The sequence below is a fragment of the Heterodontus francisci genome, chromosome 10 (genome assembly GCF_036365525.1).
Source record: "Heterodontus francisci isolate sHetFra1 chromosome 10, sHetFra1.hap1, whole genome shotgun sequence".
NCBI lineage: Eukaryota > Metazoa > Chordata > Chondrichthyes > Heterodontiformes > Heterodontidae > Heterodontus > Heterodontus francisci.
In genome coordinates, this window is record NC_090380.1 from 109,690,859 (window position 1) to 109,835,037 (window position 144,179).

A 144,179-nucleotide genomic window follows, 5' to 3' on the forward strand; every position below is an offset into this window, starting at 1 on the left:
ATCATGCTTGACAAATCTACTAGAATTCTTCAAGGATGTAACTAGTAGAGTTGATGAGTGGAAGCCAGTGGATGTGGTTTATTTGGACTTTCAGAAGGCTTTCGACAAAGTCCCACATAAGAGAGTAGCATGTAAAATTAAAGTGCATGGGATTGGGGATAGTGTATTGCGATGGATGGAAAATTGGTTGGCGGACAGGAAACAAAGAGTAGGGATAAATGGGTCTTTTTCCGAATGGCAGGCAGTGACTAGTGGGGTACCACAGGAATCGGTGCTAGGACCCCAGCTATTCACAATCTTTTTAATGATTTAGATGAGGGAACTAAATGTAATATCTCCAAATTTGCGGATGACACAAAACTGGGTGGGAGGTTGAATTGTGAGGAGGATGCAGAGAGGCTTCAGGGTGATTTGGACAAGTTGAGTGAGTGGGCTAATGCACGGAAGACGCAGTATAATGTGGATAAATGTGAGGTTATCCACTTTGGTAGCAAAAACAGGGAGGCAGATTATTATCTGAATGGCTATAAACTGAGAGAGGGGAAGACCTGGGTGTTCTCATACATCAGTCGCTGATTGTAAGCATGCAGGTGCAACAGGCGGTAAACAAGGCAAATGGTATGTCGGCCTTCATAGCCAGAGTTTAGAAGAGTAAGCGGCGACTTGATTGAAACATAGAAGATCCTGAGAGGTCTTGACAGGGTGGATATGGAAAGGATGTTTTCCCTTGTGGGAGAATCTAGAACTAGGGGTCATTGTTTTAAAATAGGCCCATTTAAGAAGGAGATGAGCAGAAATGTTTTCTCTCAGAGGGTAGTGAGTCTTTGGAATTCTCTTCCTCAAAAGGCAGTGGATGCAAAATCTTTGAATATTTTTAAGGTAGAGGTAGAAAGATTCTTGATAAGCAAGGGGGTGAAAGGTTCTCGGGAATACGCTGGAATGTGGAGTCGAGGTTACAATCATATCAGCCATGATCTTATTGAATGGCAGAGTAGGCTTGAGGGGCTGAGTGGCCTACTCCTGCTCCTAATTCGCAGGTTCATATGTTTGTAAGTAACTATATTCTGCCAGCAGATTTCCCATGACAAAGCTCATACTATGCTTGAGCATATTTATATAATTAAGATTTTATCAAGTGTGTGAGGCGTAAGTGTGGTAAGGAATGTGTTGCAGGAAGTTACTGTGACATTTACAGGAAAATAAGTCAAATACAAAGGGTTCAATATATTATTGCTTTTGGTCCACCAATGTCTCCAATGTAAAATTCTTATCCTTCGGTTCAAATTCCTGCAAGACCTCCCACCAACTCCCCCCCCCCCCCCCCACCCTCCCCACCCCTCACCCCCTCCACCCCACATACACATTTCTGTAACCTCCTTTAGCTCTTCAATCCTCTGAACTGTGTTCCTTCCAACTCTCTCCTCTTGTGCATTCCCAGTTTTCATTGACCCTCTGTTGGAGACAATGACTTCAGCTGTCTCAGCCCTAAGCTCTGAATTACCTCCCTAAAACTCTCCACTTCTTCACCTCTCTGTTTGCCTTTAAAACGCTCCTTAAAACCAACATCTTTGGTGAACATTTTGGTCATCCAAAGTCTCTTCCTGTGACTTGGTGTTAATTCATTTGTCCGATTACACTCCTGTGAAGTGCCTTGGGAAGCTTGCTATGTAAATCGATGTTGTTGTGGCTTGAAAATGAGCCACTAGTTTTCCAGAGCTTGGCACTGAACATTGCCAATTCGTCATTTGTCAATTGTTCCAATTGCTCTGCTGATTATATTGAACTTTAGCCCTTCAAACATACTGTCGGATGGTCTACATTCTGATTGAGAAACAGAGAAAATTTATGGTACAAAAGCAAACCATTCAGCCCATTGTGTCTGTGCTGGCACACAGAGAGTTATCCAGCCTAATCCCATTTTCCAACTCTTGGTCTATAGTCTTGTAGGTTATGGCACTTCAAGTGCATATCAAATTGTTTTTAAAAATGATGAAGGTTTCTGTCTGTACCATACTTTCAGGTAGTGAATTCCAGACCCCTACCACCCTCTGGGTGAAAGGAATTCTCCTCAACTCCACTCTAATCCTTCTACCAACACTTTAAATCTATGCCCTCTGATTATTGACCTCTCTGCTAAGAGAAATGTGTCCTATCCACTCTATCTAGGCCCCTCATAATTTTATACAATGCAATTAAATCTCCCCTCAGTCTCCTTCGTTCCAGGGAAAACAACCTCACCCTATCCAATCTTTCCTCACAGCTAAAATTGTCCATTCCAGGCAAATACTCATAAATCTCCTCTCTACCTTCTCTCATGCGATCACATCCTTCTTGTAAAAGAAAAAGAAAGACTTGCATTTATATAACACTTTCCCCTACCACTGGACATCTCAAAGCACTTTAACAGCCAATGAAGTACTTTTGAAGTGTAGTCAATGTTGTAATGTAGTAAACATGGCAGTAAATGCTGCAAGCAGCAAACTCCCACAAACAGCAATGTGATTACAACTAGATAATCTGTTTTTGTGATGTTGATTGAGGAATAAATATTGGCCAGGATACTGGGGATTACTCTCCTGCTCTTCTTCAAAATAGTGTCATGGGATCTTTTACATCCACCCAAGCAGGTAGATGGGGCCTCAGTTTACCATCTTATCCGAAAGACAGTACTTCCAACAGTGCAGCACTCCTTTAGTAGTGCGCTGGAGTGTCAGCCTTGATTTTTGTATTTATGTCCAGGAGTGGGAGTGGAACCCAGAGACTTAGAGGCAAGAGTGCTACTTACTAAGCCATGGGTGACACTAATGCAGTGACCAGAACTGTATGTAGTACTCCAGCTAAGGTCTAACTTTTTCTTTATACAGTTCTAACATAACCTCCCTGCTCTTATATTCTAGGTCTCAGCTAACAAAGAAAAGTGTCCAGAATGTCTTCTTGACCACCCTATCTATCTGTCCTGCTACCTTCAAGGATCTAAAGACATGAACTCCAAGGTCCCTCTCTTCTTCTACACATCAGTATCCTACCATTTATTGTGTGCTCCCTTGCCTTGTTGGCCTTTCTCAAATGCATTACCTCACACTTCTCTGGATTGAATTCCACTTGCCACTTTTCTGCCCACTTCACCAGTCCATTGATATCTTCCTGCAACCTACAGCTTTCTTCCTCGCTATCAACCACATCAGCATTTTTTGTATTATCTGCAAACTTCTTAATCATGCTCCCAGCACTTAAGTCTAAATCGTTGATAGATACCACAAAAAGCGAAGGACCTAGTGCAGAACCCCACTGGAAACAGCCTCCTGTCACATAAAACATCCATCAATCATAACCCTTTGTTTCCTGTCACTGAGTTAATTTTGGATCCAACGTGCCACTTTCCATGAATTCCATGGGCATTTACTTTTCTGACCAGTCTGCATGTGGGTCCGTCTCAAAAGCCTTGCTGAAATTCATATAGAATATATCCATCCTCCTTGTTACCACCTCAATGACTGTCCTAAATTAATCCATGCCTTTCTAAATGGTGATTGATACTGGTCCTCAGAATTTTTTCCAATAATTTGCCCACATCAAAGTTAGGTTGACTGGCCTGTAATTACTCAGTCTGTCCCTTTGTCCTTTTTAAAAGAACTATACAACATTGACAGTCCTCCAGTCTATTGGCATCACGCCTGTAGCCAGATAGGATTGTGAAATGATGTTCAGAGCATCCTCCATTTCCTCCCTTGCTTCTCTTAGTAGCCAAGGATGCATTTCATCTGGGCCTGGTGTTATGAATTATTATTCTTTTTTGAGGACTTTTGTTTAAAAGACTGTGGCAAATACCTGAGGAGATGCTGGACTTGTTTTTTTTCAAAGGGTCACTGGAAGGACACTTGGGACTTTGTTTAAAAACAAACACTTACTGGAAGTCACATGTCTTAAGCTAAGTAAACAGCAGGAGCCTTATGGACTATGGAACTATTTGGATAGGTTTAGAGATAAGTCACATGTCTAGATTTATGGTGGTCAGGAGTATGGCTTTTTTGGATTGTTCGGAGTACAGTTTATGTGTATCCTGCGAAGAGAGAAGCCACCCAACTCATTATTTTCCAGCTGGGTTGAAAAATGTTCTGAGAATCCAGTGTAATAGCTAAACCCACTGATGCAGTAATTCTCCCAAAAAGCCTGCAAGACTTCCTCTTGACACCTCCTGAATGAATTGCTTCTGAAAAGACCCCAGTTACAACTGCACGTGTCTTAGTGACACCTGTCTATGTGTACCAGGACACCAGACCGGAAGTCATCCAGAATGTTTCATATCTTATCCTTTTTTTCTTCAGGAATTAACAAGTATTTGTCCAGAATATTTTTGTTTTTGTGAAGTTGATCTCTGCAGAGAACACGCCTTTATTTTTTCTTTAATCGGTGTATGAGCATGTGTGTTAGGTTATTTAGAAGGGAATACATTTATACTTTCATATTTCAACCTGTGTTAATAAGCTTTGTATCTTTATTGAATAAGTCTTGTTTTATAATAAATTAGTAATTTTGTTGTTTATTAAAGAAACCTGGTTGGTGGATTTGTATTCCGAAACAGGTAGATAAAAATATATAATTGAGCATATCCATAACTGGTTAAACTATGTTTTAAATATATATTGTGACTCGTGGAGCAGTGGGACAAGAGGGAGACAGTGCATTCCTCCAACCTCGGTCATAACACTGGTGATTTATCTACTCTCAAAGATGCTAAACCCCTTAATATTTCATCTCTCACTATCTATCCCAACTAATATTTCACACTCCTCTGCCTTAACTACAATGTCAGCTTTGTTCTGCACTTTTGTAAAGACAAAAGAAAAATATTCATAAAGAACCATCTTCTACCTCCACGCACAGGTTACCTATTTGGTCTCTCATTGGCCCATCTCTTTCCTTAGTTATCCTCTTGCTTTTAGTAAATCAATCATCTTTCGGTTTTCTTTGATTTTACTTTCCAATATTTTTCATGCCCTCTCTTTGCTTTCCATATTTCCTTTTTAATTTTCTCTGCACATTTTATACTCCTCGCGGCTTTTGCAGTATCAAGCTCTTAATATCTGACCTAAGCTTTCCTTTCTTGCCTTATCCTATCATGCATGCTCTTTGACATCCAGTGTGCTCTATATTTGTGAGCCCCAACCTTTTTCTTTGTGCAATATATTTTTTTCTAAACCTTGCCTATCTCCTTGAATGCCTCCCACTGCTCTGACACTTCAAGTAGCTGTTTCCTGTTCACTTTTGCCAAATCACATCTCAACTTAGTAAAATTGGCCTTTCCCCAATTTAGAACTTTTACTCTTTGGTCTGTCTTTTTCCTTTTCCATAATTATGCTAAATCTAATTGAATTATGATCATTACCATTGGTACTGATATGAACCACCGTCTAAGGCTACTCGCCCTTCCCCTTAAAATTTTCTGCAGGCCCTCAGTGACATCCTCGACTTTGGCACCAGGGAGTAAACATACCATCCTGGAATCACATCTGTGGCTGCAGAGATGCATGTCTGTTCCCACAACTTTGAATCCCTTATCTCTATTACTTTTCTGTCCTTGAGTATTGCTGAAAAAAGAGACATGCTGTTGAAGCTTTTCATCTTGCCCTCATCAGGACAGAAGCAAGAATGCCAAATTTCAAAGAGAGCAACAATTTATCTTCTTTGGCCTCCTTGTCTCGAGAGATAATGGGTAAGCGCCTAGAGGTGATCAGTAGTTTGTGGAGCAGCGCCTGGAGTGGCTTTAAAGGCCAATTCTAGAGTGACAGACTCTTCCACAGACACAGCAGATAAAATTGGTTGTCGGGGCTGTTACACAGTTGGCTCTCTCCTTACACTTCTGTCTTTTTTCCTGCCAACTGCTAAGTCTCTTTGACTCGCCACTCTTTAGCCCCGCCTTTATGGCTGTCTGCCAGCTCTGGCAATCACTGGCAACTGACTCCCACGATTTGTGATCAATGTCACAGGACTTCATGTTGCATTTGCCGACGTCTTTAAAGCGGAGACATGGACGGCCAGTGGGTCTGATACCAGTGACGAGCTCGCTGTACAGTGCATCCTTGGAGATCCTGCCATCTTCCATGCGGCTTACATGGCCAAGCCATCTCAAGCGCTGCTGGATCAGTAGGGGGTATATGCTGGGGATGTTGGCCGCCTCGAGGACTTCTCAATGGGAGATACAGTCCTGCCACCTGATGCCAAGGATTCTCCAGAGGCAGCGAAGATGGAATGAGTTGAGACGTAGCTCTTGGCTGACATACATTGTCCAGGCCTCCCTGCCGTAGAGCCAGGTACTGAGGACACAGGCTTGAAACACTCAGACTTTTGTGTTCCGTGTCAGTGTGTCATTTTCCCACACTCTCTTGGCCAGTCTGGACATAGCAGCAGACGCCTTTCCCATGCACTTGTTGATTTCTGCATCGAGAGACAGGTTACTGGTGATAGTTGAGCCTAGGTAGGTGAACTCTCGAACCACTTCCAGAGCGTGGTCGCCGATATTGATGGATGGAGCAACTTTGACGTCCTGTCCCATGATGTTTGTTTTCTTGAGGCTGATGGTTAGGCCAAATTCGTTGCAGGCAGCCGCAATCCTGTCGATGAGTCTCTGCAGACACTATTCTGTGTGGGATGTTAATGCAGCATCTTCAGCAAAGAGGAGTTCCCTGATGAGGACTTTCCGTACTTTGGTCTTCGCTCTAAGACAGGCAAGGTTGAACAGCCTGCCATCTGATGTTTTGTGGAGGAAAATCCCTTCTTCTGAAGACTTGAACGCATGTGAGAGCAGCAGTGAGAAAAGGGTGATGATTGGTTGGCAAGTCAACTCTAATTGGTCGAGGCGCTGCCATGGAGATTGCACCAGAGACTTCTTGTCCCCCACGCTTTTGTTTAATTCAAAAAAGGTGCAATGTCTAGACATTTTTCTTTTGCCTGCAGAGGATAGGTCCCTGCATATGCATATATGTAGCTTCCAGCAAGTGTAAGTGAGCTACATCGTGAGCCTGACTGATAATCTTAAATTGGTTGTTAGTGTAATTATTAGCACACTTGGGATTGTTCAGTAAATCTAATCACAGAATCACATTGAATGTTGGACATTGTGTTGCAAGTATGGGCTGGTTGAATATGATCAGTACTCTGCCTATTGCAAATAGCCAAAGGGACGTGCTGTTTGATACAATCTGCCACTCATTGGGGCATACAGCCTGCATACCTGGCATCACACTGGCGCTAAAATTCATATACCACATTACTCATTTGTGTGGTAGGCAGAATGTCTTTATGGCTTGTCAGCAGTATCCTGTTAGTGGAAAATATCACTTGTGTTGCTACTGCATTGTAGCAAAGTGAAACAGCTAGCTTCACCTGTTGCTCACATTTTTAAGATACCTTACTCTTCCACAGCAGAGCGCCCCCCTCCCCACACCCTCTCCCCCATCCCCACCCCCCCACAAGCCGTATGGAGGTTTGCTTGTTTTACTTAATTCCAGGGGCGGTGGGAAGAGGCCCTTACGTGGCAGATAATAGGCCTTTCAAGGGCCTCAATTGGCTCTGACCAGGAACGCTGGCTTCACAGAATCACAGAATTGTTACAGTGCAGGAGGAAGCCATTCGGCCCATCATGTCTGCACTGGCTCTCTGAAATAGCAACTCTCTCAGTTCCATTCTCCTGCCTTCTCTCCATAACCCTGCACATTCTTCCTTTTCATATAACTTTCTAATTCCCTTTTGAATGTTTCAATTGAAACTGCCTCCACCACGTTTTCAGGCGTGCATTCCAGACCTTAACACTCACTGCGTGAAAAAGTTTTTCCTCATGTCACTTTTGCTTCTCTTAGCAAATACTTTAAATCTGTATCCTCTTGTTCTCAATCCTTTCATGAGTAGGAACAGTTTCTCTCTATTTACTCTGTCCAGACCCCTCATGATTTTGAATACCTCTATCAAATCACCTCTCAGCCTTCTCTTCTCCAAGGAAAACAGTCCTAACTTCTCCAATCTAGCTTCATAACTAAAATTCCTCATCCTTGGAACCATTCTCATCAATCTTTTCTGTACTCTCTCCAAAGCCCTCACGTCTTTCCTCAAGTGTGGCGCCCAGAATTGGACGCAATACTCCAGCTGAGGCCGAACTAGTGTCTTATACAAGTTCAACATAACTTCCTTGCTCTTGTACTTAATGCCCCTATTAATAAAGACCAGGACACTATATACTTTATTAACTGCTCTCTCAACATGTCCTGCCACCTTCAATGACTTATGTACATATACATCTAAGTCCCTCTGCTCCTGCACCCCCTTTAGAATTGTACCCTTTATTCTATATTGCCTCTCCATGTTCTTCCTACCAAAATGAAACACTTCACATTTCTCTGTATTGAAATTCATCTGCCACCTGTCTGCCCATTCCACCAACTTGTCTATGTCCTTTTGAAAATCTACACTATCCTCCTCACAGTGCACAATGCTTCCATGTTTCTTATCATCTGCAAACTTTGAAATTGTGCCCTGTACACCAAGGTCTAGGTCATTAATATATATCAAGAAAAGCAAGGGTCCCAACACTGATCCCTGGGGAACTCCACTTCAAACCTTCCTCCAGCCCGAAAAACATCCATTAACCACTACTCTTTGCTTCCTGTCCCTCAGCCAATTTTATATCCATGCTGCTACAATGAGCTACAAGTTTGCTCACAAGTCTGTTGTGCGGCATTGTATCAAATGCCTTTCAAAAGTCCACATACACCACATCAACAGCATTGCCCTTATCAACCCTCTCTGTTACCTCCTCAACAAACTCCAGCAAGTTAGTTACACATGATTTTCCCTTAAGAAATCCATGCTGGCTTTCCTTAATTAACTCACATTTGTCCATGTGACCATTGATTTTGTCCCAAATAATTTCTTCCAGAAGTTTTCCCACCACCGAAGTTAAACTGACTCGCCTGTAGTTGCTGGGTTTATCCTTACACCCTTTTTTGAATAACGTTTGCTATTCTCCAGTCCTCTGACACCACCCCGAGTCTAAGGAAGACTGAAAAATTATGGCCAGTGTCTCTGCGATTTCCACCCTCACTTCCCTCAGTATCCTTGCATCTCATCTGGTCATGGTGTTTTATTCACTTTAAGTACAGACAGCCAATCTAATACTTCCTCTTTATCAATTTTAAACCCCTCTAGTGCCTGACGTAGCTCCTCTTTCAATATTGCCTGGGTTGCATCTTCTTCCATTGGTAAAGACAGGTGCGAAGTATTCATTTAATACCTCAGCTATGCCCTCTGCCTCCATGTGCAAATCCCCTTTCTGGTCCCTAAATCTGCCCAACTCCTCCTTTTACCACCCTTTTACTATTTATATGCCTATAGAAAACTTTGGGATTTCCTTTCATGCTAGCTGCCAGTCTCTTTTCATGCTCTCTCTTTGCATATCTTATTTGCTTTTTCACTTCCCCTCTGGACCTTCTATATTCAGCCTGGTTCTCAATAGTATTTTCCACCTGGCATCTGTCATAGGCGCATTTTTTCTTCTTTGTCTTAATCTCTACCTCTTTTGTCATCCAGGGAGCTCTGGATTTGTTTGCTCTTGTTTGTCTTTGGTGTATCCTGCACCCGACTAAATTGCGGTGCAACGGGAAGGCAATGGGCCGTTCACCCCCTGCCTCCCTTTGAAATTCTATGGGCCCCCCGTCTCCTAGCCCATTTTCAGTGGCTCCATTAAATTCAGCCCAGTGTCTCCAAAGAAGCAATAAGTATTAAATAAGCTACAAAAAGCATTGTACTTTCCTGAAAAGGAACTTTGTGGGTCATGTCTGACTGAAGTCTTATTTGACAATTTATTTTCTTCAATAATGTTTTCAGCTTTTTTTAAGAATCGGTAGATATCTACTTGGAAATAAAATGGGGTGCAGGGTTGGAGTACGGATACATTTTATCTGATTGAAAACAAACATACAGGCAGATACAGATGATGGGCCGAATAGCCTCCTTCTAACTCGATGGCCAGAATTTAATGGCCTCTTCTCAGGAATGGGATAGGAGGTGGGGCAGAGGGGGACATAAATTCATGTGGGAGGCTGGGGGTGTCCTGCCCATCACCTACCCACCCTCGCTACTAATTTACTAGCGACTGGGAAGGTGGCAAATGACCCACCCGCTTGCCAATTGAGGCCCTTGGAACCTGTACCCATGGCAGACGGGCACTACAGCACTTGCAGAGGCCACCTAGTAATACCTAGCTACCTCCTGGGTGCTTGGGGGACTGGGGGGTCGGTGGCTGTGCCTCACAGATAGTCCCCGCAGCAACACAGGCCACCCTCCCTAAAACAACTCCCTGCGCTACTCTCCGACCTCCCCCTCACCTCGCTACTGCCTCGCCAATTGTCCATGGTGAGACCCGACCCACCGATTGGCTGGCAGCTCTCAGAGGCTTGACATACTGCCTCAGAGGGGTGGAAGTCCCAACTGAATCCATTTAAGGGCCTGGGCCACACAAAATAGCAGTGTGGCTTCCAGGCCTGGCAGAGGGGGCTCTGCCCTGAATTTTCAGCCTGTACGGGGTGGCCACTGCTTCACCCTTAAATTCCGGCCTCTGACTCTATGACATTCACATTCATAATTTCCATAGGCTCCAAATGCCAATAAATGAACCAAATGCAGCTCCAACAGTACTCAAGAAGCTCAACATTATCAAGGGCAAAGCAACCCTGGTGATCAGCACCCCATCCACCATGTTCAACATTCACTCCTCCACCTCCAGTACAACATGACTGCCATCTACAATTCACACTGCAGCAACTCACCAAGGCTTCTTTGAGAGCATCTCTCAAACTTGCGGCCTGTACCATCTAGAAGGACAAGGGCAGCAGACGCATGGGAAGACCACCAGGTTCCCCTGCAAGTCACACAACATTCTGACTTGGAAATATAATCACTGTTCCTTCATTGTTACTGGGTCAAAATCCTGGAACTCTCTACCTCGCAGCACTGTGGTAGCACCTTCATCATATGGAGTGCAGCGATTCACCAATACTACCTCAAGGCAATTAGCAATAGACAATAAATGTTGGCTTTGCCAGTGACAGACACATCTGGTGAATAAATCTTTAAAGTATCAAAAATGAAAGTGTTCTGAGCAAAGGAGGGCCCTATAGAAAATAAATAAAATGCTAGCACTTACATTCCCCTTCAATAATTTCTGCACCACTACTGGTACTAATTGTGCAATAAAAATGATGTAATATTGGGTATAAATGCAGCATAGGTTATGCCAAGTCGACATCCTACTGCGCTTTCAGTTTAACTCCATGTTTTCATGTGTCGCAGGTCAAATACTCAGTTGTTATTGAACTTTCATCTTTCTCGAAGCTGCTGGTCAGCTGTTGCTGCTTCTCTAGGTATCTGTGCATCACAAAACTGGAGACACAATGAAGAACAGAAAATTAGTTGTATCCAGTGACCTTCTCTGCTCTTCAGGCCATTATCAAAGCTGGAAAGCACCTGCTCCCGGGTTAGTCAGCATTCTCCAAAGCTCACATCCAAGACAGTTGGCTTGAATCAAGTTCACATAGCCAGTTTATTTGTAGATCTTAGAAAATCATAAAAAGATAAAGTAAATAATAAGTCTTCAAGAAGTAAATTGGTTAAAGTAATTTGCTAATGATTTCCCCAAAGTATCGTAAACCTCTAGGACCATTTGTAATGATAAGTTTAATTGAAACTAAATTGGCAATCCAACTCAGAGGCCGCATAATGGCTGATGCGGGAAAGGAAATCCTGGCACAGATACAATAAGAGGCACTCTTCTGAATTTGAGCTGAGACACATTGCTAAGGAATTCTGCTCTCTGACTAACTTATAGCTGACCTGGAAATTCTACCTCGCAGCGTTGGAGCCTGAAAAGGGAAGTTCTCAACTCCTCACAACTGAGGAGTTGAAGAAAAATGGGGAAAGAGAAAAGAAATAGGTTTGCATTGAATTATCACTGAGATATAAAACTAGATTAATTCTTTTGGTTTTTCATGACATTTTATTGAAGAGGAGCCAGGGTGTTCTCCTTGGCGTCTTGGCCAATATTTATCCCTCAACCAACATCATTAAAGAACATAAAGGGAAATTTTATGCTGTCCCACGAGGTGGGTTTGAAGGCGGGGAGAGCATGTAATCGGGTGGGATGGTGGTGGGGGGCCGGGGGGAGTCTCTGTCACCTTGTTGCCTCCACCAAAATTCTCAAGGGCAATCAAGAATGGGCAATAAACGTTGGCCTAGCTAGTGAAACCCACATCCCGGGCCCCCATCATCACAGATGACAGTTTTCAACCAATTCAATTCACTTCACGTGAAGCCAGTTGGTTATTTAACACAAGTGGGATATCCACATTGCTCAGAGTTAAATCGGATATTACAAACTAAACCCAGTAACCCAGTGTGAACATAACATCCACTATCTACAAGTCAGAGTGTAATGGAATACTCTCCACTCGCAATTTCAACAACACTCAAGAATTTGACACGGTCCAGGACAAAGCAGTCCGGTGATCGGCACTCCTATCTACCACCCTAAACATTTACTCCCTCCATCAGCGGCACATCATGTGGTTAGTGTGTACTATCTACAAGATGCACTTCAGTAAGTCATCAAGACTTCTTTGACAGCAAGTTCCAAACCCACAACCTCTACCGCCTAGAAGGACAAGGGCAGTAGACACATTGGAATACCACCAGCTGCAATTCCCCTCCAAGCCACACACCCTTCTGACTTGAAACTATATTGCTGCTCCTTCACTGTCACTGGGTCAAGAACCTGAAACTGCCCCCGTAACAGCACTGTGGGAATACCAACACCAGATGAAACTATAGCAGTTCAAGAAGGTGGAACACCACCATCTTCTCAAGGGCAGCTAGGGATGGGCAATAAATGCTGGCCTTACCAGCAGTGCTCATATGCCATGAATGTATAAATGCATAATTTACAATAGTGACTACACACACTTCAAATGTACTTCATTGGCTGTAAAGTGCTTTGGGATGCCCTGTGGTCGTGAAAAGTACTACCCATATTCAAGTTCTTTCTTTCTTCTCTCATCATGAATGAGTAGGAACTAAGTTCATCCTCATATCTGCTGATGTGACAATCAGAATTCAGGGCACGTGTTTTAAAAGCTGTGCGATTCCTCCTGTCATTATCATATAGCATTTAACAGGGAAATTCTGCATAGCAATTACTGTCAGCACAAAAATATAGCTAAAATGTTCTTTATGTTTCCAAAACCATTGATGCAGGCAGAAAATACAAAAGAATGGATGTTTTATTGCTTGACAGTAATAGCAGTGTGTTGCCTTTCGGGATTTTGGTGTAAACAAGAATTCAGCACCTTGATTAATGAATTGGATGAAATATGAGCGAGTGCCACCAGTATCCTCGTGACTCAGAATTTTACTTTTTTATTAAAGTGTCAAATGAAGTGTTGTTTTCAGATCCAGTCTGCTATTGCAGTGGAAGACAGATTATAGGCTAATTGCACACCAGTTTGTATTGTCACAACCTGCGCAGTGTCAGCTGTGGCTCAGTGGGTTGCACTCTGACCTCTGAGTCAGACGATTGTGTGTTTAATTCCCATTCCAGAGACTTGAGCACAAAATCTAGGCTGACATTTCTGCAGAGTGCTGCATTGTCAAGATGCTGCCTTTTTCAGATGAGATGTTAAACTGAGGGACAATCTACCCTCTCAGGCGGATATAAAAGATCCCATGGCATTATTTTGAAGAATAGCAGTGGAGTTCTCCCTGGTGTCCTGGACAATATTTACCCCCTATTCAACATCGTGAGAGAAAGATTATCCAGTCAATAACATGTTGCTGTGAGCCAATTGGCTGCTGTCTTTCCTACATTACAGCCACTTTTTAAGAGTGATCACTGTTTTACAGTGTCTTGTGACATATTAAGGTTGTGAATGATGCTATGTAAATGCAAGTCTTTATTCTTTAATTTGAGTGTGAAGTCCACAAAGGTGCAGGGGTGCAAGGCTGATGGCTGCAGTGTGGGTGCTGGCTGTTCCAAACCTTGTTGACACTGCTTCAGCACAACTGAGACTTTAACCACCCTGTTTAGTCGAGAGCTTGGCATCAATCTGGTTACATGTACAGAGCTGTCTGACAAAAGCTAGAAAGTTAATTAAATTTAAACCAGGAGGGTTTGCAAAGTATCCAGGCATCCAATTGACCAACCGAGCACTTTGCAAAACATGCCTGACACCACATTGGATTCGTATTTCATCTGGTGTCAAATTGACGCAGGTGAAACTATCTCCCTTCAGGTCAAACCCCAGTTCTGGATTTAAACTACCTAGGTTAGTGCTGGTGTGAGAATAAACTGGTTGTGTGGATACACCTTGAGACTTATTCCAGGAGGTACTGGACTGTAACTGCAAAGTGAAGATTATAAGCATTAACTTCCTACCAACTTAATTTTTAATGTGAGCAGAAAGTCAATTAGGCTGTTGGCTCCCTCCTAACACTAAAATTTAATTGGTATTTGGATGCCAGTGATTGACAAAAATACAAACAGTTACTTAATTTCTCATGACAGCAACATGGGAAAAAGCCAACAGTGTAACATGAATCTGCCAACCCTATCTCATTCGATGGGTCTAAGTCTGGTGACTGCAGGATAACAGATCCTTTTTATCTGTGATATCAGGAACCTTGGACCCAAGCTCAGCCTCCTTCCCACAATCGTTCTGTTACAAAAACCATTCCCTTTCACCTCCACCACCTATGCCTGCCACTATCTCTTTCCCCACCACTAAAACTGCAGTCCGGGCCATTATCAGCTCAATTTCTCGATTTCTCGATGTCTCTACTGGGTTGTCAGTGATCCTCCCTGTTTCAATCCTCCACCAATATCAACTCATCCAACTGCAGCTTGTAACTCACCTGCAGAAAATCCTTCACGCCCAATCCACACCCGTACCCTCCCTTAGCTCCATTGCCTCTCGGAGATTTAGCAAGTTGGCTTCAAAATTCTCACGCCAGATTTTAAATCTCTCCATGACCTCACCTGACCTGGAGATCTCCTGCCCGACAGATCTGCAGACGCACTCATATCCTCCTTGTGCCCCACTCCCTCTGCTGCACCAGTGGTGACCATTTGTTCCTGTTCTCGCAAACTTCCTGCCTAGTTACCTTCACCTTGTCTCCTGAAAATCTCCTGAAAACCCTACTCCTCACCTTCCTCCTAACCTTCTCCAGGTTTCCCTTCTCCTCCTTTCTTGCTTGTCCTCACACTCTTTCTTTCTGCCAGTAAGCAGATCTCTATAAATGCAAATTGCTGTTGTGATTTGTGACTCAAAGCCTTATGTAAGATCATAGTTCTAAAATTTGACTGCCAACCCTAGGTTACGTAAGACCATTTTTTGGCTCATTGGTTGTTTTAACACCACAGAGTGGAAGCACCAGCGTTATGTGCATGTGTTATCTGACACATAGGGCTGGATTCTATAGCGTTTTGGACATCGGGATCCATGGCAGGGGGAATGAAGGTGGCCTCGGATGAGGCCCGCCATAGACCTCGATGCCGGCAGGGCCCGGCCTGATATTACTGGCAGTGCTGAGGCCTCATGGCAGCCCCCCACCGCTGCTCGGCAATGGGTCCACCATTTAAATATTGAAATAAATTAAATTACCTGAATTGATGAGTCTCCTGTCACCTCCTGAAGTCCCGCTGTAATCTTCAGCGGCATTTCCACGCCTTCGGGTCCCCGTCCAGGGAAACGAGGCGCAACACTGGTGGGGAGGCGGGAGGATGTAAGTTTCTCAGTGGGGTAGGGGGTGTGGGGGGGGTGGGGTGGTGACAGGGTCAAATGAACGTCGTGGGTGTAGGGGATGGTGGGAAGGGTTAGAGTTTAAAGTTTGTGCAGTTTAGGTTGTGGGGGGTGGGAAGGTCAGGTTGTGAAGATAATTATTTTTTTGGGGGGGGGAAGAGCAAACAATTAATTTCAATTAATTTAATTGATATTGTGGGGTTGGGAGAGGGGCAAAAGAAATGTACTTATTTATTTTATTTCAATTTCACTTTATATATTTAAATGTCCCAGTAGGGCTGACGGACTTGTAAAATTGGCGTCAGTGCCTAGGTACGGGCAGCTGATGCAATTGCCGGGGACGGACAGCCCGCCCCCTCCACATGACCGGCGGTGGGCAGGGGGGTGTGGGCGGCCCACCCCTGCTATTTAAATGAGCCGCTGCGCTGGGAACTGTGGCGGTTTCGGCGTCAGGCTTATGAAATTCAGCCCTTAGTTTACTCATCTCCAATATGGGGGATGCAGTTACAAAGTTCTGCCATCATGGAGCAGCCTTCTTTTTACAATCAGTAGTCCTTGATCAATCCAATTTCCAAGCAGCTTCTTTCAAAGCACAAGATAACACAAAGTAATCTCACACAACCTATCTTTTACCTATTCAACTCCCAGCCCCTCCCTCCCTCCCTCCCCCTCTCTCTCTCTCTCTCTCTCTCTCTCTCTCTTTTGCTGCATACCCAGACTTCTGCTGACCCTCCCACTTCAGGTGCTCCCATTCCAGGTGCAATTATCTTTAAAGGGAAGCTTCTTAAAGGAGCCATACCCTTACTTGGAGACCAGAGCCCCTATCAGCCTGAAGCTGGCGTACCTGCTCCCAATCAGCTTGCTATAGGGGAAAAGAAAGCGCATCAGGGACGCAGCCAGAGAAATAGGGTAAACAGAAGCTAGCGTGACTCTTATATACTTTCCATTGTAGAAAAGCATCAACAGTGGCCTGAAAACAGTCTCAGTTGCCCAACCTCCCAGTTTAGAAATAGCAAGTAATACTGGAAGGTCTAAAGAGAAGAAACATATTTCCTGTTTTAAAAAAGAGAAAGGAAACTAATACGTGCACATGTTCTTCCTGTGGCAGCCATTTTGAAATTTGCTGAGGATGTAAATGGGAAATCAGGTCCAGTTCAACAATTTTTATTGCTGAATGTCCTTCATTTAATTTTCTATTTGCTCTTGGGATGTGGGCGGATTTCCACCTGTTCCATACAGATTATCATCCATGAAGTGAAGGTGAAAATTGACCCCCTTGTCTTGCTAAATCTTGTAGGTAGGTGAACCTGCATCTCCCCTCTTATACACTAAACTAAAGTCTGGCCTGTACCCATCGGGGTGGGGACAATGGTCAAGGCTCACTTCTCAGTACACACGATGTTTTTAACAGTTTATTGTACCACCAATAACTTACAAACATCAATACCCTGCTCCCTTCAAGTTAAATCAGTACTCACAAACACTGTCCCTTAATTTTCGAACTGCACTCACCCTGTCAGTCACTCAGAGGAGTACTCTCCCATCTGTGTGGATGATATAGGCTGTGTTAATCTATTAATTGTGTATCAATTGTTTAATTATATGCAGGTGGAGGGTGTTAATTGGGGTCTTACTTGAGCACTTATAAGCAGACACTTACTGAGACTGCAGGAAGTTTTTGAGTGAGGAGTTACATGTTTGTAATCCTTTTACTTTGCACAATAAATGTGGAACTGAGTAAAGATAGGCTCCAGCATTATCCTTCCACAGCAAGCTTTCTGGTAATAGTCTGCCTGTGGGTCCCTTGCAAGTTGCTGCTGTTGACCCGAAAGACACGTTTCTTATAGTACAAAAATCACAATGATTGATGCAAACCCCTCCTGCTTTTGATTGTAACTTCTTAGACCTTGCAACAATTCCACAATCTGGGTTTGTGAATAGCCTATTAACATATGAAGGTGCTGTATAAAATGCTGGTTAGGCCACAGCTGGAGTATTGTGTACAGTTCTGGTCACCACATTACAGAGAGGACATAATTGCTCTGGAGAAAGTACAGAGGAGATTTACAAGAATGTTATCAGGGCTTGAAAGTTGCAGCTATGAGGAAAGATTGGATAGGCTGGGGTTATTTTCCTTAGGACAGAGGATGCTGAGGGGTGACTTAATTGAGGTGTGCAAAATTATGACAAGCCTAGACAGAGTAGACAGGAAAGGCCTGCTTCCCCTAGTGGAGAGGTCAATCACCAGGGGACACATATTTAAGGTGATTGGTAGAAGGATTAGAGGGGACATGAGGAAATACTTTTTCACCCAGAGGGTGGTGAGTGCCTGGAATTCACTGCCCGGTCTGGTGGTGGAGGCAGAAACCCTCAATTCATTTAAAAGGTACCTGGACATGCACCTGAAGTGCTGTAACCTGCAGGGCATGGACCAGGTGCTGGAAGGTGGGATTAGATTGGGCGGTTAGTTTTTTCAGTTGGCACAGATATGATGGTCTGTAATTTTTCCATGGTTCTATAGTAAGATCTGGCTTATCACCATCATCAGATTGGTGAATGAGTCTCACTCTAATGAAACACTTTTAGGGATTTGCATTTCCAAGGGATTTAGGTGTCCATCCAGACATACTGGAGCTGGGTAAGAAAACATTGGTGTCATAATTATTTTTGCTGATTAGGTAAGAAAATGGATATAGATGAGGAAGTCCCCCATTTTATATATTCATGACAGATATATTTAAGGCTGGGATAGTTTTTTGTTCTTTCAGGGAATCACGGGATATGGGGAGTGTGCAGGAAAGCAGAGTTAAGGCAGAAGATCAGCCATGATATTAAATGGCGGAGCAGACTCAAGGGGCTATATGGTCTATTCTTGCTCCTATTTCTTATGTTCTTTACCAGAAGGGATACATCTTCCATACCCATTATAGTTGAAAGGGTGAAAGTAGCAGGTGAGGCCTGATGTTCTTATAGGCCCCTGGCTACTCCAGGCCCAGCAGATGATTGGAATGGGCCTTGTATAGTGGCCTAATTTGTGGAATAAGCCAGAGTTTTCCTAAAGGGATCCAGGCCAGGACTCAGTTATTTTTTTTTGCCCCAAAAGACTGGTGCAGAGGACATGACCCAGTGTATCTGAATCCTGGCCGACTGCACTGTCCTCCTCCTACACTCCTGCCAGAATGCACCAGAAAGGCACCAGATTTTCAGGATCATTGACTGGTCATTCATTCACTTGCTGTTAGCTGTGCATAAATTGCCTGTCACTTTTGCTTACATAACTACAGAGATTACAGTTCAAAAATAATTGATTGGTTATAAAGCCCTCTGAGACATCCTGAGGGCTTTGAATATTGCTCCCAGGACCTCCCTCTGCTGTAATGATTGGGAAAGTGTACCATGAGCAAAACCTCCAAGTGTGCAGGCGATGTTAGGATAGAATGTGAAAAAATAACAAGGAACAATGTAGAGATAAAAGGAAAAAAGCTATGAAAATGCAGGAAAATAAACAGCAGGTTGTCAAGATCTGAAAAGAGAATAGATGGTGCTATGAGGTTCAGAATCCTCTCTACATATCTTTTATTCATGGCCATGTGCTTCTGAAACTGAAATGTGACCATCTCTACCATATACCAGGGATAGTGTATAGCAAAAGCTGAACCCTTTTACCAATAGTTCATGCACTAAAGATAATGCAGGATATTATCAATTACTCCTGGTCCCTCTGAGCATCCAAAAATATAAACCTGACAGACTGTTAGCTCAAGCTAACACCTTCTGTGTTTGTGAAGCAGCCTGATTAAGCAGGAAAGGAGAAAGTGAGGAAACAGTGGAAAAAATAATCTTCCTTTTGTTAGATAAGAAAAGGTGAGGAGGAAATAAATAGGCATGATGGAAATTATGAAGTGTTTTAATAAGGTAGATAGGGAAATAGTAACTAAAGGCATACATTTAAGATCATAGAATCATATAATAATACAGCACTGAAAGAGGCCATTTTTCCCCTATGCCTGTGCTGGCTCTTTGAAAAAACTATACAATTAGCCCCACGCTCCTGTTCTTTCCCCATAGCCCTGCAAATTCTGCCTTTTTCAGTATTTATCCAATTCCTTTTTGAGTTACTGCTGAATCTACTTCGACCACCCTTTCAGGCAGTGTACTCCAGATTGTAACAACTTAATGCTTAATTTTTTATCCCTCCTCATCAAGTTCATCATCAGAAGAATTAAAGAAAAGGTCAGCAGAACATTTCTACCCAGACATGGATAGTGGAAATCTTCGTGTAGAATGTCAGAAAATTTGGATCAACATTCCCACCATTGACCAACCAGGATTTATTTACCCCAACCCTTCCAAGATTGGTGCTGTCCACTTGTTTCCCATGTGCCTCATTCAAATGGTGGAGGGATAGGTCCCTGGCCTCTTGGTGAATTCCTTGCTTTCCACTATTCTTATTCCACTGTCAAGGCTGCCCTGTGGGAGCTGTTGGTAAGTCCTGGGAAGGAGCAGTAAATGGGGGGACAGGGGCTTGTAATACCCTCCTCTCCCTCCAGACAGCACCAGAGGCTTAGCTGCTGAAGGTCTCCGACTCGGAAGAGTCCTTTAGTGAGAAACTTGGCTCTAATGTTCTAAATCTTTTAAGGTTCTTCACTGGAACTATGATGTTAATAGGACCCTGATTGCTATTTTAGGTAGGAACTGGTCAAAGTCCCCACAATGCAAGCTCTGATCAATCCCAAGAGAAGAGGACCACAAAAGGCCCTCTGATGCCCACAAAAATAAACTGGGCTGCTGCCACCCTGGGACTCTCCCACTCCATGTTTTACCTTGTTAACTGCAGTTCCAGCCCGTCATCTTGTGCCGAAATTGGCGAGCTGTGTTGGATCACCTGTTTGGTTCCCTGTTTCTCACTTGGTTACTGTACCTCAAAATAATGGGGGTTGGGAGGGCTCTTCACCACTGGAATAGATTCAACCAAAAGTCAAAATCGACCCAAAGATTGAGTTAATTCTTCCACTTCCCCGTAAAGGCTTGCTAACTCCCTTAAATAACCAACCACAGAAATCACTGTTCACATTTTTACTGCTTGGATCTGGCTGAAATGTTATTTCAACAAAACAAGAAATGTTTTTATGACAAGGACAAATGAAGCTTGTTGCATTCCATCGATTAACATTTCTGGTATAGACTCTTCATTAAGATTGGACATCGCGCTGAAGCATTTTGACTGCTACCCAAATTGTTGATGCACCCTTTCCTTCTCCAGCACTGACAGATATGAAGAGCAATTTAATCAGATTCAAAAAGATCAAGGTAAGTTTTAAAGGCAAAAATTCTTCTCTTCTAGTGTTCTGGCCTGAAAAGCGGATTACCAGTGTGTTTAATCAGATTTGTTCAAGGAGTATCAATTCAGAGACAATTTTATCTTTCTTTCACATTTGGGAATCGCAGCTTCCAGTTTTGGTTAATTTTGATCATAACAGGGTCCTCACAAGGAGAAGGATTCGTCCGCACACAGTGTGGGGTCAAATCGAAAACGAGGTAGCCCGCAAGGAAAGCTTTTTTATACCGAATTAGGACAGCTGCTTCCTTGCCTAGGTGAAAGGCTTTTGCTCAAAGGACTTGTTCTGAGAGTGTATTTTCACTGCTTTGGAGGTAATTTCCAACACTTTGGAGATCATTTCTGCTACCTTGGACTTTATTGACTTTGATCTACACTTCCCTGCTGTCAGTCTTCTTTGCAGCATGGGACCAGCTTATGCATCTCTACCTTGGACCTCTGGTGAGGAACAAGAGGAGCAACAACACCAGCACCAACAGCAGCAGCAGGAGCAACACTAGCAGGAGCAGCAGCTGTCTTCTCTTCAGTCACATGCTGCTCCACAAGACAGAGGGGATGGACAAGAGCTCCAGCTTAAAGGAGGCGAGAATCTCCCAACACAGGGTATATCAATAGAGGAATAGCTTTCTGGACATGGCTGAGCAACAGTGCCTCAGGAGACTCAGACTTTCTCGGCAGTTTATTGCTGACATCTGCAACAAGACCTCTTTCCAAGAGGGCAAAGTGGGCATGCATAGCCAGTGGCCATCAAGGTCACCACGGCCTTGAATTTCTTCGCCTCCCGTGACTTCCAGGGATCTGCTGATGACATCCACAGGATTTCACAATTTGATGCGCACAAGTGCATATGTCAGGTGACTGATGCTATGTTTTCCAGAGCTGCCACTTAATGTCCACGTTGTTACTAATGAGGCCAATCAGCCCTTGGATTTGCTGCAGTGGCTGGGTTTGCACTAGTCCAGCAAGTCATAGACTGCACACATGTGACAATCAAGATGCTCTCAGATCAACCAGCAGTATTCATCAATTGGAAAGGATTCCACTCCATCAGGATGGTACCTATCCATCAGAAGGTATTCTGTGCAAGATAGCAAGGAAGCTGCCATGATGCCTTCATTCTGCACGACTCCTCCAGATATTTGCACCTCTAAGCACAGTCAGCAGATAAGAACATAAGAAATAGGAGCTCCTTGGAGACAAGGACTAAACTCTAATGATGTGGCTGATGATACTGGCGAGGAGCCCTACATCTGATGAACAGGAAAGGTACAACTGGAGCCACATGAGCAAAAGAACAGTTACTGAGCAAGTGATTGTGTTGCTGAAGATGTGATTCAGGTTCATGAACCAGCCAGGGTATCCAGAATGGTAGTGGTTTGCTGTACTTTGAATAAAATTGCACTTCAGGGAAGATTTTGTTTTTATTCGTTCATGGATGTGGGCGTCACTGGCCAGGTCAGCATTTATTGCCCATTCCTAATTGACCTTGAGAAGGTGGTGGTGAGCTGCCTTCTTGAACTGCTGCAGTTCATGTGGGGTAGATACACCCACAATCCTGTTAGGAAGGGAGTTCCAGGATTTTGACCCAGCGACAGTGAAGGAACGGCGATATAGTTCCAAGTCAGGATGGTGTGTGGTTTGGAGGGGAATTTGTAGGTGATGGTGTTCCCATGCATTTGCCACCATTGTCCTTCTAGGTGATAGAGGTTGTGGATTTGGAAGGTACTGTTTGAGTAGCCTTGGTGAGTTACTGCAGAGCATCTTGTAGATGGTACATACTGCTACCACTGGGCATTGGTGGTGGAGGGAGTGAATGTTTGTGGTTGGGGTGCCAATCAGGCGGGTTGCTTTGTCCTGGATGGTGTCGCGCTTCTTGAGTGTTGTTGGAGCTGCACCCATCCAGACAAGTGGAGAGTATTCCATCACACTCCTGACTTGTGCCTTGTAGATGATGGACAGGCTTTGAGGAGTCAGGAGGTGAGTTACTCGCTGTAGGACTCCCAGCCTCTGACCTGCTCTTCCAGCTACAGTATTTATATGGCTACTCCAGTTCAATTTCTGGTCAATTGTAACCCCCAAGATATTGATAGTGGGGGGTTCAACAATCATAATGCCATTGCATGTCAAGGGGAGATGATTAGATATTCTCTTATTGGAGATGGTTATTGCCTGGCACTTGTGTGGCGCAAATGTTACTTGCCACTTATCAGCCCAAGCCTGGATATTGTCCAGGTCTTGCTGCATTTCCACTCGGACTGCTTCAGTATCTGAGGAGTCGTGAATGGTGCTGAACATTGTGCAATCATCAGTGAACATCCCCAGTTCTGACCTTAAGATTGAAGGAAGGTAATTGATGAAGCAGCTGAAGATGGTTGGGCCCAGGACACTTCCCTGAGGAACTCCTGCAATGATGAGCTAGAGCTGAGGTGATTGACCTCCAACAACCACAAAACTCTTCCTTTGCGCTAGGTAGGACTCCAACCAGTGGAGAGTTTTTCCCCTGATTCCCATTGACTCCAGTTTTGCTAGGGCTCCTTGGTGCCATATTCAGTCAAATGCTGCCTTCATGTCACGGGCATCACTCTCACCTCATCTCTGCAGTTTAGCTCTTTTGTCCATGTTTGAACCAAGGCAGTAATGAGGTCAGGAGCTGAATGGCCCTGGCGGAACCCAAACTGAGCATCACTGAGCAGGTTATTGCTGAGCAAATGTCGCTTGATGGCACTGTTGATGACACCTTCCATCACTTTACTGATGATTGAGAGTAGATTGATAATGCGGTAATTGGCCAGGTTGGCTTTGTCCTGCTTTTTGTGTACAGGACATACCTGGGCAATTTTCCACATTGCCGGGTAGATGCCAGTGTTGTAGCTGTACTGGAACAGCTTGGCTAGTGTCAAGTTCTGGAGCACAGGTCTTCAGTACTATTGCCAGAATATTGTCAGGGCCCATAGCCTTTGCAGTATCAAGTGCCTTCAGCCATTTCTTGATATCACATGTGGTGAATTGAATTGGCTGAAGACTGGCATCTGTGATGCTGGGGACTTCAGGAGGAGGCCGAGGTGGATCATCCACTCAGCACTTCTGGCTGAAGATTGTTGCAAATGCTTCAGCCTTATCTTTTGTACTGATGTGCTAGGCTTCCCCATCATTGAGAATGGGGATATTTGTGGAGCCACCTCCTCCTGTTAGTTGTTTAATTGTCCACCATCATTCACGACTGGAAGTGGCAGGACTGCAGAGTTTAGATCTGATCTGATCTGGTTATGGGATCGCTTAGCTCTGTCTATCACATGCTGCTTACACTGTTTGGCACGCAAGTAGTCCTGGGTTGTAGCTTCACCAGGTTGACACCTCATTTTGAAGTATGCCTGGTGCTGTTCCTGGCATGGCCTCCTGCACTCTTCGTTGATCCCCCGGCTTGATGGTAATGGTAGAGTGGGGGATATGCCAGGCCATGAGGTTACTGATTGTAGCTGAGTATGATTCTGCTGCTGCTGATCATGTACAGTGCCTCATGGATGCCCAGTTTTGCGTTGCTGGATCTGTTCGAAATCTATCCCATTTAGCACAGTGGTCGTGCCACACAATACGATAGAGAGTATCCTCAATGTAAAGATGTGACTTCGTCTCCACAAGGACTGTGCGGTGGAATGGAGTTGCAGGAAGAGAAAGGTGATGACTACTCTGCTTCTTTGGAGGAGCAAGAGGAGGAGGAGGCGGAGGAGGAAGAGGAAGAGCCTCATGTGGCCAGGGCCCTTGTAGCCGCTTACCAGAGATACCCAGGATAGTTCTCATACAGGCATGATTCTTCTAACCTGAGGCTGCGAAGCCATATGGCACACCAATGCCCAACCCACTGCATCCCTGTCCCCTAGCTCCCAGCACAAAACATTCCCACAGTCAGTAATCTTTCCATCTCATTGACACCCATTGCTCATCACACCATTCTCCTCAAGGCTGATGCCACTTGGCACATGAGAGGCAATGATGGAAATGACTGGACAAGGGAGACTTGAAATAAAGGTTATGGCTCATAAACATCGACAATAGAATTGCCACAGTGACAGACCTGTTAACACCCAAGTGAATCCCCTTGTGAAACTACAAAGACTTTCTCTTTCTTTTCCTATTATTTCTTCGTGGTGCTGTCCCTGTGGCTTCAGCAGTGCTAGAGGCAGGTTGCTCGTTCACCTGCTCTGACTGCTCAGATGCTCTTGGCAAACATTCTCTGGGTTTTGGAGCCCATGAGGGCCCTGCCAAAGACTGCCCCACCTGTACTTGTTGTTATGACCAGGGGTGAAAAGTGTCTAGGGGTCTTTTACTGTCTTCACCTGGTCTTATTGTAACAGGGTTTAATTTTTAAACACACTGTGTTTTGAGCTCCCCCTTGGCGAATCCTTGTTCACCACTTTCCAATTATAAGGCAAAGAAATGAGCATAAACAGGGTTCTGATGAAGGGTCACTGACCTGAAACGTTAACTCTGCTTCTCTCTCCACAGATGCTGCCTGACTTGCTGAGTATTTCCAGCAGTTCTTGTTTTTATAAAGAGGCTTTTTTAGGTTTAACGAAGAAAAGTGAAATTTATTGAACCTTAAACTTAAACTTTAATACAGTTAACGCCAAGGATATACGATGCGCCCACGCTAACATGCATACGTGATACACACCTGCAAATAGGGGACAGAAAAGAGCAGAAGAAAAATAAAATGGAGAGGTTTGAGGCAATCTCTGAAGAGGGGTTTTTACTGTGCTTTGAGCTGACTGTAGTCCTTTTGTAAGTAGTCTTGCTTTTCAGTGGGGCCCAGTATTCTTCCAAAACTTTGTTCACTGTAAGAGACTTTTCTCTCTTGGGGTTCATGTGTCTTCAATGGTTTCTAAAGCTGGTGAGAGTGAGATGAGAGCAGACAAGAGAGAGGTCTTCTCAGTCCAGGAGAAAACAGCTTTCTGAATTCAAATTCCTTGTTGAAAGTTCAAATTCAAAAAACTCCAACCGCCAGTTAGTTATGTGACTAAATTGGTCTGACCATGTCCGTTAGTGTATTCAGCCATCTTAGTGGTTAACCTGGAATGCTTCAACATCTGGTAATCAAAAGTCCATTGTGGATTAAATTGGAGCAGGAAATAACTCATTTGTCCTTTGAAGTACTGTCTTTTGATATGCTAATGTATCTCTCCAGCCAAAGTCTCCAATTGTTTTTTTAAAGCAGGTTCTTTCTTCACCATCAACTGTTTAAAATCAATGTTCAAGTGACGAAATTCATTTTCCTCATTCTTGGCAGGTGGGGAGCTTGCCTGACACTGTGCACGGGCAGACTTGGCCACTGGGACAGGAGGCAGCATGTTGGATTCTGACTGGGCGCTGGGAAGTCAAGGGGGGAGGAGTCAGAATGCTTTAAACATAATCCCCACTTCCATATGTCCTTTCTCCATCTTCCCTCTCATGGCTAACTGTACTTCCCTGCTACCCAAGAGCTGGAGAGCACTTTGTTCTACTTTAGTGAGGCACTGAATGGCCAAGGCAAGGCTTTCCTCCATCCTATTTAAAGTGGCAGACGGAAGGTGCAGGCCATTGGCCAGGGCAAGCATGCACTCGGTTGCCTGCCGTGTCTGATGTCCCATGCAGGTGGCCACTCTTTCCCTGGAAGGAGACATCAGCGTAAAGTCTACAAACATATGAATTAGGAGCAGGAGTAGGCCACTCGGCCCTTCGAGCCTGCTCCACCATTCAATAAGATCATGGCTGAACTGATTACTCCACATTCCCATCTACCCCCGATAACCTTCCACCCACTTCTTATCAAGAATCTATCTCCCACTGCCTTAAAAGTATTCCAAGACTCTGCTTCCATCGGCTTTTGAGGAAGAGAGTTCCAAAGACTCACGACCCTCTGAGAGAAAAAATTTCTCCTTATCTCTGTCTTAAATGGGCGATCCCTTATTTTTAAACAGTGACCCCTAGTTCTAGATTCTCCCACAAGGGGAAACACCCTTTCCACATCCACCCGGCCAAGACCCCTCAGGATCTTATATGTTTCAATCAAGTCACTTCTTACACTTCTAAATTCCAGCGGATACAAGCCTAGTCTGTCCAATCTTTCCTCACAAGACAGCCAGCTCATTCCAGGTATTAGTCTAGTAAACCTTCTCTGTACTGCCTCCAACACATTTACATCCTTCCTTGAATAAGGAGACCATTACTGTACACAGTACTCAGATGTGGTCTTACCAATGCCCTGTATAGCTGAAGCATAACCTCCCTACTTTTGTATTCAACTTCCTCACGATAAACAATAACATTCTATTAGCTTTCCTAATTATGTGCTGTTCCTGCATAATAACCTTTTGCGATTCATGCACTGGGACACCCAGATCCTTCTGCATCTCAGAGTTCTGCAATCTCCCACCATTTAAATAATATGCTTCTTTTTTATTCTTCCTGCCAAAATGGATAATTTTACAATTTCCCACATTATACCCCATTTGCCAGGTCTTTGCCTAGAGACATCATGGCACTAATGCAAGAGACAAACTCCTCCAACCTCCCACCAATGGTGCACAGTCCCTCAGGAAATGCTGACAGAACCTCATACATTTTCTGCTGCTGCTTCAGAATAGTCCTCTTCGGGATGGCCCTTGAGGCTCAGAATCTGTGTCCAGCTGAGCAGAGATTGGAGAATTTTATGCCCTCCGAGTACACAACGTCCTTTGAGTACTCCTCGGCTTACTCCAGTATCAGCTCTTGTGTCACGGGTGAAGGATCTGTGGAAGTTGAAAGACATGAATTCGAACTGACAAGGGGAAACGGTTCAAAGTCATCATTGTGCAGATGATTGTATTTCAGTTACCGGTGGCATCAATTCAACACGAGTGAGTGTTGTGTGCCATGTACCTGTGGGATATCTAATTCTGTGACCAGATATCCCTATCTCTTCATCTCCAATGGCCATGTACTCCACTTCTTTGCTGCTCTCCATTGCCTTCTCCTCCTCTGCTGCATCAGGGGGGCTATTACTGAAGGGCCATTCCCAGTTCTCTGCTTCTCCCAGGCATTCGGCATTCTCCTCTCCTGCAAGAAAAGAAAGCAGAGCGTTATGATTGTGAGAAAATTAATTTCTTGAGGGGATGAAAAGACAACATTTGTGGACAGTGACTGTCAGAGCTGGGTGTGAGATGGCAATAGGATGAGGGTGAATGTTAGTGGTGGCTGTTCAGAGGGGGATGTGAAGAGGTGCATTGAGAGAGAGGGATGGGTGGAAATGGTTGGTCTGAGGAATGATGTGCAGGAGAATGCTGCAAAGTCAGAGTGAGGGGTTTGGCATATGAATGTGGGATTCCACTCACCTTTTCTGCCCTGATAAGGTTATTGATCCTCTTGCAACCCTGCATTCGTGTACAAGGTATCGCGCTCCTGCTACTGACCTCCTGAGTCACTTCCAGCTATGCCTGTTTGGTTTCAAAGGCTGGCCTCTTCATCCCATCCACTGGGAACAGTGCTTCACTGTGGGCCCTTGCAGCTTGCAGCATGACCTTCAGGAACGCCTCTGCGAATCAAGGGGCAGCCTTCACACATTGAGACTACCTAATTTCACTTGCTCCCTCTGCCCTGACTATTCTATAATGGATCTATCCTGACCCCTGTTGGGGCCCCTTTAAATAGCGAGACCTCAACAGTTAGGTGCAGGTCGTCATTTTGCCCACCAGTTTCAATTGGTTGGGAAACCTGGAAGCAGGATGCTAGTGGAATGGCTAATTTAAAAAGCCACGGCAAAGCCACTCCACTAACAATTGGATTCCTGACCCACTGTAGGCCTCTGTGGTGGCAAAGGGGTGTAACTGTTAAAATTCTGTCCCACGCGAGGACAAGAAAGACTGGATTAAGAGAGAGAAAAGAGACAGAAAGGAAAAGTGAGAAAATTGTAGTATATTGTAATAGCTGAGCATTTTGTTATACCGTCTTCTCCGTTGGGGAGATGTAAATAAAGTTAGTTCAATAATGGTTGCACGCTGTGAGTCCACATGTTCGTCTTGCTCAATGCAATACACAACAGAACGATGATGAGACGGAAGGGAAAAGTGAGAAAATCCTTTTAAAATTATACGTTTACATTTTAAAATCTCTTAACAACTATTTAGTATAGTCCTCAATCAGATGCAACAGCTTAAATTGTTCCCTCTCTGGGCCGGAGAGATTGGCATTGCATTAACAATTAGCATGTCGTTTAAAGTGTATTTACACTCTTAATTACTAGACTTAACTTTCTGCCGTGCGTTTAATGGGCAATTAATGTACAAATCCAGCAAGTTCTTCAAAGAAACAGAGAAGCTCAGGGTGAAATGGCCTTTGTGTGAAAGAAATGGTGGAGCAACATTAATCAACAAGAAAGCTCTGCAGATTCGCAATTCACGGCATATCTCTCAATCCCCTGAATTTACCGTCCGATTTGTTTGCTAATAATGGTGCGTGTTGATAACATGCCATCATTTTCACAGCGAGATCCATCTCATTCTGTAATATTCTGGTTCTAATGAACTCATGAGATGTCAGCTCAACATATTACATTATTAATCAAATATCCATGCCAAGTTAATTAGATACTACATTAATAGACAGCTAACAGGAGTCTATCAGATGTATTCCAGTACAAGCTCTAAATAAGCAGTTGATGGCATACTCACACTCAGGACACTCGACTGGGCTCGGATGCTGTCTCCTTTTCTCCCAAAGTCACAAATTTTAGGAGCTTTTCCCTTTTCTTAATATCCATTTCATTGGTCATATATGGTCATGTTTGTGATTTCGACATTTCACTTAAGTCCACAAGTTCCAGCTGGTGCCTCTCAGGTCACCAAGTTTAACTTTTATCAGATATTTATGACCCTCAGGTTGTCATATTGCTGAATATTTGCAGTTAGCACCGCAGCCTCACAGTCCCAGCAACCCGGGTTCGGTTCTGGGTACTGCCTGTGCGGAGTTTGCAAGTTCTCCCTGTGACCGCGTGGGTTTCCGTCGGGTGCTCCGGTTTCCTCCCACAGCCAAAGTCTTGCAGGTTGATAGGTAAATTGGTCATTGTAAATTGCCCCTGGTGTAGGTAGGTGGTAGGAGAATGGTGGGGATGTGGTAGGGAATATGGGATTAATGTAGGATTAGTATAAAATGGGTGGCTGTTGGTCGGCACAGACCCGGTGGGCTGAAGGGCCTGTTTCAGTACTGTATCTCTAAATTAAAAAAAACAAAATAAAAAAAATAAAAATAAATAAATAAATAAAAATAAACAGAAATGATTAAAGAGGCTTTGATCCCCATCAATAACCTGCACTATTGTGCCTGAACTTGTTTCTACATGGAATAGTTGAGGTGAATAGCATAGATGTTTTTAAGGTGAAGCTAGATAAACACATGGGAGAGAAAGGAATAGAAGGATGTGCTGTTAGTGTTAGATGAAGTAGAGTGGGTGGAGGTTTGTGCAAAGTATAAACACCAGCATGAACCCATTGGGCTGAATGGCCTCTTTTTGTGCTGCAGGCTCACAGTTATTCTATGTCAAGTTAGCGACACTAGTCATCTATCTTTCATTAGACATGATCTTGCTAGAATGCCTTCCTGGCAGATAGTAAAGTAAGAAACTTCTGCATCCTGTTCATTGGCTTTAAACTGTTTATATTGTTATGATCCTGTAGTTTTTTTGGGGGGAAGAATGCAGTGTGTCTTTAAGGCTGGAAAGGGAGCAGTACTGTTTTAAGGCAGCAAGCTCTAAAACCCAATCAAAGAATGTATTCTCATTGCCCCGGAATACAGCCATTCGGAGACTGTGATTCAAAGGGTGCACTCTCGTCGCCTGGGATACAGCCATTCAGGACCAGAGATCGAGAGATACATTGTTACAATTTACTTTTGAACTGGCTTATAGTGGAAACAGACTATTCTAACTCAGGAAAACAGGAAGAGAATTTCGTCAGTTTATTTATTATTCTCTCTCAAAATTCTAAAAAGACAAATCAAAACAGTGATCTCTGATAATTTAAACAGAAGGAAGGGAAGTTAGACTGTGACAATCTTTTATTACTCAAAAATTCTAAAGCCAAATTGATTCATTAAAAAGTGTTTGCAAGTTGTTAATTGTTGAAATTCATTGCTGGAGAAGGAAAGCATCAATCTCAACTTCTGAATTAGACTACGGACTGTTCTACTGTTGAAGAACCTTCTTTTCCCCCATCGGATGGCTGTGAGGACTTCAAGCAACCTTGGACTGTTCCACATCCAGCAGGAGCGTAAATCGGCAAGGACTCTAATTTTGTCTGTTTTAAATGTTGTTTATATCTTCGCGGTATTTGAGAATTTAGTTAATTTAAAGACACCTGGTTTGGTTAGCCTCATTCGGGGGTTAATAGATGGTACAATTTGGCTGGGTCTTTCTTTTAATTTGGAAAATTTAAAATGATATGTTAGGCAATCTGTGGAGGGACGGGATTGAATTAACAGTACAATTCTCCCACCACATTCAGAATCGTATATTTTGATTGGGGGCTTTGACTGGAGCAGTTGGTCATAACAATATCTTGAAACACAGATTTCAAAAAGGCCAATTTTATTGATCCATATTTAATAATTTAACCTATCTGTAATTCTTGCATTAGCCATCTACCTTAGTTTAGGTTAAAAAAAAACTGCAAAGGCTATATTCTCCAATACGTATTCCAGAGGAAATCTTTCCCTCTTTCCCTTCAAGCTTGCTTCCTTCACTAATGGAAGAAAAGCTGAGGTGTCAGCACGGATAATGACTTGGAAATTGCTTTTAAAATTTAATGTTGTAAAATTGTAGAAGAATTAAAAGGTTAAAATTCATGACCTCGGCACTGAGTACATGTCTGGGAAACGTGAGTTAATAGTTGTACCTTACCCTTGAGTTTCATCTTGATGAATTGGATTGTGCTCATTAGCGTAGATGGCAGTTACTTCAAAGACAAAGGGCAGATGTTTCCCCCACTGCATATTAATGGAGGACATTTCAGCCAAAGTCAAATTAATAGGAGAGCCAATTAGGAACAAATCGGGCTTCATGACTGGTGGCAGTGCCAATGCATGCTGGGGTATCTACCTTATGAAATGTAATGGTTAAGGAGAAAATTGTTAATGGTGTTCTGGATTAGCTGTGGCTCTGTGGATAATACTGTTGCTGTTGAACCAAAAGGTTGTAGGTTTAAAAACCACTTCAGGGACTTTAGCGCATAATTTAGCCTGACATGTTATGTAGTACTGAGGAAGTGCTGTAGTGTTAAAGATTCTCTCTCTCTCTCTGAGTTGTTAAACTGAGGTCCTGTCTTTCCTCTCAGGTAACTGTAAATGATCATATGGTACTGCTTTGAAGAAAAGCAAGGGAGGTTGACAACAAATGGAGGTTTACAATACATATCTTTGTGCTAAAAAAAACTTCAACTTTGTGAAAGGATACCTGCAGAAAGGAAATTAGTAAATCCGCATCAGGTGGTTTAGATAAAGAAAACAGTTAGAGATATAATGTGAATTACTTAATAATGGTTGAAAGCTAAAAACTGATGTTTGGCCCGTTGCCATGGTGATGGCTGTTAGTAGATGAGGATTCACAGCCCCTAACATTCTATGAAATCTCTATGCTGCTCATTTGTTCTCGCTTTCTTCCCAGTATTCTCCTTCTTTCTCTCTGGTTTTGCAAAACTGCTCGAGACAGGATTGCTTAGGTTGCCTTGCTAAGCGTTGCTCTGAGTGGAGCCCAGTGAAACAGGTCAAATATCTGCATACGGCCTTGAGTCCAACATGACTGGCAGTGTGATTGTAATTATTAATAACCTGACTTCTGTGGCACAATTAAATGCTTTCGTGGATCCAACTGTGCCTACCACTATCCTTCCTATTGCCGAAAAGCAGGTCAGGATCTGGCTCGAGAGAGAGTTGGGCTAAGATTCTCTGAGACATTCTAAAGAAAAAATTTGAAATCTCTTTCACCGACACAGTTCAGTACTTTACTAACAGCCTTTCTTTCTGCATCTCTGCTTCCTGGCCATTGTCTTACTTGTTCTCTTTGGCATGCTGCTTGTATCCTAACATACACCAAATCCCATTCAGCCACTACCCCTGTAGTCATTGACCTACATTAACTCCCTGTCCCCTGATGTCTTGATTTTAAAATTCCCATCCTGCTGTTCAAATCCCTCCATGGCCACACCCCTCCTTGTCTCAGTAACCTCCTCCAGCCTTACAGCTCTCCGAGATCTCAGTGCTCCTCCAATTCTGGCCTCTTGCTCACACCAGGTATTCATCGCTCCACCATTGGTGCTTTTAGCTCTCTGGGGCCTACATTCTGGAACCCTCTCCCAAAACCTTTCCATCTCTCTAACTCTCTCTCGCTCCTCCTTTAAGATACTCCTTAAAACTTACCTCTTTGACCAAGCTTTTGGTTACCTCTCCTAATATCTCTTTATGTGGCTCAGTGTCAAATTTTGGTAACATTTCTGTGAAACATCCTGCAACATTTTACTGCATTAAAGGTGCTATAAAAATGCAAGTGGCTGATATACCACACACAAGGCAGACCTGCGGTATATCATTGACTGTGGGTTGCACTGAAGCCAGCCATAAAGGTGTGCTGCACAAAGGTGGCCATTTTTTGTTAATATTTAGAAAATGCCAGTGGGGCCATCAACTTTCTTATAATGTTGAAAATTAGATATTTGGCTGAGATAATGGGTGGATAAATTATTCTATTGAAAATGAACTGCATGCTGCTACTGCAGATGTATCCTCTTTTGAATCTGAAAAGGCAGTCATGAGTTATAAAGAACGAGAAAATAAACTGAGGCCTGTGGTAGGCCTGTGCGCAGAAAACAGAAAAGTCCCCTTCCTGACTCCAGTGGTGGGTTAAGGGACTCAACCATAGAGATCAGAAACTCCCAGGTTAGATTCCTGGCCTGTGTTGAGTGGCCTGAATACAGCCCCGGATCAAAGTATTACGTAGAACTGCATAGAATTTATAGCACAGAAGCAGGCCATTTGGCCCATTTGGTTTGTGTCAGCATTTACGTTCCAGATAGATTCTTCCCACCCCTCTTCATCTCACCCTATCAGCAGCAGGGGCACTACAATTGACCACTGCTCCCTGGTAAAGTAACCTAGGGCACCCCTTCCCTGACTACCATCCAACGACCTCCCTCCCAATGGACAGTGCAAAGCTGTACATTGGCTGAAGACAGGATTGAGCACGGTTGAAAGGCCGTCCAGTCGTGAATAGCCAAGTTCTATATGTAAAAATGGCTCCATACTCGAGAACAGCTGGTGCCCATGGAATATACAGAGCAGAAGGAGGCCATTTGGCCATCACGTGTGTGCCAGTCACTTGAAAGCGCCATCCAATTAATCCTATTCCCTAACTCTTTCCCCGTTAGCCTTGCAAATTTTTATTTTTTATTATCTTATATCTGTGTCCTCTGGTTATCAAACATTTTGCCAGTGAAAACAGTTACGTTATTAAAATTGTTCAGAATTTTAAACCTCTCTATTAAATCTCCCCTCAACCTTCTCTGCTCTAAGGAGAACAACCCTAGCTTTTCTAGTCTCTCTATCCAACTGAACTCCCTTATCCCCATTACCATCACTGGTAAATCTCTTCTGTGGTCTCCACAGGGCATTCTTCTACTTCCCTTCGAAAGTGTGGTGCCCCGAATTGGACCCAAGAGCCCAGCTGGGGACTAACAGGTGACTTATAAAAGTTTAGCATAACTTCCTTGCTCATATACTCCAGTATGCATCCGGTTCAGGAATGGAAGGGGACAACAATGTAAGAAGTAATTCTGATCCATTTTCTGTTAGAAGTTCCTACCTCAAAACAGTATTACATCAGTGCTGCCACTTACGAGAACAACAACTTTACATTTATATAGCGTCTTTAACATCATAAAATGTCCCAAGGCACTTCAGAGGAGTGTTATAAAACAAATTATCACACTAAGCCGCATAAGGAGATTATTTGGTCAGATGATCAAAAACTTGGTCAAAGAGATAGTGTTATGACCAGGTGAGAAAGAGGTCTTGGGGTTCCTTTCTGCCTTCAGCTGGTCTTACTGTAACAGGGTTTTATTTTTAAACACACTGTGTTTTCAGCTCCCACTTGGTAAGTCCTTATTCACCACTTTCCAATTATAAGACAAAGAAAGGAGCACAAACAGGCTTTCTTAGGTTTAAAGAAGAAAAGTGAAATTTATTAAACCTAAACTCTAATTCGGTTAACGCCTACGGATACACAATGCGCTCATGCTAATATGCATACACGATACCTACATGAAGATAGAGACAGAAAAGAGCAGAAGAAATAAAGTTGAAACGTTTGAGGCAATATCTGAAGAGGTTTTTTTGTTATGGATCTTCGAGCTTACTGTATAGTCCTTACTTGTAAGTAGATCCTGATTTTTGTTGGGGCCCAGTATTCTTCTTAAACCTTGTTCACTGTAGGAGACTTGTCTCTCTTGGGGTTCATGTGTCTTCAATAGATTTCGAAGCTGGTGAGAAAGACATGGGAGCAGACAGGAGAGGCGCTTTTCAATCCAGGATCCAAGAGCTTTCTGCCAGTTCAAACACTGTCTCTACAATTTAAAGCTCCCCAAGTTGGCCAGCAGGGTGGCCACGTTACTGAACTGGTTTGACTGGGTCTTTTCTGTGTATTGTATGGGAGCAGGGGATAGCTCCTTTGTTCCAACACTGTCTGCTAATATGTAAAAATGACTTTTCAGGCAGGGGCTTGGCAATTCCTTGTAACAGGCCTTCTTTTCTTCCCAGCAACTATTTCAAATTTAATGTCCACATGGCAAAATTAATATGCCTCATTCTTGGGGGCTTGCATGATACCTCCAAATCCAGGGCAATGAAATGCAATTTGAGGAAAGGTGCATTTCATTAAAAGGGTTGACAGAAAAGTAAGATACAGAAAACCATGCATTTCACTCATTCATTTCCATTCATTCAGGAATCCTAAAATGTACTAAAACTATCTTTTCTTGGTGCCAGTGCTGATTTAATTGTCCCATTTTTGGCATCCCAGTAGACATGTGGTTCTTTGAGGAAGTTTTTCTTCAGTTTGCCAATTGCCATGACTGCCTCGGGTCTTTGTGCGTGCTGAGGTCATTCTTTTTTTCAGGAGAGTTAATACTGGACAGGTCTATCCTGAACTCTCTTTCGGTGCTTTGCTGAGTCATGCAAAGGCTTTTGAATTCAGGAGATGGTTGGTTCCCTTTTTCTCTGACTGTGGGAGAGGATTCTTTGTTAATCTCCCCTTTGTTCTCTGGGACACTCCTATCAGCAGGTATTTGTTGCAGATTCCACTGCACTTCCCTGTGTCACTTCGACTAGGTGAGGCATCACCCTCACGGTTTCTGTGCCCCCTAGAGTTCTTTCTTTGTCTCTGCAGGTTCCTGTAAATGCTGTTTACAACTCTGGTAGCGTGCCTCTAGAGTCTGCATTTACGTAGGAGGATGTGGGGTCTAACTTTTCAAGGTTTTTGGCGCTGGCTGACCGGACAGTAGGGGTTTTCATCCGGGATTCCTCCCAGGCTTCTTTTAACCTGCCCTCTTGGTCACTTTTTCCCCTTCACTTTCTAAACTTTTGCCAGCCTTGTGCCTGCCTGTCCCCTTTTGTTCTCGGTGGGGGTCCCTTTCGAGTTCACCGGCCCTCTGCTGGAGGGTCCTCCTAACACCGGTACAGAACTCAGGGGTGCAGGTTTCACTGTAGGTTGAGTTTTCCCCTCAACCTGGCACATGTGGCAACTCCTGCAGTACTCCACCACATCTTTGTGGAGTTTTGGCCAGTCAAACTGCTGTCTTATGCAGGCTTTGGTCTTTCATATACTGGCATGTACAGTCACTATAGGCTCATAGGCCCTTCTTAACATTTCTTCCTGGTACGTCTGTGACACCACTAACTGGTGTCCACTCCTTGCTCTCAGGTCTGTGAGGAGAACTCAATTTCCTCATCAGTACCTCATTCTTTAAATAGTAGCAATCAGGGACTCCCTCTGCTTCACTTTCAGACTGGGCAGCCTGTGCTAACTCTCTCAATACTGGGTCGGCTCGCTGAGCCTCAGCTGGGGAAAATCCATTTTATTTATTCCCTGGGTCTCCTAACATTCCAAAGAAAGTCTCGGACAGACAGACCTCATGGTCATCTGTCTGCAGTGCCAATGCAGTCTCCTCTAGGGGAGCTGGTTTGATCATGGCCTGATCCAATACACATTCAGGGAAACTGCAGGGGACTGTCTCTTGCCACTGCCCTGTCTCTCTGACCTCCTGCGGTCTTTCTTTCACTACTGGGGGGACTACCACCTTCACCCTCATCAGATCATTACCTGGGATCAGGTCAACCCCATCCACAAGCAAACGAGGGACAATCCCTACAGTCACTGGTGCCAAAACTAGGTTGCACTCCCAGTGCACCCAGTGTACAGGTACAGGCATACACTGCCCTCCAATACCATTCAGCACTATTTCGGTGTTCACTGCACTCTCTGGGGGAAAGATCAGGCCTTTTCCCAGTAAAAGGGATCTAGTGGCTGCTGCGTCCCTGAGAATTACTATGGGCTTGCTTGCCCCACTCGAGGGGTATGGTGTTGCTTTCCCTTCAAACACAAAACCCTGATAACCTTCAGGAATCCTATTAAATGTTTCTGCACTTGCAATAGTAAGCTTCCTGGGTTGCACTCTTACTGCAGTTAAAGCCACAGCTTGCTCTGACGTGCTTTCCATAATGTTCCCGACTTCACTGAGCGGGTGTGCCCTGATAAGCCCTACCAGTTTTCCCTTTAGTTCCCAGCTTTGAAATCCCCGCTTTATTAAAATGGAAGCACACAGGTCTCCGGGTCTCACTCTTGCTCACAGCACGTTCCTTTTTGGCTGGAGGAGGGCCCCCTGCATCTCCTGATTTCCTTTCTCTCCCAGGACTGCCTGGGTAGATATCACCTTCCCACCCTTTGTCCTTTTTGGATGTATGGGGGTGATTAGGAAAGGTTTTCCCCTGGGAAACTGACTTTTAAATTAAAGCAAACTCATCAGCCAGAACGGCCGCTTGTTGGGCTCTCCGAACCCACTGCTCCTCTACATGGGTCTTTATGGAGAGTGGGAGAGAATGTTTCAATTCCTCTAACAGAACTACTTCCCTGAGATTCTCATAGCTGACCTGCACTTTAAGACCCCTCAGCCACTGGTCAAAAGCCAGCTGCTTACTTCTTTCAAACTCCAGATAGGTTTGATTAGCTTGCTTCTTGAGGGTTCCAAACTTTTGATGATAGGCTTCGGGTACTAATTCATATGACCCGAAGATAGCATTTTTGGTCAGTTCATAATTTGATGAACTCTCATCTGGCAACAAGGAATAAACCTCATGGGCTTTTCCAGTTAGTTTGCTTTGCAGTAAAAGAGACCAGGTCTCAGCTGGCCATTTTAGCTGCCTTGCCAGTTTCCAAAACAAACACACAAATAAATGCCTCCACATCTTCCTTATTGAATTTTGGAATTAGTGGAGTGAGTTTTAGCAATTTTGTACCCAGCCCTGAATTATGCTCCTTCATATTGGCCATGGTTTCACTGGGGTTACTCTGTCGCTCCCTCGTTAACTCAAGCCGCTTCAACTCTCTTTCTTCGCGTTCCTTCTAGAATATTCTTTCTCTCTCTCTCTCTCTTCTCTCTCCCGTTCCTTCTCCTGTCTTTCCTTCTCTCTCTCCTCTCTCTTTTTCTTCACATTCTTTCTAGAAGGTATTCTCTTTTTCCCTCTCCTGTCTCTCTCTCTTTTTCTCTTTCCTCTATTTCAAGTTTCCTCTGTTCCAATGTATCTTTGCTAACAGTACTCTGTTGGAGTCTGCTTCTAACCATGTTTCTGCTTCTTCAGATTCAAGGGAAAAATGGTTGGCCACTAGCCTTAGGAGTTCAGACGTCCTTGTACAGTGATCCCACACTGCTCAACCTTTTTTCTCAACTCCTCCATAGCCAGTGATTTTAACTTATCCCAAGTGTTTTCACCCTGGCTTGGAGAGCTACTAGCCTCAGTTGCAGACATATTAGTATTCAAGCACACACAACCACAAGAAAACCTAAATTGAAAACATGCTCTTTTTTGATTGGGAACAATTTGGCTTCCCACTTCCAATTTCCCTCGTTTGTCTGTGGGTAAAATTCCAGGCGCTAGCACCCAAATTTCTGTTATGACCAGGTGAGAAACAGGTCTAGGGTTCCCTTTCAGCTTTCACCTGGTCTTACTGTAAAGAGTTTGATTTTTAAACATACTGTGGCCAGAATGGGCGGGGAGGGTGAAAAATGGCCTGCCTGCCCCAAAGCAATCAAGGCCCATAAGTGGCCACCTAATGGCCACTTAAGGGCCTTCGTCCGCCTCCACGTGGAGTTTGCTTGTGGCAAGCGTGCGTCTTGGAGCCAAGAAAAGCCACCTGTGAAAATGAGGCGGCTGCTAACATCACAGGGGGTGGGGGGTGGGGTGGCCCTGCTCATCGTACACAGGGTGCCCGATGGAGGGCCACCCCTGCTACCCCAACCATCCCCAGCACCCAACACGCACCCCCCCTTCCCCCCAACCGGCCACCCTTGCCTCGCCGGGGCCCAACTGATTGCCCCTGACGAGGCAACCAAGCCTACCTTTCTTTTCAGCTCCCAGGCATCTTCTCTTCATGCTGGGCTGCAGTCTCAGCAATGGCCACCGCTCCTGGTGGCACTGCTGGGACTAAGAGCTGCCAGCCTGCTGGTTGACCGACAGCTCAATGAGGTGGGACTTCCTCCCTCAAGTGGGTGGAAGCCCCGAATTGGACATTTAAAGCCTGGGGACCTGTAAAATACGGAACGGATCCCCAGGCGAGGTGCAAGCGGGTTCGCAACCGACTTTTACGTCAGAGGCCGGTTCCCATCCCGCCCACCGTAAAATTCCGGCCTGTGTTTTGATCTAACCCTTAGTGAATCCTTATTCACCGCTTTCCAATTATAAGACAATGAAACGAGCACAAACAGGCTTTCTTATGTTTAAAGAAGAAAAGTAAATTTATTAAACTTTAATTCGGTTAATGCCTACTGATACACGACGCGCCCACGCTAGCATGCATATGTGATGCACAAGTGTAGATAGGGACAGAAAATAGCAGAAGAAATAAAGTGGAAAAGTTTGAGGCATTATCTGAAGAGTTTTTTTGTTACGGGTCTTCAAGCTCACTGTATAGTCCTATCTTGTAGGTAGATCTTGCTTTTCGTTGGGGCCCAGTATTCTTCTTAAATTTTGTTCACTGTAAGAGACTTTTCTCTCTTGGGGTTCATGTGTCTTCGATTGATTTTGAAGCTGGTGAGAAATAGATGGGAACAGACAGGGGAGAGATGTTGTCAATCCAGGAGCCAGGTGCTTTCTGCCAGTTCAAACATTGTCTCCACAATTTAAAACTCCCTAAGTTGGCAAGCAGCGTGGTCACATGACAGAACTGATTTGACCAGGTCTTTTCTGTGCATTGTAAGGGAGCAGGGGATAGCTCATTTGTTCCAACACTGGCTGTTAATATGCAAAAATGTCTTTTTGGCCAGGGGCCGGGCAATTCCTGTAACAGGCCTTCTCTTCTTCTGAGCAACTATTTGAAATTCAATGTCCATGTGATGAAATTAATGTGCCTCATTCTTGGCAGCTGGGGGCCTGCATGACAGGTAGGTTACAAGGAGCTTCTTAAAAGAGAACAGCAGGGTAGAGAGGCAGAGAGGTGTAGGAAGGGAGTTCCAGAGCTTAGGGCCTAGGCAACTGAAGGAATGAATGAATGAACCAATGATGGAGCAATTAAAATCAGGGATGCTCTAGAGCCCAGAATTAGATGAGTGCAGATATCTCGGAGGAATGTGGGGCTGGAGGAGATTACTGAGATAAGTAAGGGCAAGGCCATGGATGAATTTGAATACAAGGATGAGAATTTTAAAATAATGACGTTGCTTGACCGAGCACCAATATAGGTCAGCGAGCATGATGGGCTCCCTGTTTTACTTTTATTTTTAGTTATTTTATCTTTTTTCTTTTTACTTTTTTGTGGTTATTTTATTTTAGTTTGTTCAGTTTGTTTCTACTTTGCTTACCCACTATGTTTTTTTCATGTTTGTGCTTGTGGCTGTTCTGTTTTCAGTCCGTTAACACCCTATCTGTACTAATGCTTTGTCTTTCAGCACACCATTAACATATTGTTTGCCTTTGCTCCATGACCTTCTGGTCAGCTATTCTGTGACCTTGTCCTATCAACACCTTCTATTTTGTTATCTCTTGCCCGACCACCACTTTACTTGCTTAAAATCTTTTACATTTCTTATATCTGCCAGTTCTGAAGAAGGGTCACTGACCTGAAACGTTAACTCTGCTTCTCTCTCCACAGATGCTGCCAGACCTGCTGAGTATTTCCAGCGTTTCTTGTTTTTATTTCAGATTTCCAGCAACCGCAGTATTTTGCTTTTATTTTAGGTCAGCAAGTGCAAGGGTGATAGGTGAATGGGAGTTGGTGTGAGTTAAGACACGAACAGCAGAGTTTTAGATGACACCAAGTTTACGGAGAGTAGAATGTGGGAGACCAGCCAGGAATAGTCAAGTCTAGAGGTAACAAAGACATTAATGAGAGTTTCAACAGCCGATGAGTGTAAGACTCTTAACGGAGGGTCTCACTTCGCTCTAAGTTTCTGACCCCATACTGAGTATAAATGGCACGGAACAAACTTTGGATACAATTTCCACTTTATGTGGAACACTTTCATTAACTCACGAAGTAATAGTGTGTACTTATAACATCAGTTGCTTCGTAGACATGTGTACAGAAACTCATTCCTGGGTGGTCAGATCCGCTGAATGAACTCTTCCGCATGACTTCTTGTGACTGAACAAGTCACACTTCCTGGCTGCAGCAGCAATGTCCTTGTGAGCTGTGGCTTTATACTCTTTTCTGACCCTGGCCCCTTGACATATAAGGTAATGTTTTGAATTGGGTTATCCGATTGAGTTTCAGTGCCTTATCAATTCCACCCTGGCTATGCAAGACCACCCGCATGTGATCATATCCTGCAATCAGCGGGGGAGGGGGTGGTCTTAGGTGCTGCTATGACGATGCTTCTATATTTTTTGTTAAGTTTTTTTGAGGACTCATATTTAAATTGTGGAGATGGATTCATTGGCAAGCTGAAGATTTCATAAAAGCTGGACTTTGTTTGTTGTTGACAGTTCACTGAAAGGACACTGAGATGTTGTTTAAAAACATCTTTTGCTGGAAATCATGTGTTTTAAACTCAATAATCAACAGAAAGCTTGGTGATCTGGGGTAGATGTTTACAGAGTAGCCATTTGTCAAGGTTTATGGAGATCAGGAGGTTGACTTTCTGTTTCTGGTTTCATTTCTGAGATACTGTTTTGAGTTCATTTGGGGTTTGAACTGTTTTGAAGACAATTGGAGATCAACTTGCCAAGGAAAAAACACCCAGCTCATCTCTTTCTCTACCTCTTTGAAGAAACCCTGCAAAGATCCAGTGTGGGAGAGTTAAAATCCCTGGTGCTGCATCTCTCCTGAGAAGCTGGAAAAAAACCTGCCAGATTAATTCTCAATGCAGTCTGAAAAGAACTGCTTTAGAAAAGGTCCCAGTGGCCCATCTCAGCATACATGGATGCCAGACCAAAAGGGACAACTGACTTCCTTCTATATCCTCTTTTTTTCTTCAAGAAGTCTGCAGTATTCGGCCAAAATATTCTTTTTTTTGTCTTTTTTTTGCAATAGACCTCTGCAGAGAGAAATTCTGTATTTTTTCAGTGTGTGTGTGGGTATGTCGTGGGGGGGGGGGGGGAGATTTAAAAAGGGTACTTTCATATTTTAATCTGTGTGTTAATGCTTTGCTTCATTACTGCCTAAGTCTTGTTTGATAATAAACTGAAATGTTGTTGTTTATTAAAGAAACCTCGTTGGTGTATTTTATTCTTAGATAAAGAGTAGAGTATTTGATTGACTGAATCGGTAACGAAAAACATTTTTAAAATATATGTTGGTGATCTGTGGAGAAGTGGGACTAGAAAAGACAGTGCACTCCTCCCACTTCGGTCGTAACAGTACATACCACCCATGGATGTGATATCTGCGTCTTTATAAGGTAAGAAGGAAACCATTCACACATATTTCAAAGGGCCATTGTCCATGAGAGTGGTTGCAGACAGTCTGTTTGATGTTGTAACAGCCCAGGCTACGACATCAATGGCATGTCCTCAGTTGTCTGTCTGTATGTGATATGTGAGAGTCTTTGTTCAGTTACATTGTCTTTTATTATTAAAAAGTCCAATATGAACCCCAGCAATGATGTCTTCGGTCAGATTTCTTATCCCTTCGTCCAGATGTCTTCTGCCTCCATATTCTTACCATCCGCTGAGTCCCCCACACGTTGGTCCACACCACAACTGGTTACATTCTACTTATGAACAGCAGTGCAAGAGATATTAACAAATGCCTCACAGCATAACAGAAAATACAAGAGTTATCCAAATACCTTACATGAGCTGAGATAGGGACGAGATCAGGTGATGTTATGAAGGTAGAAATAAGGCGGTCTTAGAGATGGCTCGAATATGTCATCAGAAGCTCATCTCAGGGTCAAATATAACACCAAGATTGAGAAACGACTGGTTTAGTCTCAGATTGTTGCCAGGGAGAGGGATGGAGTCAGTAGCGAGGGAATAGAGCAGGGACCGAAAACAATGTTTAATTGGGGGAAATTTCTTTCTGCTCATCCGCTACTGGATGTTGTATACGCAGTCTGATAATTTAGCAACAGTGGAGGAGTCCAGAGAGGTGGTGGTGAGGTAGAGCTGGGTGTCATCAGCGTACATATGAAAACTAACATTGTGCTTTCGGATATTGTTGCCAAGGGGTAGCATGTAGATAAGAAATAGGAGGGGGACAAAGATAGATCCTTAGGGGACACCAGAGGTAGCGGGAGGGCTACTGATTAGATAAGAACCAGGTGAGAGCAGTCCCACCCATCTGGATGTCAATGGAGAGGAGTTGGAGGAGGATGATGTGTACAACCATGTTGAAGGCTGCAGACAGGTCAAGAAGGTCAAGAAGGATGAAGAGGAATCGTTTACTTTTCTCACTGTCACATAGGATGGCATTTGTGATTTTGATAAGAGCTGTTTCGGTACTGTGACAGGGGTGGAAACCTGATTGGAAGGATTCAAATATGGAGTTCCGGGAAAGATGGGCACAGATTTGGAAGGTGACAACACATTAAAAGACTTTGGAAAGGAAAAGGAGGTTGGAGATTGGATGGTACTTTGCAAGGATGGTGGGGTCAAGGGTTGTTTTTTTGAGGAGACGGGTGATGACAGCAGATTTAAAGGAGAGACGAACAACACATAAAGAGAATGAACTATTAAGAATATCAGCTAACATGGGGTCCAGGAGGGGAACATAGGAGCAGGAGTAGGCCATTCAGCTCATTGAGCCTGCTCCACCATTCAAAACGATCATGGCTGATCATCCACTTCAATGCCTTTTTCTCACACTATCCTCATATCCCCTTATGTCATTTGTATTTAGAAATATGTCAATCTCTGCTTTAAACATACTCAATGACTGAGCTTCCACAGCCCTCTGGGGTAGAGAATTCCAAAGATTCACAACCCTCTGAGTAAAGAAATTTCTCCTCATCTCTGTCCTAAGTGGCTTCCCCCTTATTTTGAAATTGCGTCCCCTGGTTCTAGACTCCCCAACCAGGGGAATTAGCTTACCTGCATCTACTCTGTCTATCCCTTAAGTATTTTGTAGGTTCAATGAGATCACCTCTCATTCTTCAAAACTCTAGCCCAGTTTACCCAATCTCTCTTCATGGGACAGTCCCGCCATCCTGGGAACAAGTCTGGTGAACCTTCGTTGCACTCTCTCTATGGCAATAATATCCTTCCTCAGGTAAGGGGACCAAATCTGCACACAGTACTCCAGGTACGGTTTAACTAAGGTTCTATACGATAGAAGCAAGACTTCGCTACTCCAGTACTCAAATCCTCTTGCAATAAAGGCTAACATACCATTAGCCTTCTTAATTGCTTGTTGCACCTGCATGTTAGCTTTCCGTGACTTATTGACAAGGACACCCGGGTCCCTTTGTACATCTTGCTATTTAAGAAATACTCTGCACATTTATTCCTCCTACCAAAGTAGATAACCTCACATTTTTCCACATTATATTCCATCTGCCACATTCTTGCCCACTCACTAAGTCTTTCCAAATCCCCTTGAAGCCACTTTGCATCTTCCCCTCAACACACATTTTCATCTAGTTTTGTGTCATCTGCAAACTTGGAAATGTTACATTTGGTCCTCACATCCAAATCATTGATATATATTGTGAACAGCTGGGGCCTATGGTACCCATTAGTCATAGCCTGCCGATGCGAGAATGACCAGTTTATTCCTACTCTCTGTTTTCTGCCTGTTAACCAATCCTTAATCCATGCCAGTATATTACCTCCTATGCCATGTGTTTTAATTTTGCTAACCAACCTCCTGTGGGGGACTTTATCAAAGGCTTTTTGACAATCCAAGTATACTAAATCCACTGACTCCCCTTTATCAATTCTGTGAGTAACATCCTCAAAAAAACTCCAACAGGTTTGTCTAACATGATTTTCCATTCATAAATCCATGTTGACTATGCCCAATCAAATCATTATTATCCAAGTGTCCATTTATCACATTCCTTGGAATAGATTCTAGCATTTCCCCAACTGATGTAAGGCTAACAGGTCTGTAATCCCCTGTTTTCTATCTCCCTCCCTTCTTAAATAATGGAGTGACATTTGTGACCTTCCAATCTGCAGGAACCGCTCCAGAATCTATAGAATTTTGGAAGATGATCACCAATGCATCCACAATCCCCATAGCTACCACTTTCAACACTCTGGGATGTAGAATATCAGGTCCTGGGAACTTATCAATATAAGCTTCTTACTAATACTAATTTCCTCAATTCCTCATTCCCCCTAACCCCTTGGATCTCTAATTCTGGGAGATTTTTGGTACCTTCCTCAGTGAAGACAGACACAAAGTAATCATTTAGCTTCTCTGCCATTTTTCAGTTTCCCGTTATAAATTCTCTTGACTCTGCCTGTAATGGACCCACATTTGTCTTAGCCAAACATTTCCTTTTAACATACCTATAGAAGCTTATACAGTCTGTTTTTAGATTTTTTGTTAGCTTACATTCATATTCTGTTCTCCCTTTCTTTATCAGTATCTTCTAACTCCTTTGCTGTATTCTAAAATCCTCCTAATCCTCATGATACAAAATGAGGTAGGTTGGAAAGTGGAAGGGGGATGTGGGTGGAGAGTGATTCAAGGAAGTGATCAGAGATGGCCTTCTGTGATTGATACCATGGGACTCATAACTCCAAGTGAGATGGCAAGGTCAAGGGAAATGACATGAATATGGGTTGGGGAGTTTACAAGGAGAAGAGATTTAGGGAGGATAATAGGGCTGTGAATTCAGAGAGAGAGAACATGATGAGTTGAGATGGAGGTTGAAATCACCGAGGATGAGAAACCGTTTGGTGCAGAAGCTGAGGGAGAAAAGCAGTGAAGATATCGCAGTAAGAAAATTACAGCTTCTGAGGACAAGGCAAAAGGAGGGACAGCTAATAAATCGCACCCTCTCTAGTTAGTCTAGAGCCTGGGCAAACCTAATAGTTGTGTGGAGCTTTAGGCTGAAAAGATTTGCTCACATTATCCAGAAATAAATGTGTTTATGATCCCTGTTTGCCAGTAGAACACAAAACTGTTAAAGCTTGGAGAATATTAATCTTAGCTTGGCACAGCTTCATTCATTGTTTGCTATATGAAACTGTTATCCAGTCTGACTATATCACTATCTGGTAATCACGGCTGCTAGTTGTCTAACACTGATCTATCAAAAGGCCTCTGAGCGTAAGGCATCAACAATAAATATAGACACAGAAAGAAAAATATAACACAATTCACGGCATCCCAAAGTGCTTTAAAGCCAATGAAGTGCTTCCGAAGAGTAGACACTGCTATAACATAGGAAACACAGCATCCAATTTGTGTACAGCAATTACAAAGGCGATAAATACCAGATAATTTGTTTCAGTGTTTTTGGTTGAGGCACAGGAAGCCAAGAAGAACTCGAATGCTCTTCTTTGTGGCATCTTTTACATTACTCTGAGAGGGCAAATGGAGCCTTCGTTTAATGTCTTCTTCAAAAAATAGCACCTCTGATAGTGCTGCTCTCCATCAAACCTGCATAAGAGTGTTGGCCTAGATTATATGCTTAAATCTTCGGAGTGGGACTTGAACCCATAATCTACTGACTCAAAGACAAGAGTGCAACAAACTAAGTCATGGCTGACACTACTGCTGTGACCAGGTGAGAAAGGGGTCTAGGGGTTCCCTCACAGCCTTTTCCTGATTTGACCGTAACAGGGTTTAATTTTTAAAACACCATATATTTAGCTTCCCCTCAGTGAATCCTTGTTCACTGCTCTCCAATTGCAGTGGCAAATAAATCAACCATACAGGTTTTCCCCGATTTAAACAAGAAAAGTGTAAGTTTATTAAACTTAAAACTCTAATTCAATTAAAACTACTACGAATGCATGGCACGACCACGCTGGCATGCATATGTGATAAACACACACGCAGATAGAGACAGTAAAGGAGAAAGAATCAAGGGGAAAGGTTTGAAGCAAAAGCTGGAGTTCATTTACTGTCTTTTGAATTTGATGTAAAGTCTTTGATTGCAGTTCAATCTTGCTGTCTCGTTGGGGCCCAATGCACTTTCAAACTTGTTTCGATGGTTTTCTGTCTTGAGGCTTAGTTTCCTTCTGCAGGTCCTTGTCTTTGCATGAGGGAGAGAGAGAGAGAGAGAGAGACCTTTGTTCTCTGCTGTCTTCAAATTGCAGTCTGACTCAAACTGTTCTGTGAGCACAATTCAAAACCAAACATGGGCTAGCAGGTTAGTCATGTGAACATTTTTTTTTGACAAACTTTCCTGTGTTTTTGTGGATTCTCCATCTTAGCAGACGCCCTTAGTCAGTGGGAGTGGGTGGCGGGGGGTAGGGGGCGGGAAATGGAATGCTGGCTTTTTACACTTTCAATGTCTGGTGATCAAAATCCATTTGGGTTAATTGGATCAGGGAGCAGTTCCATTGCCTGCTACAGGCAACTGTCTCTCAAAATGCAAATGTTTCCAGCCACTGCTGTGATCTCTTTGAACCAGTCATCTTTTCAGTCCAGCAACAGTTTAAAATTAATGTTTCATATGACGAAATTAATATCCCTCATTCTTGGCAGGTGAGGTCTTTATGACACTACAGTCAATGTTGCATTTTTAATAACATTCTACTTTTCCTTAATAATTGTTTATTAACTTCAAGTGCCCCAGTGCAGAGGAGATTAGCTAGAATGCTACCTGGAAGCATAGCTTCCTTGATGTGCAGAGACTAGAGAAGCTGGAATTATTCTCAATAGATCAGAGAAGGTTAAAGGGAGATTGAATCAAGGTGCTCAATTTTATAAAGGGCTTTGATAGATTGCAAAGGGAGAAACCTTTTTCCATTGGCATCTGGGTTAGAAACCAAAAGACATAGATTTAAGATAATTGCCGATGACACAAAGATAGGCAGCAGTGTAAGCAGCATAGATGGAAACATAAAATTGCAAAGTGATATTGATTGATTAAGTAAATGGGTAAAACTGTGGCAAATGAATTTCAATGTAGACAAATGTAAGGTCATCCACTTTGGACCTAAAAAGGATAGAACAGGGTACGCTCTAAATGGTGAAAAACTAGAAACAGTGGCAGTCCAAAGAGACTTGGGGTCCAGGTACACAAATCATTAAAACGTAATGAACAGGTACAGAAAATAATTAAAAAGGCTAATGGAATGCTGGCCTTTATACCTCGAGGAATAGAATACAAGGGGGTAGAGGTCATGCTTCAGCTATACAAAACCCTACTTAGACTATGCCTGGAGAACTATGAGCAGTTCTGAGCACCACACCTTAGGAAGGATAGATTGGCCTTGTAGAGAATGCAGTGTAGGTTAACCAGGATGATACTTGGACTCCAAGGGTCAAGTCACATGGAGAGAGTATGCAAACTAGGATTGTATTCCCTTTAATTTACAAGGTTAAGGTGCCGTGTGGTGGAAGCTTTCAAGCCATTAAGGAAAACAGACAAGGTACATTGGGAGAAACTATTTCCACTAGTTGGGGATTCTAGGACCAGGGGGCATAGTCTAAAAATTAGAGAAAGACCTTTCAAGAGTGAAATTAGGAAATACTTCTACACACAAAGGGTTGTAGAAGTTTGGAACTATCTTCCACAAATGGCAATTGATGCTAGATTAATTGTTAATTTTAAATCTGAGACTGATAGAAATTTGTTATGAAGAGATATGAGGGTAATGTGGGTATATAAAAGTAGGCGGCTGATCGGTCATGATCTCATTGAATGGTGGAACAGGCCCCAGGGGATTGATGGCCTACTCCTGTTTCTATGCTCCTATGTTCTTGTGACTAAAGAACCAGAGGGGAGATGATGGTGGTGCGGGAATAGGTGGTATCCTTCCTAAGGTGTGGTGCCCAGAACTGCTCAAGGTTCTCCGGGCGTAGTCTAACTCGGGCTTTGTATAGCTGAAGCATGACTTCTACACCCTTGTATTCTCTTCCTGTATTGGCTGAGGCATAAAGTGTAAGATCAGGGAGGTTGTGCCAGAAATGTATAAAACACTAGTTAGACCGCAGATGGAGTACTGTGCATAGTTCTGGTCACTGCATTACTGGAAGGATGTAATCACACTAGAGGGGATAAAGAGGAAATTTATTAGGATGCTGCCAGGAATGGAACATTTTAGCTGTGAGGATTGATTGGATTGGCTGGGGTTGTTCTCGTTAGAACAGAGGAGGCTGAGGGGAGATTTAATTGAGGTGCATAAAATTATGAGGAGCCCAGATACTTTGGATCTGAAGGACCTCTATCCCTTAGCAAAGAAGTCAATAACCAGGGGGCATATATTTTAAGTAATTAAGTAGAAGATTAGAGGGGAGTTGAGTAGAATTTCTGTCATTCGGAGGGTTGTGGGGGTCTGGAACTCACTGCTTGAAAGGGCAGTGGAACCAGATTCAATAGTAACTTTCAAAGGGGAATTGGATAAATAATTGAAGTGGATAAATCTTACAGGGCTACGGGGAAAGGGCAGGGGAGTGGAACTAATTGGATAGCTGTTTCTAAGATGCAATGATCCAGCACAGATGCAATGGGGCTGAATGGCCTCTTCCTGTGCTACATGATTCTATGGTTACCTGAGCCAAGAGCAATGGCCCCACTTAGAGCATTGCTAAAATAAATGAAAAATAGATGACTATTATGGATGGCAATTATTTTTGTTTGTTGTTTGGACAGGACTTGATATTGTAAACTAAGGTAACTATTGTATCGATTAAATGAGAAGTAATAAAAGGAAAATTCCACAGCGCACAGAACACTGACAAGATTACAGGTAGCAGTTGGCAAAGACATGTTTGAATGGAATTAAAAAATTGTAAAAAGATAACCAAAGTTAAATTGGCTGCTGCTAATGTCTCAACTTCTGCCGTACATCTTAAGACTGGATTGTAGAGTCTTTGTGAACAATATTTCTTGAAATATTGCATTAGTAGCTGAATACCCACATTCTTAGATTGCTTTGAAGGTTGCTGAGGTTAATCATTGTTGCATAATACAGCCCATCACTTCTATGTGAAACATTTCCAGATTCTATTGAATGCTTTGCATGCACTTGTTATTAAACAGGACTATGGATGTTTTTTTTGTGCAATGTGCTTATCCAGGGTTGGAAAAGTGTCCTTCAGTCCATCTTCACCCTACAGAGTGCCTTAAGAAACTACTTCATTTCTAATTAAATAATTTATTTAGCTGACAGCCCAGTTGCCAACAGACTATAAAAGCCACACATATTTGTTCAGAAAGAATCCAAACACATCTCCTGTTCCTTACGTCACAGTAGCTTAGGAAGGAAACTCTTTGGGTGTAAATCTGGGTCATGTATGGAGACCTTACTGAGCGTGCACAGCCCATCTAGTGGCTCTGAAGGTAACTATCATCCTCATGTTTTACGCTGCTGGATCCTTACAGGTGACAATGAGAGACATCACAAATATCTCGCACCTTGGAGTTCATCACAGCATACAGGGGGTGGCAGAGGCCATATAAGCAAGGCAAGTTGACGTTATCCTCTTCTCCCTCAGGAGGCAAAAGCCAGATGAAAGGGCACCTGACTTTGCCAGGATAGCAGGATTCCTGTTGGTGTCGCGTGCCTTCAACTGCACGTACGTGGTTTTGCAGGCCCCTCATGTCACGGGGAGAGTAACAGAAACCGCAAGGGCTACCACTCCAGAAAAGTGCAGTTGGAGTGCGACAACACCAAGAGGTTCATCGCAATGAAGCCACCATCATGGCAGCAGCCTCGATGCCTTCACGCTGCATCAGTTTTTGGGCCTCAGAGAAGACCTGGAGACTGGCTGCTCAGGGACAAGGACTACCCCCCACTAAAGAACAAAGAACAAAGAACAAAGAACAAAGAAAATTACAGCACAGGAACAGGCCCTTCAGCCCTCCAAGCCTGCGCCGATCCAGATCCTCTACCTAAACATGTCGCCTATTTTCTAAGGGTCTGTATCTCTTTGCTTCCTGCCCATTCATGTATCTGTCTAGATACATCTTAAAAGACGCTATCGTGTTCGCGTCTACCACCTCCGCTGGCAACGCGTTCCAGGCACCCACCACCCTCTGCGTAAAGAACTTTCCACGCATATCCCCCCTAAACTTTTCCCCTCTCACTTTGAACTCGTGACCCCTAGTATTTGAATCCCCCACTCTGGGAAAAAGCTTCTTGCTATCCACCCTGTCTATACCTCTCATGATTTTGTACACCTCAATCAGGTCCCCCCTCAACCTCCGTCTTTCTAATGAAAATAATCCTAATCTACTCAACCTCTCTTCATAGCTAGCGCCCTCCATACCAGGCAACATCCTCGTGAACCTCCTCTGCACCCTCTCCAAAGCATCTACATCCTTTTGGTAATGTGGCGACCAGAACTGCACGCAGTATTCCAAATGTGGCCGAACCAAAGTCCTATACAACTGTAACATGACCTGCCAACTCTTATACTCAATACCCCGTCCGATGAAGGAAAGCATGCCGTATGCCTTCTTGACCACTCTATTGACCTGCGTTGCCACCTTCAGGGAACAATGGACCTGAACACCCAAATCTCTCTGAACATCAATTTTCCCCAGGCCTTTTCCATTTACTGTATAGTTCACTCTTGAATTGGATCTTCCAAAATGCATCACCTCGCATTTACCCTGATTGAACTCCATCTGCCATTTCTCTGCCCAACTCTCCAATCTATCTATATTCTGCTGTATTCTCTGACAGTCCCCTTCACTATCTGCTACTCCACCAATCTTAGTGTCGTCTGCAAACTTGTTAATCAGACCACCTATACTTTCCTCCAAATCATTTATGTATATCACAAACAACAGTGGTCCCAGCACGGATCCCTGTGGAACACCACTGGTCACACGTCTCCATTTTGAGAAACTCCCTTCCACTGCTACTCTCTGTCTCCTGTTGCCCAGCCAGTTCTTTATCCATCTAGCTAGTACACCCTGGACCCCATGCGACTTCACTTTCTCCATCAGCCTACCATGGGGAACCTTATCAAACGCCTTACTGAAGTCCATGTATATGACATCTACAGCCCTTCCCTCATCAATCAACTTTGTCACTTCCTCAAAGAATTCTATTAAGTTGGTAAGACATGACCTTCCCTGCACAAAACCATGTTGCCTATCACTGATAAGCCCATTTTCTTCCAAATGGGAATAGATCCTATCCCTCAGTATCTTCTCCAGCAGCTTCCCTACCACTGACGTCAGGCTCACCGGTCTATAATTACCTGGATTATCCCTGCTACCTTTCTTAAACAAGGGGACAACATGAGCAATTCTCCAGTCCTCCGGGACCTCACCCGTGTTTAAGGATGCTGCAAAGATATCTGTTAAGGCCCCAGCTATTTCCTCTCTCGCTTCCCTCAGAAACCTGGGATAGATCCCATCCGGACCTGGGGACTTGTCCACCTTAATGCCTTTTAGAATACCCAACACTTCCTTCCACTACATGTGGCTGGTGACACCCCCCACCACCCCCCCGCCCACCCAAAGGCCAGCTCGGGTCTGCAAACAAAACCCGACCCAAGCCTGACAGAACAACATCCTACCCCAAGCCCGACCCGGCCCGAGTACTTTCACTTTTTCCCATGCCTGACCCAACCCGACCCGACCATCAATTATCCTAGCTTCCATTTTTCACTTTGTTGCTTATCTGCACAAGTTTAAAATAACTGCAACAAAACCACCTTTCCAAGTCCAAAAAGTACAGTAACATTGCAGCCATGTACCGGAGGTGGTGATAGAGTGTGTCTGACCTGGCCCGACCCGACCCGAGTCCGAATGCCGGACTCGGAAGTGCGAGCCAACCCGACCCGAACCCGACACATGTCGTCGGGTCCCGTTGGGTTCGGTCCGGGTAGCCGGCCTTTAGCACCCCCCACTCACCTCCACTATCCCACCACGCAAACAGAGCGGGCGTTTCATGGACATCAGTGAGCTATGCATAACATCATGGGGCAGGCAATCGGACTTCTGAAACAATGCTTACGCTGCCTATACCTTCCACTGCCTAAATCTTCCACTGCTTACACCTTGGAGTGTAGTGCAGAGTCGTTGTCAGAACATGGTGTGTCACTGGGCACAAGTAGGCTGCAGTCAGACCAGGGGGAAAGGTAGCTTATGTGCCAGCTCCCCAGAGGTCGAGGTTACAGACGGACTCTGCTGCTGGGGATTCAGATGAGGACCTTAAGAGGGCAGCAGCATGAGAGGGTCTCTCAGTTTATGATGGTGTGCTGTGTCCTTCACAAGCTGGATGTTATGAGGGCGAAGCCATTACCTCCTGCCATCTGGAGGCCTCCTCAGGAAGAGAAGGAAGAAGAGAAGGAGGCAGGGAGGAGACAATATGAATACCCATGCAACTGGATGCTGCGAGAGAGAGCAGATTGTGAGGCTGTGCTTTACTTGAAACAAACTTCCCCAATTCAACAGAAACTCCTCATTCCCCACCATCACATCCATTTTAGACTCCCCGCCACAAAAACCCCTTGGCCAGCAACAAAAACCTCCATAAGCATCTTCATCCCACAACACATCCAATTATATGAAAAAACAATGAACCATTCCCCTTGAGCACCCTGGTGCATTTCCTTAGCACCTGTCTTGTGGATGCTCTTTCACGTCTTAATCCTCCTACACAGTGCTACCCCAGTGGATGCAGCATGGCTCGTGGAAGGCTGCTGACTCTCATGAGGGAAGATTGCAGATGCTCTTCCAGGAGACTCTCGAGCAGCTCTGGGCCTGTGGACTGCACCATCTCAGTATGGGTGACAGCTGTCTAGACTGGCTGGCCGAAAAGCAACAGTAACGACATTGGTGGAGTGACTGTAGTGGGAGTACAAATACTGTCATCCTGAGATGTTGGGAGGCCTCTGCCTGGGCTACAGTGGAAGCTGAGACAGCACCCACCAGATGTGGCGTCGTGGGTCAATCCTCAAGTGCTCTCATGCAGTTGGTCACCTTTTCCATGGTGGAAATGATGGCCTCCAAGCTCTGCACATTGGAGATGGATGCCTCCATGCTCCTAGACAGTCCCAAGAGGTTGTCTGGTATAGGCCTGCCAATGTCCCAAGCATTGTGATGTGCATCATCAGCAGCATTCTCCTGTATGCTGCCCCCTCCAAGTCCTTATCTGAATCCCCTGAAGCAGAACACGGCTGCAATCTTGCCTTCTGGGAGCTGGAGCATGAGCTGCCCGTTCTCCCGGTTTGAATGCAGCTCAATCATGCCCAGTGACATGCCATGTACTGACCATGACTCTATACTACACTCAAAGGTGCTCACTCTGCCAGTATCTGAGCTGGTGGCTGCTAGTGCAAGATCACTTAATGGTGCAACCTCATCACTTTCATGGGGTGGGTCTTCCTCTTCCTCCTGCCTCTGCTGAGGCTGTCCAAGCAGCAGCTCTTCTGTGTCTGAAAGTATCCAAGCAGAGGCAGAGGGTTGGGGTGAGGGAAGGGGGTTGGAGCGGGAAGCAGGAGTTGCATGGTGACACCATCTTCAGCTTCCAACTTATGCCAAATCTCAGAATGAGGGTAAGGAGGGAGTTGAAAGCAGGCATAAGGCTGTCACTTACCTTCATCCTAGACAGTCTCTGCTGCACCAGTACCACAGGCTGCGTTGCATCTGGTCCCATGATGTGTAGCACTAACCTCCCATGGGGTTGGGGGATGGATTGCGGAGCCCTCCACCTCTCAGAAGAGGTACTCCATCTCTCCTTTTTGTTATGGGCAAGCTTCTGATGCAAGAGAGAGGGCAGAGTGTCAGTGATTGCATGGCACTGTGCTTGGAGGATGTGTCTGTCATAGCTGAAGGTGTGTGGAGACAGGGAGAGGTGATGCTGGCAGCATTGATAAGTGCATGTGGGTTATCTGAGTTATCTGTGTTCATCTGATTCTTGCCTCTTGAGCATCCCCAATTTTATTGCTCCACCATTGGTGGCCTAGGCCCTAAGCTCTGGAATACCCTCCCTACACATCAGCCTCTCTATCTCATTTTCCTCTTTTAAGACACTCCATAAAACCTACCTCTAACCAAGCTTTTGGTCACCTGACCTAATATCTCCTTATGTGAATCAATGCCATACTTTGCTTTATAATGCTCCTGTGAAATGCTTCAGGGTGTATTATTATGCCAAAGGCATGATATAAATGTTATTGTGTATTAAAATGGCTGTCTATCCTCCCCATCCTCCCTCCAAACGGCCTACTGGATAAAGGGACAGCATTTCAAAAATTAATGTTTTGGGCTGTGTGTCGTTGGTAAAACCAGGATCTATTGCGCATCCACAGTTGCCATGAACTCCTGGAGTCCGCGTGGTGAAGGCACTCCCACAATACTGTTAAGGAGGTGTAGTGTTTTGAAATTGAAATTGCAATGTACATTATGACCTCTAGAGGTTGCTGTAGAACACATATGCGAGCAAAGAGAAAGTGAAACTAAAACTAACAGAATAAAAGGAGAAGCCTTTGTGTTCAGCACTATGCTGTGTCTGGCTCTGATTCATCCTATACTAAACTCGGTTAAACCTCACTCAAGTCCCGAGGACATCACAGTAGGGAGTTTTAGGATTTTGACCTGATGACAATGAAGGAATAGACAATATCCTAGTCAGGTTTAGGTGTGTGACTTGGAGGGGAACTTGCAGGTGGTGGAGATCGCAGGCTTGGGAGGTGCCTTGCATAGTACCAAGACGTACAGACCAGTCGGCCCCAGATTCAGTTTCCAGGTTTCCACGCTCAGCACCGCTGGAACACAAAAGAGCAAATATCAGGCAGGGTTTCTGGTGCTGATCAACATGCAGTAACTTGTGCTGGGAAAATGATTGTGCAAACATTGGAAGAAGAGCCCACTGTGATACCCCTGCCCAAAAGTTGATCAGTCTGCTGATAGTCACTGTCTGCTAGCAGATTGCATACTGTTCTGCTCAGAAAGCACCAAAGACTGAAACAGTGCTGAACTAACCTTCTGACTTTACTCACTGCCAGGAAGTCAAACTCCCCACCCAGTAGCACGCATACTGTAGCAGTTCAAGAAGATACACCACCACCTTAAGGGCAACTAAGGACAGGCAATAGAATGTCAGCCTTGCTAGTGATGGCCACATTCAAAGAATGAATTAAAAGAAAGTCGTCAAGGCCGCTTTGAGTTAGGTTTTAGGGGCCTGGTTTACATAAAGACTCAACTTTGTACAAGTCCCCAACCCATTAAAACCAAAATAATGGCAGTAAACTGCGGCAGATTGGGCTGCCCCAGGCTTCACCATTGCTTCCAGTTGCAGCAGATTTAAAGACAGCTTTGTGAAATGGAGAAACGTCCAGTGGCAGATGAGTTGAGGGACTGCTTACAGCTGCAGAAGTACTGCCTTAGGATGTGTCCTCAAGATCGAGTCAGTATTTAAACTGAATGCTAGGAAATCAAAAGAGACTTAAACTATTTCAAATTTTTAACAAAACATTCCTTACCACGAGAGAAGACCAGAATCATGGACACAGGCCTGGAATAGCTCATTACTGAGGTACAAGTATGTAATGTCTTATCTGGATCTGTACACTTGCATGGCTGTTTAAAATGATTGACAGTAGAAGAGTTGAACTCTTTTGACACGTGTCACTCAGATTAGTCAACTGAATAGAAAGAGTTTTTTCTCTTTGAAATTCAAGGCATATAAGCAGCTGATTGGAACATCTCTTCATCCTACTTCAGTTTGTTCTTTTTCACCTACTTCCTATTCTATTTATTTTTTCTTTGCCTTGTGTATTTAGAAGGGTGTCTCTAAAGACACAAAAGACAGTGAGAGAAAAATTATTGAAGGCAGATTCTATTAACTACTTATTGGCAGAGATAATGATGTCACTCAGATGAACGAATTTTCTTGAGATCAAGAAAAGTAAGCTTTTAGCCAGCTCATCCAGATAAATCATCAGTACGTAAGATGGATTTAATCAAGGACTGCATAACCGCTCTACAGAAGAAATCTTATCACCCCAATATCCCAGATCCCATCGTCCCGGGGAAGGCGAGCAATAAGCTCAACTGCACAGCTCATAAGTGTTGTATGATCGCTTTAAGAGTGATGTCCCTTTAAGAACTCAGTATGCTAATGAGTTAAGTACCAGGATGTAGTCATGTGATGAGAAGCCATGGTCACTTTGCACTGTAAAACCCTGGACAAAGTTTCTATAGAAAGTTTTCGCTGTATTGTCATAATGATACAGCACCGAAACAGGCCCTTCGGCCCACCAAGACCACGCCGACCATCAACCACCCATTTATACCAATCCTACATTAATCCCATTTTTCTCTCTCGCATCCCCACCTTCCCTCAATTCTCCTACCTACACTAGGGGCAATTTTTTACAATGGAAAATTTACCTATCAACCTGCAAGACTTTAGCATATGGGAGGAAACCAGAGCACCCGGAGGAATTGCAGGGAGAATCACAGGGAGAAACTGCAAACTCCGCACAGGCAGTACCCAGAACCGAACCCGGGTCGCTGGAGCTGTGAGGCTGTGGTACTAACCACTGTGCCATTGTGTATATTAGTTTAGCTGTAATAAACCTTCTACAGATCTTCAAGTAACTGTAATCCATGTACCTCATTGTGTTGCTTAAGATAACACAAAAAAACTCATGATATGGTGGCAGCGGTGGTGAAAAGACAAGATATAAGCTTCAAGACCACAGATAAAAGAGCAAACAAAATTTAAAAGCAATATAGAAAACAAAAGAGTGAAAAAAGCTACATACCTTAGCAGGCTGAGAATAGCTCCACAGAATGGAAGCATGGATGAAAAGCAAGCAATTGGGTGAGTCATTGTGCCGATGATCGAGAAATTGAGGTTGAAAAAAACAAACTTTTGAAGAGTTAAAAAAAAATCATTTTCTAAAGGCTCCATGTCAGCGAGAGGAAAAGGGAAAACCCTGCAAAGTGCACAAACTGAAAAAAACAAAGTCCAATAGTGGAAAAAAGCAGGGGAAACACCCAAGTTACCATTAAAACAGTCAAGCGTGAAGAAGAGAAATAGACTGTAGCAAAAAAAAAGCAAAGGGGAAACCCTTGAACTGCCTTTCAAACAGTTGTGTCAACGTAAAAGCAAAATGTTGAAAGAGAAAAAACAGAACAGTGTCACCTGTTAAACTCAGTCAAAACAGCTAGCCTGTAAATTCGAATTTAGAATTAGAATTAGAATTAGAACATTACAGCGCAGTACAGGCCCTTCGGCCCTCGATGTTGCGCCGACCTGTGAAACCATCTGACCTACACTATTCCATTTTCATCCATATGTCTATCCAATGTCCACTTAAATGCCCTTAAAGTTGGCGAATCTACTACTGCTGCAGGCAGGGCGTTCCACGCCCTTACTACTCTCTGAGTAAAGAAACTACCTCTCACATCTGTCCTATATCTATCACCCCTCAACTTGAAGCTATGTCCCCTCGTGTTTGCCATCACCATCCGAGGAAAAAGACGCTCACTATCCACCCTATCTAACCCTCTGATTATCTTATATGTCTCTATTAAGTCACCTCTCCTCCTCCTTCTCTCCAATGAAAACAACCTCAAGTCCCTCAGCCTTTCCTCGTAAGACCTTCCCTCCATACCAGGCAACATCCTAGTAAATCTCCTCTGCACCCTTTCCATAGCTTCCACATCCTTCCTATAATGCGGTGACCAGAACTGCACGCAATACTCCAGGTGCGGTCTCACCAGAGTTTTGTACAGCTGCAGCATGACCTCGTGGCTCTGAAACTCGACCCCCCTACTAATAAAAGCTAACACACCATATGCCTCCTTAACAGCCCTATTAACCTGGTTAGCAACCTTCAGGGATTTATGCACCTGGACACCAAGATCTCTCTGTTCATCTACACTACCAAGAATCTTCCCATTAGCCCAGTACTCTGCATTCCTGTTACTCCTTCCAAAGTGAATCACCTCACACTTTTCCGCATTAAACTCCATTTGCCATCTCTCAGCCCAGCTCTGCAGCCTATCTATGTCCCTCTGTACCCTACAACATCCTTCGGCACTATCCACAACTCCACCGACCTTAGTGTCATCTGCAAATTTACTAACCCACCCTTCTACACCCTCTTCCAGGTCATTTATAAAAATGACAAACAGCAGTGGCCCCAAAACAGATCCTTGCGGTACACCACTAGTAACTAAACTCCAGGATGAACATTTGCCATCAACCACCACCCTTTGTCTTCTTTCAGCTAGCCAATTTCTGATCCAAAGCTCTAAATCACCTTCAACCCCATACTTCCGTATTTTCTGCAATAGCCTACCGTGGGGAACCTTATCAAACGCCTTACTGAAATCCATATACACCACATCCACTGCTTTACCCTCATCCACCTGTTTGGTCACCTTCTCGAAAAACTCAATAAGGTTTGTGAGGCACGACCTACCCGTCACAAAACCGTGCTGACTATCTCTAATGAACTTATTCTTTTCAAGATGATTATAAATCCTGTCTCTTATAACCTTTTCCAACATTTTACCCACAACCGAAGTAAGGCTCACAGGTCTATAATTACCAGGGCTGTCTCTACTCCCCTTCTTGAACATGGGGACAACATTTGCTATCCTCCAGTCTTCCGGCACTATTCCTGTCGACAATGACGACATAAAGATCAAGGACAAAGGCTCTGCAATCTCCTCCCTAGCTTCCCAGAGAATCCTAGGATAAATCCCATCTGGCCCAGGGGACTTATCTATTTTCACACTTTCCAAAATTGCTAACACCTCCTCCTTGTGAACCTCAATCCCATCTAGCCTCGTAGCCTGAATCTCAGTATTCTCAACAACATTTTCTTTACTGTAAATACTGACGCAAAATATTCATTTAACACTTCCCCTATCTCCTCTGATTCCACACACAACTTCCCACTACTATCCTTGATTGGCCCTAATCTAACTCTAGTCATTCTTTTATTCCTGATATACCTATAGAAAGCCTTAGGGTTTTCCCTGATCCGATCCACCAATGACTTCTCGTGTCCTCTCCTTGCTCTTCTTAGCTCTCCCTTTAGATCCTTCCTGGCTAGCTTGTAGCTCTCAAGCGCCCTAACTGAGCCTTCACGTCTCATCCTAACATAAGCCTTCTTCTTCCTCTTGACAAGCGCTTCAACTTCTTGAGTAAACCACGGCTCCCTCGCACGACAACTTCCTCCCTGCCTCACAGGTACATACTTATCAAGGACACGCAGTAGCTGCTCCTTGAATAAGCTCCACATTTCGATTGTTCCCATCCCCTGCAGTTTCCTTCCCCATCCTACGCATCCTAAATCTTGCCGAATCGCATCATAATTTCCTTTCCCCCAGTTATAATTCTTGCCCTGCGGTATATACCTGTCCCTGCCCATCGCTAAGGTAAACCTAACCGAATTGTGATCACTATCACCAAAGTGCTCACCTACATCTAAATCTAACACCTGGCCGGGTTCATTGCCCAGTACCAAATCCAATGTGGCATCGCCCCTGGTTGGCCTGTCTACATACTGTGTCAGAAAACCCTCCTGCACACACTGGACAAAAACTGACCCATCTAAAGTACGCGAACTATAGTATTTCCAGTCGATATTTGGAAAGTTAAAGTCCCCCATAACAACTACCCTGTTACTCTCGCCCCTGTCGAGAATCATCTTCGCTATCCTTTCCTCTACATCTCTGGAACTATTCGGAGGCCTATAAAAGACTCCCAACAGGGTAACCTCACCTCTCCTGTTTCTAACCTCGGCCCATACTACCTCAGTAGACGAGACCTCAAACGTCCTTTCTGTCGCTGTAATACTCTCCTTGATTAACAATGCCACACCCCCCCCTCTTTTACCATCTTCTCTGTTCTTACTGAAACATCTAAATCCCGGAATCTGCAACATCCATTCCTGCCCCTGCTCTACCCATGTCTCCGAAATGGCCACTACATCGAGATCCCAGGTACCAACCTATGCTGCAAGCTCACCCACCTTATTCCGGATGCTCCTGGCGTTGAAATAGACACACTTTAAACCAGGTTCTTGCTTGCCAGTGCCCTCTTGCGTCCTTGTAACCATATCCCTGACCTCACTACTCTCAACATCCTGTACACTGGCACTACAATTTAGGTTCCCATTCCCCTGCTGAATTAGTTTAAACCCCCCCGAAGAGCACTAGCAAACCTCCCCCCCAGGATATTGGTACCCCTCTGGTTCAGGTGAAGACCATCCTGTTTGTAGAGGTCCCACCTACCCCAGAAAGAGCCCCAATTATCCAGGAAACCAAAACCCTCCCTCCTGCACCATCCCTGCAGCCACGTGTTCAACTCCTCTCTCTCCCTATTCCTCGCTTCGCTATCACGTGGCACGGGCAACAACCCAGAGATAACAACTCTGTTTGTTCTCGCTCTAAGCTTCCACCCTAGCTCCCTGAATTTCTATCTTAAATCCCCATCTCTCTTCCTACCTATGTCGTTGGTGCCTATGTGGACCACGACTTGGGGCTGCTCCCTCTCCCCATTAAGGATCCCAAAAACACGATCCGAGACATCACGAACCCTGGCACCTGGGAGGCAACATACCAACCGTGAGTCTCTCTCGTTCCCACAGAACCTCCTATCTGTTCCCCTAACTATGGAGTCCCCAATGACTAATGTTCTGCTCCTCTTCCCCCTTCCCTTCTGAGCAACAGGGACAGACTCTGTGCCAGATACCTGTACCCCATTGCTTACCCCTGGTAAGTCGTCCCCCGCAACAGTATCCAAAACGGTCTACCTGTTGTTGAGGGAAACGGCCACAGGGGATCCCTGCACTGCCTGCTGGTTCCCTCTCCTTCCCCTGACGGTAACCCATCTACCTACTTCTTTTACCTGAGGTGTGACTACCTCCCCATAACTCCTCTCAATAACCTCCTCCGCCTCCCGAATGATCCGAAGTTCATCCAGCTCCAGCTCCAGTTCCCTAACGAAGTTCTCGAGGAGCTGGAGTTGGGTGCACTTCCCACAGATGCAGTCAGCAGGGACACTCTTGGCGACCCTTACCTCCCACATTCTGCAGGAGGAACATACAACTGCCTTAACCTCCATTCCCACTATTCCAAATTCCCAACAAATCTACTGAAAAACCAAAAAAAAACAAAAAGTCAAAACTTGTTAGGTTAGCAATCCAACTGACAGAACTTCCTAAATAAAAAGCTTACCTTATCAACACACCAGAGTCCTTTTTTTTGGTTAGAGGAGGGAACTGTGCAGAGTCAATAAAACAAGTTTTAAGCCACAAATAGAAAAGTCATAATAAGTACAGTGCTGAAGGCACACAGAGCGCTGAACAGAGTTATATATAGAGCGGAAAGCAAAAGAACAGCAGAAGAGTGGATGTCAAATTTCCCAGGATGAATTTAAAGGCCATTGATATCCTATCCTGGTTCAAATTTTTTAAACAATGAAGCATAACTGCATTCTTAGACCAAGTGGTTGCAGAACCAGAGAAGTAGGCTGTGAAAATACTGATAGCAGTTGGAAATGAGGGGTTATACAGAATCAATATCTCTGGCTTATCTGAAGAGGACCAAAAAGATCCTGCAAGATATGGAAAGTGCTAGAAGATCAGCATCAGGTAACTGAATTTTAGAATGCATTGCCTGGAATTGATGTCCTACAGGCAACAACCATAGGAATCAATAGATCAACTCATCATTATAAACTGTAGTAAGAGCAACAAAAGTTATATTTTAGAGCAAATAATGGAGCTGCTGATTGTCTCAACACCTATTGAAGCATTTCAAAAAGACCTTTTGGGGGAAAAAGAAAGGTAACAGCATTGATGCGCTGCTAGAAGATGGTAGGAAATACGAAGCCATTGTAGCTGGACAACAGCATCTGCACGCATTAGGTATAGCTGACAGTATAGGCATGGTAACCAGGTCTCAAAAAGCAAGCAAGCTGTGTGGTTAGTGTGGTTTGTCCCACTCACTGCAAAGTTTTCCTGCATTTCAAGATCTGTGTAAGGCGTGTGCTGCAAAAGGACACTGGGCCCACCTATGCAAAAAATCTATCTCTAAAGACGCAGCCAGAAGTCCCAATCGGACACAAACAAACAGAAGACAGGCGCTGCAACATGGCAACAGCAGCAAGGAGACCACCAGAGACCTGTGTTAAAGCAAACCAATACACGAAGTCCACAGTGAAATAGACCTGAGGTATGACTCAGAGTGGAGCGATTCTCAACCAGAACATGAGCAGGAGATCATATTGTGAACCTGACACATTGTGTTGATGAAGACAAATAACTGGAAACTTTTTCTACTATGGTCAAAGAAAGTTGGCAAACACAGACTCAGGACTAAGACTGACACAGGAGCAAGTGCAAATATCTTATCAGTCAGTATCCTGAAGGATATATACTGGGGTCATTGAAAATTAATGATGCAACCAACAACTGCAAAGTTAACTGCATACAATGCAGTTCCACACTAACAATGCAATGCAGCTATGACAAGTTGGCATGGAAACCACAAATATTTTAATTGGTAGACACATGCGGACCAGCAGTGGCAGGACTACCAGTGTGTAAGGACCTCAACATCGTGATTATCCACAATATCACCAAAGTACCCATTACAGTATAAGAGACCAAGGGTACCCCCATTGAGTCAGTCCAGGACTTACAACAAATATACCTGGACAGGTTTGACGCCATAGGAAATTTCAAAAGCGATGCTGTACTGCACCTCAGAGGGGATGAACAGCCTCCTGATGTCTGAGATTGAGTCACAGTTCTTCCAGGATCTCAGTGGTTCTGGTTTGGAGAGTAGCAGCCACTTCTCAGAGATGTCACACAAAGAGAATGAGGATCCAAATTCAGATGATGAACGTTCTTTGTAAACAGGCAGTGCTACTTCGCGTTCCAGTAACTCAGAGGCACAGATTGACATTGTAAGCATTGAGAAGCAAGAACTGGCAGTGGGGAGCATTGCCGAGGGGAAATCGCCAAGGTCCAGAACCTGCTTGCAGACTCTGGCCAGCATCAATCGGTGCTGTCTGGAAATCCAGCAACAGCACAACTATGCCGTGCACTCACCTCTGTTCTCTAGAGAACTGCCAGCACCAAAACGAGCTGGAATGGACAGGTACCTCCATGAGGCCAAGTACTCCTCCCCAACAATTCCTTGACCTTGAGTCTGAGGTCTTCCGATGCAGAGGAAGAGGAGAGGCAAAGGACACACAATGTCCTGGAGGGGCAGAGGAGGAATGAGTTGAAGTATTGTCTGTTGGCTCTTCGAGATGAGATGCCGGAAATTTCCAAGAATGACATGGCCTCAAAAGTGGTCATCCTGAGAAAGCAACAAAGTATCTTAGCAGGCTGAAGGTAGAGCAATAGAAACTGAATGCAGAGAGGGAGAAATTTCAGAAAAAAACAGCAACAGCTGAGACGAAAATTCTCCAAGATTCAGGAGACACTGCTCAAAACACAAGGGAGAATGAAGATGGTGCATGATCAACATGCAGTGACGAAGCAACAGGACATCAACCAACACATTGACAACATGTCTGCAAACCAAAAACAGCCAAGGATGAAATCCACATCCCCAGACTGAGAGTTGTTTTTTTTCTCCCTGGGGAGCAGTATGTGTGTGAGTTGCAGCTGTTTCCCAGGCAATAGCAGGAGAAGTAAGGTCACATGCTATATTGTATCAGTTGACTGTGGGTAAAGACTGGCTAGAATGAGTTTGATGTGGAGACCAGCAAAGCGTGTTCTCATGAAGGAAGGATTTGTCTCTCTCGCAGCAGAAAATCTACATTAGTCTACAGGCTACGCCTGAAGAGGAAAAAAATCCTGAAGGAATCTTTGCATTGTTGGAGGTAGCAAATTCCTTTTTACTTCCAATCTCTAAGAAGTCTGTGCCTCAGGAGTGACTTTCTGTTGCCAATCTGTGTTTCTGAGAGTTCTGGAATTCTCAGTAAAATTTCTACTGATAGACTGCCAATTTAAAAATCCAAATAGACCTGTTGCTATACTCCTTGTTGAAAGATCTGTGTGATGCCTGCTGCTGCCGAAGTATTTTGAACGCCTATTTATTACAGACTGCTCATCAAACTCGCCTGAGACTTTGAATGACATCTGCCTATTTGATTCTGGGACACCTTACTGCTCCAGGAAAAAAACACCAAGACTTACAACCCAGTTATTTTATTATTGCTAAGAAACCGCTCTAATTTAAAACATCATTTTTAAAACCGGTTAAGTGTTGTTTTTTTGAATGTGTGCATGAAGGTTAGGAGGAATAAGAAGTTATAAAGTCTTTTTAGGCATAGAGTTATCTCAATAGTGTTTAAGATTTAGTTTATTCATAAATAGCTAATTTGTTGTCATTTAAAGATACCTGGTTTGGTGTATTTTATTCTGGGGGTTAATAAAGTGATTAATTTGGCTAATTTCCAGTAGATGGGAAACTTTACTGATATACTGTGACCTGTGGAGTAATGGGACTGAATTGACTGTGCATTGCTCCCGCCTTGGTTGTAACAACTGTATGTTGATATTTAGAAATCCAGTTAACATTGAATTGCTGTGAGACCAGTCAAGTTAATAGACTATTACATAGAACATACAACACAGAAACAGGCCATTGAGCCAGCTGATCCATGCTGGTGTTCATGCTCCACACGAGCCTCCACCCACCACATTTGATCCAAACCTAAGAGTGTATCCTTCTATTCCTTTCTCCCTCATGTGTTTATCTAGCTTCCCTTTAAATGCATCTATGGTATTTGCCTCAATTACTCCATTGTTAGTGCATGGCTTTTTGTCTGACTTCTTTGATAATTTGGCAGGAACAGCAAAAACATATATTCACATAGTGCCTTTAATACAGTAAAAATGTTCCAGGGTGCTGCCAGAAAGGGACAATTAATTCACTCAGAAGCATGTAGGCATCCTAATTGGAGGTTGGTAAGATAAATGTGAATCCAGTCTGAAATGGATGATTAAGGGCACTTCAGCAAGACAAAGAGGAGCATTACTCACTCCTAGCTACTGCCTGGGCAATAAACCTGAGACAGCTCCTTGGCAATGAGTTAAGGTGAGGTGGTTGAGGATTTGTCTGGTTCTTTGATAAATATTTGTTGGTATACTGTTTTCTAGTGTTCGTACGCTGTCATCGTCTTTGAATCTAAGGGGTTATAAATATCAGAAAACATTACGCAGTGGGATGACCTTAGAGTGTTTATTCAAATTATTAAAGCACTTGCTAGGGCAGATGTACAGAAGATGCTTCAACTTGTCTGACACAGGCACAATGGGCCAAATGGCCTCTTTCACTGCTATAACATTCTATGACTGTGTTTGTGAGGTGAGTCCAAAACTAGGGGCCGTAAGTAAGTCACTAATAAAGGAGACAAGAGAAATTTGTTTAACCAGAGAGTGGATAGAATGTGGAGCATACCACCACATTGATTAGTTAAGATGAATAGCATTTAAGGAACATCTAGATAAGTACATGAGGGATAAAGAAATTCTAGGAAATGAAGATAGGTGAGATGAGGTAAGATGGAAGGTGCATCACATAGAGCATAAACAGTGGCATGGACCAACGGAGCCTGTTTCTACGCTGTACATCCGATGTAATTCTGTAATATTGCAATCAGAACAGTCTCAGAGGTGAAAGGTTCCGCCAGGACCACTCAGCTCCTGACCTCATTGCAGTGTTGGTCCAAACATGACAAAGGAGCTGAACTCCAGAGGTGAGATGGCTGCACTTGTCATCAAAGCAGCATTTGACCGAGTGTGGCATCAAGGAATCCTAGTAAATTGATGTCAATGGGAAACAGGGGGAAAATTCTGCATTGGTTGGAGTCATACCTTGCACAAACGAAGGTGGTTGTGATTGTTGGAGGACAATCATCTCAGCCCCAGAACATTGCTGCAGGAGTTCCTCAGGCTAGTATCCTGGGCCCAACCCTCTTCAGCTGCTTCATCAATGGCCTTCCCTCCATCATAAGGTCAGAGGTGGGGCTGTTTTGCTAATGATTGCAACTGCTCAGGTATTGAAGCAGCCCATTCCCGCATGCAGCAAGACCTGGATATTATTCAGGCTTGGACTGATAAATGGAAGGTAACATTTGTACCACACAAATGCCAGGAAATGACTACGTCCAGAAACAGAAAATCTAACCATCTCCCTTTGACATTTAATGACATTACCATCACTGACCCCCATCAACATCCTGAATGTCACTGTTAACCAGAAACTTAACTGGACTAACCACATAAATACTGTAGCTCCAAGAGCAGGTCAGAGGCTGGGAATTCTGCAGCGAGTAAGTCACCACACGATTCACCAAAGCCTTTCCAACATCTACAAGGCATAAATCAGGAGTGCTATGGAATACTTTCCATTTGCCTGGGTGAGTGCAGCTCCAACAACACTCAAGAACCATAACACCGTCCAGGACAAAGCAGCCCACTTGATCGTCATCCCATCCACCAACTTAAACATTCACTCGGTCCACCACTGGTGCATTGTGTCTGCATTGTATACCATCTGCAAGTTGCACTGCAGCCACTTGCCAAGGTTCCTTTGATCGCATCTTCTAAACCCACAACCTCTGCCATTAGCAAGGGGACCTGCACCACCTGCAAGTTCCGCTCCATCAGCCTCCAGCACACCATCCTGACTTGGAACTATATCGCCATTCCTGTATAGTCACTGGGTCAAAATCCTGGAACTCCCTTCCTAACAGTACTGTGGGTCTACTGCACCTCACTGACTGTAGCAATTGAGGAACACAGCTCACCACCATCTTCTGAAGGACAATTAGCGATGGGCAATAAATGTTGGTCTTGCCAGTGAGGTCGACATCCCATGAATGAAAAGAAATGAAGGAAGAAAGACACTTGCAGCCTCTCTGGTTGGGTTAGTCACAGTCCCGAGGATTGAAAGGAAAAGTACAGTGTACGAGTAATAACACATTCCAAGTCCAGCATGTGATGGATTTAAAGCCGTACTAAATAAAAGGCCATTTTCTTAAACATCAGCACGGACAAAATCCGCTGCGCATTATGTTTTAAAAAAAAACTTGCAAACCCTCGTTTTCATGGTGTCATTTCACTGTATATTATGCACATACATCCTCCTCCCATGTACCTTTAAAAAAATGCTTTATCCGTCATGGCCCTGTGGCATAAACATGACCATAACGATATTACTTATTGGGATAGTAAAATTGTACTGCTCACCAGAGTCCTGTTAGCCACACAAAGTGAGTTAGGTGAACTCTTTCCTCACTAAACCACTCCAAATCATTCAAAGCCATGCAGGCAGCTTTGGTCCCTTGATAAGATTGAGGAAGCATTTGACAACACTTTGCTGATATTGTCACAGCAAGGTTATTAATGATATTTTGATCTGTTTGACAGCTGAATATAAAATACTGTCTGCCATAAGCGACTGGAGTCCCTTTGCTCTGTCAGGGGAGTAAGAGATTATGTGGAAATGGTTGGAGAGATAGCACAAAATCACTTTTGCCAATACTTGATGTACAATTTCCACCCACTGGCCACCCCTCTTTCCATCAAGACTCTTACTTTCTACAAGGTAGAAAAGTTACCTCTGGCTAAACCTTCCTTCATGTAAATTAGCAGCGGTGGCCATAGACCCCACCTTTACGTGTTCTCCAGTGCATTTTTAATGCAACCTTTTCAAAAGCAAATGCCACTTGAAACAAAGAGATGAAAGAGCTTCAAAGGGAGGTTAATTGTCAGAGGTGCTGTTTTTCAGATGTGATGTTAAACCGAGACCCCGTCTGCCCTCTCAATTGAACATAAATGATCCCATGACATTATTTGAAGAGCGATGGCGTTCTTCCTGGTGTCCTGGCCAACATTTATACCTCGAGCAACACCGCTAACACAGATTATCTGGTATTAATCATCGTTGATTGTGAAGGCTTCCTGTACACAAATTGGCTGCTGCGTTTCCTACATTGCAACAGTGTCTACACTTCAAAAGTACTTTATTGGTTGTAAAATGCTTTGGGATGTCCTGAGGTTGTGAAAGGCACTATATAAATGCAAATCTTTCTTTCTGTAATAGAATCTGTGGCTCTCTTGCGCAGAGACAAGCTAATGGTGCAGATGGGTCCTTGTTGTGGTGGTAAAGTTACCTCCTATTTCCTTTTCGGATGAGTTCTGTATAAGCTGAGTGTGCATTGCATGTTCCAGCTTTTTGTATGCTGGCACATTTAGATTAATTTTAATTGGATTCCACTGCAATTAATTAAAAATATGTTTGTGTCAGAATGTAAAGAGCATCTTCTGTTGCTGATCTGGACTCTCAAGTTGTAATTACATTATGCACTTTAATCACAAAAGTACCATGTAAATAGAGACTTACTGCTTCTCTCTCCAAAGCTTTATAATGACTGTTCTTGTGTCAGCAAACATGGCAGTCATTTTCTTCTGCATCAAGTTCTCGTGAAAGTTTCTTGATTGAAATTTCAGATGCTGCAAACTGAACCAAACTAATAAACAACTGTATTCAGGTCATGAGACACAAGTTGACCATTTTTTAAAAATTAGTCTGAATTTTAGCCTAATCTGAGATGGACCAACCTCAATAGGAGTGGAATAAGTTGAGTACAATTTAGGCTGAGTCTGATCAGATTGAGTCTGGTCAGGTTGATTGATACTAGTCAGGTGAGTCCATTCTTGGATCAGTTTGGTTATTAGAATTAGAATTAGAATTAGAATATTACAGCGCAGTACAGGCCCTTCGGCCCTCGATGTTGCGCCGATCATCTGACCTACACTATTCCATTTACATCCATATGTCTATCCAATGACCACTTAAATGCCCTTAAAGTTGGCGAGTCTACTACTGTTGCAGGCAGGGCGTTCCACGCCCCTACTACTCTCTGCGTAAAGAAACTACCTCTGACATCTGTCCTATATCTTTCACCCCTCAACTTAAAGCTATGTCCCCTCGTGTTTGCCATCCTCATCCGAGGAAAAAGACTCTCACTATCCACCCTATCTAACCCTCTGATTATCTTGTATGTCTCTATTAAGTCACCTCTCCTCCTCCTTCTCTCTAACGAAAACAACCCCAAGTCCCTCAGCCTTTCCTCGTAAGACCTTCCTTCCATACCAGGCAACATCCTAGTAAATCTCCTCTGCACCCTTTCCAAAGCTTCGACATCCTTCCTATAATGCGGTGACCAGAACTGCACGCAATACTCCAGGTGCGGCCTCACCAGAGTTTTGTACAGCTGCATCATGACCCCGTGGCTCTGAAACTCGATCCCCCTACTAATAAAGGCTAACACACCATATGCCTTCTTAACAGCCCTATTAACCTGGGTAGCAACTTTCAGGGATTTATGTACCTGGATACCAAGATCTCTCTGCTCATCTACACTACCAAGAATCTTCCCATTAGCCCAGTACTCTGCATTGCTGTTACTCCTTCCAAAGTGAATCACCTCACACTTCTCCGCATTAAACTCCATTTGCCATCTCTCAGCCCAGCTCTGCAGCCTATCTATGTCCCTCTGTACCCTACAACACCCTTCGACACTATCCACAACTCCACCGACCTTCGTGTCATCCGCAAATTTACTAACCCACCCTTCTACACCCTCATCCAGGTCGTTTATAAAAATGACAAACAGCAGTGGCCCCAAAACAGAACCTTGCGGTACACCACTAGTAACTAAACTCCAGGATGAACATTTGCCATCAACCACCACCCTCTGTCTTCTTTCAGCTAGCCAATTTCTGATCCAAAGCTCTAAATCACCTTCAACCCCATACTTGCGTATTTTCTGCAATAGCCTACCGTGGGGAACCTTATCAAACGCCTTACTGAAATCCATATACACCACATCCACGGCTTTACCCTCATCCACCTGTTTGGTCACCTTCTCGAAAAACTCAATAAGGTTTGTGAGGCACGACCTACCTTTCACAAAACCGTGCTGACTATCGCAAATGAACTTATTCTTTTCAAGATGATTATAAATCCTGTCTCTTATAACCTTTTCCAACATTTTACCCACAACCGAAGTAAGGCTCACAGGTCTATAATTACCAGGGCTGTCTCTACTCCCCTTCTTGAACAAGGGGACAACATTTGCTATCCTCCAGTCCTCCGGCACTACTCCTGTCGACAATGACGACTTAAAGATCAACAACAACGGCTCTGCAATCTCCTCCCTGGCTTCCCAGAGAATCCTAGGATAAATCCCATCTGGCCCAGGGGACTTATCTATTTTCACTCTTTCCAAAATTGCTAACACCTCCTCCTTGTGAATCTTGAGCCCAGTCTGAATTGTGCTCAAATTGACTTAAGCACAATTCGGTCAGGATTAGTGTAGATTGGCTTCGATTAGGTTGGATCCAACTGCTTATGCTGATGATATCCAATTAACCTGATTCCAATCAGGATCAGATGAAAGTCCACTCAATCCTATTGTGAAGTGCCTGGCTTCAGAGTGCAATGAATTCCAGACTCCTTTTGTTAGGAAAAATACATCCTCTGATGATCAACTACTCATGGTCTGATTTGGAATTAGTGTCCACTGATCTCCAGGGGACTGAGATGCAAACCTAAAAACTAGGCTCTTTCTCTTCAGCTAGTTGATTTCCTTTTAAATGTAGTAAGTATGGCAAGATTCAGAGGACCTATGGGCCTGGATGCTGGATCTAACTGTATGTGACAAGAGATGAAGATGTTTATCTTATGATACTGTCTCTATTCTCTTCACATAAGAAAATAAGAACAAGAAATAGGAGCAGGAGTAGACCATACGACTCCTTGAGCCTGCTTGGCCATTCAATACAATCATGGATGATCTTCTGCCTCAACTCCACTTTCCCATTCGCTCCCTATATACCTTGATTCCGTGAGAGATCAAAAATCTGTCTATAGCCTTAAACATATGCAACAATGGAGCATCTACAACCCTCTACGGTAAGGAATTCCTACATGATCAGTCCCTTAGGCTGAGACTGTGCCCCCATGTTCTAGATTCTCCAGCCAGGAGAAACAACCTTTCAGTGTCTACACTGTCGAGCCCCTTCAGAATCTTGTAAGTTTCAATGATATCACCTCTCATTCTCCTAAACCAAGGTGTCCAACACACGGCTCATGGGCTAAGATCTGGCCCGCTGAAGGTTTCCAACTGACCCGCAGATGTATTTTAGACATGAGCAATTTTCCATTGTCTTCTTCTTTCAGACCAGCTTTTTAAAACATTGCACTGTCAGTTTGACAGTTAACAGGTGCTGGGACGGGAACAGCAGTTTCTGACCTTTGGAGAGATTCGGGATGGTCCAATGGGTTCCGACTTTTTAAAACCAGCCGGAAAATCCTGAATCTATCTGAAGTTCAGAAACCGTTGTTCCCGATATCAGTACCTGTCAGCTGTGGAACTGACAGTGTTATGCTTTTTTAAAAAAAACTGACCAACCATAAAGCTGCTGTGCTGAGCGCTCCTGATCCCTGCAACTGTTAGAAAGGGGAACAGAGACAGAGAGGGGACATAGAGAGAGGGGGGACAGAGAGTTAGAGGAGGGGCAGAAAGAGAGGGGAGACAGAGAGAGGGGGAGAGGAGCTAGAGAGGGGGAGGGACAGAGAGGGGGGGGGGCAGATCGAGAAAGAAGGGGACAGAGAGAGAGGGCAGAGAGAAAGAGGGAAAACAGAGAGAGAGGCAGGACAGATAGAGAAAGTGGGGGCAGAGAGAGAATGGGGGGGCAGAGAAAAGGGGGACATAAAGAGAGAGGATGACATGGGGTGTGGGAGAACAACATAGAGAGGGGGGACAGAGGGGGAGAGAGAGAGAGACACACAGAGAAAAAGAGGGAGAGAGAGTGATTAAGATCACTCCTGACAGATGGACATTTATACAGAATACTCCTCATCGCTACAAAAGGTGTCCGAGCAAACATTGACTACTTGGGCAAGCAGAAAAATTCCAGGTATCTGACTAAATCAGCATCCGACATAGTGATGAGAAAGTAAGTCAATAAATCTTCTCATTTAAAGCTTCTTCACAAAAATTCACATTTTTTGTTGTTTTATTAATAGTAAGATAAATTTTAATGACTTTATCTTTCTGAAATTATCTCACCGGCCCCCTGCATGTAAGACAAAAATTGTAATGTAGACCCCCACGCCAAAAGGTTGGACAACCCTGTTCTAAGGTCCAGAGAATATGGGTCCAATTTATTTAGCCTTTCATCATAGGACAATCTAGGAACCAATCTAGTGAACCTTCGCTGTACTGCCTCCAACACAAGTGTATCCTTCCTGAAATATGGAGACCAAAACTGTTCACAGTACTCCAGCTGTGGTCTCACAAAAGTCCTATATAACTGTAGCAAGACTTGCTTATTTTGTACTCCAATCCCCTTGCAATAAAGGCCAACATGCAAATTGACTTCATAATTTCTTGCTGTACCTGCATGCTAATTTTGTTTTCTTTGTATGAGTACATCCAAGTCCCTCTGAGCATCAACATTTAGAAGTTCCACGCCTTTTAAAAAATATTCTGCTTTTCTATTCTCATTATCCACATTATACTCCATCTGCCACTTTGTTGTCCACTCATTTAACCTGCTTATATCTCTTTGCAGCCTCTTTGTGTCCTCCTCACAGCTTACATTCCCGCCGAACTTTGTATCATCAGCAAACTTGGATGCGTTACTCTTGGTTTCTTCACCTAAGTCATGAATATAGATTGTAAGTAACTGAAGCCCAGCACTGATCCTTGCGGCACTCCACTAACTACAGCCTGTCAACTTAAAAATGCTTCATTTATCCCTACTCTCTGTTTCCTGTTCATTAACCAATTCTCTATCCATGCTAATATATTATCCCCAACTACATGAGCCTTTATTTTACATATTATTTTGTGTGTCACCTTATCAAGTGCTTTTTGGAAATCTAAATGTACGTACTGTTATGACCGACCGCTCATGTCAAAGCCCCCAATCAAAATATATAATTTTGATTGCGATGGGGGCAACGCACTGTCAATTCAGTCCTGCCACTCCACAGATTGCCTAACACATCATTTTAGAATTTCCAAATTAAAGAAATCTACAGCTGAATTGAACCATCTATTAACCCCCGAATGAAGCGAACCAAACTAGGTGTCTTTAGATCAACAAATTAACTGTTTAATTAGAAAAACTAAATTCTTAAACACTACTAAGATATAAACAACATTTAAAAAAAAAAGTAAATGCAATAAAGTTCATGCAGATTTACGCTCCTGCCGAAGTGGAATCTTCCAATATGGAACTGTCCAAGGTTGCTTGAAGTCCTCGCAGCCGTCCGATGGAAATACAAAAATGTCCAACATCCAAAGCTTCAACTCCTCGTCCATCCAGTGATGACCACCGTAGATCAACCACTCGCAAACACTTTTCAATGAATCAATTTGACTTTAGAATTATTGAGGGATAAAAGATTGTCACAGTCTAACTTGCCTTCCTTCAGTTTAAATTATCAGAGATGTCAGTTCCGTTCATGTTGGTCCAGCTGTCTGTCTGTGAAAACAGTCTGTCTCCACAAAAATGCCAGTTCAAAAGATAATCGCAACATTGTATCTCGATCCTTAGTCTCTGAGTGGCTATGTCCAAGACAACCATGATGCACATTTGAAGATGGCTGGTTCTTTCACTCTGAAGGGTTATATCCAAAGGCAACAAGTATGCACCTGCTCTAACTCCTGCTAACTTCTGAGGCTGGCTTGTTCTTAAAGCAGGACTGATCCTTTGCTGTCTTAAAGACACACCACATACTTTGCAAAAAAAAACACCAGGATCATAACACCTCCGCCCCTGGTGGAATGAAATGCCATTCCCAAAATGCATTTCATTACAATGTGTAAAAAACACAAATTGAAAAAAAGCTAACAGATTTTTTCCCTGTATTTACAGATATACTCTACTAATAATTTACAGCATTCTTCTACACCATTGCCATTTATATACATTAACATGGTTATATCTGTGACAAATTGTCGGCGATATCATTATTACCCGAAATACAGATATACAACTTTCTAAAATGTTAGGACTACTGCAACGAGTTCCACCAGAGCATTTTCGGCTTTGAACTTTTCAAAGGCTATCCCAATTAACCCATTTCAAATTACCAAGTATAGTTTTCCAGTTGTTTTGTGTTTTCCTTCCAAGTGTCCATCACCTCAGCCAGGTGAACTGCACACCTAGGAGCACTGACCACGACTGGGTTCATTGTTGTCTGAGAAGTTTCTCGAGTACCCCTTAACCTATGTGGCATCACTTGATACTGGAAAACCCTGTACGGTGTAACAGAAGCTGACTTTTTCTTACTTTGGGACGTAAAGGAATTTTACAGTATTCCTCCAACACATCTGTCTCTTTAAGACACATGGTGTTGTCCACTCTTTCCATACAGTTCTTTCAAAAAGAATTTGGGTAGGAATCTACCTTCCTTACCACAGTTACTCTTCTAGAGTCTGTGCAAGTTTGAGCTGGCCCACCAAGTTTAGGCATCAAGACCACCTGCAAATTCCAGCTGTCCTGACTAGGTTCAACTAAGCTGCCCTTCAGCATGCATTGTACCTCTGCTTCCACTTGGGTCTGTCTGTCTGCACCTAAGCGATAAGGATGTTGTTTTAAACAAATAGTTCCCTCTATACCCACGTCATGAGTGGCTAAGGTTGTACAGCCTGGCTTATACCTACAAAAGTTTTGAAACGTTGTGAAAACCCTGGTTAGGTCTTCACGCTGTTTTGCTGCGAAGTGCAAAAGCATATTGTCTAAGTTTCCTAACCATTCTGTATTTCCTAATCGGATAGTTGGAGGTTCAATCTAAGAATTTCCTAAGCTTGCTTCTGCCTCATCATCACTATCCTTTTCTTCCAAAACAGTCTCGATTAGCTGACATACTTGTACTGGCTTATCCTGCTCCCTGTGGTAATATTGTTTTGAACATATTAATGTGACACAACCGGTTCTTCTTCCGGCAATCGGGGTGTCAATCAAGTAATCTACTTTACCCACTCTTTTGATCATGCTATACGGGCCACTGAACCATGCTTTTACTGGTTCTCCCTGTGATGGTAACAACACTAATACCTCATCCCCTGGTTTTATGATATGTTGTGGTTTTCCTGCCGTTTGACAGGTGTGGCATGCCTTACAAAATTGTCTTGCGTCCTTTGTAAGACGTGGCCATTAATAATGTTTGTTTCTGTGTGATTTGGTCTTCCGAACTCCCCTATGTCCTGAAAAAGGAATGTTGTGTGTTAACCTTAATAATCCTTGTCGATATTTAGGTGGTACCACTATCTGTTCGACAACTGTTCAGCCTTCATCGGCAGGTCTATGAGGCGATCTCCATTTACTTCTCAAAACCCCGTTTGCCAAAAAATAGCCTTCCAGATCTTGTTTTGCCTCAGCTTCTGACAGAGCTGCCTGTGCTATTCGGTATATCTCTGGATCAGCTTGCTGTGCTACAATGCTAGACGATCTGTTAAACATCTCATTTGGATTATCTAAATCCCCAAATAAAGTTTCAGATACTTGGCTATCTATTTGTGGTGCCCCTTTCACTTCCAACAATAGACCTTGTTTAGCCATTGCTTGGGTGACAACACACGCAGGAAATATTCCCAGAACTTGTTCCTGTAATTGCTCCATTTCCTTAACGTCACTCGGTTCTTCTGTAATTATAGGAGAAACTGATACTTTTAATCCAGCCAAATCGTTTCCCAGGAGTAGATCAATTCCCTTTACTGGCAAATGGTTGACAACACCTACAGTTACTATCCCAGATATTAAGTCACTCTCTAGTCATACTTTATGCAAAGGTACGGCTATATACTCCCCGCCAATTCCATTAACTAAAACTTTAGCATTCAAGGTGCTCTCTGGTGGAAACCTCATAACTTTTTCCAGCAAGAGTGTTTGCATTGCTCTTGTGTCCCTGAGTATGATGAGAGGTTTTCCTGCCTCACTTACAGGATACGGAGTTACTCTTGCCTTTGACAAAAATTAATTATAACTCTGAAGTATTTTCTTCTTAACCTCTACACTCCTTTTAGTTTTAGTATCTGGTTTTACAGCTGTCGTTAAAGCTATAGCCTGGTCTGCTATACTGTCAGTCAAAGTCTTTTCCTCTGCACTAGCTTTGCATACCCCAACAAGTTCTATGGGTTTACCTCACAATTTCCAGCACTCTGAACAAAGATGACCTGTTTTGTTGCAATGATAACACTTTGGCTTGCAAACCTCCCTGGCTACTTGCCTTCCTTTCACTCTCCCACTTTCTATCCTTCTCGGGTTTATGGGGGTGACAGACAATATAAGTTGGCTTATTTACAAGCTCAAAACCATCAGCAATCTCTGCTGCTTGACTAGTTTTCAAAACTTTCAGGTTATGTATATGAGTTCTCACGACTGAAGGAATGGAGTTTTAAACTCTTCTAAGAGAATCAATTCTTGAAGGTTCTCATATGTGGTTTCTATCTTTAATACCCGCATCCAACGGTCAAAAGTAATTTGCTTCACCCTCTCAAATTCTAAATATGTTTGCCCAGCCAATCTCCATAAGTTCCTAAACTTCTGATGGTAAGCTTCAGGGTCTAACTCATACGCAGCAAGAATAGCCTTTTTTGCCATCTCATAATCTGCAGAAGCCTCTTCGGGAAGTATGGCATAGCTTCATGAGCTCTGCCTACCAGCCTGCTGCCCTGCATAAGCAGTGTACAGCTTTCTTTCGGCAATTTCATCTGTTTGGATATTTTTTCAAAAGGTATGAAAAATGTCTGCGTCCCTTTCCTCAAAGTTAGGAAGAGCCTGTATAAATTTAAACAACTTTTTGCTGGGTCCTAAGCTAAATTCAGATTCTTCCTGACTCAAATTTTCCCTGGATTTAACTCTACCCCTTTGTCTTAGTTCCATCTCTTTTAAGTTCTTTTTCTTTATCCCTTTCCTCTTTTTTCAATCCAAGTTTTCTTAATTCTTTTTCAACCTCAAGTTTTTAAAATTTCTATCTGAATCCTAGCCAAGACCACTGTATCACTCTTGGACCTACTACTTTCTTGTTCTTCTTCTACTAATTCCGGATGTTTGGCTATTATGTCAATTATCTCTTTTTTTTTTTTGGCACCTAATTTCAATTCCAACCCCAATTTCACTGCCAATTCTTTTAGTTTCTTCTTAGATAAAGTTATCAAGTCACTCAGGGAAACATTCTGCTTTCCAAAAAACTCTGCTGCAACCACTAATGCCATTATAATGGTATAGACTGTACCTTTATTATACAAGAGACCTGGTTCTTTTATTTCTTTGTAATTGGCGTTAGATTTAGATCCCAACAATCGAGTTTCCAATTGCTATGATCCCAGACACGAGAGCAATTAAAAATGATGACAAACGCAAGACCCCAATTTAAATATGTTATCACAGAGACAAGTAGTTAATATGATTCTAAATGCGAGCTCTCCAAATTAGTCTGATTCTGATCCCAGACGTGAGCTATCGAATTAAATAGGATTCCATCTCGAACAAGCCCCCAATTAATATGTTACGACCGACCACTCAAGTGAAAGCCCCCAATCAAAATATATAATTCTGATTGTGTTGGGAGCAATGCACTGTCAATTCAGTCCTGCCACTCCACAGATCGCCTAACATATCAATTTAAGCTTTCCAAATTAAAGAAATCCACAGCTGAATTGAACTACCTATTAACCCCCGAATGAGGTGAACCAAACTAGGTGTCTTTAGATCAACAAATTAACTGTTTAATTAGAGAAACTAAATTCTTAAACACTACTAAGATATAAACAACATTTTAAAAAAATGTAAATACAATTAAGTCCGTGCAGATTTACACTCCTGCCGAAGTGGAATCTTCCAATGTGGTACTGTCCAAGGTTGCTTGAAGTCCTTGTAGCCATCCGATGGAAATAAAAAAATGTCCAACATCCAAAGCTTCAACTCCTTGTCCATCCAGTGATGACCACCATTGATCAACCACTCGCAAACACTTTTCAATTAATCAATTTGGCTTTAGAATTTTTGAGGGATAAAAGATTGTCTCAGTCTAACTTGCCTTCCTTCAGTTTAAATTATCAGGGATCTCTATTCCGTTCATGCTGGTCCAGCTGTCTGTTAGAACAGTCTGTCTCCACTAAAAAAAAGTTCAAAAGATAATCGCAACATTGTATCTCGATCCTTAGCCTCTGAGTGGTTGCATCCAAGGCAACCATGATGCACATTTGAAGATGGCTGGTTCTTCCACTCTGTAGAGTTATATCCAACGTCAACCAGAATGCCCTTCTCTAACTCCTGCTAACATCTGAGGCTGGCTTGTTATTAAAGCAGTACTGATCCTTTGCTTAAAGACACACCGCATAGAAACATAGAAACATAGAAAATAGGAGCAGGAGTAGGCCATTCAGCCCTTCGAGCCTGCTCCGCCATTCATTATGATCATCCAACTCAGTAATCTATTCCGGCTTTCCATACCCTTTGATCCCTTTAGATCCAAGAGCTATATCTAACTCCTTTTTGAAAACATACAATGTTTTGGCCTCAACTGCTTTCTGTGGTAGCGAATTCCACAGGCTCACCACTCTTTGGGTGAAGAAATTTCTCCCCATCTCAGTCCTGAAAGGTGTACCCCATCTCCTTAGCCTATGACCCCTGGTTCTGGAGTCCCCCACCATCGGGAACATCATTCCTAAATCTACCCTGTCAAATCCTGTTAGAATTTTATAGGTTGCTATGAGATCCCCTCATACTTCGAAAAAAAAACACCAGGATTATGACAAAATGAACATACGAATTAGGAGCAGGAGTAGGTCACTCAGCCCCTTGAGCCTGTTCCGCCATTCAATAAGATCATGGCTGATCTGATTGTAACCTCAACTCCACATTCCCGCCTACCCCCTGTAACCTTCCATCCTTTTGCTTATCAAGAACTATATACCTCTGCCTTAAAAATATTCAAAGACTCTGGTTCCGATGCCTTTTGAGGAAGAGATTTCAAAAGACTCATGACTCTCTGAGAGAAAAAATTTCTCCTCATCTGTGTCTTGAATGGGCGAACCCTTATTTTTAAATAGCGACCCCTAGTTCTAGGTTCTCCCAAAAGGGGAAACATCCTTTCCACATCCACCTTGTCAAGACCCCTCAGGATCTTATATGTTTCAATTAATTCTCCTCTTACTCTTCTAAACTCCATCAGGATACAAGCCAACTTTCCCTCATAAGACAACCCACCCATTCCAGATATTAATCTGGTAAACCTTCTCTGAACTGCTTCGAATGCATTTACATCCTTCCTTACGTAAGGAGACCACAATAGTACACAGGACTCCAAATGTGGTCTCACCAATACCCTGTAATCAATACCCAATAACTGAAGCATAATCTCTCTACTTTTGTAGTCAATTCCCCTTGCAATAAATGATAGCATTCTATTAGTTTTTCTAATTACGTGCTGTACCTGCCGACTAACGTTTTGCAATTCATGCACTCGGACACCCAGTTCCCTTTGTATTTTAGAGCTCTGCAATCTCTCACCATTTTGATTATATGCTTCTTTTTTATTCTTCTTGCCAAAATGGACAATTTCACATTTTCCTACATTATACTCCATTTGCCATATCTTTGCCCAATTACTTAACCTATCTCTAACCCTTTATAGCCTGCTTATGTCCTCTTCACAACTTACTTCCTATCTATCTTTGAGTCATCAGCAAATTTAGCAACCATACCTTTGGTCCCTTCATCCAAGTCATTTTTATAAATTGTAAAAAGTTGAGGCCCCAGAACAGATCCTTATGGCACACCACTCGTTACATCTTGCTAACCAGCAAATGACCCATTTATGCCTACTCTGTGTTTCCTGGTAGCTAACCAATCTTCTATCCATGCCAATATGTTACCCCCGACAGCATGCACATTTACTTTCCGCAATAACCTTTGATGTGGCACCTTATCAAATGCCTTCAGGGAATCCAAGAGTAGTACATCCACAGCTTCCCCTTTATTCTTCAAAGATCACAGAATCACAGAATAATACAGTGCAGAAGAGGCCCTTCGGCCCATCGAGTCTGCACCGATGCATTAAAGACAACTGACCTGTCTACCTAATCCCATTTGCCAGCACTTGGCCCATAGCCTTGAATGTTATGACGTACCAAGTGCTCATCCAGGTACTTTTTAAAGGATGTGAGGCAACCCGCCTCTACCACCCTCCCAGGCAGTGCATTCCAGACCGTCACCACCCTCTGGGTAAAAAAGTTCTTCCTCAAATCCCCCTTAAACCTCCTGCCCCTCACCTTAAACTTGTGTCCCCTCGTAACTGACCCTTCAACTAAGGGGAACACTTGCTCCCTATCCACCCTGTCCATGCCCCTCATAATCTTGTACACCTCGATCAAGTCACACCTCAGTCTTCTCTGCTCCAACGAAAACAACCCAAGCCTATCCAACCTCTCTTCATAGCTTAAATGTTCCTTCCCAGGCACCATCCTGGTGAATCGCCTCTGCACCCCTCCAGTGCAATCACATCCTTCCTATAATGTGGCAACCAGAATTGCACACAGTACTCCAGCTGTGGCCTTACCAAAGTTCTATACAACTCCAACATGACCTCCCTGCTTTTGTAATCTATGCCTCGATTGATGAAGACAAGTATCCCATATGCCTTTTTCACCACCCTATTAACCTGCCTTCAGAGACCTATGGACAAACACGCCAAGGTCCCTTTGTTCCTCGGAACTTCCTAGTGTCAGGCCATTCATTGAATACTTCTGTGTCATATTACTCCTTCCAAAGATCTCCAATAAATTGGTTATACATCATTTCCCTTTCACAAAACCATGTTGACTCTGCCTGATTACCTTGAATTTTTCTAAGTGCCCTGCTGTAACATCTTTAATAACAGCATCTAATAGTTTCCCTATGACAGATATTAAGCTAACTGGCTTATAGTTTCGTGCTTTCTGTCTCCCTTTTTGAATAAAGGAGTTACATTTGCTATTTTCTAATCTAATGGAACCATACTGAATCTAGGGAACTTTGGAAAATCAAAACCAATACATAATCTATCTCATTAACCACGTCCTTTAAGACCCCAGGATGAAGTCCATCAGGACCCCAGGACTTGTCAGTCCACAGCTCCAACAATTTACTCAGTACCACTTCCGTGGTGATTGTAATTTTCTTAAGTTCCTTCCTTCCTTCCATTTCCTGATTTATAGCTATTTCTGGGATATTACTTTTATCCTCTATAGTGATGCAAAATACCTGTTCAATTCATCTGCCATCTCCTTATTTTTCTTTATTAATTTCCAGACTCACTTTCTATAAGACCAATGCTCACTTTGTTAACTCTTTTCTTTTTTAATATCGATAGAAACTCTTACTATCTGTTTTTATATTTCAAGCCAGCTTTCTCTCGTACTCTAATTTTTCCCTCCTTATTAATCTTTTAGTTGTTCTTTCTTTGCTGTTTTTGGTATTCTGTCCAATCTTCTGACCTGCCACCCATCTTTGCACAATTAAATGCTTTTTCTTTAAATTTGATACTACCTTTAAATTTTTAGTTAACCACGGATGGTGGGTCCTCCCTTTGGAATTTCTCTTTCATGTTAGAATTATCTATTCTGTGTATTCTGAAATATCCCCTTAAGTGCCTGCCACTGCATCTCTATTGACCTATCCCTTAACCTACTTTGCCAGTTCACTTTTGTTAGCTCTGCTTTCATGCCCTTATAATTGCCTTATTTAAGTTTAAAATACTAGTCTTAGACCACTCTTCTCTTCCTCCATCTGAATGTAAAATTCAAATATATTATGATCACTGTTGCCCAGGGGCACCTTCACCATCAGGTCATGAATTAATCCTCTAAAATAAATGCAAAATACTGCAGATGCTGGAAATCTGAAATAAAAACAAGAAATGCTGGAATCACTCAGCAGGTCTGGGAGCATCTGTGGAAAGAGAAGCAGAGTTAACGTTTCGGGTCAGTGACCCTTCATCGGAATTAATCCTCTCTCATTGCAGAATACCAGGTCTAGTATAGCCTGCTCTCTGGTTGGCTCCAGATGCACTGTTATAAGAAACTATCCCAAAAACATTGTATGAACTTCTCATCTAGGCTAACTCTGCCCATCTTATTTTTCCAATCTGTGTAGATTGAAATCCTCCATGATTATCACTGTACCTTTCTGACAAACACCCATTATTTCTTCCTTTATACCCCATCCTACCTTGTAGTTACAGTAAGGGGGACTGTACACCACTCCCACAAGGGCTTTTTGCCTTTATCATTTCTCATCTCGACCTAAAACGCTTCTACATCCTGGTTTCCTGAACTTAGATCATCCCTCTCTAATGTGCTCATACCATCATTAATTAACAGAGCAACCTCTCCACCTTTTTCTAGCTTCCTGTTCTTCCTAAATGTCATGTACCTTTCAGTATTCATGTCCAATCTATGTCATCCTGCAGCTTTATCTCTGTAATGACTATCAGATCATACTTATTTATTTCTATTTGCGCTATCAGTTCATCTGTTTTGTTTCGAATGCTATGTGCATTCACATACAGAGCCTTTAGTTTTGTCCTTTTATTATTTTTGTAATCTCTAGACTTGACTGCTGATTTACTCTTAGATTTGTAATCACTGTCCCTTCTTGACACTGTCTGTTTATCTTTTCCCATATTAATACCTTTCTCTCTTGCCTTGTCTCTACTCTTTGATTTACCACATCTTCCCAAATTTGATCCCTTTCCCCCACGACTTAGTTTAAAACCCTCTCTACTTCCCGAGTTATGCGGCTCACTCGAACATCAGTCCCAGCATAGTTCAGGTGTAGACCATCCCAATGGTACAGCCCCCAATTTCCCCAGTACTGGTGCCAACGCCCCACAAACTGGAACCAATTTCTACCACACCAGTCTTTGAGCTATGCATTAATTTCTGTAATATTATTTGCCCTACTCCAATCTGCATGTGGCTCAGGTAATAATCCAGAGCTTATTACCTTTAAGGTTCTGCTTCTAATTTGGTGCCTAGCTCCTCTTACTGACTATGCAGAACCTCTTTCCTTGTCCTGCCTTTGTCGTTGGTACTTACATGGACCATGACTAGTAGATCCTCTCCCTCTCACTGTAAGTTCCTCTCCAGTCCTGAGCAGATGTCCCGAACCCTGGCACCGGGCAGGCAACACAGCCTTCTGGGCTCTTGCTCTTTGCTGCAGGGAACAGTGTCAATCCCCCTCACTTACTGTGCCCTACTACCACTACTTTCCTTTTTGCTCCCCCCGCTTGAACACCCTCCTGTACCATGGTACCATGGTCAGTCTGCTCATCCACACTACAGCACTCGGTTTTTTTCATACAACTCCTCCACTCCCACCTTCTTGATTCCCTTACCTGCCTGACTCGCAGTCCTCCTGTCCCTGACCATGCAAATCAGATGGCCCTATCCTAAAGCGTGTGACTGCTTTCAGGAGCAAAGTGTCCAGGTAACTTTCCTCCTCCCTGATGCATCACAGTGGCTGCAGCTCGGCATCCAGTTCAATGACTATGAGCTGAAGCTCCTTAAGCCGAAGACACTTACTGCAGACGTGGTTGCAATGGATTGCTGTGGCATCGAGGAGCTCCCACATACTTCAGCTGTGACACATCACCTGTCCTGCCATCTTTATTGTGTTAATTTAATTAAATTTATTTTTTCTTAATTAATTTATAACTCCCCTCCTTAGCGAACTCCCTCACTTACCAAACTTCCTTCTTCACACTCTGTGCCCTTCAGCACCACTCAGTGCTATACCTACTGGTTCCCCTTTATCTACCCAATTAGTGACATCCTCAAAAAACTCTAACACGATTTCCCCTTTCATAAAACCATGTTGATTTTGTCTGATCATACTATGATTTTCGAGATGCATTGTGAAGACTTCCTTCATAATAGATTTCAGCATTCTCCCAATAACTGATGTTCGGCTAACTGGCCTGTCATTCCCTGTTTTCTCTCTCCCTCTTTTCTTGAATAACGGTGTTCGAACTGCCAATCTGCTGGGACCGTCCTAGAATCTAGGGAATTTTGGAAAATCATAACCAGTGCATTCACTATCTCTGCAGCTACCTCCCACTCTATTTCTCACATGAGGAAACAGATTGGGATGGGGTAAATGGCAACACATATGCCTGGAGAAACATTTTACTCTGTGGATATCACATTTCCATTAAAGTTGATCAAAAGCATCAGACAAATGACCTGGACCTGAGTTATTCCTGAGTTAACCTGCAAGAGTTCAATGCACAGGATCCAGTTCTATGCAGATCACACTTGCCCTCATCATATTTATGGATTTCCAGTCATTGTTTAAAATTTAGCTACACACTACAGGTCTTTGAAACACAAGAAGAAATAGGATTTGCACAAGAACACAAGAAATAGGAGCAGGACCATATGGCCCAACGAGCCTGCTCCACCATTCAATACGATTGTTGCTGATCTTAGACTTCAACTCCACATTCCCACCCACTTGCCATATCCCTTGAATACCTGAGAGGCTAAAAGTCTGTCTATCCCAGCCTTAAATGTATTCAACGATGGAGCATCCACAACCCTCTGGGGTAGAGAATTCCAAAGATTCAAAACCCTTTGAGTGAAGCAATTTCTCCTCATCTCAGTCCTAAATGAATGGCCCCTTATCCCGAGACAGTGACCCTGTGTTTTAGATTCCCTGACCAGCAGAAACTATCTCTCAGTGTCTATCCTATCCAGCCCCTTCAGAATCTTGTATGTTTCAATGAGATCAAAAGAACAAAGAACAAAGATAATTACAGCACAGGAACAGGCCCTTCGGCCCTCCAAGCCTGCGCCGATCCAGATCCTCTCTCTAAACATGTCGCCTATTTTCTAAGGTTCTGTATCTCTTTTCTTCCTGCCCATTCATGTATCTGTCTAGATACATCTTAAAAGACTCCATCGTGCCCGCATCTACCACCTCCGCTGGCAATGCGTTCCAGGTGCCCACCACCCTCTGCGTAAAGAACTTTCCACGCATATCCCCCCTAAACTTTTCCCCTTTCACTTTGAACTCGTGTCCTCTAGTAATTGAAACACCCACTCTGGGAAAAAGCCTCTTGCTATCCACCCTGTCTATACCTCTCATGATTTTGTACACCTCAATCAGGTCCCCCCTCAACCTCCGTCTTTCTAATGAAAATAATCCTAATCTGCTCAACCTCTCTTCATAGCTAGCGCCCTCCATACCAGGCAACATCCTGGTGAACCTCCTCTGCACCCTCTCCAAAGCATCCACATCCTTTTGATAATGTGGCGACCAGAACTGTACGCAGTATTCCAAATGTGGCCGAACCAAAGTCCTATACAACTGTAACATGACCTGCCAACTCTTGTACTCAATGCCCCGTCCGATGAAGGAAAGCATGCCGTATGCCTTCTTGACCACTCTATTTACCTGCGTTGCCACCTTCAGGGAACAGTGGACCTGAACACCCAAATCTCTCTGGACATCAATTTTCCCCAGGACTTTTCCATTTACTGTATAGTTCACTCTTGAATTGGATCTTCCAAAATGCATCACCTCGCATTTGCCCTGATTGAACTCCATCTGCCATTTCTCTGCCCAACTCTCCAATCTATCTATATTCTGCTGTATTCTCTGACAGTCCCCTTCACTATCTGCTACTCCACCAATCTTAGTGTCGTCTGCAAACTTGCTAATCAGTCCACCTATACTTTCCTCCAAATCATTAATGTATATCACAAACAACAGTGGTCCCAGCACGGATCCCTGTGGAACACCACTGGTCACACGTCTCCATTTTGAGAAACTCCCTTCTACTGCTACTCTCTGTCTCCTGTTGCCCAGCCAGTTCTTTATCCATCTAGCTAGTACACCTTGGACCCCAAGCGCCTTCACTTTCTCCATCAGCCTGCCATGGGGAACCTTATCAAACGCCTTACTGAAGTCCATGTATATGACATCGACAGCCCTTCCCTCATCAATCAACTTTGTCACTTCCTCAAAGAATTCTATTAAGTTGGTAAGACATGACCTTCCCTGCACAAAACCATGTTGCCTATCACTGATGAGCCCATTTTCTTCCAAATGGGAATAGATCCTATCCCTCAGTATCTTCTCCAGCAGCTTCCCTACCACTGACGTCAGGCTCACCAGTCTATAATTACCTGGATTATCCCTGCTACCCTTCTTAAACAAGGGGACAACATTAGCAATTCTCCAGTCCTCCGGGACCTCACCCGTGTTTAAGGATGCTGCAAAGATATCTGTTAAGGCCCCAGCTATTTGCTCTCTCGCTTCCCTCAGTAACCTGGGATAGATCCCATCCGGACCTGGGGACTTGTCCACCTTAATGCCCTTTAGAATACCCAACACTTCCTCCCTCCTTATGCCGACTTGACCTAGAGTAATCAAACATCTGTTCCTAACCTCAACATCCGTCATGTCCCTCTCCTCGGTGAATACCGATGCAAAGTACTCGTTTAAAATCTCACCCATTTTCTCTGAGTCCAAGCATAACATTCCTCCTTTGTCCTTTAGTGGGCCAATCCTTTCTCTAGTTACCCTCTTTCTCCTTATATATGAATAAAAGGCTTTGGGATTTTCCTTAACCCTGTTTGCTAAAGATATTTCATGACCCCTTTTAGCCCTCTTAATTCCTCGTTTCAGATTGGTCCTACATTCCCGATATTCTTTCAAAGCTTCGTCTTTCATCAGCCGCCTAGACCTTATGTATGCTTCCTTTTTCCTCTTAGCTAGTCTCACAATTTCACCTGTCATCCATGGTTCCCTAATCTTGCCATTTCTATCCCTCATTTTCACAGGAACATGTCTCTCCTGCACGCTAATCAACCTCTCTTTAAAAGCCTCCCACATATCACATGTGGATTTACCTTCAAACAGCTGCTCCCAATCTACATTTCCCAGCTCCTGCCGAATTTTGGTGTAGTTGGCCTTCCCCCAGATCGTCTCTTATTCTTTTAAACTATGAGAATATAGGTACAATTTACTCAGCCTCTCATCATAGGACAACTCCCTCATCCCAGGGACTAATTTAGTGAACTTTCACTGTACCACCTCCAATGCACGTATATATTTTCTTAAATGTGGAGACCAAAACTGCACACAGTACTCCAGATGTGGTCTCACCAAAATCTTGTACAATTGTAGCAAGAATTGTTTATTCCTGTACTCCAATCCCCTTGTAATAAAGGCCAACATGCCATTTACTTGCTTGCTGTACCTGCATGCTAATTTTTGACATTCCTTGTACAAGCACCCCCAAGTCTTTTTGTCCAGCAACACTTACAATTTTCACAACTTTGAAAAAATATTCTGCTTTTCTATTCTTACGAGCAAAGTGAATAATATGTCTTTGCATCCCTTCTGTGTCTTCTCCACAACTTACCTTTCCACCTACTTTTGTATCATCAGCAACATTACTCTCTGTCTCTTCATCTAAATCATTGAAATAGATTGTAAGTCGCTGTGGCCCCAGCACTGATCCTTGTGACACTCCACTATTCACTGCCTGCCAACTTGAAATGCCCTGTTTATGCCCACTCTATGCTAATATATTAACCCAACTCCATGACCCTTACCTTGCCTATTAACCTTTTGTGTGGCACCTTACCGAATGTCTTTTGGAAACCCAGATATACTACATCTCCTTTATCTACCCTATTAGTTACATCCTCAAAAAACCCTCATAAATTTGTCAAACAGGATTTCTCTTTCGTCAAACCATGTTGACTTGCAGCAAGTGGTTCAGGTCTGGAATACGCTACCTGAGAGTGTGGCAGAGGTACATTCAATTGAAGCATTCAAAAGGGAATTGACTGTTATATGAAAAGGAAGAATGTGCAGGGTTACGGGGAGAAGGCAAGTGAATTGCTCTTTCGGAGAGCTGGTGCAGGCATGGTGGGCCGAATGGCCTCTTTCTGTGCTGTAAAAATTGTGTGATTCTATGGTTCTTTAATCATACTATGCTTTTCTAAGTGCGTTGTTAAGACTTGCTTAATAATAGTTTCCAGCATATTCCCAACAACTGATGTTAGGCTTACTGGCCTGTCATTCCCTAGTTTATCTCTCCCTCCTTTCTTGAAAAGTGGTGTTACATTTGCTAACTTCCAACCTGATGGGACCGTTCCCGAATCTAAGGAATTTTGGAAAATCATAGCTTGCACTATCTCTGCAGCTATCTCTTTTAGAAACCCTCTGGTGTAGATCATCAGGTCCCAGGGATTTGTCGGATTTTAGTCCCTTATGTTTCTCTAATACTTTTTCTCTGCTGATATTAATTTCTGTAATTTCCTCACTTTTTAGCTCCGAGGTTGCAGTCTATCTCTGATTAAACTTATTTCTACAATGAAGACAGATACAAAATATTTGTTCAATGCCTCTGCCATTTCCTCATTTCCCTTGATAATTTCTCCTGTCTCAGCTTCTAAGGGACCAACATTTACTTTAGCTACTCTCTTACTTTTTATATACATATAAAAGCTCTTACAATCGTTTTACATTTCTGGCTAGTTGACTCATTCTATTTTTTTCCCTTTTTATCAACTATTTAATGGTCTTTTGCTGGTTTCCAAAACACTCCCAATCCTCAGACTTGTTGCTGTTTATTGCAACATTGTAAGCCTCTTCTTCGAATCTAATACTATCCTTAACTTCCTGGGTGAGTCACGGATGGGTCTTTCTTGCTGAATTTTTGTTTCTCAATGGAATGTATTTTTGTTGAACATTTTAAATAGTTTCTTTAAATGTTTCCCACTGTTCATTTACTGCCATAATTTTTAGTCTGTTTACCCTTTTAACCTTAGCCAGTTCTCCCCTCATACCAATGTAAATGGCAAGGTACTAAAGGATCACCAGGACTGGTGAAACAGCTCCCCACCAAATTCAGAATCTTCAATTTGCTTTTTTGAAAGAACTTATGTATCACAAGAGCTTCTTTCCACTCTACCTCTAACCCTATCAACATATCCTAATCCTTTCTCCCTCCTATTTCTCATCAACATGCTTCCCCTCGGCAACTTCACCAGAAAATACAGGGCTGGATTTTCTTCTCTTGCTGCTGGGAGCAGTGGCGGGCAAAAAAAGTGGCGGCCCGCAAGCCACCATGCCGCTGTGGTCTTCCTGACGGCAACCCAGGATAATCAGCCGGTCGGGCTGAACCACCCACTCCCCCCACAATTGCGTCAGCTGCCTATTATTTTTAAAGGGTAGCCAGCCCTGCCGGGTCCTTTAAATCTTTAAAGGGCTACCCCCCCCCCCCCACCCCCCGCCAATGTACTGCCGATAAATCCAGCACCCATCCCCCTCCAATAACAATTAAATTTAACATTTGCCCTCTCCTCCACAATAAACTTACCTTCAACACTTGACCTTCTCCCCCACCAAACCGATCAAAGTGCAGAGGTCTCCCCTTCCTACCCTCCCCTACATGAGCAATTTGCATTTGAGCCCATTTCCCCCCACCCCTACTGTACTAAAACTCATAAGTTCCCCCCTTCCCCACCATGGTGGTGCCTGCTTACCCTGGACGGGAAAGTGAAGGCGCGTGAGTGTCGGCCACCACTCGTAAGATCATGGTCCCAAGGTAAGATCATTGTTGATTTTATTTAAATGTATGTATTTCATTAATTTAAATATTTTAATGTGGGTCCTGTCGTCTAGTGGCGGTGGGGCCGCTACAGAGACTTGCCGCTGCAGGGAGGATGGGGCCCGGGACTCATGGCATCGGGCTCTGTGACAGGCCGCTGCCAGAAGGATCTTTCGGCTGCCCCCTGCATGGAGCCCATCGTTGGGAGCTCAGTAAAATCCCAGTCACAGTATCAGTTTCCACATATACGCTGCCAACACCCAACCCTACCTCAGCACAACTTCTGTTGACTCCTCCACTATGTCTAAATTGTCAGACAGCATCTCGTACTGGATAAGCAGAAACTTCCTCCAAATAAACATTGGGAAGACCGAAGCCATTGTCTTTGGTTCCTGTCACAAACACCATTCCCTAGCCACTCACTCCATCTCTCTTTTTGGCAACTGTCTGAGGCTGATCCAGATTGTGCACAACCTTGGTGTCATATTTGACCCCAAGATGAGCTTCCGACCGCATATCTGTGTCATCACTAGGACGACCTATTTCCACTTCTGTAACATCACCAACTCTGCCCCTGCCTCAGCTTGTCTGCTACTGAAACCCTCATCCATCCCTTTGTTACCTCATGACTTGACTATTTCAATGCACTAAAATAAAAGCAAAATACTGCGGATGCTGGAAATCTGAAATGAAAACAAGAAATGCTGGAAATGCAGGTCTGGCAGCATTTGTGGATAGAGAAGCAGACTTAACGTTTCGTGTCAGTGACCCTTCTTCGGAACTGGTTCCGAAGCCAGTTCCGAAGAAGGGTCACTGACCCGAAACGTTAACTCTGCTTCTCTTTCCACAGCTGCTGCCAGACCTGCTGAGTGGTTCCAGCATTTCTTGTTTTTATTTCAATGCACTCCCTGGATGGCCTCCCATATTCTAATTTCCATAAACTTGAGATCATCCAAACCTCTGCAGCCCACGTCTTTACTCGCACTAAGTTCCGTTCACCCATCCCCGCTGTGCACGCTGACCTACATTGGCTCCTTGTTAAGCAATGCCACAATTTAAAAATTCTCATCCTTGTTTTCAAGTCCCTCTATGGCGCTGTCCCTCCCTATCACTGCAACCTCCTTCAACTCTACAATCCACCGAGATCTCTGCACTCCTCCAGTTCTGGTCTTCTGAAAATTCCTGATTTTAATCGTTCCACCATTAGCAGTCGTGCCTTCAGTTGCTGAAGCCTTAAGCCCAGAAATCTACTCCCTAAACTTCTGTGAAGCATCTTGGGATGTTTTATTACATTAAAGGCTCTAATCTGCAAGTATTTTGTTGCTGAGCATGCCCTTTAAAACTTTTTGAGGCTACTTGCCTCAACTACTTCAATGTGGGAGAAAGTTCCATATTCTAAATAAAGAACCTATCGCATAGGCCTTGGACAAGTATGTACATGTGAGAAAAACACAAAACCAAGAACTGTGAACTAAATTGCAGCCAATGCTTTTTGCTGAGTTAGGAGAATCAGATCTGAAATTGCAAAGCATACAGAGATTTTGTGCTTCAGCCTCAGATGGTTTTTAACCTGACAGCCGACTAATTCTGGGTTTATAGAGATTTCAACCAGGTCTCCAGTATCTTTGAAGGGTTCCGATGAAGGGTCACTGACCCGAAACGTTAACTCTGCTTCTCTTTTCACAGATGCTGCCAGACCTGCTGAGTGGTTCCAGCATTTCTTGTTTTTATCTCCAGTATCTTTGATTGCTCTGTGTACTTTTCCTTTCAACTCCAAGTCCAAAATCAGCTGCATGTGGCACTGAAATCACCTTGAGGATCTATTCCCAGCACAGCAAGATCTCACTGCAACAAGCTTGGTTTATTATTGATTCCCCATAACAAAGAATCTTTTTAAGTTATTGACCACACAATCTTTAACCACGTCATACTAATCCTCCTGTACCAACCTATCACTCTCCATATTCTAACTTTACCAATCATGGGCCATAGCAACAAGAGTTGCCTTTTGTCTCTTCCAGCCCACTCCTCCATTTTGTTAAGCATGGCAGACCTTTACCTTATTCATACCAGTTTCCTGATTATAGTTCTTGAAAAAATTCATTTTTGGGGCATGGGCATCCCTGGCAAGGCTGGTATTTTTTGCCCATCCCTAGTTTTCTTGAGAAGGTGATGGGCTCTTCCATTGACCCGGTGGTGTAGATACTTGCATGGTGCTGTCAGAGAGGGAGGATTTTGAACCAGTGACAATGAAAGAACAGCAGCAATATGGGCCCAAGTCAGGATGGTGTGTGACTTGGAGGGGAACTTGCACGTGGTGGTGTTTCACTGCGTCTGCTGCCCTCATTTTCCTTGTAGATGGTACACAGTGCTGCCACCATGCACCGGTGATGGAGGGAGTGAATATTGACGATGGAGTGCCAATCAAGCGGCTGCTTTGCCCTGGATGGTGTTGAGTTTATTTAACATTGTTGCAGTTCATTTCCTATATTAATCCAAATTCCTTAATAGTATTACATTCCAACTAAGGATTTATGTCCTCTTTAAACATCTTAAATTGGTTCTATATGGACTGTAGGTTGTCTACTCACAGCCCTTTGGGTGAAAAAATTTTTTCCTACTTAACAATGGTCTCAGTTTAAGCCCTGAAGCCAGAAAAAGGTGTGTGCAGAGTCTCTGACCACTTCTGGTACAGCCCTGTGTGGCACCTCATGTTGGAAAGGGTGTGAGCATCAGTGTGCCACATGTGTGATAGAAGCTTTCAACATAGGTAGAATATGATAACATCATTCCAGCGGATTTAATGCAGGTTTTTGAAACTTCAATGCCCCAGCCTGTGTCATAGCCATGGAGTCATAGAGTTATAAAGCCCTTCGGCCCATCGTGTCCACGCCGGACATCAAGCATCTTTCTATTCTAATCCCATTTTCCAGTGCTTGGCCCGCAGCCTTGTATGCGATGGCGTTTCAAGTGCTCATCTAAATACTTCCGAAATGTTGTGAGGGTTCCTGTAAAAAATTGGGTTAGAGAAGAGGGTGAAGGTCGAGAGTCTTTTTTGCGATTGGAAGCCTGTGACCAGTGATGTACTGCAGGGATTGGTGCTGGGACCCTTGCTGTTTGTAGTGTACATTAATAATTTAGACGTGAATATAGGAGGTATGATCGGTAAGTTCTCAGATGATACGGCAATTGGCAATTTTGGATCCAATTTGCCAAATTGCCTTGGATCCCATGGGCTCTTACCTTCTTAACCAATCTCCCATGCGGGACCTTATCAAAAGCCTTACTGAAGTCTATGTAGACTACATCAACTGCTTTACCCTCATCTACACATCTAGTCACCTCCTCGAAAAATTCAATCAAGTTTGTTAGACATGATTTCCCCCTGACAAAGTAATGCTGACTATCCTTGATTAATCCCTGCCTTGCCAAGTGGAGATTAATCCTGTCCCTCAGAACTTTTTCCAATAGTTTCCCTACCAGTGATGTTAGACTCACCGGCCTGTTTATCACCTGGTTTATCCCTGATACCCTTCTTGAATAATGGTACCATCTTCACTGTTCTCCAGTCCTCTGGCACCTCTCCTGTGACCAGAGAAGATTTGAAAATTTGAGTCAGAGCCCCTGCTATCTCCTCCCTTGTCTCACATAACAACCTGGGATACATCTCATCTGGCCCTGGGGATTTATCCACTTTTAAGCCTGCTAAAACCGCTAATACCTCCTCCCTTTCAATGCTAATTTGTTCGAGTATATCACAATCCCCCTCCCTGATCTCTATACCTACATCGTCCTTTTCCACAGTGAACACAGATGAAAAGCAATTGTTTAAAATCTCACCTATGTCCTCCGGCTCCACACATAGGTTGCCACTTTGGTGCCTATGGGCCCTACTCTTTCCCTGGTTTTCCTCTTGCCCTGAATATACTTATAAAATGCCCTGAGATTTTCCTTTAATCTTGCCCGCCAGTGTTTTTTCATACCCCCTCTTCGCTCTCCTAATTACTTTTTTAAGTACCCCCCTACACTTTCTATACTTCTGCAGGGCCTCTGCTGATTTCAGCCCTCTGAATCTGCCATAAGCATCCTTTTTTACCTTATTCAATCCTCTATATCCCTTGATATCCAGGGTTCCCTGGACTCGTTGGTCCTACCCTTCACCTTCACGGGTACATGTTGGCTCTGAACTCTCACTATTTCCTTTTGGAATGACTCCCACTGGTCTGATGCAGACTTTCCTACAAGTAGCTGCTCCCAGTCCACTCTGGCCAGATCCTGTTTTATCAAATTGAAATCGGCCTTCCCCCAATTCAGTACCTTTATTTCCGGTCCATCAATGGCCTTTTCCATTACTAAATCTTACAGAGTTATGGTCACTATCTGCAAAATGCACCCCCACTGACACTTCTATCACTTGTCCAGCTTCATTCCCTAGGATTAGGTCCAGTACTGCCCCTTCTCTTGTTGGACTTTCTATGTGCTGGCTCAAAAAGCTCTCCTGTATGCACTTTAAGAGTTCCGCCCCCTTTAAGCCTTTTGCAGTAAGACTATCCCAGTTAATATTGGGGAAGTTGAAATCCCTTACTATTATTACCCTATTATTTTTACACCTCTCTGAGATTTGCCTACATATCTGCTCCTCTATCTTTCCCTGACTGTTTGGAGGCCTGTAGTACACTCCCAGCCAAGTGATCGCCCCCTTTTTGTTTTTAAGTTCTACCCATATGGCCTCATTTGAGGAACCTTCTAAGATATCATCCCTCCTTATTGCAGTAATTGACTCCTTGATCAACAGTGCAATACCACCTCCTCTTTTATAACCCCCCAGCCCGTCATGCCTGCAGATTCTATACCCTGGAATATTGAGCTGCCAGTCCTGCCCTTCCCGCAACTATGTCTCTGTGATAGCAATAATATCATATTCCCATGTGTTAATCAATGCCCTCAATTCATCTGCCTTACTTGGAAGACTCCTGGCATCAAAATAGATGCAATCATTCACAGCTGAACATGAGTTCAGCTACATAAGGGGACCCCGACCTTGAGCGCTATTTAAACTTGCAAGTACTTTTGATTTACTTCTGCTATTACAAAGTGCAGTGAAGTGCTTTTGGAGGTGTTGTGCTGAGTTGTTGGTTTGGCAGTGAGTGTTATTGCATTGTTGCAGGGAGGTCAGAGGATTTGGCGACTTGTCCACACAAAAACTGCAATAGGTATGGGGGCTGCAGTTGCAGTGCCTCTGTGTCTGCAACATGATAGACAAATGGACTTGAGGTTTCAGAGAGGGAACGATCTGCAGAGAAGGAGGAGGAGGGCTCTCCACATAAGGCCCTACCCACCATTGATTTACAGGGAGCACTTCTCCTATCTCCGACTCAGCCAGGAGCAATGCCTGAGGTGCCTGAAATTCACCAAGTAGATGGTCACAGAACTCTGTTACCTCCTTCAACAGGACTTGCAACCATGGTAAAGATGGCACTACTAGTGGCCATCAAGGTCCCATTGCTCTAAACTTCAAAGGGACCAAATCCTTCCAGGCGGTGCAGGCAACATGCAAATATATTCCAGTATGCCATCCATCACTGCATCCGAGAGGTAATAGAGGTCCTGTATGCGAGTAGAGGACAGTTCATTGTTTCTTTTTAATCAGAGAGAAGCAGGATGAGTGAGCATGTGGCTTTGCCAGGGTAGTGAGATTCCCAATGGTGAGGAAGACATCGACTGCAGCTTGTGTCTCTGCAGGCTCCAAATGTCAAAGGGAAGAGGTACAGGAACCGCAAATGGTCCAACCCCATTAGCATGCAGTTGTTGTGCTACCGTGGTCAGACCATCATGTTGGTGAGTGCCCACTGTCCTGGTAGCAACCAAGTTGCCTTCTTCCTGAGGCAGTTTGCCATTCTCACTGTTTTCAGGCTACCACACAGAACCAAAGGCTGGCTGGTTGGAGTCAAGGGATACCCCCTGTACACATAGATTATGACTCCCTCCCCCACCCGACTGCATGAGGACAGCAGGCATGCAAAGAGAGCCTGCTGCCACTGACAACATTGTAAAGCCGACCACAGCTGTTCTTAAGCAACATTTCTGCTGTTGAGACTGCTCAGGGGACCCCTACAATACTCTCCGGAGTGCGTCTCAATGTTCTTTATGGTCTGCTGTATCCTCCACTACCTTGCGATTATGAGGGCGCAGCCATTGTCAATAGGCATCCGCAGGATACCTCAGGAGTATATGGGGGAGGAGGAGGCGGCGTTAGCAACAGGAAGGAGGCAGCGAGGAGGCATCTGGATCTCCTTTGCTTCTGCTCTCCATAAGCCTACTCAGACTCCGCATCCTAGAATGTTGTCAGGGCCCATAGACTTTGCAGTATCCAGTGCCTTCAGCCGTTTCTTGATATCACATGGAGTGAATTGGATTGGCTGAAGACAGGCATCTGTGATGCTGGGGACGTCAGGAGGAGGTTGAGATGGATCATCCACTTGGCACCTTTGGCTGAAGATGGATGCAAATGCTTTAGCCTTTTCTTTTGCACTGATGTACTGGGCACCCCCAGCTTTTAGGATGGGGATATTTGTGGAGCCTCTTCTTCCTGTCAGTTGTTTAATTGTCCACCACCATTCATGACTGGATGAGGCAGGACTGCAGAGCTTAGATCTGATCCGTTAGTTGTGGGATCGCTTAGCTCTATTGTGCTGCTTCCGCTGTTTGGCATGCAAGTAGTCTTGTGTTGTAGCTTCACCAGGCTGACACTTCATTTTCAGGCATTCCTTGATCTGCTCCTGGCATGCCTTCCTGCACTCTTCATTGAGCCAGAGTTGGTCCCCTGACTTGATGGTCATGGTAGAGTGGGGGATATGCCGGTCCATGTGGTTACAAATTGTGGTTGAATACAATTCTGCTGTTGCTGATGATCCACAGCGGCTCATGGACACCCGGTTTTGTGTTGCTAGATTCATTCATAATCTATCCCATTTGGCATGGTGGTAGTGCCACACAACACAATGGTGGGTATTCTCAATGTGAAGATGGGACTTCCTCTCAAAAAGGTCTGTGCGGTGGTCAGTCCTACCAATACTCTCTTGGCAGATGCATCTTTAACAGGTAGATTGGTGAGGACGAGATCAAATAGGTTTTTCCCTCTTGTTTGTTCCCACACCACCTGTCGCCATTCCAGTCTCGCAGCTATGTCTTTTAGGGCTCAGCCAGCTTGATCAGTAATGGTGCTACCGAGCCACTCTTGGTGATGGACATTGAAGTCCCCCACCCAGAATACATTTTGTGCCCTTGCCACCCTCAGTGCTCCTTCCAGTTGGTGTTCAACATGGAGAAGCACTGATTCATCAGCTGAGGGTGGCGGGGTGGGGGGGGGGGGGGTGGGGGGTTGGTGGTGACAGGGGGGCGTTAGGTGGTAAACAGCAGAAGGATTCCTTGCCCATGTTTGACCTGATGCTATGAGACTTAATGGGGAGGGAGTCAATGTTGACGACTCCCGGGGCAACTCCATCCTGACTGTCTATCACTGTGCTGCCACCTCTGATGGGACTGGCCTGCCAGTGGAACAGCACATACCCAGGGATGGTGATGGTGTTTTCTGGGACATTGTCTGCAAGGAATGACTCCGTGAGTATGGCTAATGGGAACATCTTTTCTTTGTCCATCTTATCTAAGCCTCTTATACTATTGTAAACTTCTATCAAATCTCCCCTCATTCTTTCTCCCAAGAAGAACAACCCCAACTTCTCCAACCTAACCATTTAGCTAAAATCCCTTACCTCTGGAACTATTCTGCTAAATATCCCTTGCACCCTCTCATCCTTCCGAAAGTGTGGTGACCAGAACTGGTCATAATACTCTAGTTGTGGCCTAAACAGAGTTTTATAAAGGTTCAGTATAACTTCCCTGCTTTTGTACTCAATGCCTCTATTTCCGAAGCCCAACATCCCTCATGCTTTGCTAACTACTCTCTCAATATGTCTTGCCACCTTGACAAATCTATGCACATGAAGGCACAAGTCCCTCTGTTCCTGCATACTCTTTAGAACTTTGTTATTGAGCCTATATTGCCTCTCCCTTTCTCTGCCAAAATGCATCACCTCACACATCTCTGTATTAAATTCTATCTGCCAACATATGAACATACAGGAGGCCACTCAGCCCCTTGAACCTGCTCAGCCATTCAATAAGATCAATTACTCCCTGTGCCATGTGCTAGTGAGGGTAGGAATAGGAGGATAAGGCAAATGAATGCGTGGCTGAAGAGCTGGTGTAGGCGGGAGGGCTTCAGCTACTTGGATCATTGGGATCTCTTCTGGTGCAGAGGTGACCTGTACAAGAAGGACGGGTTGCATCTGAACTGGAAAGGGACCAATATCCTTGCAGGGAGGTTTGCTAGAACTACTCGGGAGGGTTTAAGCTAGTCTTGCAGGGGGTGGGACCCAAAGTAGTAGTCTCTCCGATGAGATAGTTGAGACAAATGTAGAGGTTAAAGCAAGCAAGTCCAGTAGGCAGGCTGGGCAGGACAGGGAGCGTGGAATGTCTGGTAGGCTAAACTGCATTTACTTTAATGCAAGCAGCCTTAAAGGTAAGGCAGATGAACTCAGAGCATGGATCAGTACATGGGATTGTGATATTATAGCTATTACGGAAACATGGTTGAGGGATGGGCAGGACTGGCAGCTCAATGTTCCGGGGTACCGATGCTTCCAGCGTGACAGAGGTGGAGGTAAGAGAGGAGGGGGAATTGCATTATTGATTAGGGAGGACATCATGGCAGTACTTACAGAGGATATCCTGGGGGGAATGTCCAGCGAGGCCATATGGGTAGAACTTAGAAATAAGAAAGGGGTGATCACTTTGATGGGATTATACTATAGGACCCCCAATAGTCAGAGGGAATTGGAGGAGCATATATGTAGGGAAATCACAGATAGGTGTAGGAATTATAGGGTTGTAATAGTAGGTGATTTTAACTTCCCTAATATTGACTGGGACTGCCTTAGTGCTAAGGGATCAGATGGGGAAGAATTTGTTAAGTGTGTCCAGGGTAGTTTTCTGATGCAGTATGTGGATGGCCCTACTGGAGAAGGGGCTATCTTCGACCTCCTCTTAGGAAATGAGGATGGGCAGGTGGTTGATGTGTCAGTGGGGGAGCACTTTGGGACCAGTGACCATAACTCTATTAGCATCAAGATAGTTATGGAAAAGGATAGGACTGATCCTCAGGTTGAAGCCCTAAATTGGGGGAAGGCTAAGTTCGATGGCATCAGACAGGAACTCTCAAAAGTTGAATGGGAGAGGCTGTTTACAGGTAAAGGGACGTCTGGCAAGTGGGAGGCTTTTAAAATTGAGATAGGAAGAGTTCAGGGCCGGCATCTTCCTGTTAGATGGAAGGGCAAGACTGGCAAGTTTAGGGAACCTTGGTTGACGATGGATATTGAGGGTCTGGTCAGGACAAAGAAGGAGGCATATGTCAGGTATAGGCAGCTGGGATCAAGAGAGTCCCTCGAGGAGTATAGAGGATGTAGGACTACACTTAAGAAGGAAATTAGGAGGGTGAAAAGGGGCCATGAGATTTCCCTGGCAGATAAGATAAAGGAGAATCCTAAAAAATTCTGCAAGTATATTAAGAGTAAAAGGATAGCTAGGCAGAGAGTAGGTCCCTTTAAGGATCAGTGTGGTAATCTATGTGTGCAGCCACGTGAAATGGTCGAGGTCTTAAATGAATACCTCTCGTCTGTATTTACCGTGGAGAAGGTCATAGAAGCTAGTGAGTTCAAGGGAGGGAACACCGATATCCTGGAGCATATCAACATTACAAAGGAGCAGGTGTTGGATGTTTTGAAGCGCATTAAGGTGGATAAACCCCCAGGGCCTGACCAGGTGTATCCTAGGATGCTATGGGAAGCAAGGGAGGAGATTGCTGGGGCCCTGGCAGAGATTTTTGTATCATCATTAGCCACGGGTGAGGTACCGGAAGACTGGAGGATAGCTAATGTTGTGCCTTTATTTAAGAAGGGCAGCAGGGATAAGACAGGGAATTATAGGCCAGTGAGCCTTACATCAGTGGTGGGAAAGTTATTGGAAGGGATTCTGAGAGACAGGATTTATATGCATTTGGAAAGGCATGGTCTGATTAGGGATAGTCAGCATGGCTTTGTGCGTGGGAAATCATGTCTCACGAACTTGATTGAGTTTTCGAGGAGGTGACCGAGGATTGACGAGGGCAGGGCGATGGACGTTGTCTACATGGACTTTAGCAAGGCCTTTGACAAGGTCCCGCATGGAAGGCTGGTCCAGAAGGTTCGAAGACATTTGATCCAATGTGAGCCAACAAATTGGATATAAAATTAGCTTGGTGATAGGAACCAGAGGGTGGTAATGGAGGGTTGTTTTTCAGATTGGAGGCCAGTGACCAGAGGTGTGCCGCAGGGATCGGTGCTGGGCCCTCTGTTGTTTGTCATATATATTAATGACTTGGATGTGAATGTAGGGGTCATGATTAGTAAGTTTGCAGATGACACCAAAATTGGTGGTATAGTGGACAGTGAAGAAGGTTGTCGAAGGTTACAAACTGGGAAAGTGGGCAAGGGATTGGCAAATGGAATTTAACACAGACAAGTGCAAAGTGATGCATTTTGGGAAGTTAAACCAAGGCAGGACATATACATTGAATGGCAGGGCCCTGGGGAGTGTTGTTGAGCAGAGAGACTTTGAGGTGCAAGTATGCAGTCCCTGAAAGTGGCAACACAGGTAGACAGGGTGGTGAAGAAGGCATATGGCATGCTTGCCTTCAAGGAAAGTCAGCATGGATTTGTTAAGGGAAGGTCATGTCGGATTCTTGACTGAATTTTTTGTGGAAGTAACAAATAGGATTGATGAGGGCAGAGCAGTGGATGTGGTCCACATGGATTTTAGCAAGGCTTTTGACAGGGTCCCACATGGCAGGCTGACCAAAAAAGTAAATGTCCATGGGATCCAAAGATGAGTGGCAAATTGAATCCAAAATTGGCTAAGTGGCAGGAAGCAAAGCTAATGACTAACCTGTGTTTTTGCAACTAGAAGACTGTTACTAGTGGTGTTCCTCAGAGCTCAGGTCTCGATCCCTTGCTTTTTGTGATTTATATATATGATTCAGACTCAAATGTGGGGGCATGATAAAGAAGTTTGCAGGTGATACAAATATTGGCTGTGTGGTAGACTGTGTGGATGAAAGTTTTAGGTTGCAGGAAGATACAGATATAGTTAGTTGGGCAGAAAAGTGGAAAATTGAATTCAATCTGGAGAAGTGTGAGGTAATGCATTTTGGGAGGAAAAACAAGGTAAAGAATACACAATAAGTGGGATAATACTGAGTAATGTTGAAGAACAGTGTATGTCCACAGATCCTTAAAGGTAGCAGGTAGGTCAATAAGATGGTTAAGAAGGTGTATGGCATTTTCCTTTATTAGCTGAGGCATAGAGTATAAGAGCAGGGAGGTTGTGCTGGAACTCTTTACAACACTAGTTGAGCTTGAGTACTGCATATAGTTCTGGTCATCACATTACAGAAAATATTTGATTGCACTGGAGAGGGTACAAAGGAGATTTACGAGGATGTTGCCAGGACTGGAAAATTTTAGCTATGAGGAAAGATTGGAAAGGCTGGGGTTGTTTTCCTTGGAACAGAAATGTGACTTAATTGAGATGTATGAAATCATGAGGGGCATAGACAGAGTAAATAGGATGACCTATTTACCTTAGCTGAGGGGTCAAAAACCAGCCAGCATAGATTTAAAGTAATTTGTAGAATGATTAGAGGGGAGATAAGGAAACATTTTTTCACCCAGATGGTGGTATGGACCTGGAACTCATTGCCTGAAAGTATGGTAGAAACTCTCACCACATTTAAAACGTTCTTGGATGTCTACTTGAAGAGCTGTGATCTGCAGGGCTACGAACCTAGAGCAGGAAGGTGGGATTAGGCTGGGTAGCTTTTCATTGACCAGCATGGACACAATGGGCTGAATGGCCTCCTTCTGCATTGTAAACCTTCTGTGATTCTATGATTCCTCCAGTTTGAAAAAAAACAACCATTTACTAGGACTCACTGTTTTCTGTCCTAAAGACATTTTTTAATCCATGTTGATACTAACTCTCATGAGCCTTAATTTTGGTACATTGTCAAATGTTTTCTTAAAATCTATACAGACAACACCCATTGCATTCCCTTCATGAACCTTCACTGTTCCTTCATCAAAAATATCCATTAGATTAGTCAAGGATGATCGGCCTTTTATAAATCAATGTTGACTCTTCTTAATTAACTCAAACCTCTCCAAGTGCCTGTTAATTTTTTTTCCTGATTATTGTTTCTAAAAACTTACCCACCACTGATGTTAAACTGACCGGCCTGTAGTTACTGGACGAGTAATCCAGAAGCCCAGGATAATGTCCTGGGGACACAGGTTCAAATCCCACCTCGGCAGCTGGTGGAATTTAAATTTAATTAATCAATAAAAAATATGGAATTGAAAGTTAGTCTCCGTAATGGTGCCATTAAACTATCATCAATTGTCATAAAAACCCGTCTGGTTCACTAATGTCCTTTAGGAAAGGAAATATGCTGTCCTCACCTGGACTGGCCTACATGTGACTCCAGACCCACAGCAATGTGGTTGACTCTTAATTGTCCTCTAAAATGGCCTGGTAAACCACTCATTTTAGAGGGCAATTAGGGTGGGTAACAAATGCCGGCCTGCCAGTGATGCCCACATCCCATAAAAGAATAAACAAAAACTCTGCTTCTGTTGATATGTTGTCACATCCTCTTTCTTAGTAAACTCCTATACAAAGTACTCATCAAGTATTCTAGCCTTGCCTGTCACCTCTAATATCCCTAATAGGACCAACCCCATCTCTGACTACCTGCTTACTATTTACATGCTGGTAGAAGATTTTTGGGTTCTCTTTTATGTTAACTGCTATACTATTCGCATATTTTCTTTTTGCCATTCTTATTTTCCTCTTCATTTCTCCTCTGAACCTATTGCATTTGGCCTGCTTCTTGCTTGAAGAATTCACCTGACATGCATCATACACCCTCTTTTTATGTTTCATCATATTCACTATCTCCCTTGTCATCCAAAAAGTCCTGGCTTTGGTTTCCCTGCATTTCCTTCTTGTTGGAACGTACCTAGCCTGTACCTGAAACATCACCTCCTTAAAGATCGGTCATTGTTCAGTCACCGTTTTTCCTGTCAATCTTTGGTTCCATTTTACTCTGGCTAATCTCCTTTCACCCAATTGAAGTTAGCTCTTTCCCAATTTGGAAGATCTACTTTAAATTGTTCCTTGCTCTTCTCTATTACTAATCTAAACCTAATGATTTGCTAAACCTTATGATACGATGATCATTCTTACCCAAGTGCTCTATCACAGACACTTGGTCCACTTGGCTCATCTCATTCCCAGCACCAGATCCAGCAATGCCTCCTTCCTAGTTGGACCAAAAATATTTACGACTGAGGCAGGAGGAGTGCACTGTCTTTTCTAGTTTTACTTCTTCAGAGGTCACAACATGTATTTAAATGTGTACCCAGTTACCGATGTGGTCAATCATAGACTCTACTCATTATCCCAGAACAAAATACACCAACCAGGTTCCTCTAATAAACAACAAAATTATCAGTTTATTATAAAACAAGACATAACCAGTAACAAAGCAAAGCATTAAGCCACAGATTGAAATCTAAAGTTCCCTTTTACCTCACACACACACACACACACACACACACACACACACACACACACACACACACACACACACACACACACACACACACACACACACACACACACACACAAACACATTAACCGTAAAAAAAAATAAAGATTTTCTTTTGAGACTTCTGTTACAAAAAAAGACAAAAAAGAATATTTTGGCCAAATACATGCTAATTCTTGAAGAAAAAGAGATGATATGGAAAGATGACAGTTGTCCTTTTTTTTGGTTTGGCGTCCCAAATATGCGTAGACAGCTGTCACAGGGATCTTTCTCTGGAGCAATTTGTTCATGTGGCATCAAGGACTACAGGCAGGTTTTTGCAGCGTCTCAGGAGAAATGCAGCAATGGAGGTTTCAAGCAGGTCTTTCAGGATGAATGTAGCATCAATTTCTCTAATTCTTACACTCACTTCTGAAAGCTTCTCAAAGAGATGGAAAAAATGGCAGGTTTTTCGAAGAGTTGGAAAAGATTGAGCTGGGGTTTGGTCCTTCAGGTTGATTTTTAAACCTCCAACTGACTGTCCAAAGCACAACCAAAACAATATTTCAAGAGACAAGCCTCCTGACCCCTATAAGTCTTGACCTGTTACTTCTCTGTAAACATCTTCTCCAAGTCAAAAAAGCCCCCTGCTGGGTATTTATCTGAAGACAGGTGAATTCCAGTAAATGTTGTTTGCAAACAAGACCTCTCAGTCCTTTCAATGACCCCAGTGAAAAAAGGTCCATGGAATCGTTTTCAGTTTTCCCAAATAAAACACAAGCCCTCAAAATGTAACAAAATATGGAAGTACTTTTGTAACAACATACTGGTCAAGGAAGTTCTCATGATCACATTTCAGAAATTCTCCCCCCTTCTTTCCCTTTATTCTAACATTAATCCAGTCAATAAAGTCCTTCAATATCACTATGCTATTGTTCTTGCATAACTTTGTGATTTTCCTGTGGATTTGCTCCTGTATCTCTCTCTCAATATTTGGAGGCCTATAGAATACCCTCAGTAGCATGATCATACCACTTTTGCGACTCAACTGTAACCAAATGGACTTTGTCCTTGCCCCCTCAAGGACATCCTCTCTTTCCAACCCTAAAATGTCTTCCCCAATCTGTACTGCCACTCCACCTCCCTTTTTCCCGGCTCTATCTTTCTGAACACTTTGTAGTCTTGTATATTAAGCACCCAGGCCTCACCATTTTTAATAAAAGCAAAATACTGCGGATGCTGGAAATCTGAAATAAAAACAAGAAATGCTGGAACCACTCAGCAGGTCTGGCAGCATCTGTGAAAAGAGAAGCAGAGTTAACGTTTCGGGTCAGTGACCCGAAGAAGTTCCGAAGAAGGAGTTCCGAAGAAGGGTCACTGACCCGAAACGTTAACTCTGCTTCTCTTTTCACAGATGCTGCCCGGTCTCACCATTTTTAAGCCACTTTTCTGTTATTGCCACTGCATCATATTCCCACATGGCTATTTGTACTTTTGGCTCACCAATCTTGTTCACCACTCTTGACAGTGACAAGAGACTGTCTGGTAGTCCTGCCAATGCACCAAGCATCTAGGTGTGCATGCCCATCAGCATTCTCCTGTACAGTGGCCTATCGAAGCCCTTATCTGAGTCCTCTGTAGCAGCACTCATCTGCAGCCTGGCCCTCCAGTGAGCTGGCACACAAAGTATCCTTTCCCCCTGGCCTGTCTGCAGTCCACTTATGCCCAGTGTCTTATCATGTGCAGATCCCGACTCTATGCTACCCTCTAATGTTTGTGCAGTGCCAGTATCTGAGCCACTGACTGTGTCAGATCAAGTGATGGTGTTTCCTTTCCTCCTGAGGCTTCTGTGGCTAGGTAGGCAGCAGTTCTTGGGTGTCTGAAAGCAGAAAATCAGAAGGGGTGGGTTAGGATTAAGGAAGGGGGCGTGGTGAAAAGCAAGAAGTCCATGGTCACACCATCTGCAGAATTGCATTTCATGCCAGATATCAAAATGAGATGATGGTTGAGAAGGGACATAAGACAGGAACATACCATCACCTTCAACGTTCTCAGTGACACCGGATGCAATGGGCTCTGTTGCTGCTGGTCCCATGATACGGAGCACCATCTGTTGTGAAAACCCATTTGATTTACTAATGTTCTTTAGGGAAGGAAATCTGCTGTCCTTACCTGGTCTGGCCTACATGTGACTCCAGACCCACAGCAATGTGGTTGACTCTTAAATGCCCTCTGACATGGCCTAGCAAGCCACTCAGTTCAAGTGGATGGGCAATAAATGCTGGTTTAGCCAGCAATGCCCATATTCCACAAAAAAAGGAATAAAATGTTTTCTCCTTTATGGGGCTCCAGAGATGTAGGTGTACCTGGCCCCTGTCAATTCTAGTCTGCTTCCTACGATTGTGTGTAAGAGAGAGGGCAGAATGTCAGTGAGTGTGTTGCACTGTGTGTGGATGGTGTGCTTGCCATAGCTGAATAGCTGGAGTTATGTCCAGGCTGTGAGATGTGGGATTAAGGCTTGCATCATTGGAAGTTGTGTGAGGATGAGGTGGAGCATGTAAATTTCAGGCTTGAGTACGGACTGCTAGGGACTGCTGATAGGTGAGTGATGGATTTGTTGGTGATATTGTGGGTATGAAATGTCATGTGAAGATGAATTTACTGACCTTGCGAACTTCATGCAGCACCACTGCTACGTCCTTTGGACCAAACTCCAAGAGTTGACCTCCCTGCACCTGCTCTCATTCCCTTCAGAGGGTGTTCCTTGAGAGTGTTCCTGGCTCCTGCGGAAACATGGCCTCTCTCCTCGTGACGGCCTCCATCACTAAGATCTCCAGCACCGCATCTGTGAAGCTGGGAACCCCCTCTCTTCCTTGGTGCTCCATTTGGTTAACTTCTCAACCAATCACATTACAGGCAGTCAGCAGCAACTTCCTTCAATGTGTGCAGTTCCCCTTTAAGAACTTTAGCCAGTCATGCTGCTGGGCTCCAGTTTGAGCATCCAGCCAGCCGATAATGTGAGTCGCTCTTAGCTAAATGCCACAATCATTTTGATGGTGACACACTATGAATTTGGCACGCTTCCTGCCTCAATGGGACCATTTGTGGGCAGATCGCGAATCGTGACCCCCGTGCCTGAAAAGAGGAGGAAACCAATTTTTATCCCAGCATCTCTGCCAAAGCAGCACTCCCTGCAATAGCATACTGTTTTAATTAGCCTAGAGTATGTGCTTCAGGCCAGAATACATCAGGGATCCAGACCTCCATGTCTTCACCATATGAAGTATTTGGGTCATCACAGTATTATGTAGAATCTGTACTGCAGGAAAAGCAGAGATAACTGGGCGTGTCAAATTCTATTGAGGCAGTTAAGAAAAGTAAAAATTCTTCACAAATTACCTGTAGAATCAAAGTTTCTCCTTGCTATTAACTTGGCTTTTGTTTAGCGGAAGGTGTGGTCATGGATATTAATCACAGCCGATGTATTTTCTTCTGTTATAACCTACATAATAAATGTAAACCAGATATAGTTAATGGTCTAATCCCATCAATCACTCTTGCACTTTGGTAATTGAGTTTTAAAGAAAAAATCTTTCTCAGTCACACACTCACATAAAACAATCCATTGACTAGATTGTAATTAGCTCCTCTGGGATGATCCACAGATTTAGAAATGAATGTGAAAGGCCTCATACACTTTGGCTTTCTTTAATAGTAACATCACATTACTCAGCCGTGAATGGCCTTCTCTAACTGAAAGATGCTGCATCACAGAACACGGATCAGCTACATTTCAGCTGTAGCATTGGTGTTAAATGGCTATAGAACATATTCCCAAAATGCTAGCTTAACTCCATGGGTAGTACTCTTAGGTTGAAGTTAGGAAAGTTGTGGATTCAAGTCCTGCTCCTGTTACTTACCTATGCATGTAATAAAGATAGAAAATGTTGGAAATACACAGCAAGTCAAGCAACATTTGTTGCAGCACCTTCCTGATGAAAGGGCATTAGACTGAGTTTTATGGCCCCCTCAGAACGGTGATGGGGGTGCCTATAAAATAGCATCAGAAGGCGGGGGCGAAGTGCCCAACGCTGGCTCATAGCGGGGTCGGGGGCTTCCTCCTTTGGCAGCAATTAAGGGCCCCCGGAGGGCCCCCCAGCGGCAATCGCTGCTCCCTCCAAGAATGACCGCCCCACCCTCACTAATACCCCCATCCCGTCACCAGGGCCTGCTTGAATGGCCCCAGTGACCCCAATCGCAGGGTCTCCAGGCTCTTTGGTACTATGGGGCTTCCTGCAGTACTGGCAGTGGCCACTGCTCCCAGTGACACTGCAGGTATTTCAGAGCTGCCAGCCCTCCGATTGGCTGGCAGCTTTTGACGATGGGAGCTCATCCCTTAAAAGGGCCTGTCATGTAATTGCAATGGGGGTCTGAAGGAGGGCAGAGTCGGGGTCTCCGCCCACCTGCTGGCCCCCTACTGAGTCCCCCATCATCAGAACAGAATTCAGCCCATTAACTCTGTTTCTCTCCCCACAGATGCTGCCCAACCTACTGAGTATTTCCAGCATTTTCTGTTTTCATTTCAGATTTCCAGCATCTGCAGTATTTTGCTTTTGTGCATAAAAATGTAATCTAGGCTGACACTTCAATGCAGCAGTACAGGCAGGGCCAGATTATTGAAGGTGGCATTTGAATGTGATGGTATTTCCAATGTGCCGGTTTAAGTGAAAATAGAATGGTACAATGTAAAAGGAGATCACTTGGTCCATTGTGTTTGTGCCAGCTCTTTGAAAGAGCTATTCAATTAGTCACAGTCCCCTGCTCTTTCCCTATAGTCCTGCAAAATGATTCCCCTTCAGGTCTCTATCCAATTCCCTTTCGAAAGTCACTATTGAAACTGCCTGCAGCACCCTTTCAGATAATGCATTCCAGATCACAACAACTTGTTTTGTGAAAATTTTCATCTTCATCTCCCCCGCTGGTTCTTTTGCCAGTTGTGCTTAATAGTTTAGTTTAGTTCAGTTTAGTTTAGAGATACAGCACTGAAACAGGCCCTTCGGCCTACCAAGTCTGTGCCGACCATCAACCACCCATTTATACTAATCCTACACTAATCCCATGTCCCTACCACATCCCCACCTGTCCCTATATTCCCCTACCACCTACCTATACTAGGGGCAATTTATAATGGCCAATTTACCTATCAACCTGCAAGTCTTTGGCATGTGGGGGAAAACCGGAGCACCCGGAGGAAACCCACGCAGACACAGGGAGAACTTGCAAACTCCACACAGGCAGTACCCGGAATTGAACCCGGGTTGCTGGAGCTGTGAGACTGCGGTGCTAACCACTGTGCCACCCTGTGCCCTATGGTTCTACCGTGGCTTCAGTTTCTCCTCATTTACTCAATCAAAACCTCTCATAAAAGGTTGTATGGTAGAGTTCTTTAGATGGGTTATGAACAAAGGCTCCAGAGGCTCAGGTGTAAATTAAGGATCCCAAGGTCCTATTTGAAGAAGAGGAAGGCATTCAACTCATGCCATGGGTCTCCACCAACATCGCCAGAAACAGCTGGCCATTACTCTCAGTCGCTGTTTGTGGGGACTGGCCACTGCATTTGCATAGGTGATTGCAGTTTGAAAGCAATTAATTAGCTACAAAGCACTTTAAGATATTCTGAAGATGTGACAAAGTGCTATATAAATGTTGTCTCTTCCTTTGTTAAGAGTTTGGGGAAAAGCTCAATTTTATATCCATGAAATTTAAAGGGAAGGAGATTTTAGAATCCGTGCGTCTGAATTCCCCATCGATTGTTAGTCACGTTGGTTGAAGGATAAATATTGGCCAAGATGCTGGGAGATCTTAAATTTATATGGAGCCCTTTCACAGCTGCGGGTCAGCCAAATTAATATTTTTCTTGAAATGCAGTCACTGATTTAATATAGGGAACATCGCGGGCAATTTACCTGCAGCAAGGTCCCACAAAGGGCAATGAGGAAGAACGATCAATTAAACTGTTTTAGTAATGCTGGTTGAAGGATAAATTTTGGCTCGGATTGCTGCCATTCTGATGGACTGGGCTGCAATGTAAACAACTGCACAACACTTCTGAATCACCCTTGGCTGAGAGGTGGAATGACTCCATTTCACCAATGAAAGCACCTGGAGATCTTAAAATTATTTACTCTTCCATCATATTCTCCACATTAGTTAACTTGCCATCATATCGAAAGCGTCACACTTATTTTCAACTCCACATGTTACAAGCTAACATTGACATTTTAAAGCTTGGTGATTGTGCTGCACTGCCTTCAGCAGCTAGGTCCTGTCATTAGCTGTTTAGATTGATCACAGCTGGATGCTGTACCACTGTCATTCTGAAAGCTGGGGTTATTGTATAAGGCTGGTGATTACTTGGATAATTTTATTGTCACTGAATGCCACAAACATTATCAGTGGTTAAGGGAGTCAAGTCTTTCATATTTTGGCTTACGTAGCCATGGTCACTGCACCTCAAATGGAAGTGACCTTTTCAGGTCATCTTTGAAAAGAATATTGCCCCTGGAAATACAGTCCCAGCAGAATGTTAGGAGAGCTTCGTTGCAGGAAACACTAAACCAGACTTACCCCAATGGTTCACTCAGTACTTTACAGCCAATGAAATACTTTTGTAATCACTGTTGGAATGTCGGAATTGCAGCAGCTAATTTGTGCACAGCAAGGCCCCACAAACAGCAATGTGATAATGATACTTATATTTATTTTTTGAAGCAGTTGCAGCTGGCTGTGACCTGCTCTTGGGCACCTATTATATCTCCCTTTGTGAAGAGAATACCCCTCCACTGCCTGAACCAGTTAACTATTCTTTAGCAGTGCCTCACATCTGAGCCTGATCCTCTTTCGATTTACACCCCCATTATAAATACATGCAGAATTAACATATATGCATTCTGGTCCAGGTCTCTCACTGATAAGTAGCTGCCATCTGTGGTTCAGTGGATAATCTCAATGGCAACTGCACTGAGTCAGAAAGTTGTGGGTTTAAGGCCCCACTCCAAAGACATGAGCACATAATCCAGGTTGACACTCTAGTGCGGTGCTGAGGAAGAATAGTACTGTCGGAGGTACCATCTTTCAGACAAGACATTAAAACTGAGGCCCAGTCTACCCTGCCACGCTCACGCAAGGAGCAATTATGAACTATAAAAATGAGCTGATGAATTAACCACCACGAAATGGACATACGTTTGCTACAAAACGAAATGGAGTAAGAGGTCAGGTGACCTCTTCTGCACTGTGAATATACATAGTGACTGCAGGAGACTGAAGTGATCATCATATCTGAACCAGCCTGGAAAAAGCATTATAAAGGTTAGTGGCCCCATTTCATGTTAATGGCTACCTTTTTCAACCAGTTGGACTATAACAATGACCTTTGCAGTCATAGATTTTCCAAACCCAAACTCCAGATAATAGGTGTGACCAAACACCACTTTATCAAGATGAGCAACATTCGAACACCATTGTCTAACAATGGCCACACGTTCAGAGACATTGCATGAAAACACCAGGAGAAAGCAACTTTGGTCACCTGACAGGAACCAAGTCTGATAAGGTTTGTTTTTGAAAAAGAGACTTTTCTGTGCAGGCAGCCAGAGCAGAGACAGGAAAGCCAGCAGCCAGGAGGCTGAGAGAAATCTATTCCAGCCAAGAAAAAAACCTTGCCGAATACCTCAAATGGACATAAAGGATTTTGTGCTATTATTTTGAAGAACAGCAGGGGAATTCTCCCCAGTGTCCTGGCCGATATTTGTCACCAACCAACATCACAAAAACCAGGTTATCTGGTCATTAGCACATTGGTGTTTGTGGGATCTTGCTGTGTGCAAATATTCTGCTGCATTTTCTATATTGCAACAGTGATTACACTTCAAAAGTACTTCATTGGCTGTATAGCACTTTGGGCCATTGTAAAAGATGCTATATAAATGCAAGTTCCTTCTTTATTGGAAGCAAGTATCCTGGCTGAGTTTTGTGGCCAAGTGTAGGACCTCTACTGCCCCATCCCCAAGGCTGAGGGCCACTAACGCAGCAGCGTTAAAATAAAATCTGATTGCAGTAGGCAGTTCATGTACTGAGTGTACTGAGGGAAGTAGAGTTTCCTTTACATCGCTGCAGTGCAGAGTTGAAGCTTTGTGCTCTCCAGACACTCTGCTGGGACTGTATTTCCAGAGGCAACAGCCTTTTAAGTCATGAGTGTAATAACAGAGCCACAATAACACTTTCTGAAGTGCCACAGTCCCTGGGCACAGACAATAAAACATACATTGTGCAGGTCTGGTGTGTCTGCGAGGCCACTCAGAGCAGCATTAGGGCTTTCTTGGCAGCTATGCCATGAATTCAAGTGAAACCTCTGTTATGTCATATTAATTCAGACACCCTTCCTTCCCCCTGCCATCTCTCCACCCACTCCCCTGCACCAACCAGTCCCTGTCCCTGGTGACCAAAAGCTTTCCAGTCCTAATTCTCAGTAAGCCCACAATGCAGTTAAATATTTGGACGTGGTCAGCAAAGTTATGATATAGGCAAGAATTGCCTTATCCAAACATTGCTCAGCTTAGGGATTCTGCATGTATGTAAACCCATATTCAGCCCTGGATAATAGAATCACAGAATTGTAACAGTGCAGAAGGAGGCCATTCGGCCCATCGTGTCTGCACCGGCTCTCTGGGATGCCATTTCCCTGCCTTCTCACCGTAACCCTGCACACTCATCCTTTTCAGATAGCAGTCTAATTCCCTATTTAATGCTTCAATTGAATCTGCCTCCACCACACTCTCAGGGACTTCAACTCATCCCAGCAGATAATAGGGGCTTCATCATCCCAGACACGATAATAGAAACTTCAAGTTCTCTCACTGGGTAATCGGGATTTTAACATCTTCCATTTGATAATAGAGATATTAGCATTTTTCACTGCATAACAGCAACTTCAATATCTTCCACTGAAGAAGAGGGACTTTCAACAGTACAGGACTCCCTCAGTACAGCGTGGGGCTGTCCACCTGGATGTTTATGCTCAAACCTCTCAAGTGGGATTTGAATCCACAACCAGCTAACGCAAAGGTGAGAGTGCTACCGGCTGCACCAAGTTGATACAGACCTTCCAGGCCACTCCTGCTTTACCCAACAATTAAAGAAAAACTTAGCAGCGGCCTCAGAAAATGCAGGCTTTACATATCCTGCAATCTGAAGGCGCAATCTAACAGTGCCTCATGCTTTACCTTCATTGGCATCTACCAGTATTAGGCCTGGAAAATGACACAAGACGCGTGATGTTGCGTCACTCCACCATATAAACTTTACGCAAATGCTCCCTCTCTGTTTCAATCAGGTGCTCTCTGTCCAGTGATGCCTCTGGAATTCTATTTCAAGGAGATCTGAAATTATGAGTCTCCTCCTCTTTTTTTGTTCCCGCAGTTCCCCAGAATATGGAGCATGGATCTGGGGTGTTAAGCAGTGGAAAATATCCTAAAATTGCTATTTCTACAACCACCCTATGGCCTATCCGAAATTCTTTCTTTTGGGCCTCCTTATCTCGAGAGACAATGGATACGCGCCTGGAGGTGGTCAGTGGTTTGTGAAGCAGCGCCTGGAGTGGCTATAAAGGCCAATTCTGGAGTGACAGGCTCTTCCACAGGTGCTGCAGAGAAATTTGTTTGTTGGGGCTGTTGCACAGTTGGCTCTCCCCTTGCGCCTCTGTCTTTTTTCCTGCCAACTACTAAGTCTCTTCGACTCGCCACAATTTAGCCCTGTCTTTATGGCTGCCCGCCAGCTCTGGCGAATGCTGGCAACTGACTCCCACGACTTGTGATCAATGTCACACGATTTCATGTCGCGTTTGCAGACGTCTTTATAACGGAGACATGGACGGCCGGTGGGTCTGATACCAGTGGCGAGCTCGCTGTACAATGTGTCTTTGGGGATCCTGCCATCTTCCATGCGGCTCACATGGCCAAGCCATCTCAAGCGCCGCTGACTCAGTAGTGTGTATAAGCTGGGGATGTTGGCCGCTTCAAGGACTTCTGTGTTGGAGATATAGTCCTGCCACCTGATGCCAAGTATTCTCCGAAGGCAGCGAAGATGGAATGAATTGAGACGTCGCTCTTGGCTGGCATACGTTGTCCAGGCCTCGCTGCCGTAGAGCAAGGTACTGAGGACACAGGCCTGATACACTCGGACTTTTGTGTTCCGTGTCAGTGCGCCATTTTCCCACACTCTCTTGGCCAGTCTGAACATAGCAGTGGAAGCCTTACCCATGCGCTTGTTGATTTCTGCATCTAGAGACAGGTTACTGGTGATAGTTGAGCCTAGGTAGGTGAACTCTTGAACCACTTCCAGAGCGTGGTCGCCAATATTGATGGATGGAGCATTTCTGACATCCTGCCCCATGATGTTCGTTTTCTTGAGGCTGATGGTTAGGCCAAATTCATTGCAGGCAGACGCAAACCTGTCGATGAGACTCTGCAGGCATTCTTCAGTGTGAGATGTTAAAGCAGCATCGTCAGCAAAGAGGAGTTCTCTGATGAGGACTTTCCGTACTTTGGACTTCGCTCTTAGACGGGCAAGGTTGAACAACCTGCCCCCTGATCTTGTGTGGAGGAAAATTCCTTCTTCAGAGGATTTGAACGCATGTGAAAGCAGCAGGGAGAAGAAAATCCCAAAAAGTGTGGGTGCGAGAACACAGCCCTGTTTCACACCACTCAGGATAGGAAAGGGCTCTGATGAGGAGCCACCATGTTGAATTGTGCCTTTCATATTGTCATGGAATGAGGTGATGATACTTAGTAGCTTTGGTGGACATCCGATCTTTTCTAGTAGTCTGAAGAGACCACGTCTGCTGACGAGGTCAAAGGCTTTGGTGAGATCAATGAAAGCAATGTAGAGGGGCATCTGTTGTTCACGGCATTTCTCCTGTATCTGACGAAGGGAGAACAGCATGTCAATAGTCGATCTCTCTGCACGAAAGCCACACTGTGCCTCAGGGTAGACGCGCTCGGCCAGCTTCTGGAGCCTGTTCAGAGCGACTCGAGCAAAGACTTTCCCCACTATGCTGAGCAGGGAGATTCCACGGTAGTTGTTGCAGTCACCGCGGTCACCTTTGTTCCGAAATACTCCCATCAGTATTGGCAAGTGGAAGAGAATTTACTGACTTTTTGCTGTACTGTTTTTTATAGGAACATAGGAACAGGAGGAGGCCATTCAGCCCCTCAAGCCTGTTCCGCCATTCATGAGACCATGGCTGATCTGTGACCGAGCTCCATACACCCCTGATTGCTCCATTTCCCTTAATAACTTTGGTTAACAAAAATCTATCAATCTCAGTTTTAGGATTAGCAATTGATCTAACTTCAATTGCTTTTTGCAAAAGAGAGTTCCAAACTTCTACCATTCTTTGTGTGTAGAAGTATTCCTTAACTTCACTCCTGAAAGATCAGGCTCTAATTTTTCGATCATATCCCCTAACCTTAGACTCCCTAACTAGCAGAAATAGTCGCTCTCTGTCTTCCTTATCTGTTCCACCTAATATCTTGAAAAGAAGATAGTTTTGCACATTCAAGGTGACTGAAATTGTTGCTATTTATATTGCTTAACTGACAATTTTCAGCTGCTTAAGAAGTGTGAAAGGAACATTATTACAGGTGCATAGGTCTGGATGGTTTCCTTTCAATCAAGTTGTCAAATCTGCTCAAAGTCATTCACGGTGAAATCATGTGCCACCTCCATTTTATTTTGAGTATGTTGGGTTCTACTAACACAGGGCAATTAACCCTTCATTCACAACAAAAGAGGAAAATAGGATCCTCAAGCATCATCAGTAATGCTCAGAATGTTTTTTTTCAAATTGCAGAGAATTCAAATTATGCTGTGCACTGAAGTGTTTGGATAAAGCTTTTTGCCTACTATCTCAATGCAGGTGTTAGGCCATTTATTTTAGAACAGTCATAAAAATTAACATGTGTTAAACAAAATGTATTAAATTAGTATTCTCTCAGCATGATGTCGAAACCAATATGTATTTGCACAAATGATGCTTTGGATTGTGTTGAAAGGTGCAACATGCTCCAGGTTTGAAGAGCTACCACATTATTAAATCCCCCAGAGTGTTTACAGCCACACAACATTCTCCGAGTTGATATTTATTCTCCTTTGTATTCTTATTTCCTGATTCTCTTTTCCTCTCAGAGGTTCATCTGCGAAGGCTTCTGGTACCCAAGAGTACTGAAGCCAATTGGGTTCCTCCAACTGGCACTCAGACTTAGATCAGCAAACTTAACTCAGATTAGGGACCCTCACAGCCTCCATGCCTCAGGCACCAACTGGTCACCACATTTATCTACCAAGCTATCTGACCATATTCTTTCCCAGACCTTGAAAACTCTTCTTCCTGCAGCCTTCAGGCAACACCAAACTTGTACTTGCTTAACATCATAAATATACTGGAACGTTCCAAGCTGCTTCACTAAAGGGGGTCAGCTACTGCTCAGGAATTGAGACAACAGTTGGAAAGAAGTGACCGAAGAAATCAAAGAAGAAATCAGTCCTGAGGAGGCTTTTGAAGGTTGGGGGAGCGATAACAAGGCAGAAAGGTTTAGGAAGAGCATTCCAGAGTGCAGGGGTGTGATAAGTACAGGATATCATGACTACCATATGAGAGGGTCATGTCTGGTTTAGCTCGTGCTAACCACATTCATAATGTTGGCAGAATACAAATGTTAGTCTGTGATGTCGACACAACAAAAGCAGAAGCAGAAGCAGAAGCAGGTTGTGCTTTGCTATCACTATTAATGGACAATGAGCGGAAGACTGGAGTATAACAAATGAAATAAAGGGCTGAGAGAAGTTCCAGTGCTAGGGTGGATCGAGGCGATGGAAAAATTTGTAAAGACTGAGAATTTTTCGAGGTGATGAGCCAGTGGAAGTCAGTGAGGTCAAGGGTAGGAGTTGACAACCCTTCAGGATTATCCTGTAGTCTTCAGGAACTTTTAAATGAATCTCCGGGACACTGCTGTGAGCAAACTGCAGAGAAAAAACATTTGGGGCTTTGTATGACTTTGTGTTTCTTTAATCTTCTTTGTACACTTTCATTGCTTACTTACAAAAATCTCAGAGATGGGGCGTAAAAGGCTGTTTGACTGACAGTCAAGATTAACCCAAGTCGGTGACAAAGAATCAGTGCCCCTCCCAGTTGGCTATGGGTAGGTGGAGGCACCTGGAGGATGGACCAATGGCAGGACTGTAGGGGGCTGGGGAGGTTCAAGATGGGAGGTCATGTGATGAAACCTCCAGGAATACACCCAACCAGAGTTGGCAACTTTAGTGAGAAGTGAGAAGAGCTTAATATAGAATAGGATGTGGATAATGCAGCTCTGATTGAGTGGTGGCCTGCAGACAGACCTGCAAAAGACAATATGGAGATTATTGGACATAGCAAGCCTGGAGATGGTGTCAGTGACTGAGGTAGACAATATTAGAGAGATGGTGTTGAATCAGATGTGGGATTTAAGAACGCTGTCTGTAATAAGTGAACCCACCCACTTCTTGATTTACCTGGTCTCTTTTGAAGCCAAGTATTGCCTTGCAATGTGATCTTTGGCTCGGTACCTGGCTCTCCTATTAACAAGAAAACCTTGGCCTCATCTCTTTTTATGCACTGACACTGCACCTGATTCTAACTTTAAACACAAAAACAAGATCGTTTATGCAAAGGTATTCATGCTTGAAAGGTGACTGACATGTTGGAAGGTTAATGCTCAGGCTTCTGAGCAATGAAATCATTAGCAATTGGGACCGTATGTTATGCTTGGCTCAGGGTTGCATGTTAAAATGTTACACGGTAATTGGGAGTTCTAGGTTGTTGATAGTGGAGGGCAGCAGCAGTTTTAAAGGAAAAGGAGTATCTGGAGAAAAGGGTACCTGCTCATAGTACACTCCCCAACTCCCACACCCACTAGCTTGTATAGTAAAAGGCTGCACAGAACAGAGAATTCCCAGGTTAGATCCCTAGGGCGAATCTTACAGCCCCTACGACATCGGGGGTCATGGCGTGGGGGTGGGGGGGGGGCGGGTGTGGAAAATGCCTCTGGGAGAGGCCCGCCATGGGCATCGATGCCAGGAAGGCCCGGCTGATATTGTCGGTGACGGTGAGGCCTCGTGGTGGCTCCCCACCGCTCGGCGACAGGACCAAAATTTACATATGGTAATTTATTAAAATAAAGGAATTAATTACTTACCCACTCCCGCCATCTGTTCTGGTGCCATATTGGGCTGGTGGATGGCACTTCCGCAACCTTTGGATCTCCGCCTGGAGATCCGAGGCAGAACACTGGTGGGGAGGGGGGAGCAGGTAAGTTTATCAGTATGTGGTGGGGGGGAGCGGCATCAGAGTGATTTGATTGGTGTAGGGATGTTGGGAAGGAGTAAAGATTAAAGATTAAAGTTTGTCGGGGAGGGGAGGTCAGATGCACAGGGTAAGTATTTTGGGGGGGAGAGGGCAAGTAATTAAATGTGTGGTTGTTGGGAGTAGGTGGGAGAGGGGCTAGATCAATAAATTCAATTTTTTCAAACACATTTCCATTTAAGGATTTAAATGTACCAATAGGGCTCGAAGCCCTTTATAAATGGTGTTGGCACCTGCGCAATGGAATCTGATGCCATTGGCGGGGAATGATCCGCTGCGCTGAATATCGCGCTGCTCCAGTCTGAAAAACCACCATTTACCATGACTCGCTGTTTTCTCTCCTTAAGCCAATTTTTTATCCAATGGGGCACCGACCCTCATACTCCATGAGCCTCCATTTTGTTAGCAAGCCTTTTATGTCATAGCGTCATAGTCATAGAGTCATACAGTCGTACAGCATAGAAACAGGCCCTTCGGCCCACCGCGTCCATGCCGACCATAATGCCTATCTATACTAATCCCACCAGACTGCATTAATTCCATATCCCTCTATGCCTTGCTCATTCAAGTACCTGTCCAGATGCCTCTTTAATGTCGCTACTGTTCCGGCTTCCACTACCTCCTCTGGTAGTTCATTCCAGATTCCCACTATTCTTTGTGTGAAAAATTTACCCCTTTGATCCCCTTTAAACCTCCTCCCTCTCACCTTAAATCTATGCCCTCCAGTCTTAGCCACCCCTACCATCAGAAACAGACTCTGGCTATCTACCTATCTCTGCCTCTCATAATTTTATATACCTCTATCATGTCCCCGCTCAGCCTCCTTCGCTCCAGGGAAAACAGACTCAGCCTTTCCAATCTCTCTTTATAACTCAAGCCCTCCAAACCAGGCAATATCCTTGTGAATCTTTTCTGCACCCTCTCTAGCTTAATCACATCTTTCCTGTAGTGCGGCAACCAGAACTGCACACAGTACTCCAAGTGTAGCCCAACCAACAATATGTACAACTGTAACATGAAGTCCGAACTCTTGTACTCAATGCCTCGGCCGATGAAGGCAAGCATGCCATATGCCTTCTTCACCACCCTGTCTACTTGTGTTGCCACTTTCAGGGAAATATGTACTTGCACCCCAAGGTCTCTCTGCTGAACAACACTCCCCAGGGCCCTGCCATTCACTGTATATGTCCTGCCCTGGTTTAACTTCCCAAAATACTTCACTTCGCACTTGTCTGTGTAGAAGGAAAAATTGTGGGCGATGCAGCTAAATAAATACACACACATATATATATATATATATATATATATATATAAGATGAAAGTATAGCCACATATTGTTACAAAATGGAGTATTTACCCAAGGCATTATGGGACAAGTTAGTTAGCTTGCAGCCTTGTGCATGGTACTGCTTAGCACAGACAATTAGCCTGACCAAGGAGGGCCCCTCATATCAGTGTATAAGACAGCTGCTTTGTGTAACTGCAGACTGCATGAAGCAATCAGGAATGCAAGCTTGATAAAGGTAGAAGGATTCATTGTGAAGACTCAAGGATAGTTGATAAGGGGGTCTGGGAAACATCACAAGATGATCAGGGGGCTTGCATGAGCTGATCACGTAGCCACATGATGCCTAATGAGTAATCTAATTGGTAATATGTGTAATGTATGTAATCAATAACCGTTATGATTGGATCATGTCCAGCCAGGATGGGCTGAGTAACTGTTTGAAAAATGTATAAGTATGCATGATTTTCCTTTGTTCCGTGGAGAGGCATCTGGACAGACCAGTGACCTGCTCCCCGCTGGCGTAACTCAATAAACTGTTTGACATTGGAGCAGACCTGAGTGTCGAGTGATTCTTCTAGATTCATTCCCGCTAACAATTGGCGTAGTCGGCAGGATCAGGGGTAAGTCAACTCTTCTGCGACCCTGATATCCCAATCACCCAGCCTGAGCCGGGAATTAAGAGGACTGAGTCCCACGTGAAGGCCAGGAATTAAATGGGTGAAGGGAACAAAGGGGGCAAGGGAGAGTTGGCTGGAGCCTGATCCCGAACTTGAGAACAGGATTCGGCGGTCGCTTGATGCCATCAGGAATACCGGGTGAGTATCTTTAAAGCTTATCCCGGGGCCGGGTGGTGTTTCGCGACCGACGAATGCTAAGTTTGTGAACAGGATCTGAACAATGGTCAAACGGTGGTAGGTAGTTCGTTAAGAGACGTAGGCACTGTCAGGGAGGGTTTGGAATATATGTATGCGTATATATATCATAAGCTTGTTGTATGAAATACGGACAGACTTGTGACCCGACAGTTAGCCAGGAGACGGTCTACTACAAGTTGCGCTAAGTTAAAAGCGGACCTCTGAGAGTAGATTCTAACGGTTCTAATCCTACCCAAGCCTGGCCAGTGAAAATTGGGGACCGGAGGGGTCCATTACCTGCCAACTGGCAGAAAAACAAAAAGAAAAAAATGCATTCACTAAGTTTATGGCACAGTGACACAAAGGACTATGTTTTAGAGTAAAAACAAGTTACTGTGTCTTTGATTCGAATGTGTGATTATTGGAAGCGTCCACGAATGAATTGAATGTCTGGGATGTACAGCTTGTGTTCTGTACAGCTTGTGTTCTGTAGAACTGACTGTCATTAACTCTTTGTTGTCTGGCTTTAATGTTGAAAGCATGAGTCTATTAAGTTGTTTGGAATTGAATGAGTGTGAAAAGTGATTGTTGAGTGTGTTCATTTCGATTTAAGATTGTGCACCCAGGAATGGGATATAAAATTGAATTATATTTTAAGTTAAAATTTTATTTTTATTTTAAAAGTTGGTTTTGCAACTGTGAAAAGGCAATGAACAATTTTCTAAGAGATAAGCTTCAGCCTTGAAGGTCTGAAGATGTTTGGCAGAAATCCAATTTGAAGTTTACAACTCCTGCTTTAATTGGGGTTCCAGTTTAAAATCTGTTCTAGTTTTTTGGAGTTTAAATTAAAGACATGTTTTACTGACTGTTTTAAGTAGCAAATGTCAGGAATTGGATATTGGTTTTAAGGGAGAGAAGGATAAGCAAAGGAGATAATGGGAAAGATTAAAGTTTGTGTAAGGAGCTGGTGTTAAGTCTTTTGTTGTAAGAATGTTAAATAACTTTTTCTTTAGTTTTTGGTTTTATTATAGTCATTTGAAAAGGCGCCTGAAGAACAAGAAAAATGACGTAATTTACCTATCTTTTTTTTAAAAAGCACGTGCTATTCTGTTCTGTGTGTCGTTAATAAGTATTATAAGTTAATAAGTCTGAATTAAATTAATACTGTTAAGGTTAATTGACCTGTTAAATTAAAAAAAAACCTGGAAATGTCATTTGCAACCACAATGAACTTTCAAGTTTAGCATGTCGAGTTTTGGGGGAGTCTTAAGTTCCAGACATAGGACTCACTCATATAACATCGGCAGTTTTGATTTTTAAATATTTATTGCAGTAAATTGGAATTTGGAATCATCTTTGTTTTATAAAAAATCCTTGGATTAGAAACCTCTTACAAAAGATGCTAAAAGTTTGGAAACAATTGGAGTTTAATCTAAAATGATGTCTTTCCTGATGGAGATGGTTTCCTTTGAAGTTGATAATGTTACTAAAGATTTTGTTGTTTGAAAATCCTAAGGATACCAAAAAAACATTTAAAATGGAGTTTAGTTCTTTTCCATTAAAAAAAAGGGTTACGTAAAGCTACGCAGCGGACAATGCTTTGCTCCGCCCATTTGGAGACAAGCAAGAAATTAACCTTGCTGTAAATATCTTTATCAATGAGACAAAGTGCTTGAGAAGGAGAAATAGTTGCAAGCACTTCTGTCTTTACTAAAAAAAATGCAATATCACCAAGTCTGGGCATAAGAAATTGGAATCGATAAACAAAATTAAATTGATATGAGTGGTTAATTAAAGCATTCAAAGGGAAATTTACTGTTATTTGAATTTGGAATAATCTGAGATGTCGAAAATCCAGTTTAATTTGGCAAGTTATTTAAGGAATTAAAATGTCATCTAAGGTAAAAAAAAAACAATATATAGTAATGCCTGGAATCAAATGGAAATGTTTGATTTCTGTTTTAAGGAATTATGAATATTGATTGTAAAGGTTCTCCAGGGCTCAAAATGAAATAGAATTATTATTAATAGGAATTGGCAATTAGATCTGGCTGATGCAAGAGCTAATAAAGAACTTCTGGGGATAAACAAATGGTGAAATTAGAATTCAACCAGCTAAATTAATATAGTGTGAAATTTCCAAGAAGTCTCGAATTTTCCAGTGAAAGTCAGGAAAGTGTAGATAAGACCGGCAATTGTTAGTTTTCTCTTGGAGATATGAGTTTTTAGGAGAACTACATTTGAAAGTCTGGCCATTTTTGATCTTTTGATAAGATCACCCGGCGAACGGGTCTCAAACATGTTTACTGACTTGAGAAACAGCATGGCATGAAATGTTTAATGCAGCCAGTGCAGTGAGACAACTCACATCGAGAAAATGACTTTATAATAATCAGGATAAATTAAACACCTTAATAATGACAGGAAGGGCAATGAAGTTGCCAGGGGATGTCATAGCAGGTAGTGAGGAAATAGGACCCGCAAGAGAAAGGGTTAAAAGATTTTTGAAGGAGTTGTGCAGACAACTGCACAAGGTGAGGCAGGAGGTTCTATAGAAACATGATAGAGGAACAAACAAAGGTGCCTGTTGTGGGAGACAAAGTAATGGTAAAGGGAAGGGCCGATGGAAACATAGGTCCCAACTGAAGGTATATAAAGACAACAGCAAATGATAGACTCCGAAATAAACACCATCTGGTACGCAAAGAGATACCGGGAATGGAAGAATACACTTGAGAATGGACTACTCGGGGGGCTGGGAATAATGGTAGCGTTGATAGGCATTTGGATTATTATTAGATGGGCTACGAACTGGGCAAGGATTGTGTGGAACGAAGCCCGAGCGTGATGGAACCATAGAGATAATTTCGAAAGAGTAGAGATGATAAGAATATAAATTAACTCCTGGATTTCACAGGACATGTTCGGTCCCCACAGGTAGACATGTATCCCTCATCGGGGGATACTCACAACATGGACAAGTACTAACACCTGGTGACCACCAGGGCAGTGTGTTTAAAATACAGATATAACCACTAGTGGCGAATGGGAAAGAACTGGACTGCAGTGGCTGTGGGGCCTGATGCTAATATCCGGAGAGGAAAAACAAAGACCCGGTAATGGATGCACAACGGATTAATGAAAGGAGTATTAATATGGACTATATGAACTATGGGGCATTGCACAACACGTTGGATGGGAAGTGTATAACGGCGAGTAAACCTACTTGACTGCATGGCTTACGGTGAATCCGGGCAAAGATGCAGTATGTGTACGGTGCTCCACAGATGACCCGCGCTAACTGCGTGACCAGACAGAAAGGGGAAGGGGTAACTGAGAGCTGTGTCTTTGGAATTGTTTGTGCCCCTCCCATTGGGCAACAGATAAGGAAAGTTGAAAGGAACATGGATGTGTGTGGGTACATCAAGCCCAGGGGAAGCGTTGTATGATAATGTAAAACATGAAATTGTGTCTGTGTTGATCAATGTCTCAGGTATCCGGATGCCAGAGTATTGTTCAGAACAGGCTAAGAATATGTATAGTATGTTAGCCACTGTAATAGTGCGACAAGCTGCTGATGCCACAGGGGCCACAAGGATAAGGGGGCGTAACCCATTTCATAGATACAAGAGAAAAAAATATGAAATGATGAGTTAACAGGGATCAATACTGGGACTTCTTTAATCAATTCTTTACATACACAAGCGGTAAACGAGAATGTGGAGCGACTCTGGAGGGTTATAAGGGAGATCATAATTCAAGCTGAGGGGGCCCAATCAAACAGGTCTGGGGCAGAGAACAAATGGAAATACAATTAGATGGAATAGCGGTGCTGGAGGCCCATGCCAAGACTTTTAATCACTTTGGATGCCGTACCCGGCAGGGACAATTGTGCCACACTTATGGGCTGTGGATGGTGGAACAAATGAGACACATGTTGCTTATCAGTGATAGGCAACATGGTTTTGTGCAGGGAAGGTCATGTCTTACCAACTTAATAGAATTCTTTGAGGAAGTGACAAAGTTGATTGATGAGGGAAGGGCTGTAGATGTCATATACATGGACTTCAGTAAGGCGTTTGATAAGGTTCCCCATGGTAGGCTGATGGAGAAAGTGAAGTCGCATGGGGTCCAGGGTGTACTAGCTAGATGGATAAAGAACTGGCTGGGCAACAGGAGACAGAGAGTAGCAGTGGAAGGGAGTTTCTCAAAATGGAGACGTGTGACCAGTGGTGTTCCACAGGGATCCGTGCTGGGACCACTGTTGTTTGTGATATACATAAATGATTTGGAGGAAAGTATAGGTGGTCTGATTAGCAAGTTTGCAGATTGGTGGAGTAGCAGATAGTGAAGGGGACTGTCAGAATACAGCAGAATATAGATAGATTGGAGAGTTGGGCAGAGAAATGGCAGATGGAGTTCAATCAGGGCAAATGCGAGGTGATGCATTTTGGAAGATCCAATTCAAGAGTGAACTATACAGTAAATGGAAAAGTCCTGGGGAAAATTGATGTACAGAGAGATTTGGGTGTTCAGGTCCATTGTTCCCTGAAGGTGGCAACGCAGGTCAATAGAGTGGTCAAGAAGGCATACGTCATGCTTTCCTTCATCGGAAGGGGTATTGAGTACAAGGGTTGGCAGGTCATGTTACAGTTGTATAAGACTTTGGTTCGGCCACATTTGGAATACTGCGTGCAGTTCTGGTCGCCACATTATCAAAAGGATGTAGATGCTTTGGAGAGGGTGCAGACGAGGTTCACCAGGATGTTGCCTGGTATGGAGGGCGCTAGCTATGAAGAGAGGTTGAGTAGATTAGGATTATTTTCATTAGAAAGACGGAGGTTGAGGGGGGACCTGATTGAGGTGTACAAAATCATGAGAGGTATAGACAGGGTGGATAGCAAGAAGCTTTTTCCCAGAGTGGGGGATTCAATTACTAGGGATAATGAGTTCAAAGTGAGAGGAGAAAAGTTTAGGGGGGATATGTATGGAAAGTTCTTTACACAGAGGGTGGTGGGTGCCAGCGGAGGTGGTCGACGCGGGCACGATAGCATCTTTTAAGATGTATCTAGACAGATACATGAATGGGCAGGAAGCAAAGAGATACAGACCCTTAGATAATAGGCGACATGTTTAGATAGAGGATCTGGATCGGCGCAGGCTTGGAGGGCCGAAGGGCCTGTTTCTGTGCTGTAATTTTCTTTGTTCTTTGTTCTTTGTTCAACCTCGATCAGCTCCAAAGGGGGGAGGTACCAGATTGGATCGACAGGGCAATACCTCCCTCCGATATTATCTGACAGAGATTTTGCATCGTCGGGGTACCAGGGAAATGGAAAGTACTGCGTTTCCACCATCGAAACATCATACTGCTATGGAAGTTGACGCTGTCCCATACCATACCCAGACTTCTGTTTTACCCCTCAACAACCAGTCACTATAGGACTAGCCTGGATAGTTTATATCCAACAGCGGGGGCTGGAAACCATTAATGCAACTGATCAGCTCCACGATCACCTCCAGCATTATAAAGGGTCAGAGCAAGCCCCAATCCCACACATAGATGAGAGATTGAGCGGATTACGGGACAAAGTAGGTCACTCAGTGAAGCTTTACCATCAGTTAAAAAGAAAGTTAAAGGTTCTCAAGGAAAATAATGAACAGGAACTTCAAAGTACAAGCTGGCGGGGAAGAGTTTGGTATTGGGGGACGAACGTCAATATTCACCCTTGAATCAGGGTAATATCACACGTGTTGGTGGGAGTGCAATTGGTACTGGCTCCCACCGGGGTAATATTGGCTTGTAGATCATGCGGACAATATACTAAGCGAAAGAAAGCAAAGGCTTTGGTAAAGGAACAACACAGGAGGTTAACCTCAAAGGGACACGATAATTTGGGTCATATTGATTTGATTTAAGTGACCGGGATTCCTGAAATCATGTGACTGGCCAGCACGTAGAGGCAGGGAATACTGGACAGGGTTAAAACGGGGATAATAAAGTAGGTATGTCGGTTAACAGGATTAGGGGTAGTCCTTTACCAAAAGGGAGGATTGTAGAAGGAATAATTGTGGCTGATGCAGCTAAATAAATACACACACATATATATATATATATATATATATAAGATGAAAGTATAGCCACATATTGTTACAAAATGGAGTATTTACCCAAGGCATTGTGGGACAAGTTAGTTAGCTTGCAGCCTTGAGCATGGTACTGCTTAGCACAGACAATTAGCCTGACCAAGGAGGGCCCCTCATATCAGTATATAAGACAGCTGCTTTATGTAACTGCAGACTGCACGAAGCAATCAGGAATGCAAGCTTGATAAAGGTAGAAGGACTCATTGTGAAGACTCAAGGATAGTTGATAAGGGGGTCTGGGAAACATCACAAGATGATCAGGGGGCTTGCATGAGCTGATCACGTAGCCACATGATGCCTAATGAGTAATCTAATTGGTAATATGTGTAATGTATGTAATCAATAACCGTTATGATTGGATCATGTCCAGCCAGGATGGGCTGAGTAACTGTTTGAAAAATGAATAAGTATGCATGATTTTCCTTTGTTCAGTGGAGAGGCATCTTGGACAGACCAGTGACCTGCTCCCCGCTGGCGTAACTCAATAAACTGTTTGACATTGGAGCAGACTTGAGTGTCGAGTGATTCTTCTAGATTCATTCCCGCTAACATCTGCGTTAAATTCCATTTGCCAATCCCTTGCCCACTTTCCCAGTTGATCTATATCCTGTTGTAACCTTAGACAACCTTCTTCACTGTCCACTATACCACCAATTTTGGTGTCAACTGCAAACCTACTAATCATGCCCCTTACATTCACATCCAAGTCATTAATATATATGACAAACAACAGAGGGCCCAGCACCGATCCCTTCGGCACACCACTGGTCACCGGCCTCCAATCTGAAAAACAACCCTCCACTACCACCCTCTGCCTCCTCTGACCAAGCCAATTTTGTATCCAATTGGCTAGCTCATCCTGGATCCCATGTATTCGAACCTTCCGGACCAGACTACCATGTGGGACCTCCAAAGGCCTTGCTAGAGTCCATGTAGACAACGTCCATCGCCCTGCCCTCGTCAATCCTCTTGGTCACCTCCTCAAAAAAGGCAATCAAATTCGTGAGACATGATTTCCCACGCACAAAGCCATGCTGACTATCCCCAATCAGACCATGCCTTTCCAAATGCAAATAAATCCTGTCTCTCAGAATCCCTTCCAATAACTTTCCCACCACTGATGTAAGGCTCACCGGCCTGTAGTTCCCTGTCTTATCCCTGCTGCCCTTCTTAAATAAAGGCACAACATTAGCTATCCTCCAGTCTTCCGACACCTCACCCGTGGCTAACGATGATACAAAAATCACTGCCAGGGCCCCAGCAATCTCCTCCCATGCTTCCCATAGCATCCTAGGATACACCTGGTCAGGCCCTCGGGGTTTATCCACCTTAATGCGCTTCCAAACCTCCAACACCTCCTCCTTTGTAATGTTGATATGCTCCAGGATATCGGTGTTCCCTCCCTTGAACTCACTAGCTTCTATGACCTTTTCCACGGTAAATACAGACGAGAGGTATTCATTTAAGACCTCGACCATTTCCCGTAACTCCACACATAGATTACCACACTGATCCTTAAGGGGACCTACTCTCTGCCTAGCTATCCTTTTACTCTTAATATACTTGCAGAATCTTTTAGGATTCTCCTTTATCTTATCTGCCAGGGAAATCTCATGGCCCCTTTTCACCCTCCTAATTTCCTTCTTAAGTGTAGTCCTACATCCCCAATACTCCTCGAGGGACTCGCTCGATCGCAGCTGCCTACACCTGACATATGCCTCCTTCTTTGTCCTGAACAGACCCTCAATATCCCTCGTCAACCAAGGTTCCCAAAACTTGCCAGCCTTACCCTTCCATCTAACAGGAACATGCCGACCCTGAACTCTTACTATCTCACTTTTAAAAGCCTCCCACTTGCCAGACATCCCTTTACCTGTAAACAGCCTCTCCCATTCAACTTTTGAGAGTTCCTGTCTGATGCCGTCGAAATTAGCCTTCCCCCAATTTAGGACTTCAACCTGAGGACCAGTCCTATCCTTTTCCATAACTATCTTGAAGCTAATAGAGTTATGGTCACTGGTCCCAAAGAGCTCCCCCATTGACACATCAACCACCTGCCCAGCCTCATTTCCCAAGAGGAGGTTGAGTGTAGCCCCTTCTCTAGTAGGGCCATCCACATACTGCTTCAGAAAACTATCCTGGACACACTTAACAAATACTTCCCCATCTGATCCCTTAGCACTAAGGCAGTCCCAGTCAATATTAGGGAAGTTAAAATCACCTCCTATTACAACCCTATAATTCCTACATCTATCTGTGATTTCCCTACATATATGCTCCTCCAATTCCCTCTGACTATTGAGGGGTCTATAGTATAATCCCATCAAAGTGATCATCCCTTTCTTATTTCTAACTTATTTCTAAGTTCTCCCCATATAGCCTCGCTGGACATTCCCCCCGGGATATCCTCTCTCAGTACTGCCATGATGTCCTCCCTTATCAATAGTGCAACTCCCCCTCCTCTCTTACCTCCACCACTGTCACACCAGAAGCATCGGTACCCTGGAACATTGAGCTGCCAGTCCTGCCCATCCCTCAACCACATTTCCTTAATAGCTATAATATCACAATCCCATGTACCAATCCATGCTCTGAGTTCATCTGCCTTACCTGTAAGGCTTCTTGCATTAAAGTAAATGCAGTTTAGCCTACCAGACATTCCACGCTCCCTGTCCTGCCCCTGCCCAGCCTGCCTACTGGACTTGCTTGCTTTAACCTCTACATTTGTCTCAACTATCTCATTGGAGAGATTACTACTTTGGGTCCCACCGCCCTGCCAGACTAGCTTAAACCCTCCCGAGTAGTACTAGCAAGGCTCCCCGCAAGGATATTGGTCCCCCTCCAGTTTAGATGCAACCCGTCCCTCTTGTACAGGTCACCTCTGCACCAGAAGAGATCCCAATGATTCAAGTAGCTGAAGCCCTCCCGCCTACACCAACTCTTCAGCCACGCATTCATTTGCCTTATCCTCCTATTCCTACCCTCACTAGCACATGGCACAGGGAGTAATCCTGAGAATACAACCCTAGAGGTCCTGCTTTTTAACCTTCTGCCTACCTCCCGAGATTCACTTTGCAGGACCTCATCTCTCTTCCTGCCTATGTCATTAGTACCAATATGGACCATGACCTCTGGCTGCTCACCCTCCCCTTTCAGAATGTCCTGCAGCCGCTCCGAGACATCCTTGACCCTCGCACCAGGTAGGCAACATACCATCCTGGAGTCTTGTTTGCAGCCACAGAAACGCCTATCTGCACTCCTTATGATAGAATCCCCTATCACTATCGCTCTTCCACCCCTTTTCCTCCCCTGATCTGCAGCAGAGCCCTCCGTGGTGCCATGGACCTGGCTGTTGCTGCTTTGCCCTGGGAGGTCATTCCCCCAACCGTATCCAAAGTGGTATATCTGTTTGAGAGGGGATGGCCACAGGAGACTCCTGCACTACCTGCCTACGCCTACTACTCCATCTGGTGGTCACTCATCCCTTTTCTGCCTGTGCAGCCATTACCTGCGGTGTGACCACCTCACTAAATGTGCTATCTACAATGTCCTCAGCATCGCGGATGCTCCACAATGAATCCACCAGCAGCTCCAGCTCCGTAATGCGGGTAGCCAGTAGCTGCAGATGGATACGCTTCCTGCACACATGGTCATCAGGGTCGCTGGAAGTGTCCCTGATTTCCCACATAGCGCAGGAGGAGCATATCACAGGGCTGAGCTCTCCTGCCATGATTTACCTTTAAACTAATTTAGATACTCCCTTTAAAAAATACTAATTACACTCGGGGCCTTGTTCTCCCCATTACAATCTAAAGTCCTTAATGATCTGCACTGAATTTTTTTAAAAATACTTTAGTTGTACTCACCTTATCACCAGAGGTTTTTTTTTCAACAACAAAAAACTTTCCCCTTTATTTACCCGAGATATTTACTCAGCTATTTCGAGCTATTCCCGAACAGCAGTGACTCACCAACCAATCACCTTGCACCTCTCCTGTGATGTCACTGTTGGCTTTTTTTTTCAAAAACTCAGGCTCGCTATCGCTGCACTTTTTAAACACCGCTGGTCTCACTCAGTCTCCCTGTCTGTGGTATTTTATCAAATTCTTTCTTAAAATCCAAGTAGACAACATCCACCGCATTCCCTTCATTAACCTTCTCTGTTACTTCATCAAAATATTCAATTATTTTAGGCAAACATGATCTGCTTTTTACAATTAACTTTACAATTTATAATTAACTCGAACCTCTCCAAGTGCCTGTTGAATTTTTCCCTGATTATTGTTTCTAAAACCTTACCCACCACTGATGTTAAACTAACTGGCCTGTCGTTGCTAGGACTGGCCTTACACCCTTTCTTGAAGAAGAGTGTCACATTTGCCACTCTCCAATCCTCTGGAACCTCCCCTATATTGAGGGAAGATTGGAAGATTATGATAAGACCTTTCACTATCTCCAACCCCACTTCCTTTAGCAACCTGGGTTGCAAGTCAGGTGACTTAACTACACTAAGCATACACTTTCCAGTACCTCCTCCCTCTCAATTTTTACCCTATTCATTACCTCTTCTCTCTCCGCTACCGTGACTAGATCCCTTCTCATTGCATTGAAATTATCCTTCTTCCAATCTAGTCATTCTACCTAATATCGTTCCTTGTTTTTCTGCATTGTGGATCTAAACCTTATATACACTCAACCTTATGGTCACTCTTCCCCAAGTGCTCCCCCACAGACACTTGGTCATTTGACCCACCTTACTTCCCAGCACCAGATCCAGCAATGCCTCCTTTCTAGTTGGGCTGAGAACATACTGATCAAGGACGTTCTCCTGAACACATTTCAGAATTTCCTCCCCCTCCCCCTTTCCCCTTACTCTAATATTATCCTAATCAATTTTGGGGGTATTAAAGTCCCCCAATATCACCACTCTATTGTTCTTGCACATCTCTGTGATTTTCCTTTAGATTTGCTCCTCTATCTCTCACTCTCAATATTTGGAGGCCTATATAATACCCCCCTTAGCGTGATCATACCCTTTTGTTTCTCACTCTAACCAAATGGATTCTGTCCTTGTCCCCTCATTCTCTCTTTCCAACACTTCAATGTTTTCCCTTATCAGTACTGCCACTCCACCTCCCTTTTGTCATTCTCTATCTTTTCTGAACACTTTATATCCTTGTATATCAAGCACCCAGTACTCACTATTTTTAAAGCCACGTTTCCGTAATTGCCACTGCATCATATTCCCATTCTGCTATTTGAGCTTGTAGCTCACCAACTTTATTCACCACCCTTTGCGTATTTGCATACATGCTTTATAATCCTGTCTTTGCATTCCTCGTAGCGCTTCTCAGTCCGCTCCTATCTAATATGGAACTACTCCCTTCTCTACTACCGCCCATCACTCTCAAATTATGCTTCTTATATCTCTTTTTTACTTCTATATGCTTGTGCCCATCCCCCTGCCAATTTAGTTTAAATTCTTCCCAACCATATTTGTGAACCTCCCCGCAAAAATTGGTCCCAGTCCTGTTGAGGTGAAACCCGTCCTTCTGAATAGGTTCCTTCTGCCCCAGAACTGGTCTAAATGCCCCAAGAATCTGAAGCCCTCCCTCCTGCACCAAGCTTCAAGCCACAAATTTATCCTTCCTATTTCTACTCTGACTGTAGGACCTCAATACCTGCCCATCCTATGTCATTGGTACCAACATGTACCACAACTCTGGCTCATTCCCTTCCCCACTGCTGAATATCCTGCACCCTCTCCGTGATGTCTTTTACCCTGGCACCAGAGAGCTAACACATCGTGCGGGACTCATGATCACGGTTATAGAAATGCCTGTCTGTCCCCCTGACTATGGAATCTCCTATAACAACTGCATTTCTGCTCTTTGCTGCTCTCTCCTGTACAGTCTCTTGCCCCTTGGTTCCATGGTGTGGACTACACACCTCAGGGTATCATCACTCCCAGCAATCTTCAATGCTGAGTACCTTTTTGAAAGTGGCATGCACCCCGAAGACTCCTGCACCTCCTGCATCTTCCTACTCTTCTGGATGGCCACCCATCCACTATCCTCAACACTTAAAATGGCTTTTGCAAAATATACAAAGGTATTTTCTAGTTAGATTGGGATACAGCAATCAGTTCCTTCATAAATTGAAAACAAAATCATTCAAATCATTTCAAAATGTGCCTAATGGTCTCCTTGCACCCAAAAGATGCAACTTAATTTTTAAAACCTCCCAGAAATGCCGCAAATAAGCGCAATTAATAGAAACCCCAAATAGTGGTTAATTCATCCTGGGGACTAGCCAATTTTGTGAGCAGGGTTCTAGCCCCGATTTTTAAAAAACTAGTGCAAGAGATCACAGAAATTTGAGTTGCGCTGAATGCACTTTGCATTTAAAATTCTTCCATTCTTTGTGTAATTTATCCCAATATCGGGAGAATTGCACCCATAAGATTCAGCTTAATTTTTAAAGCCTCCCTTAAGGCCTACAAACAAGCACAATCGAGTGGAAACCCAGGTCAAGAAATAGTACCTTTTACCTTTTTTAATATAACACTTGTACTGCCATTTTGGGCTTGTTCTACCTCCGGCTGAGTGTGCAAATGCTAGTGTCTTTACCCAGGGTATTGTGGTTTTAGATCATCATCCAGACTGGTCATTGTGTCAGCCCCCATTAAAATAAATAAACCACTCTGGAACGTATGACATCTCAGCAATGGAGCCTGCTGGGAGTCAAGATACCCTGAAGGTGTTCAGTCCAGACCATGGCATCAATGGGCAAGGGACTGTACAGGAGGGAGCAGCAAAGTGTAGAAATGCATTTGTTATAGGAGATTTCATAATCAGGGGAGCAGACAGGCATTTCTGTCACCATTATCATGAGTCCCGCATCATGTGTTGCCTCCCTGGTGCCAGAGTTAAGGACAGCAGGGAGAGGGTGCAGGATATTTTGCAGGGGGAACGGAATGAGCCAGAAGTTGTGGCCCACATTGGTACCAACGACACAGCGGCGCAGTGGTTAGCACCACAGCTCCAGCGACCCGGGTTCGGTTCTGTGCGGAGTTTGTAAGTTCTCCCTGTGACCGCGTAGGTTTCCTCCGGGTGCTCCGGTTTCCTCCCACATGCCAAAGACTTGTGGGTTGATAGGTAAATTAGCCATTGTAAAAAAAAAATTGCCCCTACTGTAGGTAGGTGGTAGGAGAATTGAGGGAAGGTGGGGATGTGAGAGGGAAAATGGGATTAATGTAGGATTAGTATAAATGGGAGGTTGATGGTCGGCATGGACTTGATGGGCCAAAGGGCCTGTTTCGGTGCTGTATCTCTCTATGACAAAGCAAGGGCAGGTATTGAGGTCTTCCGGTCAGATTTTCAGGAGCTAGGGAGGAAGTTAAAGAATAGGACCTGGAAGGTAGTAATCTCTGGATTGCTCCCAGTGCCATGCAACATCATGGATTGGCTGGACATGAAAGTAGTCATGGAAGGGCAGGTCTGTATCAGCATGAAAAGGATGGGCCCAATGGTTAAAGTCGAATGACATCTTTCTATACAGTAATATTTTTATATATTTACCCTGCAGGGCCAATTCTTTACAAATACATATAACCAAAAGGAAAGCTCTTTTTCCAGTCATGCACATCAGCTGCGTACTTCAAAAATAAATTACTCCCTCTTAAATTATGTGTGGAAAGCTGAGGATAAGGAGTTGGGGTGAATGGATTTTGAACTGCAGATCAAACAGTCTACTTGTGTCACCTGTAGCTGACCTGTCTTTGAGTTGCAGAGCAAACATTCAGGATGTACAGATGAACAAAAGAAAAAAACTTGACACTTATATAGCACATGACATAACCTTAGGGTGTTTATGACATAACCTTAAAGTGCTTTACTGCTGTAACATTGGAATATGGCAGTAAATTTGCACACAGCAAGCTCTCACAAGTGATAGATAAATGACCATATAATCTGGTTTTGGTGATGTCGGTTGAGGGATAAATGTTGACCCAGGTACTGGGGAGCAATCAAATGGGTACTTCTGCATCCACCTGCGAGGAAAGCGGGGGGCTTCGGTTTAGTATCTCTTCCTCTGATGCAGCTCTCCCTCAGTACTACCCTGGAGTATAAACCTGGATTATGTGTCCAAGTTCCTGGAGTGGGGCTTGAACCCATAATCTACTGACTCAGAGGCTGAGCTGTGCCTTAAGGAAGGGCATGTTTCCAACATTCAAGAGGAATGATGTGCCTCTGACACCTTCCTAGTGCCTTGAGTGGGAGCATAAGCATCCAGTTAAGAATGGCATTTGCACTGTCTGAACCAGTGTGCAATCTATAAATACAGGTAACAGAACAGATGGGGTTTATAGCTTTGAATCGCTTTGAAGAGTGCTGGCACAGAGCAGAAAAATCTTAACTTTTCAATCAGAATGAGTCCAGTCAGAGGCGAAAACTAAAGCACGTTCACCATTGCATTTTCAACCTGCAGTCATTTTACCACTTGAGCATAGAAATAGAACTGCTCAGAAACAGTAGAAACAAGTCCCTGGGACTCAGTGCCCAGTGAATTGGGAAGGTCAAAAATTATCCAGGTACTTCTGCACTTCGTTTGTTTACTTAGCATCAGTAGCTTTAACGACACCCCATCCACTACCTTAAACATCCACTCCCTCTGCCATCGGCCTACCATGGCTGCAGTGTGCTATCTATCAGAGTGCAACTCGCAAGGGCTTTTTTGACGGAACCTTTCAAACTTTCCAAACATGTCAACACCACCACCTGGAAGGACAAGGGCAGCAAGTGCAGGGGAACACCATCATCTCCAATTTGCCCTCCAAGTCACACACCACCCCGACTTGGACATATATCAGTCATTTATTCATCACCATTGGGTAAAAATCCTGTAATCCCTACCTAACAGCACCGAGGCAGCACCTTCACTGCACAGACTGCAGCAGTACAAGAAGGCAGCTCACTACCACCTACCTTCTCAAGGTCTACTGGAGATAGCCAATTGTTTCACTTTGCCAGCGACGTCCACATCCCAAGAATGATTTTTTTTAAACTACATTCCATGAGTCACTAAAAGCTAGCATGCAGGTGCAGCAAGCAGTCAGAAAGGTAAATTATATTGTTATGACCAGGTGAGCAATGTGTCTAGGGGTCTTTGGCTGTCTTTACCTAGTTTTATTATCACAGGGTTTAATTTTAAAGACACTGTGTTTTGAGCTCCCCTTTTTGTGAATCCGTGTTCACAGTTTCCAATTATAAGGCAAAGAACTGAGCACACACAGGCTTTCTTTGATTTAAAGCAGAAAGATGAAATTTATTAAACCTAAACTTAAACTCTAATACGGTTCACGGCTATGGATATGCGAAGCGCTCACGCTAGCATGCACATGCTATATAAAGATGCAAGATAGGGACAGAAAACAGCAGAAGAAAAGATAAGTAGAACAATTTGAGGAAATATCTTGTTACAGTTTCTCAAGCTTGCTGTAGTCCTTGGCTGAAGTTATGATCTTGCGTTTCGTTGGGGCCCAGTATTAGTCTTCTTAAAACCTTGTTCACGTAGGAAACCTTTTCTCTCTCTGAGTTTATGTGTCTTCAATGGTTTCAGTTCCCTGAGAGATGAGCAGGCAGGCAGACAGGCAGGCAGGAGAGGAGATGTTCTTGCTTCAGTTCCAGGAACACACGGCATTCTGAGTTCAAATCCAAAAACTCCAGCCAGTTAGTCATGTGATCAAAACTGGCCCGACCACTTCTGTGTATTGGAGAAGCAGCTAATGGATCCCCATTGTTTCAACATTGTCTGTTACTATGGAAATGTTTTTTCGGTCAGGGCTTGCACTTTGAAGTTTTAATGTTCATGTGGCAAAATAAAGTGTGCCTCAGTCTTGGCAGATGGGGTTTGGTTGACAGTATGTTCGCCTTCATTGCAAGGTGATTTGAATGCAGGAGCAAAGAGGTCTTGCTGCAAATGTATAAAGCCTTGGTGAAACCACACCTGGAGTATTGTGGACAGTTTTGGTCTCCATATCTAAAGAAGGAGATACTTCCATGCAGAGAGTGCAATGGAGGTTCACCAGACTAACCTCTGGGATAGTGGGATTGTCTTAAGAGGCGAGATTGCAGAAACTGGGCCTTTATTTTCTAAAAGTTTCAAAGAATGAGAGGTGATCTTAGTGAAACTTACCAAATACTTACAGGGCGTGACAGGGTCGATGTGAATAGGCTGTTTCCTCTGGCTGGTGAGTCTAGAACAAGGGGACTCAGTCTCAGAAAAAGGGGCAGGCCATTTAAGACTGAGATGAGGAGGAATTTCTTTCCTCAGAGGGTGGTGAATCTTGAGTGAGTTGAGTTGAATGAGTGGGCTAATGCACGGCAGATGCAGTATAATGTGGATAAATGTGAGGTTATCCACTTTGGTAGCAAAAACAGGAAGGCAGATTATTATCTCAAGGGCTATAAACTGAGAGAGGGGAATATGCAGCGAGACCTGGGTGTTCTCGTACACCAGTCACTGAAGGTAAGCATAAAGATACAACAGGCGGTAAAAAAGGCAAATGGTATGTTGGCCTTCATATTGAGAGGATTCGAGTACAGGAGCAGGGATGTCTTGCCGCAATTATACAGGGTCCTGGTGAGGCCACACCTGGAATATTGTGTGCAGTTTTGGTCTCCTTATCTGAGGAAGGATGTTCTTGCTATAGAGGGAGTGCAGTGAAGGTTTACCAGACTGATTTCTGGGATGGCAGGACTGACGTATGAGGAGAGATTGAGTTGGTTAGGATTATATTCGCTGGAGTTTGGAAGAGTGAGGGGGGATCTCATAGAAATCTATAAACTTTTAACAGGACTTGACAGGGTAGATGCAGGAAGGATGTTCCCGATGGTGGGGGAGTCCAGAACCAGGGGTCATAGACTCAGGATATGGGGTAAACCTTTCAGGACTGATATGAGGAGAAATGTCTTCACCCAGAGAGTGGCGAGCCTGTGGAATTCGCTGCCACAGAAAGCAGTTGAGGCCAAAATATTGTATGTTTTCAGGAAGGAGTTAGATGTAGCTCTTGGGTCTAAAGGGATCAAAGGGTATGGGGCGAAAGTGGGAACAAGCTACTGAGTTGGATGATCAGCCATGATCATAATGAATGGCGGAGCAGGCTCGAAGGGCCGAATGGCCTACACCTGCTCCTATTTTCTATGTTTCTATGTTTGGAATTCTCTACCCTAGAGGGCTGTGGAAGCTCGATCATTGAGCATGTTTAAGACAGAAATTGATAGATTTTCAGATACTAATGACATCAAGGGATATGGGAATAGTGGGGAAAAATGGGGTAGAGGAAGATAATCAGCCATGAAACAAAAACAAGAAATGCTGGATTCACTCAGCAGGTCTGGCAGCATCTGTAGAAAGAGAAGCAGAGTTAACGTTTCGGGTCAGTGACCCTTCTTCGGAACTGACAAATATTAGAAAAGTCACAGATTATAAACAAGTGAGGTGGGGGTTGGGCAAGAGATAACAAAGGAGAAGGTGCAGATTGGACCAGGCCACATAGCTGACCAAAAGGTCACAGAGCAAAGGCAAACAATATGTTAATGGTGTTTTGAAAGACAAAGCATTAGTACAGATTAGGTGTGAATATACTGAATATAGAACATCAGCAAGTGCAAACCTGAAGAAAAACAACCTGAAAAAAACAGTGGGTAAGCAAACTGAACAAACTAAGATGAAATGAAATAAATGCAAAAAATGTAAAAAGGAATGCAAAAAAAAGGAAGAAAAAATAACTAAAAATGACTAAAAATGAAAGTAAAGTGGGGGGCTGTCATGCTCTGAAATTATTGAACTCAATGTTCAGTCCGGCAGGCTGTAGTGTGCCTAATCGGTAGATGAGATGCTGTTCCTCGAGCTTGCGTTGATGTTCACTGGAACACTGCAGCAATCCCAGGACAGAGATGTGAGCATGAGAGCAGGGGGGAGTGTTGAAATGGCAAGCAACCGGAAGCTCAGGGTCCTGCTTGCGGACTGAGCGGAGATGTTCCGCAAAGCGGTCACCCAGTCTGCGCTTGGTCTCCCCAATGTAGAGGAGACCACACTGTGAGCAGCGAATACAGTATACTACATTGAAAGAAGTACAAGTAAATCGCTGCTTCACCTGAAAGGAGTGTTTGGGGCCTGGGATAGTGAGGAGAGAGGAGGTAAATGGGCAGGTATTACACCTCCTGCGATTGCAAGGGAAGGTGCCCTGGGACGGGGACGAGGTGGTGGGGGTAATGGAGGAGTGGACCAGGGTGTCGCGGAGGGAACGATCCCTTCGGAATGCTGACAGGGGAAGGGAGGGGAAGATGCGACTGGTAGTGGCATCACGCTGGAGGTGGCGAAAATGGCGGAGGATGATCCTTTGGATATGGAGGCTGGTGGGATGAAAAGTGAGGACAAGGGGTCCTCACTTTTCATCCCACCAGCCTCCATATCCAAAGGATCATCCTCCGCCATTTTCGCCACCTCCAGCGTGATGCCACTACCAGTCGCATCTTCCCCTCCCTTCCCCTGTCAGCATTCCGAAGGGATCGTTCCCTCCGCGACACCCTGGTCCACTCCTCCATTACCCCCACCACCTCGTCCCCGTCCCAGGGCACCTTCCCTTGCAATCGCAGGAGGTGTAATACCTGCCCATTTACCTCCTCTCTCCTCACTATCCCAGGCCCCAAACACTCCTTTCAGGTGAAGCAGCGATTTACTTGTACTTCTTTCAATGTAGTATACTGTATTCGCTGCTCACAGTGTGGTCTCCTCTACATTGGGGAGACCAAGCGCAGACTGGGTGACCGCTTTGCGGAACATCTCCGCTCAGTCCGCAAGCAGGACCCTGAGCTTCCGGTTGCTTGCCATTTCAACACTCCCCCCTGCTCTCATGCTCACATCTCTGTCCTGGGATTGCTGCAGTGTTCCAGTGAACATCAACGCAAGCTCGAGGAACAGCATCTCATCTACCGATTAGGCACACTACAGCCTGCCGGACTGAACATTGAGTTCAATAATTTCAGAGCATGACAGCCCCCCACTTTACTTTCATTTTTAGTCATTTTTAGTTATTTTTTCTTCCTTTTTTTTGCATTCCTTTTTACATTTTTTGCATTTATTTCATTTCATCTTAGTTTGTTCAGTTTGCTTACCCACTGTTTTTTTCAGGTTGTTTTTCTTCAGGTTTGCACTTGCTGATGTTCTATATTCAGTATATTCACACCTAATCTGTACTAATGCTTTGTCTTTCAAAACACCATTAACATATTGTTTGCCTTTGCTCTGTGACCTTTTGGTCAGCTATGTGGCCTGGTCCAATCTGCACCTTCTCCTTTGTTATCTCTTGCCCAACCCCCACCTCACTTGTTTATAATCTGTGACTTTTCTAATATTTGTCAGTTCCGAAGAAGGGTCACTGACCCGAAACGTTAACTCTGCTTCTCTTTCTACAGATGCTGCCAGACCTGCTGAGTGAATCCAGCATTTCTTGTTTTTGTTTCAGATTTCCAGCATCCGCAGTATTTTGCTTTTATAATCAGCCATGAGTTGTTTGAATTGCAGAGCAGGCTCGATGGGTTGAATGGCCTACTCCTGCTCCTATTTCCTGTAATCCTATGTTCCTATTATTTGGCTGTAACGTCCTTTGCAATATTCTGAGGATGTGTTCGATTGAGGTATAGATATACTGTTGGAAATCAGGAGGAGTCACTGCCTTCCGGAAGAGAAAGGAAAAGTATAGGGGAGGAATATGATGCTCAGAAAGATTCACTTCCTCAGCTAGTGTGAATTAAATGAATCCATCAATCCCTTTATCTCTCTCTCTACTTATCTGTCGAAATATCTTTCTATGTAAAAGTCTTTGATCTAGTATATGCCTGCCACACTTCAAAGTGTCACACTTGAAAGAGCATGTTACACTTGCACCTGACTGACATAAGCATCATTTTCATAAAAGGCTGCAAAATCAGGACAGAACATACAAGCAACAACCTGTAAATAAAGCTGCCAATCAAGAATGAAGTGTCAGCAAACAATTATTATTAAGTAAAGGAGATGGAAAAATCACAATGCAATCACTCAAAATAGTTTCTGAAAATATTTTTGGTGGAATCTTATTTTTTCACTAAGTTGAGAGCTCAGCTTTAGATTGCTAAATTAATAAATACATAACAAATAATGACATCATTCACAAGAAAATGATAATATTTATGTTCATAGAAACTTACAGCACAGGAAGAGGCCATTCAGCCCATCGTGCTTATGCCAGCTCCTTAAAAGACCTGTCCAATTAATACCACGCCCCTGTTCTTGTCCCATAGCCCTGTAATTTTTTTTTCTTTTAAAGTATTTATCCAATTCCCCTCTTGAAAGTTACTATTTTGAACATAAGAAATAGGAGCAGGAGTAGACCATGTGGCTCCTTGAGCCTGCCTCGCCAATCATGGCTGATCTTCTGCCTCAACTCCACTTTTTCACTTACTCCCCATATCCCTTGATTCCCTGAGAGATCAAAAATCTGTCTATCTCAGCCTTAAATATACTCAATGATGGTGAATCCACAACTATCTGGGGTAGAGAATTCCAAAGATTCACAACTCTTGGAGTGAAGAAATTTCTCCTCATGTCAGTCCTAAATGACTGGCCCCTTCTCCTGACACAGTGCTCCTGTGTTTTCGATTCCCCAGACAGGGGAAACAACCTCTGTGCCTACCCTTTTGAGCCCCTTCAGAATCTTGTATGTTTCAATGAGATCACCTCTCATTCTTCTAAACTCCAGAGAATATGAGCCCAATTTACTCATCATAGAACAACCCCCTCATCCCAGGAACCAATCTAGTGAACCTTCGCTGTACTGTCTCCAAGGCAAGTCTATCCTTCCTTAGATATGGAAACTAAAATTGCACACAGTACTCCACATGTGGTGTCTAAAATTGTAACAAGACTTCCTTATTCTTGTACTCCAATCCCCTTGCAATAAAGGCCAACATGCCATTTGCCTTCCTAATCGCTTGCTGTACCTGCATGCTATCATTGTGTGTCATAGTACGAGTGCACTCTATTTCTTCTGAACAATGCTTATTTTTCTTAAAAATTGAAAAAATACATTACGTAAAACTCTGGTTAAGCCACAACTAGGGCGGCACAGTGGCGCAGTGGTTAGCACTGCAGCCTCACAGCTCCAGCGACCCGGGTTCAATTCTGGGTACTGCCTGTGTGGAGTTTGCAAGTTCTCCTTGTGTCTGCGTGGGTTTCCTCCGGGTGCTCCGGTTTCCTCCCATATGCCAAAAACTTGCGGGTTGATAGGTACATTGGCCATTATAAATTGTCCCTAGTATAGGTAGGTGGTAGGGAAATATAGGAACAGGTGGGGATGTGGTAGAAATATGGGATTAGTGTAGGATTAGTATAAATGGGTGGTTGATGGTCGGCACAGACTCGGTGGGCCGAAGGGCCTGTTTCAGTGCTGTATCACTAAAACTAAAAACTAAAAACTAGAGTATTGAGTTCAGTTCTGGCCACCACACTTGAGAGGGTGCAGAGGAGATTTACCAGAATAGTTCCAGGGATGGGGGATTTTAGTTACAAGGTTTGGTTGGAAAAACTGGTGTTGATTTTCCTGGAGCAAAGGAGATTGAGGGAAGATTTGATAGAGGTGTACAAGATTATGACAGGCTTACATAAGTTCTTCTTCTTTGGCCTCCTTGTCTCGAGAGACAATGGGTAAGCGCCTGGAGGTGGTCAGTGGTTTGTTAAGCAGCACCTGGAGTGGCTATAAAGGCCAATTCTAGAGTGACAGACTCTTCCATAGGTGCTGCAGATAAAATTGGTTGTCGGGGCTGTTACGCAGTTGGCTCTTCCCTTGCGCTTCTGTCTTTTCTCCTGCCAACTGCGAAGTCTCTTCAACTCGCCACACTTTAGCCCCGCCTTTATGGCTGCCCGCCAGCTCTGGCGATCACTGGCAACCGACTCCCACGACTTGTGATCAATGTCACAGGACTTCATG